General features: G+C 35.4%; 20 protein-coding genes, 1 long non-coding RNA gene and 2 other non-coding genes across 25 annotated transcripts; 11 read left to right on the plus strand and 12 right to left on the minus strand.

The window, feature by feature from the left end:
• The first annotated feature begins 2,213 nt into the window (after positions 1–2,213).
• Positions 2,214–8,126, plus strand: LOC18021535. The gene is made up of 4 exons (XM_024157706.1): positions 2,214–2,495; positions 2,739–2,949; positions 3,042–7,761; positions 7,884–8,126. Exons 1-3 carry the CDS (start codon positions 2,334–2,336, stop codon positions 7,751–7,753), a joined length of 5,085 nt encoding a protein of 1,694 aa, XP_024013474.1. The 5' UTR covers positions 2,214–2,333; the 3' UTR covers positions 7,754–7,761; positions 7,884–8,126.
• A 230-nt stretch (positions 8,127–8,356) lies between these two features.
• LOC18021536 (probable protein S-acyltransferase 5) lies at positions 8,357–11,088 on the minus strand. The gene is made up of 5 exons (XM_006404156.2): positions 10,981–11,088; positions 10,086–10,268; positions 9,692–9,988; positions 9,172–9,405; positions 8,357–9,090 (listed from the first exon to the last, which is right to left on the minus strand). The coding sequence occupies exons 1-5, from the start codon at positions 11,086–11,088 to the stop codon at positions 8,518–8,520; spliced, it is 1,395 nt and encodes a 464-aa protein (XP_006404219.1). The 3' UTR covers positions 8,357–8,517.
• Positions 11,089–12,683: 1,595 nt separating this feature from the next.
• On the minus strand, positions 12,684–15,865 carry LOC18021537 (cyclin-dependent kinase A-1). Its single transcript, XM_006404157.2, has 9 exons — positions 15,716–15,865; positions 15,105–15,194; positions 14,819–15,003; positions 14,619–14,739; positions 14,172–14,345; positions 13,713–13,876; positions 13,440–13,527; positions 13,284–13,337; positions 12,684–13,057 (listed from the first exon to the last, which is right to left on the minus strand). Exons 2-9 carry the CDS (start codon positions 15,111–15,113, stop codon positions 12,968–12,970), a joined length of 885 nt encoding a protein of 294 aa, XP_006404220.1. The 5' UTR covers positions 15,114–15,194; positions 15,716–15,865; the 3' UTR covers positions 12,684–12,967.
• A 3,294-nt stretch (positions 15,866–19,159) lies between these two features.
• TRNAQ-UUG lies at positions 19,160–19,231 on the minus strand. The gene has a single exon. It is a non-coding gene; the product is annotated as a tRNA-Gln (tRNA).
• Positions 19,232–36,266: 17,035 nt separating this feature from the next.
• Positions 36,267–38,881, plus strand: LOC18021538 (bidirectional sugar transporter SWEET11). The gene is made up of 6 exons (XM_006404158.2): positions 36,267–36,427; positions 36,552–36,588; positions 36,797–37,007; positions 37,141–37,302; positions 37,407–37,526; positions 38,235–38,881. Exons 1-6 carry the CDS (start codon positions 36,376–36,378, stop codon positions 38,526–38,528), a joined length of 876 nt encoding a protein of 291 aa, XP_006404221.1. The 5' UTR covers positions 36,267–36,375; the 3' UTR covers positions 38,529–38,881.
• A 3,953-nt stretch (positions 38,882–42,834) lies between these two features.
• Positions 42,835–45,046, minus strand: LOC18021539 (glutamate-1-semialdehyde 2,1-aminomutase 2, chloroplastic). Its single transcript, XM_006404160.2, has 4 exons — positions 44,805–45,046; positions 44,297–44,470; positions 43,577–44,221; positions 42,835–43,479 (listed from the first exon to the last, which is right to left on the minus strand). The coding sequence occupies exons 1-4, from the start codon at positions 44,979–44,981 to the stop codon at positions 43,057–43,059; spliced, it is 1,419 nt and encodes a 472-aa protein (XP_006404223.1). The 5' UTR covers positions 44,982–45,046; the 3' UTR covers positions 42,835–43,056.
• A 2,350-nt stretch (positions 45,047–47,396) lies between these two features.
• LOC18021540 (uncharacterized protein At5g01610) lies at positions 47,397–58,834 on the minus strand. The gene is made up of 3 exons (XM_006404161.2): positions 58,674–58,834; positions 48,048–48,102; positions 47,397–47,767 (listed from the first exon to the last, which is right to left on the minus strand). Exons 1-3 carry the CDS (start codon positions 58,758–58,760, stop codon positions 47,397–47,399), a joined length of 513 nt encoding a protein of 170 aa, XP_006404224.2. The 5' UTR covers positions 58,761–58,834.
• LOC112087906 lies at positions 55,751–55,857 on the plus strand. Its single transcript, XR_002900312.1, has one exon. It is a non-coding gene; the product is annotated as a small nucleolar RNA R71 (small nucleolar RNA).
• A 1,961-nt stretch (positions 58,835–60,795) lies between the features above and the next one.
• On the minus strand, positions 60,796–63,790 carry LOC112087772 (fatty alcohol:caffeoyl-CoA acyltransferase). The gene is made up of 2 exons (XM_024157659.1): positions 62,810–63,790; positions 60,796–61,836 (listed from the first exon to the last, which is right to left on the minus strand). The coding sequence occupies exons 1-2, from the start codon at positions 63,239–63,241 to the stop codon at positions 60,973–60,975; spliced, it is 1,296 nt and encodes a 431-aa protein (XP_024013427.1). The 5' UTR covers positions 63,242–63,790; the 3' UTR covers positions 60,796–60,972.
• A 1,422-nt stretch (positions 63,791–65,212) lies between these two features.
• LOC18021541 (protein DEK) lies at positions 65,213–68,611 on the minus strand. Its single transcript, XM_024157658.1, has 11 exons — positions 68,080–68,611; positions 67,968–68,001; positions 67,702–67,781; positions 67,518–67,577; positions 67,316–67,429; positions 67,140–67,220; positions 66,960–67,031; positions 66,078–66,480; positions 65,893–65,990; positions 65,762–65,792; positions 65,213–65,666 (listed from the first exon to the last, which is right to left on the minus strand). The coding sequence occupies exons 1-11, from the start codon at positions 68,416–68,418 to the stop codon at positions 65,512–65,514; spliced, it is 1,467 nt and encodes a 488-aa protein (XP_024013426.1). The 5' UTR covers positions 68,419–68,611; the 3' UTR covers positions 65,213–65,511.
• Positions 68,612–72,113: 3,502 nt separating this feature from the next.
• On the plus strand, positions 72,114–72,971 carry LOC112087825. Its single transcript, XM_024157838.1, has one exon. The coding sequence runs from the start codon at positions 72,114–72,116 to the stop codon at positions 72,969–72,971; it is 858 nt and encodes a 285-aa protein (XP_024013606.1).
• Positions 72,972–75,775: 2,804 nt separating this feature from the next.
• On the minus strand, positions 75,776–77,732 carry LOC112087877. The gene is made up of 6 exons (XR_002900288.1): positions 77,476–77,732; positions 77,332–77,391; positions 76,563–76,625; positions 76,387–76,474; positions 76,230–76,287; positions 75,776–75,943 (listed from the first exon to the last, which is right to left on the minus strand). It is a non-coding gene; the product is annotated as an uncharacterized LOC112087877 (long non-coding RNA).
• Positions 77,733–85,513: 7,781 nt separating this feature from the next.
• LOC18021542 (probable carboxylesterase 12) lies at positions 85,514–86,758 on the plus strand. Its single transcript, XM_006404163.2, has one exon. The coding sequence runs from the start codon at positions 85,620–85,622 to the stop codon at positions 86,601–86,603; it is 984 nt and encodes a 327-aa protein (XP_006404226.1). The 5' UTR covers positions 85,514–85,619; the 3' UTR covers positions 86,604–86,758.
• Positions 86,759–87,024: 266 nt separating this feature from the next.
• LOC18021543 (gamma carbonic anhydrase-like 2, mitochondrial) lies at positions 87,025–89,032 on the minus strand. Its single transcript, XM_006404164.2, has 2 exons — positions 88,494–89,032; positions 87,025–87,615 (listed from the first exon to the last, which is right to left on the minus strand). The coding sequence occupies exons 1-2, from the start codon at positions 88,888–88,890 to the stop codon at positions 87,239–87,241; spliced, it is 774 nt and encodes a 257-aa protein (XP_006404227.1). The 5' UTR covers positions 88,891–89,032; the 3' UTR covers positions 87,025–87,238.
• Positions 89,033–89,662: 630 nt separating this feature from the next.
• On the minus strand, positions 89,663–93,009 carry LOC18021544 (protein INVOLVED IN DE NOVO 2). Of its 3 annotated transcripts, none has more exons than XM_006404166.2 (8): positions 92,879–93,009; positions 92,068–92,476; positions 91,190–91,911; positions 91,015–91,104; positions 90,640–90,921; positions 90,319–90,531; positions 89,991–90,228; positions 89,663–89,895 (listed from the first exon to the last, which is right to left on the minus strand). In XM_006404166.2, the coding sequence occupies exons 2-7, from the start codon at positions 92,462–92,464 to the stop codon at positions 89,992–89,994; spliced, it is 1,941 nt and encodes a 646-aa protein (XP_006404229.1). In that variant the 5' UTR covers positions 92,465–92,476; positions 92,879–93,009; the 3' UTR covers positions 89,663–89,895; position 89,991. The 3 variants fall into 3 exon arrangements, with proteins under 3 accessions (XP_006404229.1, XP_024013648.1, XP_006404228.1); XM_024157880.1 differs by having other exon boundaries at positions 89,663–89,914; XM_006404165.2 differs by having other exon boundaries at positions 92,068–92,471; positions 92,879–93,000.
• A 5,847-nt stretch (positions 93,010–98,856) lies between these two features.
• On the minus strand, positions 98,857–99,345 carry LOC18021545. Its single transcript, XM_006404168.2, has one exon. The coding sequence runs from the start codon at positions 99,243–99,245 to the stop codon at positions 99,036–99,038; it is 210 nt and encodes a 69-aa protein (XP_006404231.1). The 5' UTR covers positions 99,246–99,345; the 3' UTR covers positions 98,857–99,035.
• Positions 99,346–101,061: 1,716 nt separating this feature from the next.
• Positions 101,062–103,973, plus strand: LOC18021546 (non-specific phospholipase C6). The gene is made up of 3 exons (XM_006404169.2): positions 101,062–101,859; positions 102,118–102,620; positions 103,345–103,973. Exons 1-3 carry the CDS (start codon positions 101,279–101,281, stop codon positions 103,815–103,817), a joined length of 1,557 nt encoding a protein of 518 aa, XP_006404232.1. The 5' UTR covers positions 101,062–101,278; the 3' UTR covers positions 103,818–103,973.
• A 2,431-nt stretch (positions 103,974–106,404) lies between these two features.
• On the plus strand, positions 106,405–108,099 carry LOC18021547 (beta-glucosidase 13). Its single transcript, XM_006404170.1, has 2 exons — positions 106,405–107,172; positions 107,350–108,099. Exons 1-2 carry the CDS (start codon positions 106,405–106,407, stop codon positions 108,097–108,099), a joined length of 1,518 nt encoding a protein of 505 aa, XP_006404233.1.
• A 2,334-nt stretch (positions 108,100–110,433) lies between these two features.
• On the plus strand, positions 110,434–111,683 carry LOC18021548 (nuclear transcription factor Y subunit C-1). The gene is made up of 2 exons (XM_006404171.2): positions 110,434–111,189; positions 111,439–111,683. The coding sequence occupies exons 1-2, from the start codon at positions 110,486–110,488 to the stop codon at positions 111,440–111,442; spliced, it is 708 nt and encodes a 235-aa protein (XP_006404234.1). The 5' UTR covers positions 110,434–110,485; the 3' UTR covers positions 111,443–111,683.
• Positions 111,684–111,837: 154 nt separating this feature from the next.
• LOC18021549 (probable xyloglucan endotransglucosylase/hydrolase protein 11) lies at positions 111,838–113,190 on the minus strand. Its single transcript, XM_006404172.2, has 4 exons — positions 112,929–113,190; positions 112,740–112,840; positions 112,440–112,627; positions 111,838–112,337 (listed from the first exon to the last, which is right to left on the minus strand). Exons 1-4 carry the CDS (start codon positions 113,113–113,115, stop codon positions 111,983–111,985), a joined length of 831 nt encoding a protein of 276 aa, XP_006404235.1. The 5' UTR covers positions 113,116–113,190; the 3' UTR covers positions 111,838–111,982.
• A 2,636-nt stretch (positions 113,191–115,826) lies between these two features.
• LOC18021550 (protein transport protein Sec61 subunit gamma-3) lies at positions 115,827–117,048 on the plus strand. The gene is made up of 3 exons (XM_006404173.2): positions 115,827–116,062; positions 116,162–116,292; positions 116,793–117,048. The coding sequence occupies exons 1-2, from the start codon at positions 115,969–115,971 to the stop codon at positions 116,275–116,277; spliced, it is 210 nt and encodes a 69-aa protein (XP_006404236.1). The 5' UTR covers positions 115,827–115,968; the 3' UTR covers positions 116,278–116,292; positions 116,793–117,048.
• Positions 117,049–117,442: 394 nt separating this feature from the next.
• LOC18021551 (acetolactate synthase 1, chloroplastic) lies at positions 117,443–119,680 on the plus strand. Its single transcript, XM_006404174.2, has one exon. It carries the CDS (start codon positions 117,443–117,445, stop codon positions 119,429–119,431), a length of 1,989 nt encoding a protein of 662 aa, XP_006404237.1. The 3' UTR covers positions 119,432–119,680.
• Positions 119,681–130,741: 11,061 nt separating this feature from the next.
• Positions 130,742–132,354, plus strand: LOC18021552 (acetolactate synthase 1, chloroplastic). Its single transcript, XM_006404175.2, has one exon. The coding sequence runs from the start codon at positions 130,808–130,810 to the stop codon at positions 132,200–132,202; it is 1,395 nt and encodes a 464-aa protein (XP_006404238.1). The 5' UTR covers positions 130,742–130,807; the 3' UTR covers positions 132,203–132,354.
• The last annotated feature ends 5,270 nt before the right edge of the window (positions 132,355–137,624 follow it).

Below are 137,624 nucleotides of genomic sequence, written 5' to 3' on the forward strand. Positions count from 1 at the left end.
TGACGTGGAAATATGTTAGTGAAACTGTTGATTCAAAAGGGAAAAAAGTTACAGCTTGTGATTTTTGTGGTAAGCAATACGTTGGAATCAGTAGAATGAAACAACATTTGGCTGGGTTGAATCAAAGTAGAACTGCATGTAAGGAGGTTTCTTCAGAGGTTCGAGATTCGATTAGAAAATCATTGAAAGAAAAAGAAGAGAAAACGAATGAGAAAATTGTGGTGGATCTTAAGATGGAAGACTATGAAGTAAAGGATGGTCAAAGTTCTCATCAATCTTGCCCTTCCCAAAATCGGAAAAGAAAGGTCAGTATCAACTTAACATTTTTACTTTGAAAAGGGACTAGATCAAGGTGAAACACAATATACTATATAAGAAAGCATACATACATGCAATTATGCATATCAAGAAAAGATTTATGGAAGTGATATGAAAATTGCATCAGTTTTATTAATGTCATTAAATCGGTTGTTTAGGCGTTTGGCGCCACGACCAAATCGTGGTTTTGATCAATTGGTGGGTTGTGTAGACATCCATTTAGTAGATGCAACGCAACTCAAACGGTTTTTCAAACAGTTAATTTTTTGATCCATGTATGATTCCATAAATTCAGCTAATCATAAATATGTAAATTTATAGTCTTTTGATGCTTTATAATGGTTTTGATCACAGTTTTTTTTTATTACATTTACATTTTTATTTTATCATATATCATTGTCATAAATTTTATCATATATCAGTCATAAATGTTTTTTTCTTTATAATTATTCCATCCAATTATTATTTTACGATAATATATACTATTACTTATCATTTTTATGAGACCCATAAAAAACGATTCATTTTCTTTTTCAAACGAAAGAATTTAAGATGTATATTACTTAGGAAGATGAACCAACCCCATAAGGCCATCTCCAACCCTAAACCCCTTTTTGGGGTTCATAAGAGTTTTTATAATAATTTTCTTTTTTTTTGAGCAATGATGAATCCCAACTATTTTTTTAACTCCAACCATGAACTCTTCCTCTTTGGGTTCATAAGAATAACGAACATACAGATGAATAAAGAAACAGAATAAGAATCGGAATATGCTGACTGCAAAAACAAGTGTAAGCCATGGATTATCTTTACCTTGTCACATGAATAATACTCTCTCCAACCAGATTCCTCAGCGTGGAACACTTGGCAGAAAATGGATTGCTCGTATGTGGACCCAAATTCAAATTAGATGTGATGAAGAAGAAACCGAGCTTTTTGACCCAAAACCCCACAGATCATCAATTTCGAAGAAACCCAAATTCATAGTATTTTCGAAGAGCGCGGCGCAGAATATAGAAGAAAATCGGTGGAAACAGAAAACAGAGTCGGCGGTGTGAGATTATCGGATGAAAATTGTTTCTTCTGATTTCGACGAATAAGATACTGACAGTTGGCCAGTGATACTCTAGTCATACAGGTTCAAGAAGATGAGTGTAGTCATACCGGTTCATCAAAATTGGACTCATTTTTTAATTTTTAAACCTCAAAAAATTAGTTGGTCCTACTTATGATACCCTTATGATCCTCCGTTGGAGATGCCCTAAGGTTTTAAGGGTGCACTGAAAAATAAAAACGAAGTGGTTGATTCGTTGTTATCCATAGTGAATAAATATTTTTAGTAGGATAATTACCTTTTTATTTATCTGTTCGTGTAATTATTTTTCAACAAATGTTTGTTAAGTTTTCTTATATATATATATATATATATATAAAAGATGAAGTTGTGAGACTCATTCAAACAAAAGAGAGCTTTGAAGGTTTTAATCGAATTATTGTGTTGATGTCAAAAAAAAAAATCGAATTATTGTGAGGAGAGTTTTTACTTTGTTTCTATTATTTTTTGTTTCCTAACAAATAATAATTACATTAACGAATTTATCTTAGTGAAGTCATGTATAATTAAAGTTTTGTTTTTTGAATTTGATTCTTTCTCCAACCCAATATCTCGTAAATCTATATATATATATATATTTATATATATATATATAAACAAAATAACAGAGAAAAAAAAACAAAAGAAAATAATTTATTATACTTTGATTTACGAAGTTGCATTACTTTTTCTCGCTAATTTAACACAGTACAAGATTTTCTTTTCGTTAACCAATCAAACGTAAAGTCTCTTTGGTTTCTCACGTACAAAAGGACTAGTAGAGTCACATCTTCGTTTACTTCAACTCCTTAATTCCCAAGTTTACCTTCCCTATGAAGTTTCCTTCTTTCTCTCCTCTTTAAAATCCTCACTCTCTCTACCCTGTTCAACTCAGAGAGAAACCAAACCATCAAAAGAAAATATGGCGGAATCGGCAAAGCAACACATTGATCGTATTCGGAGGACTAAGTTTTCAATCGGCGGAACTGAGAATCCGTTGACGGAGGATCTTCATCAGGCCGTGAAGAATCTCTCCGCTGAGCTCTACGCTAAAGATGTTCACTTCCTCATGGAGCTTATCCAAGTAAGTTGTTTACTCTCTCTGTTCCTCTCTCTAATGCACTTCTCTGCTTATTTTTGTGATATCGTCCTTCCAAGTTTTGATTTTTTTGCTCAGTTTTCTCGAGGGTTTGCGCTCTTTCCCGAGAAAAATCTGGAATCGAACTAGAATATCTATTTATCTTTAAAAGGAGACATTTTTTTACCAATGCGTTTCCTCCTACGATTTTAGCTAATTGTAGACAATAAATTCTCCTTTGGTTTTCAGAACGCTGAGGATAACGAGTACCCTGAAGGTGTGGATCCATCGCTTGAATTTGTTATCACATCTGAAGACATAACAGCCACTGGAGCACCAGCCACTCTCCTCATCTTCAACAATGAGAGAGGTTTCTCTGAGAAGAACATTGACTCCATTTGCAGTGTTGGTAGGTCCACAAAGAAAGGCAACCGCAAACGCGGTTACATCGGAGAGAAAGGTATCTACTTTCCTTCTACCATATGAGAAAAAAAGCTCGAATTTTTTAAAGACCCTTGTTCTTACATGTGTGTTTTGTTTCAATCTTGGCAGGAATCGGGTTCAAGAGTGTGTTTCTGATAACTTCTCAGCCTTATATTTTCAGCAATGGCTACCAAATCCGATTCGATGAGGCGCCTTGCAGCCACTGCAGCCTTGGATACATTGTTCCCGAGTGGGTTGAGCAACATCCTTCTCTTGTCGACATACAAAGGATTTACGGTTCCGGTTCTGCTCTTCCGACAACAACCATTATCTTGCCTTTGAAAGCTGACAAGGTCAAGCCGGTCAAGGAACAGCTTTCCAATGTTCATCCTGAAGTTTTACTGTTTCTTTCCAAGATCAAGCGTCTCTCTATCAGAGAACACTGCCAAGATCCGAACCTCAGCACAGTGAACTCTATCGGGATTGTAAGCGAGACGGATTTCATGACGAGGAAGAGCATCGATGCTGAGTCTTACACAATCAATCTCTCTGCTCGTGGAACTGATTCTGAAAACCAATGCAGTTACTACATGTGGAGGCAGAAGTTTCCGGTGAAAAACGAGAACCGTGTGGAAAGGAGAAGCGAAGTCGATGACTGGGTGATCACTTTAGCGTTTCCATATGGAGAGCGTCTTGGCCTTGGAAACAGCTCTCCTGGTATCTATGCCTTTCTTCCAACGGAGATGGTAACCAATTTTCCGTTCATCATCCAAGCAGACTTCATTCTTGCATCGTCTAGGGAAACTATACTTCTTGATGACATATGGAACCAAGGGATTCTCAGCTGTGTTCCGTCGGCTTTTGTGAATGCATTCACCACCTTGGTGAAAAAAACTGAAGCTCCCGTGTCTAGCTTGCTTCCTGCTTTTGGGTTCTTGCCTGTAGAGCCATCGTCTTACGAAAAGCTGAATCTTGTTCGAGAATCCATTAAGGCAAGAATCTGTGCAGAGGAGATTGTGCCGAGCGTATCACATTCACGACAGAAGTTCTTTCACAAGCCAAGCGAAGTTGGTCGTCTCATCCCTGGTTTTTGGGATATCTTGAAGAAAGCGACGAGGGAAGGAGCGGGATTGCAGAACATTTCTTCACATGGGATCTACATTTTGGATTCCTCGTTTGACAAAGAAGAAAATGACAAAGTTCTTGACTTCTTGGGTTTGAAACCAGTCAAAAATAAATGGTACGCAAAATGCATTCAGGGCTGCGATCTCGTGACAAGTGTATCGGAAAGTACGTATGTTGAGATCCTTCTTTTCATAGCTCAAAACTGGCAGTCCAGATTTCACAGTACAAGAATGGTTAAAGTCCCGCTTGTCAAGTACCTTGTTCAAAAGGGAGCGACTTATCTTAGCAGCTTGGCAGATTTCAGCCCTCGGATATTATGTCTCCCTGCAGAGAAGAACCATTCATGGCTTCTTGAATGGAACTACGAGATGAAATGCACCTCTAAGTTTGTTTTCCTGCCAGATACTACCCGGACTGCGTTGAATGCGAGCTCCCATAAGGAAACTATACGTAACTGGCTCAAAGAGAAGGTTTCTGTCGTCGATATGAGTGTTTCTGAGTATGCAAAACGTCTCCGGGATAATCTTAACGTAGACAAGAAGCTTGTGGTTTCTTATGCACACTTTCTGCATCACTCCATCTCGGCAGGTTTTTTATCAGACGTTGAGGCTGAGAAGTGCTGCAGAGACATGCCCCTTGTGGACAACTATGGGAATGTCAACACGAGTAGGAATGGGGTTCTTGTTCCTGCTAGCGCAGGTAAATGGGTTAGCTTGACTGGTTCGAATCCTTGGATGAAGGACGACTACATTGAGCTGTGGGAAGAGTATTTGTTACCAGGCAAGTTCGCTTGCGTACGGTCTAAGAAGGGAGAGCTTCTTGGTTTCTTGAAAACTCACGCTAAGGCTGGAGATATACCTGAGATTAAACCACCAAATGCAGCTATACCTGCGTTGTCTGGGGCTCTTATAAAGGAGAATGCTTTGTTGCTTTTGGAGTGGATTAAGAAGAATAGAGATTCTCTTCCTCCCAGGTTCTTGAACTCTGTTAAAGGAGGAAGCTGGTTGAGAACCACGATAAACGGATCTTCTGATTATCGGCAGCCTTCTAAGTCGTTTTACCATACTTCATCATGGGGAAATGTTCTGCAGAGCGGATCAATTCTTGTGGATATTCCACTCGTTGATCGGAGCTTCTATGGGAAAAAGATTGAGGAGTACAAAGAGGAGCTCAAAGTTGCTGGTGTCATGTCTGAGTTTAGCCAAGCTTGTACGTTTGTTGGCGACCACCTAATGCGTTTAGCTGAGACCTCGTCACTGTCAAGAGAGAATGTGTTCTCGATTCTGAAGTTCATCAGGCACTTGAGACCCTCACCAGATGATTTCATCACTGCTGTGAAAAATCACCCTTGGCTAAAGACAAGTACTGGTTACCGATCTCCAGATGGAGCTGTTCTGTTCAGCAACGACTGGAAAGCTGCTTCACTGATCAGCGACATTCCGTTTATTGATAGAGAAATCTATGGTGAAACTCACCTCAATGGCTTCAAGAAAGAGCTTGAGCTGCTAGGCGTCGTAGTTCAGTTTCCCAATAATCACAGCCTCATCGTTTCACATTTGAATCCTGCAAAGCTGAGCTTTTTGACAGCCGATGCAATGCTCTTAGTACTTGACTGCATGCGCCAGCTAAGTCCCCAGAAGCTTATCAATGCCCTAAGAAATTCACAATGCTTCAAGACGAAAAGTGGATACAAAACTCCTGCTGATTGTTATATACCTGATCCGGAATGGAGCTGCCTTCTATCTGTTTTTGATAGTTTCCCTTTGATCGACGAGGATTTCTATGGAGAAAAACTCTCTACCTACACAGAGGAGCTGAAGCAGATTGGTGTTGTGGTTCAACTTGAAGAAGCTGTTAAAGGGTTTGTGCGAACGTTCAAGCACAAAGCTACCTCCTCTGGTCTAACCCGGTATAGCGCCTCGTCTCTTCTATCTTGCTACAAGAAGCTGTTGGCCAGTAATCTCAAGTTTCCTGAAGAACTTATGAAAACGTTCAAAGAATTACAATGGCTACGTACTAAACTCGGCGATTTCCGTGCACCAGAGAGCTGCATTCTCTTTGATCCAGAGTGGGAACCTCTCCGCCTAATAGCGAATCTCCCTTTTATCGATGACAGCTCAAACTGGTACGGCAAAAGCATACACGATTACAAGAAAGAGCTAAAGAGCTTGGGAGTTACAGTTGAGCTGAGACAAGGCATGAACCATGTGGTTAGCTCCTTAAGTCTCCCTGATCCATCTCGCATCACTCCTGCAAGTGCTCTGTCTGTTTTTAAGTGCATCAAGTTCTTGCTTGAGGATAGATATCAGCAACTCCCTAAAGAGTTTCTCGACAAGGTTTCTGTCAAATGGTTGAAGACACATGCTGGTTACCGCAGTCCTGAAGAGTGTCTCTTGCTCGATCACAGCTGGGAATTAGAGCCTTGTGATGGTCCTTTCATCGATGAAGCGTACTATGGATCTGAGCTTAAGTCGTTTAAACAAGAGCTTGTTAAGATTGGAGTTGGTAACGATTCAGCCAAAGCCTGCAACTTGCTTGGTAGACACGTTTATACACATTCCGATTCTGATGCGATTTCCCGGATATATAGATTCCTCAGAAAATCTGAATGGAAATCTGAGAAAGATGGTGCGTCTTCAGGCCGGATCTGGATCCCGAGCGATGGTAAATGGGCTGATGTTTCTAGCTGTGTGGTCTATGACAAAGATAAACTCTTTGGATCTCAGCTAAACGTTCTTGAAAACCATTACAACACTGGTGATCTTCTTGGCTTCTTCTCATCTGCGTTTGACGTGAGAACCAACCCGTCGATGGAAGATTACTGTGCTCTGTGGCAAGATTGGGAGAGAACAAAGGACAGGTTGTCTTTCAAAGAGTGTTCTGCGTTCTGGACATTCGTTGTGAAACACAGTAACTCGTTTAAAGCTGAGAAGTTCCTCTCTGAGTCTCTTACGCGTCTGCCTGTAAACTCACCAGATTGCAGTAGCAGCAGTGGAGGAATCTTGTTGTCTAGCAAAAGCGACGTGTTCATAGCTGATGACTTGCTCTTGAAAGATCTGTTCATAGATTCCCCTGTTTTCGTCTGGTACCCTACTCCAAGCAGCTCTGCATTGTCACAAACCAAGCTCACTCCGATTTATAGAATGATCGGCGTCCAAGAGATCTCCAAATGCGTCGAGGTGGCAGAAGCTAAGTTAACCGATGGAGTCAAAATGGTGAAGCAAGAGAGTGATCTGATCGGACAAGGGCTAGTGAGGCTCATTCTTGGTTTCCTCTCTGATCCATCACTCGAGATAGAAGGTGAGGAGCGTTCAAGAATCATACATAGTCTCGTTAGCCTCAACTTTGTGGAAACTCGTGAGACGATCTCGACGGAGTATACTCTGAACCTACCGTCGAAAGGAGAGAAGCTGATGGCTAAAGCTAAGAGGATGATAAGGTGGGAGAGAGAGAAAGGAGTTGTTTACGCAGAGAAGAGGGAGAAAGCGTGTGGGAAAAGAAAGGTTTTGGAGTACGCCACGTGTTTCGCTGAGGTGATTGCTAAAGGAGTGATGTGGGAGAGGGAGGATCTGATCGGACGGTTATCTGAGCTCGTGAAGATGGCTTACTTGGTTGAGTTCGATGAAGAGGCTTTAGAGTTTCTTATGAAGTCCAACAACCTTCAGGTCTATGAAGAAGATGAGAAACTCATCTCAGATGTTTTCTCTTTCAAGTAAAACTTAAGGTATGTGTCAATATCGAATCTCATTTTATAAACTTCTATATTGGTCTTTTTTTTTTTTATCTGTGAATTTATTTGGCTTCTGTGAAAGTAAAAGATGTTTCTTTGTATTTTGCATTTTGCAGATGCCTTCTAAATCTCAAGTGAACCTAGTTACCTAGAGACCTCCTGCGTTGTATGTATCTCGTTTCTATGCGTCTATTTTGGTTTTCAATATCTTTTGTAAACTCTCATGACTCTTTCTCACTACCACAAAATATTTTGATATTTTGGTATCTCGTTTTACTATTGAAAATGAATGAAATACCGTTAGTTAACGGCTCCACTTTGACTGTATCAAAATTCAAAGCTTCTTATGCAGGTTTTAGGCTGTCTATGTAATTTTCCTTTGTTATTTTTTCTCATAGGTAGATTATTCTATTTATGTTCTCGGGAGGGATGAAATTAAACTTTAAGTAAAATAAATCGTAACGAATTATTCGAAGAAGATGTAGAAAAATACAAAAGCAATGCTACACAACTAGTAATTGAGAATATGAATCCCAAGGATTTTCAGTCTTTTAGTTATTTTTAATTACAAGCAAAAATAACTTTAGTTAAAATGCTTTTTATCCCTCCAATAAACATTTACTTTACACAAATTCGTGACAATGAGGAAAACAAACAAACAAACCTGAATCACACAATCTTGTTTATATATTTCTTGCCATTTTCTTGATTAATTTTCTTTAATAGTGTAAATTGGCTTAAACAAAGAGACTATAACCGTCCTACACCAGTTCTGCTTCTGCTTCTATATGCATCAGATATCTCAGTGTGTAACTCTCTTGAAGCATCATTGTCTGAAGACTCTGAGCTATCCTCACCGACTCTTTTCGACACAGAATCATCATCTCTGCTTCTTAAATCTTCGTTAACACGGCTTGAAAACTCCCAGCTTCCTCCTCTCCTTCCCCTGCTCGACTCTCTCGAATGCATAATCCCTCGCCCTTCAGTTTCTTCTGGTGGAAGCATTCTGCTCAAATCCCGTGATGTGACCGATGCTTCCATGTCCTTGTCCATGTCACCGAGCTCTTCTTCTACTGTCTCGTGCCACACCGGTTTTCTCCCCATCTCTATGTCGTGGGAGACTTTCTGTAAGCTCGGGCTTGACATCCCTCCTCCGTTTACTGTCCTTGGTGGGATTGCTGGCTCCTTTAATACCTTTGCTCTGAAACTGTTCTGAGACAAGGCAACGCTTGTGCAGAACACTTCCATGAAATTCCCTGTTATTCCTTTGTTGAAAGGGTTCTCGTTTCTATCATAACGATACCTAAAGTTTTCGTACGTTGACTGCAAAATCACACAACATATTAAACAACAGAAACCAGATGTTAACAAACGGTGAGTTTCTAGAGAGTAATGATCTTTTACCTGATTGGTACTGATTAGGTACAAGTGGAAACCGGTGAGCCCACCAACAAACCAGACCGAGATGAAAGTGTAGAGTATTAGCGCTATGGAAGCAGGAGTCTTGAGTAACGATTTCCAAATGTTTATCTTTTCACCATCCATTATGCGCTTGACGTAGATCCAGCAAAACACATGAACATAAATGCAGAGAAGAGCCGAGCACAACACAAACATGAAGTAGAACCTGTAGTTTCTCTGCATTCACAAACCCCATTATTACCGTTAGTTTCTCTTGAATCCTCCAGGTCTGTGCAATTATCCTCTTTAGCAGGTTGATTATAAAGTTTTTTAAGAAAAAACTCATTTAACCGAACGGTTATTGTGTTCAAAGATAATCCTAAATCCAGTTTCTATATTTAGAAACCTTTAGATATAAGATTGTATGCGTTTTCAGAGCCTCAAGTGTTTGCAAGATTTAATGAGAGAGATGAAAAAAGAGGGTACAAGCAAGATTTTGTTGAGGCAAAAGAAAATCTATTACCAGTCCAATGCACTGACCAAGCCAAGGACAGTGATGATCGAATTTCTCCACGCAGTTGTTGCAAATCGAGCAATGAGAAGCACGGGGTGGTCTGTAAAGCATGCATGTGTCACAGTATTTGATCTTTACAGTGATTCCATTCACAATCATATCCTTTGTCCGAGGCAACCTACTCTGAGGAGTATGTGCAAGACGCGGTTCTCCATTCCCTTCATTACCCTCTGGTTCAGGAGGGTATAAATTACGTGGTATTATTCCTGGGTCTCTCCCCGAGGTTAGAAGAAGAAATATCAGATCCTGTAGACACACAAAGATAGAAATTTATCAACAAGATGCAGAGGAGACTTATGTAAGCAGAAGGTGAACAAATATTCATGAGAAAAGTGAAACTCACCAATAAATTCAGACCAACGGCGATGGCTAATATTGATACTCCTCTATGGTGAGGGAAATCATCAATGAATTTTCTGCCAACAAAAACGCAAAAGATAGTGACAGGAGCTGTAATCAAGAAGATGGTGATCAGAATAGATCGAGCATCGGGTCCAAACACGAGCCTTCCTCCAAGGAAGAACACCTGCAGAAAAAAAGATTCAACATCAGTAAAATGTCTACATATATAAACAAAACAGTTGAATTAACAACACTTGTAACTCTGACATCACACTTCTTGAAAAATCTGTACTAAATTGTGATAAACATCCAAAAGCTCCAACTTTGTAAGAGACCATATCTTTGACAGCATAAACAATGTAAACCAAAACTCATTAGCTTAAGAAGACACATTATCCAAATAGCTGTAGACAAGTACATTAGGAACTGATAAGGAGACTAAACCAAACCAATGCTGTATCATACGCCACAAGGTCTGAGCTCTATAGAGATTAATCTAATTGTAAGGGATTTCTTTGGGGGTATCCAATATCCATCGTCTCTAATACTCTCAAGAAAGGACAAATCTTTATGAATCATCGGATGAAAACGACATGGAAACTAAGTCAACTTCCAAATTAAGAAAGAGAATGAGTAAAAGCCATTAAAAATAGCTGCAAACAAGTTCATAAAATCATACATCTCAAAAGTTAGGGCATAGAAGTCAACTTATTAGTTCTAAACTTCTGAAGAAAGAACCCAGAAAACACCAAAAAAAAAAGAAATGATTGTGCCATAACTTCTTGGTTAACAACAACAATTCCACCAAAAAAAACAGACGATTCGAATCAGATCTTGTTCAAAGACCTTAAATCTGACCCAGAAAACAAAAACACAAGAGAGAAAGAGAAACTCACGTTATTCCCTTTCCACCCTTTATAAGTTCTGATCAGCTCATCTCCAGAGCCGCCGCCAGTAGAACCCGGAGCTCCGGGACGACGATCTGACGGCTGCAAGTCTAACATCGGAAAGCAGAAAAAATCGCGTTTTTGCTACAAACGAGAGTCTTGAGCAATAAATTTGGTTAAAAAGGAGAAAAATTTATGAAGAAAATAAAGAAATTTTCCAAAAAGTATTATTGACTTGGGACAGAGAATTATGTTTTTTCTCCGGCTACTTGGCCCTCTAAGCCACCTTTCCCCTTTTACGAGTCAACTAATTTCAATCAAAACATTTAAAATAATCTAGTTTATAGTAAACTAATCTCATTTATCAACAGATTTTTTTTTTCTTATTCACAAATGTTTGGATGGGTAATAGATTCAGCAAATTTGTTAGAAAATCTCAGAGATTACGAGCAGAAAGGAAAGACAAATCTTTTCTTATTGCTAAATATATGTAGATTTCCTATTATTATCAAATATATGCGTTATAATACGTCTATATACATTAGTATATACCAAATCAGTAAAACTGAAAGAAACCGTTTATGCTTATAGGTTTCCTCCGAATCAACCTTGAAAATTTTTTGGATATTTTTTTCCTTTTAAAGATTAGAAAATACAATTATTGTGATTTTAATCAACTAGAAGAAATAATCATGAATGACGATGATCATAACATGTAATTTTGTGAAAAGAGCTAAATGTGTTATTACTTGGATTCAAACTTGTAGACTACATCTACATGTCATTATACAAAATGCTGATAAAAAAAAATATGACGATCCCATTTTATTATTACCGTGGATTCTTGTATAAGTGGTTCGAATAACACGAAGCTATAGCGTTTTATCTAAGTAGACTTATAAGCATTGTAGATTTCAATTATATTTGAATTCAATTATATTTGAATTCAATTTTTTACCTACTGGATGCGAAACATATCCATAGAAATAGAACGCCTCTGTTGACAAAGTGTAGATGCTGATTGATTAGATATCACAATTATGTCAACATTTAGATGGTCATATGTCTTCTTTCATTTAATTTCTATTAAATTGACATGTGATTTATTCGAACTTAGACCTGCCGTAAAATGTATAATCCAATACGTGTTGAACATTTCTCGTCAATTTGGGTCTCATTTGATGATTTGTTGGACCCTCTTCTCGTTAACTAATTTAAAGGAAGCTTAATAGACAACTCACTTCCTCTTGTATTTATCTGGTCTCACGTTGGCCATAAGCTTTCATTAGTCGGCCTACCCGTAAAAACAAAACCTTTATTATTTTATGTTTTTATAGTTTTTCATTTAGATTAGTATATTTGAAAAGGGGAATAAATTTGACTAGTCATATATTATCAGAAAATAATAGAAACTTGTAAAAAAGAAAACATTAAAGTTGGAGTTTTTAATAGCATAATCTAAAAAAAAGTTGTTGATTCATGCAATTTACGTGTAAACAAATGTAGGTTTTAGACTTTTAGTAAATATATACTATTCCAATTCACAGTGGAGATATTTAAGGGATAATAATAATAATATAAAAGTATCAAGGCTTCACTCATACAGGCATACAGCTAACAAGTCATTCAAGAAGGCAACTCCTCTAAACTTGATCCATGTCATGCCAATAATCATTTTTTTAAAAGGAAAGATTTGATTATATATGATCAGATGATAATCACTACTATTAATTATACAAGAAGCAAAGTCATAATATGATATGTTGCAAAAAAAAAAAACATATATAGGGGAATATTCTTCTTGGTGAAAAAAACGATAGAAAATGATCTCAAAAGCTTAGAAGAAAAAAAAAAACAAAGCACACTCGTACTAGAATAGGTAGGAAAAGAAAGAATAAACAAACCCCATTAATAGTGTTCTTCATTTTCTTAGGATTAAGACTGAAAGATAATTATATATAGAATGAAGGAGATTACTGGTTTTTATAGCCTTTTCCTAAGGCATGACACCAAGATCCTTGAAGTAATCATGTTCCAGGGCGGCTCTTGCATTGATTCTTTTGGTCGGATCCATTAGCAGCATTTTCTGAAACAAATCAAAGAGAGACATATTAGAATCTTTTCCTGCACATGAGCTCAAAATCTTAGATAGTGATGACTTTAGAAGACCAACTAAAACCTCAACTGGTAAATGGTTCATTAGGGGAACATGAAACCAGATCCATCAAAATCAAGCATCCAGGTCTTTAATGTATCAGAAGTAGAGTATATAGATGCTTATGTATATATACATATATGGTCACTGAACTTACAGAAAGGAGATCTACTCCATCGGGATCCAAATTCGGGACAAACGATTCTAAGTCCTGTGGTAATAGAAAAAAAAAACATGGGCAAGAATCACATTGTGCTGTGACCTTTTTGTCTACTGAAATAAAGAAGATGTAGACGTGAATGAATTGAAATACCGTTGGTTTCCATTTAGGGAAAGCAGATTTGTAATCTGGCAGCGAAGTCACCCCGGGCCATGTATCCTCGTATGGAGTTCCCATGATTCTGGGAGAGTAATAGATTTATCATCAGATAACATTTGAATATCTAATGTTCTTCACTAGTTCTCTCCGAAAACTAGATTTCAAGTTGAGAATATATTCTGAATCCTTTGTGATACCATTGCATAAAGGTCCTTTCGACTTGTAATATATAGAAGAGGATTGGGTCGAGGAAGTTAGAGACGAAACCTGAAAATCTTGAAGAGTTGATCAATTTCGGAGTCTCCAGGAAATAAGGGCTTTTGGCTGATCATCTCAGCAAATATGCATCCCACAGACCAAATATCAACGGGTGTAGAGTAATGATGAGAACCTAGGAGTATCTCTGGTGCTCGGTACCAGAGAGTAACCACCTAGAAGTAACAATAAGCAAACACTGGGTGAATATCCATGAAGAGCTGTGAAAGTTTTTCAATTCAGCATAGTTTAACCCTCAAGGGAAATGTCCTTTACGTTAAGACTTTGAAATCTATCTGAAAGTCCTTTATGAACACTTATCAGTTGCAAAAGTGAGATATACTACTCTAAGTGGTTCTATACTCTATCTCTAATAAACAAAAGGACAGATTGAAAAACCATGCAAATATGGACCCATGTCATAACATTCATCAAGGAAATATAAGACCAAGAAATGAAACTTTTTGGCACCTCATGAGTAAATGTCCTGACAGGGATACCGAATGCTCTGGCCAGTCCAAAATCTGCAAGCTTAAGTGAATTCGTGCGGCGATCAATCAACAGATTCTGTGGCTTTAGATCACGGTGGAGAACCCTGTGAGAGTGGCAGTACGCAATTCCACGGAGAATCTGGTAAAGATATGTCTGCAAACAGTGAACAGCTCTGATCAGCCTGTATTTGAGTACTAAAACGCATCGACAGGACATTACATAACTTAGTTTCAAACAATATTCAGCGAAACTAACAGATAGATGTGACAATATTACCAGAAGGAAGTTTATGGCAGCATGACCAACCAATCAGCTTAACATTTCAGTATGTTTAGAGGCAATGGGTTTGTTAATTTAAGAAGTTCCTTCACATGAAATGCATCAAGCTTATAATTAAAAAAGTACCTAAAGTTTCTTAGAACTCACTTTGATCATATGTAGATCCTTTGAGAAATCAGGAGATGAGTCCATGTGCTTTTTGAGATCCAAGTCAAGATACTCAAAAACCAGATACAAACGTTTCTCGCTGTGCACTACATCCTGCAACCTGTGCACCAAAAGATCAACTAACATTGTTCACCAGATTTATGCTGCATTGCTTTTCGAGAATGGTATTAGATTCATACTTGACAATGTTGCTGTGCTGCATTTCTTTCAAGAGTGAGATTTCTCTAATTGCTGTGCTAGGTACACCTTCATCCTCCTGCTCCAGCCGGATCTTCTTCAAAGCTATTGTCTCATTGGTCACTTTGTCTCGTGCCTTATAAACCACACCATAAGTTCCTTCACCGATCTTCTCAACTTTCTCGTACTGCATTTTTAGCATGAGCATTTAAACCGAGATTTTTCAAAGAGTAACCAGTGACTATGAACTTAAACAAGACTATGAACTAAAACAATCATATCACAAACCTGATCCATCAATTCCAGAAAAAAGAAGCTGAAGCAAATCCGCACTTGTGAATCCGAATGTGTGACAACACGAATAGGCGAAAACTTCACCTGCAGATTGATAATGAGATATCAAAGCATAAATTAGTCAGCTATCTACGCACATTCCACAGCTATTTTAAGGAATCAATCTCAAAATTTAAGTAGAATCTGTACACAAAGACGCAACTCAGATCCAGGCTATGTTACTAACCGAGTATGATTACACATGGAACATAGCAAAAACGAAAAAGGAATTGTGCTTTGATGATTGTGAAAATGAACAAATCAGAAAACTAAAACAAAATCCCAGAGCAGCGAAGTCGCATTTCTCCAATCCAGACACACATTAAGCGAACGAACATAAACACAACGACGAAATGCGAAAAAAAAAGTAGTCTAAATCTAGTGAAACGCCACTGAAAATGCTAAACAGGGGAAAAAACTAGAGATCAGCATCGCATCGCATAGAAAACGTGAGATGGAGAGAAGAGAAAGCGTTTGGAATTGTGAACAAGTTCAAAGTCAGAATTGGAACGGAATAGAAGTTGCTCGGGTAAGAAATTCATCGGAGAGTGACGAAATCATCTTACCGGTGAAAATCGGTTGTAGTGTCAGTGCCCGGCACACCGACGGATCCTCTCTCTCTCTCTCTCTCTGGAAAAGGCAGTAGAGAGAGACGGTGGTTTCTGCGTAGCTTGAAGAGAGAACTAGGGAAGGCGATTGACTACTAATGGAGTAAGGGTTTTCTTTTTTCTTTTTTTTCTTTTTTTTTTGTTTTGTGTGAAAACTATGTTCGTTATCTATTTTTTTATTTCCACTAAATTGAATTACCTAACCGCATTAACTCGGTATGAATTGTAATTCGTCATAAAATTGTTTCTTCTAAATTAAGAAATTTTTGTTTGTTTCAAGTCTAGATTACTACGGTTTTGAATGGTTGCAATAGACGAAATGTTCTGTTATCTTTTGTAAATAATTCCTACTTTAACAGAGAGTAACTAATCTATGACATCTCGTTTGATTTATAAAAGATGTGATTTGTTACAAACCAATTGTAGACAGTTTCACGAAAAATGGTTAAGTTTGCAGAATGGAGAATCTACTCCCTATGCTACATAATCGTATAATTGAAATATAGAATAATGTCTTGTAGGATGAAAATCACATCCCCTACAAATCGACAATGACTGGAAATTACTCGTGAATGATATTTGATTAGTGACTCATATCTCATTAACTATTCAAAGCTTCAAATCTAATTATAAAAGAGATGGTTTAGATTCAGGCCGTGTTTATGTTATGGATTGGGAAACATTGGTCTAGAGCCTAATTTTAATGAAATGCTGAAAAAAATTATTTTTTACAAAATATATTATACTATAATTTGAATTTCGTGTTTATTATTTTCCTTCATAAAAACATTTTTTAAAAATAATTAATATTGCTTATAAATTGATATTTTGGTATATAACTTTTTTAGCCATTTCTGATTTAGTGGTCATTTTGTATTAAGACTAATTATATAAAATATTTATGGAGAATTTGTATGTTGTTATTTGTTAGTGATTATAAACATATTTTTCATCTTTTATTTTTAGTTAAATATACTATTACTCACTTCGTATCAAAAGATAAGTCATTTTAAGATCAAATTTTAGTTTCACAATATAAGTCATTGTAGGTTTTTTTTTTCACACAGATAAGAAAACCATTCAATTTTTAATTTTACCCCTTATTAACCTACTATTTATAAAATTAGTTTTAAAAAAACAAGCTGAAAGAAACAAACAAAGAAAAAACTACATCGTCTAAAATTTACTACCAAATGTCAACAAAAAGAAAAAGAAAGTCTACTACCAAATTTATTCAAAGTAAACGAAAAACTGATATATTCTAAATTACATTTTGAAATCACATATATATATTTTGACTAGTTCATATTCAAATTTTAAAGCTAACCTAGTTTTGGTCTGGTTTAATACAATCAATAATATATTTGATCAAAGTGAATTTGACCGCTTTTTTATATTTGTTATTTTGCTAATAATTAATATTCAGTAAATTTTGATAAGCATAAGACGAAAATTAAAAAAAAAAAGTGGTTTATAAAATACATTTGTGAAACTTTGAAAAGTTATTGAGTTTTTCATCCAACACACATTGAAATTTGATTTACTACAAAGAGTTTTTAAGGTTTATTTATAAATGAATTTTTTTTAGTACCTAAATTAATAACTGGATAAACCAAATTAAAAATCACACATTAAACTATTTTGTGTGTTTATTTGGATACAAACTCATTTAGCATATATTTGTTATTTGAGTTTATTATATTTTGGAAGATCAATATTTTCACATATTTATTGTTTTATATTTTTTTCCATAATTCTTGAAATAAATAGAAGTTTTCTTTTTAAGGCAGAAGCAATAAAAAGGAACTTAACACGCATATTTGTTGTTAACACACAAACAATCCCAAACAAACACAATAAAAACTAGAGCTTATCTCTCTCTTTTTTCTTTTTCTTCCCAGCATTAATTTCCTCAATTAGGGGCAGCGTAACCTCGAGGGTATCAATACCGGCAGCCGAAAAACGTTGCACGAGTCTCATGAGGACACTTGTTTCCCATCGACCTTTATTTTTCTTCACCATCAAACATTTCCCCAAAATAGTGCTGGTGAAGATAATCCAATGCGAGTCTTCTTAACGGCTCTACTCCATCAGGGGCATACACATAGTTAAAAATTTTGAAGACAAGGAAGAATCAATCACTCTGACATGCGCCATCTTGAGTGCTTTTAATTGCTTGCCCAATTCATAACCTACCAAAAAGGTATTCACAACCACTGAATCCCACAATCAATCATATATTTGTGCCACGGAAAGAGTATTCACCCCTTCAAGATTTTCAGCACTCAATCATGTGACTTCAGTCCTATAAATCATCAATAGGTTAAAACAAGTTAACATGGGCCACCAGTATGAGCCAATTGTGCAACAACACATGCAGGAGCAAAGCTCTCATTCACACAACACACCATCAAACACGAAAGAGAAATCGTTCGTGTCTCTTCAGAATCAGTCCAATGCTAAGTGTGTTCCTTCCGATCCCCATTAGAACCCACTCCTCCTTGTTATATGGGACCAAAAAATCAAACGGTACTCAAGATGTAATAGAGTTGCATCAACTAAGTCCTGCAACTTTGTCTGCTCATTAGTTTCTTCATTAGTGTGTTCATGGCAGCTCTCTGAGTTTTTAGCAGCTCTTGGGTCGGGCTATTAATTTAGTTAAATTGAACAAATAATCAAAATCTCATGACCAATATTTGCACGATTATTTTGTTTTGTTTCGAGTCTTTTAAAAACTTATGGCTGATTCTGCTTAGATTTTTTATTAGTCTATGTGTGACTCCGTTTAGATCATTACGAAATGAGCAAAATGAATTTTAAGAACAAACTAAATTCACTTTGATTAGAAAGAGGGAAGAGTTGTAAATGTGAAATTGATTATAAGAATACCAAGTCAAATTACAAAGTGATGTTAAACACCAAATGATGTTTTCTTGATATCATTAATGATTTTCAACAAAGAACTACAGTATTAGATGATGATGACTGAAAAATAAAATAAATTATTAGATGTCGTACACAAGACAACCCCAATTTCTTATATCTTAACATGGATTTCAAAAACATTATGAACCTTTGCAATTTTAGGTTAAAAGGATACAAATATTGAAGAAACATAAATATAGCATCGGACATCTTTCTTTAACTCCGTTTTAGTTAGCGATCCTATTCCTAACCAAGAAAACGGTAACTTCAATCAAGTTCATCTCCAAATCATGTCATTAACATTATTTTAATTACCTCTTTTGTCCTCTCAAACAAATTATTTGCTGATATTTGAAACAAAACTTGGCCCAGTTTGACCCCAACTTCTCATATGGGGCTGATATTTTTTGTTTATCAATTTTAACTCATTGGATCTTAACAAAAGAAGTGTCAGGCCCAAACAAACAATTATCAAAAAGGTCCTACCGGGAGTCGAACCCAGGTCGCTGGATTCAAAGTCCAGAGTGCTAACCACTACACCATAGAACCGAGTAACAGTTCTTTTAAAAGGTTTCTAATATATAACAGGTAAGAATGCCTCATAACCCATTTTACGGGTAACCTTATTCTCACATATTAGAGAGGAAAAGAAGCAAAATACTCGAAATAGACACAACAGCCAAGAAGGCAAGAACCATTGGTACTGAATCTTCATTATTGTGATTTTTGTGTGGTTTCTCCCTCTTTAAAAATATATAGATATTTTGATTTCAACAAAATCGTTAAAAAATACATTTTCGAAAATAACTCTAAAGAAAAAGGAAACAAAAGAGAAGAAAAGATTTCGATATTTCTCTACTTGCCAAGTCAGCCCCCCACCCTAGGAATTGGGATATGTCATTATTGACATCAAAAAGAGACCCTCCTTAGAAAAAGAGGATTCAATAATCTCTCAAACAAATACAATGTGAAGTCGTTTTTTAGTACAAAACAAACAACCAACAAAAAAAAGAAGAAGAAATTATATACTAATTGCTTCCTTTTTCATGATACATCATCAGTTCATCTGAGGTTTATGTGAATTACAGTAATAAGTGTAAATATATAAACTTCTATTACTACATTGCGTTCACTACATAAGTTAATACTCATTATAATGAGAGGGTCTCGGAGATTTTTGAAATTATTTACTATCATACATCAATCATCAGATCGACAAAACTGATCGTGTAGAGAAAAAGAACTATAAAACACAAAGTTAGTTTTTGGAAAAAAAAAAAACGTAGTTTAAATTTATGAGAAAGAATAAATATTGATCGTGAACAGATTTCTCAGGTTTCTCAACTATATATTTTTGATAAAAAAATTGGTTTCTCAACAATTTTATAAGAATTATTATACGAGTATATTAAAGTAAGACTTCGTTTTTATAGCTCCATACACCTAGAATATCGTAATGCTTTTAAGAATATCGTAATGCTTTCAAAAGAATATCGTTTGTGTACAATGCTTTTAAAAATATCGTAATGCCTTTAAGAATTAGTTTATGAGTACATAAAAGTAAAATCTCATAAATACACACCGGCAGATATGTGCCTGTAAATTCCATAATTTTGTTAGTACGTGTTCTCGGGAATGGGTGGAAGTGTATTCACTCCTAAATCCATGAATATATATATGATTTTATAGGAGATAAACATAATACATAACTCTTTCTCAAAAAAGAAAACATGTAATAAATAAAAAAAATAAGAGTAACAAGGGGAAAAGAGGGACAAAAGCTGGTGTACCAAAGCTGCCGGCCAACTGTACACAAGACAAGAAATCTTTTAAACGTTTTCCCTTAATGGATGACGAGTGTGTTCTTTTATTTAATTTAGAACTTAATAATCAATCAATTTTCCCAACAATTAAAGGAAATATTATATTATATGTGGATAATGCATAGGTATTGTTGGGAATAATTTAGTCATTTGGCTAAACTCAATATAAATGTAAAGCGTATAATAATTATGGTTGAAACAGGCCGTATATTGCAGGCAAGTATAGATTGTAGAAAACGCATGATGTTCTGGAACGATCTATCGAAAATTTATAATTTCATGTGACTAGGGTTTGGGAAATCGGTTGCTGGTCCAAGTAACGGAAGATTCCAAGTAAAACCTCTATAAATTAATAATGTTGGGACCATGATATTTTATTAATTTATCGTGATATTAATTTATTTATAAATTAATTTATAGAGAAAAATTATTTTTTGTATATAGTTTTCTAAGAATAATGTTATATTTTAAAATTTTAACAAATATCATAATATAAATTATGATTAAAAATCATAACTATCACAATAAAATAGTTTTCTCCATATTAGATTATCCATATAAAAATATACATGTTCATAAGTTTAAAATTTATAAAAAAAACTATGGCTACTATCAGTATTATTGATGATAAAATTGAAGATAACACTACAATACATTTAAAAATATTTCTATGTAAGAAAATCAATTATCACATCAAAAAATCATCATAAATTTTGAATGTATATACTAAACCCGCAATAAAAGCTACTGATATAATAAGTAGAGAGATGAGAACCAATGAGATTTTAACTTTAACTAAAAACGAACACATTAGTCATATTTTAGAATATTAAATTTATATATTTTTTCATAAATTTATATCATTAGTAATTTATGTTTTTGTTGGGACCAAATATTTACATAAGGGTTTCAAAAAAATTATTATCTTATTATCTTATCGAATTTGATAGATTTTTACATTGGTCCGATTTGGGACTAGCAAAATTTATTAATTTATAGTGATTATTAATTTATCGAGTATAAATTTATAGAGGTTCTACTGTAGATTAAGTTATCTAAACGATCCTTTTATAAATAAGAGAAAGAGAGAGAGAAACTCGAGAAGATCATCCGAATTCGAATATGAATTAAACAATTATATAATATAATTATTCAATTTTTATATGCACACACACAAAAAAGTAGTTTTAAAATTAGGAGAGAAGATAAATGATATGCAACGACCCAAGTTGCCAAGTGTTATATCAACATTTCTGAAAGACCTATAAAATCATATATATGTTCGTCTTATAATGCACAAAAAGAAAAACAACGGAGAAAAATAAATATAAACAAATTAATGGAAAAGAAGAAAACAAAATCGTGATATTATCTTGTTCTCTTTCAAGAAGAGTGGAATGTTCACTCATAGAAAAAGCTATAAATAAAGCATTCAATAATTAAACTATCATGCGAACAAATATAACAAAAAAACAAATCAATTTGGTACGTTATATGCAAAGTCTTATCGCCAACAAAACAGTTACAAAATCTCTTTAGCAGTCAACAAACAAACAAAAAATTAGAAAATCTCTTAACAATGTTATTTAGTTTTGCTAAGAAACAAATTTCAGTCAATACTTATGAAAACGGAATAGCAAATAGGTCACGAGTTTGGATCGTTTATATGATTGTAATCGATTTGGATTGTGCATATTGAAGCAGCCACTATTTTTTTCCTTCTCTTTTCTTTTCCTGATTGTATCTAAGCATTTTTTTTTCCTTTTTTTTTGCTAATCGCATCTATCTATATATCTAACATATTTGTTGCGAATTAAGAAAATAACAACTAAACTAGCCTGATCCTTGCTTCTAATCATTCACTGCATATTCATTCGATGCCAAGTTCAGTTCCATTGGAGTCAACAAGACAACAATGATCACATCTAAGCCGTCATCAAAAATAAAAATGTCAACAGGTTCGATCTAATAAAAGAGGGAATAAAAATCATTTGATTATCTCTTTTGCTTTTCATTTAATAATGGTTGAAGAATATATGATCTGGAGTGTAAAAACACATTGGTATATACAGAGATATAGCATATAATTAATTGATACCAACGTTAAATCATAATATCAATCTTTTCGTAAATACAAGACATAAGAATTTTTTTTCTTACCCGACCTTATATATAAGAGGCGGCAAGAAAAGAAGAATAAACTTGACACGTTTAAAATAAAATAAAAATAATAATGCATTTAATTGAGGGGCAATAACAAATGCGGCCAATCATATCATATCATCTCCAATCTCTCTTTTAATCTTTCTCTTTTTATAAGATCTCAAGATAAAGCCGACGTGATCGCTATCTTCATGGATGTTTATTTCCTTTTTATTTTCGTATATTCTAAAACATAATTCTGCATGAAACGAACTCGCTTATCAAGGAGTCACGATGGACGTCGTTAGCCATGATTTGCCAAAAAGTTTGGAGTAAAAAAATCAATCCTGACATCATCTACAACACATTAATGGAATTTCACTGTTCCTTGTTGACGTTGTTAGTGAAATTTATTCATATGATTTACATCGGGTCAGTGTCTACATTCTCTAATAACTAGCAAATATTATATCGAAACCATATACCGCCGAAACTTCTGCTCAATAAAAATGAATTTGCTTCTGGCAAAGATTGAAATAACTATTCGATCAAAAAAGAAGAAGATGAAATAACTAGATATGATCATGAATCCCTGGCAATAAAAAGTAATCATCATACAACATAAAGATATTAATTAAGTGTTTTTTGTTATTCTTTCCATTACATCAAAATGCAGTCACTGCATGCGTACGTTACCATCAGACTGAAAAAATAGTGAAAAACAAAATATTCTATATTCGTAAAATATGGTGTTCCATTTCTTCTTTTATTTTGTTCCTCGGATTTTATTTTCCAATTTTAGTTTACCAAAAAGAATTATTATTTTTAGGGTCCCTTATTTTTACAATTAAAAAAAAAATCCCTTTTGTTTTGAGAATACCGATATGTGAACTAAATCTTAAACTTAATGCCTAATTTTTTTTTTTTGAAACGGGCCTAATGCCTAATTGTTAACCAAAATGATATATGAAAAAGTTACTTTTTCTTTTTTTTTAATTGTTTATTTTATTAGTATTTTTTTTTATGATGAAGCATTAGATGGATTTAAATCAAAACATAACACATCGAGAACATTTGCACACACAGTTAAACAACATTAGAGTATATAATCTTTATCTTGTCTACAATATTTATTCGTATGCATATTATATATATATTTGTCAGAAAATTGAGATTCGATTTTTAGATTTTTGTATAAATATAAAAATGATAATATTTAAGGATCGGATTTCGTACTTCAAATTTGATACTCAAATTCTATCTCCCAAATACTTTCAAAACATTGTAAACATAGATAACATCGACGCCATTTATGTATGTTGCGGTTCAAGTTTGTTGATAGTTGAAAAGAAGAAATGGAAAAAAAAGGGAAAGATACCGAAGAGGAAAAAAATATGAAGAGAAGGAGATTGGATGGAGAAGCTGAGAGCAACTACGAACAATAGAAGAGCCACATTTTATTGTTGTGTCTCCTCTCCTCTTCTTTTGCTTTTGTTTTCTTTATTTGTTTATTTTAATTACTTTGTTTGATATTTTCTGCGATTCGAATCATCCTGTCTTTATTAGAGAAAATGACATGATCACCTCGAAAAACCTTGAAGAAATATATAACGAGATGAAAAAATAATTTTTTTGATTCTTTATATGAAAATTCAAATCTTAAATTTTATGTTAAGAATTTAGTGTAATAATTGGAAAACTAATATTTTTGAGTAAGTGTTTCTTTGTACCTGACAATCTAAACTTGTTTCTCTCTTTATTTTTCTTTCTAAGTTTTACCGTCTCGTTAAATAATAATATAAGAGTAGTAAAAGAAAAAAATGTATACAATGTTTCGTGTAAATTGAGGTAAAATATCAAAGTAGGAAATAGAGAACCGTGAAAACAGTTATAGACACTACTTAATTACTTCGAACATATGAAGTATGATCAATCTCAATAAAATAAAAAACTTATGGAGTATCAAAACTAATATCTCATACTTATTATGACGAAATATCTTAACTGCTATAATTTTTAAAACTATCATAATTTATAGTTATTCAACTGAAATGCTTCTAAAAGAGTAATTTTTAGGTATTTCGTAAAATATATGATTATTATTTTAACGAAAAACATATATGATTAATATTAACAAGTAACGATATATGTGAGTCGTGATGTTTATATTAAACAAGTTTTGGAATATATAATAATTTGTTCACGCATACTATTAGTGATATTTTTAATCATTTAATTGTATGTTCTTTTAAATATTTATCCAATATAACTTCATCATTTTAATATCACTTTAATTATTTCCATAAATTTTTGACATTTACGTGGCAGTTTGATATAATGCCGGGTTAATCATTTGTTCATTTATATTTTTGCTTTTAAGATAAATATGTTCCGTATCAAATGATCAATAGATTAAATATTTTTGAAAATACCCAAAAAAATTACAAATTAAGAGCAAAAAGATACCACAGCATTTTTAAGCATAGAGATTGTAAACGTTTTAAACATTCTTAAAAAAAATACTATAAAAATTTCATGAATTTAGAAAGTAAAAAAAAAAAAAACAAGCCTTCCCAATCTTATTAAGAAAAGAAAGGTGTTTATTGAATTTTGTTGTTGATTCAAACATTTTTCTTTAATATGGTTTTAGTGTTTGGTGCTTTGGTATATAATTCTATCATCATTTTTTTTATGTATGTGTGAGCCAAAACTCACACAACCAAGAATTTGTGAAGAGCAACTAAGAGATCTAAAACTTCTAGGGTAATCGCAAGATCAGTAAGATCAAAAAAGGATTTTTATGCTGTGAAAGTGTGTAGGTCTTATTGCTTAGGGTTGCAAAAGTTGGCGGAAGGAATTGCATACATCATATATTTATACTAACTTTCTAAACCGCCTAGCCAAAAATCTCGGGCGAGATTTTCGGAATATTTCCTTATCGTCTCGTGCGGCTGACCACCTTTGCATCTCGCCTAGGGTTTTCCACGGGCTTCATCTCTCAAGGCTTTGGTTCGGCCCATCCAAGCTTCTTTACGGCTCGGCCCATCTAGCCTTCTTCACGGCTCGGCCCACTTGCCATGGAGACATGATCTAGCCCACCGCACCGATACACGGCTCGGCCCAAACGTGTTGAAGTGGGGCTCGGCCCATATCTTTCGATGCGGCTCGGTCCACATGTCTTCTTTCACGGCTCTCCCTACTGGCCTATCTGCACGGCTCTCCCATTTGTCTTGGTGAGAACGGCTCTCCACTTGTCATGGTGAGAACGGCTCTCCTACTTGGCGACCACAGCTCTCCCACTTGGCGACCACGGTTCTCCCACTTGGCGACCACGGCTCTCCCATTTATCCTTCTTCCATACTTAGCCATTCTGAGGTGGTTTATCTACTTGGGGTGAAAAGTGACCCCAACAATATACTCGTTTCATATATTTTTAAACGTTTCGTTTTCGTTTATTTTATTTTCAGTTCTATTTTTAGTTAATTTCTTTGTTGCTTTCATTTGCAGTTTACATTTGAATATACACGCGTTTGTCAAAATTTGAAAGATATTATTAGATGAGGACTAGCCCACTACTTCAAACTAATGTTTCAGAATATCTATCATCGCAAATATTAACAATTCTAAAAATCTGGCTTATCGGAATGAATTATCTTGGATTATAAAAAGAGTTTAAGAGAAAATGTGGTGTGTGACCCTTCCTTTAAAGCAAAGGCTCAAGTTGTGTGAACTTTCCAAGTGGTGCTTGATGGTGGATGAGGTTGGATTTTGGAAACGTAACCAATTATGGGACTAACTGTTTTTTTTTCCTCCCATTTTCCTTTATTTTTGCATACATAAATTGTACATACGCGTATATATATTCATGAAGCATAAGTTTGTAACTCATAGGTCACTAGGTCAGTATAATATATATTTTATGATACCAAATCATGTAAAATACGTACGTAAATGTGTAAAACAACAAGCTCAAAGCCTCAAATCATTATATAAACTAAATAAAATTTCAGTATACCATAAATTTGGAATATATATATATATATATTTATATATAAAAATTATATATATAAATATAAGCAAATATAGTCGTTCTGAGGCTCCGTCCAAATAAACAGACTACTTAAACAATTTAATTAGTAAATTAATGAACACTGTTTCATTACACTGTAACTAATTTTTGTTATATAGTCAATTACGTAAATCAGTAAATGGTACGTAAAAGTTTCACGTCTATATTTGAGAATGCTAAAAATGAATATATTTTAAAGGTTGGTCTTTTACTAGAAAAAATACGGTTATAAATCCAAAATTCTTTCTAAAATAAAATAATTCAATTCTCATATAAAAATAGTAATGTGACAGAAAAATTTTCGTTCATAACAGTTAAATAAATAGTAAATTCGTAATTTAGAGCTAAATGTGTCAAGAAAGAAAAGAAATCATTGTCTTCATATTTTTATTTTCCTTTTCTTTTTTTGTTTTTTTTTAATATGCAACCAGTTTTTTATCATGGGGTGCAAATACTATTTTTTGTGTATCAAGAAAATCTAGTCAGCGGAAAATTGGTTTATGTTTTTTGGGGGAATTGCTAAAAATAGGCCACAATTTGATTCCAAATGCAAAAGTATACTTCAAATTCAACCTATTACAAAAATAGGCCAGAGGGGTAGAAAAATTACTATTATCTCCTACATGAGTAAACAAAAAACGGATGTCTCAATTACGATTATAACCCTGCAAAGTCTGCAAATATTAATGAAGTCTTCTCAGCAGACTGATAAAGAAGTCTACTATACTATTAAATCTTATTTTTAAATTTAAAAATTATATAAAAATAATGTAAACTGAAATTTGTTTTTATAAATCAAATGTCAACAAGTATGATCTATGAAAATTATAATTTAATAAAAATGAATCATTTTTAACCATCTAAGATAAACATAAAAAGTGAAAAGTTTTAAATTAGGGCTGCAGACTTCTTTATCAGTCTGCTCAACAGGCCGTAAAAGAAGTCTGCTATATTATTAAATCTTATATTTAAAATTTAAAATTATGTAAAAATAATATAAACTGAAATGTGTTTCTATAAATCAAATATCAATAAGTATGATCTATATAAATTAGAATTTAATAAAAATTAATCATTTTAAACCATCTAAAATAAACATCAAAAGTGAATAATTCTAATTTAGGGTTACAGACTTCAAAAGAAGTCTACTATATTTTTAAACTTTATATTTTAATTTAAAAATTATATAAAAATAATTTAAGCTGAAATTTGTTTTCATAAAACAAATATAAACAATGTTGATGTATATAAATTAAAAAGTAATATAACCAATTCAAATTAAACCAACAAAGATAAATATCTTTATTATAGGTTTTAATTTAGGGTTACAGACTAATTTAAAAAGTCTGCATAAACTGTACCCGAATTAAAATTAAAATGTGTACATAAACCGAAAATAATTAACCTAACCGGATATTTTTAACCTATTATATAAATGAAACATACTAATTGTTACCCTAAACTAGAAACCCTCGACTCCTTCTCTGTAAAACGGCGCTGTGCTCTCTCTTTCATGGCTTCTCTGCTAGCTTTTCCTGGTTCGTTTTCTTTCTTCTTCAGATTTATTTGCTGTCTCCTCGTTTTTTGTTCAAATTCGTGACTGATTTTGGTTTTCAACGGGATTTCAGATCTGTTGAATATGTTGGAATCGAAGGTGTTATTGAACTCAAACGGGAGCTTGAACGGTCGTCAGAATCACACCGAAAATTCGGCCGACGAGGACTTGGTTACCCGAGAGTTTGAACGGTCGTCAGAATTTCGGGAGCTTTGTAATTCTCTGTGTAGTGTGCCTTCGCTTTAATGGCGGCAATATCCTCTGTTCAATGCTTATTCTCTTGCGATTCCCATCATCATCAACTCGTGCAGGTGAAATCTCTAATCTCTCTTTGTTATCATTTCTTCACGAGTAGCGAATAAAACCTTGTTTTGACTCGAGAAATATGACTTTATTCCTCAAGCAGAGTGGGTCGCTTTGGAGATTGGGTTCTAGGGTTTTAGTATCTTCGAGTCTGTGGAAGCGTTCTCAGTTTTCTCGAGGGGATTCGTTGCGAAGGTGATTCAATATCCTTAGACTACAGTTTTTGATTTCGATTGTTTAACTCATTATCAGCAAAGCCTTTCTCCCTTGGAGCTATGATTCTGTGTAATGTAGTTAGGTATTATGAGATAATGATTTTGCATCTTTTGGGTCTAATAAAACAGGAGAAATTTGATCTGTGCAGTCAAGGGGGATGCAGAAGGAGCGTTTAAGAAGACTGTTGCAATCGATCGGATGATTGATGCTCTTAAAGATGCAAACCCAAGAGAAGTAAGTTGTGCAATTTTCTTTTGATTTTAGTCCTTGAAACCCAATTCCACTTTGAAAATGAAAGGGGAAATGTATTGTTGTTATCTTCTCTTGAGTAATTGTGTTTTTTTGTTTCTGTTGTTGCTGCCATTTCCCTTGGCCAGCTTGAGCAGCGAGTTTCGGTGTGATTTGGCAGAGAGATTTTGCTCTTACTACACAGGAAGGACGGTCACAGGATCTCCTTCAACGAGTTTCGGTGTGATTTGGCAGAGAGATTTAGGTGTTACCTGGGATGTCGATTTGTACGGCGAGCTACTGAAAATCGGTGGTGGAAAAGAAAGGTATTGAGGTTAAACAACCAAATTCGAGGATTGAACATCTCCATGACCATATGTTGCTAGTAAACCAGGACAGATTTGGTGGTTTGATTTTATATAATTAAGTCCTGAATATGATATAATTAATTATAGGTGGGACGAGGCGACATAAAAAGTGCTGAGGGAGACTAAGAAAGAGAGATGACACAAGCTACAAGAGGCATTGTTTTGTTCTTATGATTAAGCTTCAGATTTGATTTTTGAATATAGAAAATAAGATTACTTCTTTGATTGGCTTTTACTGAAAAAAAACTCAATTAGGTGAACGGATTTCTTAATCCATGAGAAGAAAAACATATAATACAATATGTATGATATCTTGTTTATGGTAATATACTATTTAATGCAGAATGTCTTGTTTATTTTGAAGCAGAATATCAATATGTACAACAATGTTAGCTTATAAACAGACAGAAGAAGCAATGTACAAAAACATGGTTTACATCAAAATGTTTGAAGTCATATATATTAATGTAGAATCAGTTCTAAAACCACAAATTGTTCTAAATTCAGAAAAAAATAAATTTTATGGCCAAATAGAAGAAAAGCTCAGATACATAAAATTAAGAGTTTATACACACAAAATTCCTAATTAACAACGAACAATGGATATTTCTAACACCAGAACCTATAAATACCTGCATAAATATGATACAAGCATAAGCAAGCAATCACTTGACGTTTACCATATATTACGAAGTAGACTTTTTAGAAGTCTATAGAAATCCGCTAAAAGCTAAATTAAACAAGAAAATTCATTATTTTGTAATTATAACACATAACCACGTCAAACTCATAAATATGCAACATAAAAAACAAATAAACATGTCAAAACAAGAAAAATATTTTTACAAGTAACAAATATTTAAAAATGATTTAAAAAAATAATAATTAGGCAGACTTCTTATGCGGTCTGCTATGAGGTGCTAATAGGTAACAGCAGACTTCATCTACAGACTTCTTTATAAGTCTGCTTAGATGTGCTAATTACCTTTCAAATCAAGAAAATTCATAACTTTATAAAAATAACACATAACCACGTCAAACTCATACAGATGCAACACAAAAAACAAATAAATATGTCAAAACAAGAATATCATTTTTACAAGTAACAAATATATCAAAATGGAATTTTTAAGAAGAATAATTAGGCAGACTTCATATACAGTCTGCTATGATGTACTAATACGTAACAGCAGATTTCGTCTACAAACTTCTTTTAGAAGTCTGCTTAGATGTGCTAATTACCTTTTAAATCAAGAAAATTCGTAACTTTATATTTATAACACATAAACACATCAAACTCATACAGGTGCAAGAATCATACCTAAAATGCATTTACAATTTTTAAAAATTAAAAAAAAAACATTACAAATATTTTATAAAATTGCATTTTAAAAATTTTTAAAAATGCAGACATCCGTTCAAAGTCCGCTGGGAAAATTTCACGTTGAAGTCTTCTAGAAAAAAAGGTTATTTTTGCATTTGACCAAATATTTGACTTTTCGTAGTAGACTTCTTCTTGCAGTCTGCAAGAAGAAAAATTTATTTTTGCAATTGACCAAAAATTTGACTTTTAGAGCAGACTTCTAAAGAAGTCTGCTAACGAGTAAAAGAAGTCTACTATAGTAGAGAAGTCTGCTTATGAAGTCTACTTTACAAAAGAAGTCTACTCGAGGTTATTTTTGCAATTGACCAAAATATTGACTTTAGAAATCTGCTTGTAGGTCAGATTTGCATTTGACCGAATCTTAATTAAATTAAAGAAGTCTGCTATTTATTTTTTTTGTAGCAGACTTCTTTTAGTCTGCTATTCAAAAGTGGTCAAAATCTTGGTCAATTGCAAAAATAACCTTTCGAGTCAAACTACGAATTAAAGAAGTCAAACTATAAAAGTCAAAGATCGACAATTTTTTTGGTCAAATGCAAAACTAACCTTTTTTCTCGCAGACTGCAAAAGAAGTCTACATGATTTTTTTTGTTTACAAAGGACAATTCGCAGACTTCTTTTGAAGTCTGCTTACAAAAATATGAAAAAAAGTCAATTGCAAATCTAACCTTTGCGTTGACTAGCAGGCTGAAAAAGAAGTCTGCTTTTGCGAAACAGAGCTAAATGTTAAAGAAAATGAAGTAGATGTTTACATACTTCCAATTTAAACTCGATTAACTTTGACATACACCCAGACTTTTGTATAGCACCGATAGCAAACTAGCTAAGTCGTTGTTATGCAAGAATCTCCAAAAATAGATGATTTATAAAATTGAAAATTATGAAATTGAGCATGAAAGAGTTTTTTAGATGAAATTAGATAGAAATTTGTAGGTAAAATGAAGTTATAAGCAACACAATGAGCAGTTAGAGCTTCAAAATTGGTTGGGCAAACATTTAGAGCTTCAAAATTGGGTGGTAATGGTGGTTGACAAAATTGAAAATGATGGCATTTTTGTAAATAAGTGATATATTTTAGGATGGTTGTGTATTTTTGGTATTTTTCAGAAAAAATAAAAATTGAAAACATAATGGCATTTTCGTGAATATATGTGGTTGTGAGGAGATAGTAGAGAGAAAATGACATTTGTTGAAGAGGGAGAAAAAAGAGGTTAAATTTGCATTTGACTTCAATTTTGAGGTCATATGTGCAAGAACCCCATATTTTTCGATCTAATATATGCCACTGGTTTGAGATTTAATTATTTTTAGCCTCATCTGGATTTATAAAATATGAGTCTACCAGTCTTACATGATTGAGGAGACTATTAAATTTGACTCTAGTCTGGTGACTCAGTCACTCAGGTGGTTAACCACAGAATGACAGAAAGGAAAAACACAGATAATTAATAATTGGGTAATTGTTTTTTGTAGCTTTTCTTTGAACTGAATTGAAACGAAGAAACAAAGTTTTTTTTTTTTTTGATAAGATGTTAAACAAAGTTATACAGAAATGACGGAAGTATTATCATTTTATTGTTAATGGTGGGAAGAATATTACGCGTAGGATAATTACAAATAACATCGAGGAGAATTGCCACACTGTCACAGTACTATTGACTAACCTAGAAAAGAAATCGTATATTTTTCCTGAAATTCTGATATATGTGACTAAAATCGATATGATGCTAAGCCATTAAGAAATTAAACATTAAAATATCAAGATTATAACACTAACATTTGGGATTTTTTATACACTTACAATATGTTAATTATTGTTAAGCGATTAAATATTTCAGAGGTTTATAACAAAAAGTGGTCATGACCTCAGTCTAATCACAAGAAGCCATTACGTAAATGCATGTAATCTAAAACAGTTATGGAAATAAACAACTAACCCAAAATACAAGCTTCCAATTGAATTAAACCGAGCAGAAAAGCCAAACCAAAATTAAACCAAACAATCAGATATAGTGATGTGTCAGATGGCTAGCTTTGGTCTTTTACGGATCTGAATAACATTTTTGAGAATATGATATACTAGATATTATAATGAAATAATGAGTCTCGCGATAAAGTATGAAACAGTGGGTACAGATTTGTAGCTACTATTATTACGTTTATGCAATGTTTAAAATTTCATCTAGATGTTTATTAGAATATCAGGAAATGCATACGGCTTCTAAACTCCGATACAAGTAATCTCTCATTTACTTCTGTAGGTGTATATTTTTTTTTTAAATTTTATAAATAACCACTTAAAGTTTATATTTAACTATAATATCTATAAATACATTTCACGCACATCTGTTTTAAATGATTTTCTGCCAGTATTTGTGATTCTATGAATATTACTCATTTAAGCTTCGAAAAATATTTTAAAAATCACATTGGTATTTCAAATTATCATTGTTTTTTTTAAAAAAATTATCATTTTCTTGCTCGCAGACGAGATCTAGCCTATAATGAACAAACCAATTGCTTAAAAATTAATGAAATGCGACCAAGATATGTAAATCGGTGATTTTATCAGAGTCGCATAGACAAAATTATTCTCCAAATTCAAATTAGATCAAATGTATGTTGTTGGTAAAAAAAAAAAAAAATCACATGATAAAAATCGAACGATAACTAATCAGCCATGGTTGTTTGTTTGTTTTGTTTTTTGATTTTGAAAAGGAAGCCAGGTTTGTTGATTAGACGATCTTACCAATTTGGCAATGATCAAATGTTTCCAAGCGTCAAAACAATCAGACTATAAACGTTCCGTATATATGTACATGCGATGCAAGTGTTACAAAGCAAAGGTGGATACGTCTACTGGCAAAAAAAGGGCAAAAGGTTATACGTATAATTGCCACTGTGTCTAAAGTTTGCCACTTGTAACTCTCACAGAGCTTTCTACCTCTAATGCGCGCGTGACGTCCATACGACTCAAGAGGCCTGGCGTAATGAAAATGATTTTATCTTTTGTTTCCCGACAAAGAGATTTAATTAAGCTTTCATTTCAAACCATTAAGTAAATAAAATGGGATCCGAAAAGAGTATAGTTACTAATAAGAAAGTTTATACTTACGAGAGCGATTGTGATTCAAATAATGAACAGCCATAAATGTCCGGTGTAAGTTAATATTTTGATAATTAAGGATTTGATCCAGTTAATGAGAACCATATTTTCCTTCTTTTGATAAGTATTTGAATTTCATTAAGATAAGATTGTTTGTAAACTTACAAAAAAATAGAGCAAAAGGCTGTTCCTTAAAAAAACAAGAGAGAGCCTATACATTTTCTAGTAGCAAAGCTAGAGCTAATTCATATTGTTGATAGTTAAGGATTTGATCCAGTTAATGGGAACTATATTTTTTTTTTAAGTATTTGAATTTCATTAGGATATGAGATTGTTTATCTACAAAAAAGATAGAGCACCAAAAAAAGATTAAAAAAAAACAAAGGAGAACATATACATTTTCTAGTAGCTAGAGCTTCATATTGTTTCCTTACTCATATCTGAGCCATGTTTGCATTAAATTGCTGAAGATCTTCCTTTTACTTTTAGCCAAGATTGCATCTCCGATGAGTCAATGGGAACTATATTAACTGGAGTTAAGTATGAATGCATTAAACTAGTATTTTAGGGTTTGATTAGTTATTTATGGTATTTATCAAGTTTTGGCCTTTACAAATAATCCATTTTATTTTTTTAGGTATATATCTTCAATGTGGACTAGGAAAAATATATAACTATAGTTTTGTAAATGATCTTGTTTCAAATGCCCCCGCGTAGTATACCAGTTCAATAGTATTATTTATACATCCATCATCGTTTAGTTTTTCTAAATATTTTTGTTTGTAATGTCAAAATGATTAATATTTTTTTTATATGCTTCGTGTTCTCTCGAACAATAAGAAACATTCTTCTTGCTCACACTCACGATCATAAGACAACCAGCGGTGTCTTGAAAAATGATATTTTCCTATGACACAAAGCAACAAGTTTCTTTCATTTCCAATGATAATTGGGAGCAATATAATTACATCATCACTGCCATTTCGTCTTTTGGACTAAAGTTGTTTGGTTCAGAGAATTCGTGCCACGGCACTCCTTCACGGCTTAGTTAGCTTTGAAAGGTAGACTTCCGACAAGAGATATACTTAAAACTTGGGATTTTAGCTTCCTTAAATTTTAAAGAGAAACGAAGTGCAATGTAGAGAGATGCTTGGAAGTGAAACTGAATGCGAGTGAGTCCAATGATAGACAAAATTTTCGAAAGTATTCAGCTTAATGAGATTTTATTAGGTAAACTTTGACAATACATACGGTACATCAGATATAAAAAATTAACTATGAGTTCTTACATATGTGTGATTGAAAGACATAATTTTTGTTATTTATTCCTATGGTACGGACAAAAGAATAATGATTGAGAAACGGCTACTTATTATTGGTTCTGTAAAGAAACATGAATAGCAGGATTAAAAGAGCTAAAAGTGAAAACGGCATAATAATATTGACATACCGTGTCACGTGAACTAATTTTCTTGGTAACGTAAATTTAGTGAACTTTGCAAATCTCAGTTTCCTTAAGAAGATATCTAAAGCAATATGTTCAGATTGTCCTAATATTCTAATGATAGAGAACTAGTGGAAATCTCATTACATTATGCTAGTATATAATGTTAGTATATAATGTAATAATGTATATATTTATATTAGCTGTACATTAGTGTATATATAATTATACGCACATACTTTTATTCCACTACATTATTCCACTACATGCCAAACTGTTTTTTGTTAAGTACATAATCTTTAATTTTAATCATCTGTAATTACTAGGTTGTTTTAAGTAGTAATACTACGAAATCACGTAATTCAGCGTAACAATAATAAAACATATGGAATAAAATTAAATGACAAAACCATTATTACGTGATTGGTCTTCAACCACAAAATCGTAAAATAATTAGGTCATTATTTATGTCATTCTCGAGTTTTCGAATCAGAACTATTTGGTGTAGATATGTGGATGCATAGGTAGAATCTAGACATAATCCTGAAAAAAAGAGCTTGCCTAAACTGAGATTGACAAGCATTAGTAATCTAACTAATTAAGTATTTAACTCTTGAGCGAAAACCCGAAAAAGCTATTTTGGTGATGGATATTTGTTTTTTGTACGTCAACATGTATACAATTTGGTAATGGATTAGCGTGTGAATTATTGGTATAGGTCTATAACATTTTTTTTTTTCTTTCTTCTTTTTTTTTTGTTTTGTTTTCTGCTCTACAACTACAATGACACTAATGCTTTTAAAAATACTTTCCCGAAAATATTCAGAATATTATTGTTCACACAGACATTTCACTTTTGTCCATCTCTTCCCACACAAACCCCATTCCTCTCTTTAGCCCTAACCCTCTATATATACGTGAAGTCCTCGAAATGCTAAGTTCGTGCAATCAGTTTTATATCAAGAGAAAACACTTAGAAATATATCTAAGTGTGATATCTCTTCTTCTTCCTCCCAAAACCCCTAAAGAGTTTATACAAACCAGAAAAGAGAGTCATGCCTCTCTTCGACACTCACAACACATGGGCCTTTGTCTTTGGTTTGATGGGTATGATACTAACGTTTGTATTCGTCTTTTTTCTATCAAGTTCTGAATCTCTCATCTAAAATATTCTAGAGAGATCGATTTATTAATACTATATCTTTTTGTTATATTCTTCTATACTTTTCAGGAAATGTTATCTCCTTCGCCGTGTTCCTTTCTCCTGTGTAAGTTATATTCACATCTTACCTCAACATACCACGAGATATATATCATAGTTATTTGTGTTTATCACCTACCAATATTCTTTCTTCTTAAATTAATAAATCTAAATGGAGTACATATATGCTAATATACATGACTACGTACATTGAATATACTTTATTCCGTTTATAAGTCAATAATATTAATATTTATTGTATGAAATGGATACAGGCCAACGTTCTATAGGGTTTGGAAAAAGAAGACAACAGAAGGATTTCAGTCTCTTCCTTACGTTGTGGCGCTCTTCAGCGCGACGCTATGGCTTTACTATGCGACACAGAAGAAAGATGTCTTCCTCCTTGTTACCATCAACGCCTTTGGCTGCTTCATTGAAACCATCTACATCTCCATGTACCTTGCCTACGCCCCCAAGACAGCCAAGGTATCTAAAAACCCTCAATTCACACTTATTTATTTATATATATATATATATATATATATATGTATAAACGAGTGTTTACTATATCAAATAAAATCGCTTATAACTATATATTATGTTTTCTTAATGGATGCAGATGTTGACAGTGAAGTTGCTACTTCTTATGAACTTTGGAGGGTTTTGTCTGATTCTCCTTATTTGCCAATTCTTGTTCAAAGGACCCACACGTGCGAAGATCATCGGAGGAATCTGTGTCGGATTCTCTGTTTGTGTTTTCGCTGCTCCTCTAAGCATAATCGTGAGTTACTTAATTAGAAAGATCTAATTAAGTATAATGAAGTGGATTAATTTATTATTTATTTTAGTTTCAATAATTAACATATGTTTTGATTGAAAATATAGAGGACGGTGATAAAGACAAGGAGTGTGGAGTACATGCCCTTTAGCTTATCTTTAACCCTTACAATCAGTGCTGTGATATGGCTCCTTTATGGTCTTGCTCTCAAGGACTTCTATGTTGCTGTAAGCCATTTCCTCTCTCTCATCTATTTATGTTCTTATAAATACTATCTAGATAACACACGTAAACACACATCTTTAATATAGAAATCAACTAACCACCGTAATCACTATAAAATATCACATACAAATACTGAAAAAGGTCAATAATCTTAAGTGAATATATATGTTAAACATTATGATCATGAATTTTTTTTCTAAGAAGCATCGTTATTATCATGACTTGAAGCATCATAATCATATGTTTTACCATTATCATAATGTGTATTACAAGAAGTGGTTGCTTTTGTTTCTAATACCTGAGACTTTGAGGTTCTAATCATAGATTCATATAGATAAAAAGAGATGGATTGGCAAAAGATAAAACATCTAATTAAAGAGAGCAAAACACTTTTGTTTGGTATTGTCCTTTACGATTACAAATTATAAAGAGACTCTCGCTTTATGTTCCAAAGAAACATTAAAGAATTTAGCTTTTGCAAAAGAAATTTCATATAATTAGAGAACTTTTTATCTTTATTGTTACACAGAAATTATATTTTGTACGTAACTTCTATCGATGCCGCACAAGTTTGCCATAAACTTTACCTTTTTTTGTCATAAGTTTATTTTAACGTACTTTATTCATCGTATGTTAGAAAGTGGAAAAGTGAGTGTATTAAATAGTTATCATCTTATTATTGCCACTAAATAAACTTTTTTTTTTTGCAGTTCCCTAATGTGATTGGATTTGTTCTCGGTGCACTCCAAATGATACTCTACGTAGTCTACAAATATTGTAAAACGCCGCCGCATTTGGGAGAGAAAGAAGTGGAAGCTGCCAAGTTACCAGAGGTGAGCCTCGATATGCTGAAGCTAGGCACAATTTCATCCCCTGAGCCAGCACCAATCGCAGTCGTTCGTCAAGCGAACAAGTGCACGTGCGGAAATGATCGGAGGGCTGAGGTTGAAGATGAACAAAACGTTAAAAACGGCAAGCAGTCCTCTTCTGGAGCAGCTACATGAAAAAAAATAAATAAACGATTTCGTTGACTATTGCACTATTGACTTTCTTACCCCAACTTGATATACCCAACCACCACGTGTATCCGTTACGCTGTCGTAATTTTTCTGAGTTTATCAAGTGTGCGAAGTAGAGAATTAATTTCCCGGGATAATATATATATGCATTTTCAGATGTTGTATATATGTTTTTCCGGAATTAATCTCTCTACTTCTTTTTTCATTTTTACGTAATTATTATCTATTGGGGATATGTATATTTCCTATTTTCCGATTTAACGAAAATATATGTTTGCTGTTTTGTTTCATGGGGTATCAATGTATCATATCAATATATACGATTAAACTGTTTTTAACTCGCATGAAAACTAATATTAGGTCAACGTGAGACTCATTTAATAAAATTATTTAAAATTATAAAATTGTTTCAACTTCAATACAGCAAAATATATTTGATGTACCTAATACCAATCATAAATTTGACTAGTCCTCGACCTCCTGGTCCAACTCCAATCTAAGGAGTATAATTTTTTTTTTTTTTTAGTTAGTAGTTACGACTTAAGAGCATTTTGTATGGACTCAGTGGGCCAAAATCACGAAGCTAGCTAGCCTTTTTTTTTTTTTTTTTGGATCAACATCAATTTATACATTAACCATATATAGTTTCAATGCACATGATAAACCGCGTGAACATAGGGGACACCACTTAGGCACTAAAGAGTACAACTTAGGAGCATAGTTCTGATTTGAAAGAGCTTCCTTTGCTACCCTATCGGCCACACAATTTCCTCCACGAGCTTGAAACACCACCTTGGACTCTTTAAATTGTGAGAGATCAAACTTAATGTCTTGTATTAATTGCGGTTTTAAAGCTTCACATAGCTAGCTAGCCCTTCGTGTGTAGACTTCACACAATCACACCGTAACACCAAAAATATGTGAAGCTTTGCCGCATGATGATGCTATTAATTTCATTTCTAGTATATAAGATTTAAAATATTCAAACATGGAAGCTAAACTCTGGGAAGAAGAAAGCTGTGGAGTCCCAAATATCTAAAATTAAATTTTAGATAACACTAATTAATACTTCCTCTGTTCAGAATTATTTGATGTTTAAGGTTTTTGCACACAGTTTAAGGATTCATTTAATTTTTATTTTTTTCTATATTAAAAATATTATTTATAATTCATTTAAATATCATTCAGCCAATAAGAAGATATTCTGCAGAATCTAAAATGTCAAAAACTATAAAAATTCATTAAATTTTGCATTGAAAACTGAGAACATCAAATAATTCTGAACAAAAAAAACTTTCTAGAACATCAAATAATTCTGAACAGAGGGAATATCAGTTTTGGAATTCCACAACTTTCTTCCTCCTAAAGGTTTGGCTTTCCTGTGAGTTGCATCTTCCTTCTTTGCAACTTTTCTGTCTTGATCCGGCCTAAATCATCAAATCGGAAGAATCAATGTCTTATCTGCTTCAATATTTCAGAACCATAATAAGAAATTTTAAAAAAAATCTTTGAGGCCAAAAAAAAAATGATGATGATCCAACCTCAAAATCTTAGAGGGCCAAGAAAGTCTAAGAAGATGGCAGAGAGATGACTACAACCAGTTTTTCGAAGTTGGAGATCTCCTTGTCATATGACTAGAACCTGTTTGCGCCATGTCATTATCACCAGATACTGTTTTGTGCAAGCAGATGCAAACATTGTCTAATTTTGCTGCGGAAATATTGGCTGATGGGGTGCACCTATCTCTCTCTGAACTAATTTGATCATCAACAATCTTTGCTTTGGATCACCCATCTCCAACTCTGCCTCCAACTCGCTGTTGTTGCAACGGAACACAACATTCAGATTTGGAATTTAGATACAAGGAAGGTTGTTCGAACCTTGGAAGCTGAGGATGGCGCTGAAGCCAAGTAGTCAGGAGCCAGACTCACGGGAACGGTGCACACATACTACTTATCAATCATTAGTGCTGCTAGAGGATAGCTAAGATTTGTTGTTGAGAGACTGAAACATCTCAAAAGTGCTGTAACCATGGAATTGGTTTAGTTTTATTGGTTTAGACAAATGGTTTACTGCATAAGCATGAATTGGAGTTCGGCCGGACGTACCTTTAGACAATTTTTAATACACAGTTTCATAAAGCATAAAACTAGAATACAAATTTTTAATACACAATTTCACACAACGTTTATATATATTTCTGTTTTCCTTTGGATGAAATCAGACACGAACAATAGCAAAACCTAGATTTTTCAATCCATTTTTTTTCACTTCTTTTTTTCTTTTTTCTTTTGGCGATATGGTCTCGCCGCAATTGCGCAGGTACATCAAAACTGGAGAGCGATCGTGTCTCAACGTAATATCTCTTCATCCCCTAGCAGCAGCAGCAAAGGTACAGGTAATTAACCTTCTGTGATTCTATAAAGTAATAAAACTCTCCTGCGTAGGTTATCGGTGTACAACAATAAATCTCTGTATAAACTAGTTTTTGATTGTTAGAATATATGTCTCACATATATAGTTTGAAAACTTGATTATTAGAATATATGTGATCTCATAATTGGATTGGAAAACATGTGGAATTACACGATTATGATCAACTGCTTTTGTGTTTAGAAATCTATAAGTTGTATAATTAATAACAAGATAAAAATATTCTACACTCATTAACTGAAATAATTCTACACTCGTGATTAGTTTTGGATCATCTTCTTCGGATGTCTATTTGCGTTTTCCACTGCTAAAGAAGAGGCCACCAACGTTAGAGGGATAGATAATGGTCCAAGATATTCTTGTGTTGGTGTTTACATGAATGGCCATATGTTGAAACCATTGACAATTACCAAGGAAACCGTACTACACCTTCCTCCGAGAGCCTCATTGGCGAGGCTGCTAAGAACCAGGCGGCTCTTAACTCGGAGAGAACCATCTTCGACGTCAAGTAAATCCCTCCTCTCTCTTGGTTCTTCTTCTTTTGGTTTTTTTGTTTGTTTTGTTTCACATATAGCATATGGACTGTTGATTTAATTCGTTGTGTTTTTTCTTCTCTTGTTATGGCAGATTCGAGGACAGGAACCTTGTACCTTACCAGATTGTGAACAAGGATGGCAAGCCATACATTCAAGTCAAGATCAAGGATGGTGAGACCAGGGTTTTCTCTCCTGAGGAGATCAGTGCCATGATTCTGACTAATATGAAGGAGACAGCTAAAGTTTACCTTGGAAATAAAATCAAGCGTCATCAATCTATCTGGGAGATTCTGCTAATTTCAGTTTTTGGGGGGGGGGGGGGGCTTAGTTCCGTACCCCTTGTGTATTTAATACACACATTAAGTAATAAGGTTCTTCGCTACTTGGAAGAACCCAAAAGTAAGAAATCAAGAAGAAGAAGAAAGAGACAGAATCTCCAAGAAAAGCCAAGTACGTTACATTTCCAATCGATACTTGTTTTGTTTATCTGCTTTCGTATATGGTCTCTTATGCATTCGTATATGGTCTCTTATGCATATATAACCCAAAAACTCTGAAGATACTACATCTATTTATATTTTAAAGAGTTTTGAAAAGTAGAGACCGAGTTGTGTTTGTTTGTGGTAGATGGTAATGTCCTGCTAATTAAGAGTTCGCTATGTTTTTTGACAGAGGGAGAAGAAAGGAGTCCAATGAAGGAGCAAAACTAGGAAGTTGACCCTCTAAACCTCTGATCATGTTCCAATCCCAATGCTCCTAAATCAGTTTGATTTTTTTGGTGATTTTCTCTTTTTGTTTAACTGATTCGCCAAAAAAATCAAACTGATTTGTTTAACTGATTCGCCGAATCATAGAAACAGAAAAAGAAACGGTCAGAAGAAAGAAAGGTAGTGTTTTGCTCTTAGCTTTTTACATAGTGATGCTGTTTTGGTATGTAACTCTATATAACCATTTACGCACAATTACCAATTAGATCTTATTGGTTTAAATAATTTGATTTGGGATGATCTTAGAAATGTTAAGATTTTATTAGCTTGCTTAAATTCCTGAGAAAATTGTTTGATCAAGAGGTTCACATTAGGTGCTCTTTTGCTTTAACCTTTTTCGATCTTTGCCATCTTGCTTCGGACACAAATCTGTTCTCTCCATCATTTTTTTTGGTTTTATCTTGTTTTTGTTTTCTTTTTCTTAGATTCTATAAATGTGAATGTCTCCTTGCTCGCATCTTTTATGGTAAGTAGTAACTATCATTATTATGTATATATGATATTTTTCTTACCACAGAGATCACTTTCCTTACAGATTCAGATACTACCAAAAGCTTTTCTCTTCAACTAAAAGCTTTCAAATTGTGTCCAGTGTTGGTTTACTCCGGTTTAATTCCGGGGTTTAGATAATAGCATACCGGGATCCGGTTATCCATCTATCTACCAGTAAATATAATAACTCACTACACAAGAATTCTCATCTGATCAAATCAGTAACAACGGAAGAAAAGGAAAAAAGAGAACACACCAAGAACACTCATGGTTCTCTGTATCATTCTAGATACGACTTAGAACCTTCTCGGCCGCTGCGATGGTGAATTGAATGTCTTGTGGTGTGTGAGCCAGGCTAGTAAAACCGGCCTCGAATTGAGACGGTGCAAAGTAGACACCTTCTTCCAACATTCCTCTGAAAAACTTTCCAAACTTCTCTGTATCGCTCTTCTTCGCGTCAGAGAAATCGTAGACGGGTCCTTCTGTGAAGAAGAAACCAAACATCCCGCTTATGTAACCGCCACACATCGCATGCCCAGTTTTCTTTCCTGCTTCTAGTATCCCATTTGTAAGCTCCTTCGTGATCTTGTCTAAATACTCATACGTCCCTGGCTGTCTTAACCGCTTCAGCGTGTGAATACCAGCAGTCATAGCCAGAGGATTACCACTAAGCGTACCAGCTTGATACATTGGTCCTGCAGGTGCAACCTGTAACAAGAATATCATCAGCAAAGTGTTCTCTACCATCAAAATTCAAGAGCTGTTTGGTAATATTTGATCATTTCTAACAAACTCAAAGCTTTACCATTTCCATAATGTCTCTTCTTCCACCGTATGCTCCTACGGGAAGACCACCACCGATGATTTTCCCGAGAGTTGTTAAATCAGGTGTGATTCCAAAGTATTCTTGAGCTCCACCATAGGCTAAACGAAAGCCAGTCATGACTTCATCAAAAATGAGAAGAGCACCATTGTCCTTAGTTATCCGGCGTATCCCATCGATGAACTCTGGTTTAGGTGTGATGAAACCGGAGTTACCAACAACAGGTTCGAGAATGATGGCAGCGATCTCGCCTTTGTTCGCCTCAAAGAGCTTCTCAACCGCAGCAAGATCATTGTACGGAGCTGTAAGAGTATCTGAAGTAGCTGATTTGGGGACACCGGGAGAGTCAGGTAGGCCTAGAGTGGCTACACCACTACCTGCTTTGACAAGAAACGAGTTTGCGTGGCCATGGTAACAACCTTCAAACTTGATGAACTTTTGCTTCCCTGTGAAAGCACGGGCGAGTCTGAGCACGCCCATACATGCTTCTGTACCGGAGTTGACAAACCGGACCATTTCAATGCTTGGAACAGCTGAAATCACCATCTCTGCAAGAACATTCTCTAAGAGACAAGGAGCACCAAAGCTTGTTCCTTTCTTCATCGTCTCAGCCAAAGCTGCAAGAACCTGCACTAGACCACAGGTTTCAAACTCAGCATCTGAAAATCGACGAAGTTGGGGAAAATAATCAAAGAGACGAACCCCGTCATCGGCATGGCCGATTATGGCAGGTCCCCAAGATCCAACATAGTCAATGTATTCATTTCCATCAATGTCTCGCATTCGTGATCCTTTTGCGGAATCAATCACTACTGGTTGTCCACCGACTGATTTGAAGGCCCGGACAGGTGAGTTCACGCCTCCAGGCATTAGATTCTTCCACAAAAGAATGAAACGTTTTCAATAATCACAACACAAAATGAAACCATGAAAACAGAAACTCTTTTCTCAGATTCTGATTCCGTATTTTCTGCATTTCCTTTGAGCCACAACGATAATCAATTCGAATAAAAATTCCGTCAAAGATCACAAAATAACCTCATTTCTAGTTAATTCATCAACTTGAATTCGCGATTAAACTATTCTCGAGACAATCTAGAAAGCTGATTTTACCCAAAAACTGATCCAATTCTCGTAAGAAACTCATATCAATCGAACGGTATTTATCTAACAACGATAAACTTCCATGAATCGAAACTGAGAAGGCTACCTTGGCAGCATTGAAAGCTTCCTCGGATTTCTGAAGAGTGAAGTTCTTCTTCTTCTCTTCTACCGAAACCGACATCTTGATGCAGCAACGATTGGAGGAAGACGGAGCTTTCTTAGAGATCTTTGAGGAACACGAAAATCCAAGAGCAATCCCCGATCCCGTAAGCGTCGCCGCCATTTTTGCTGTCTCTTTACGTCTCTCTCTCTCACTCGCGCTCGTAGTACAAGAGAGAGTCAACAAGATAAGGCGACGAAACCGACCCGGTGGTTTTGTGGTTTTAAATTGAGACCCGATCCGGTTGGATCCGAGCCCGGAATCCAAAACTCAAGACAAAAATTCGCATGTTTTGACATTTTTTTTTGTCTTCAAAAATAAATACCTTACTTAACTTTACTGACGAATATTTTCTGACATTACATAAACTAGAAGACCCCTTTCAAAAGTTACATATTTGTCATTGCCACATGTTTCCCTTTCAAAGAATCTATACCTCTGATTTCCACTTGATGTGCATTTGGTTTTCAAGCAGGAGTGGGATCGGCTCAATTGTCAAGACCTGTTGGAACGTATTCGTCTTCGGTATTACCCTCTAGATACTACCGATGTGGAGAGTCCATAAATGGCAAGTTTCTGAGATACCTAATCTTTTTAGTATAAACTATTACAATAATATGACTTTAAGGATCACATAATTTAAGAAATTTATTAGTGAACTAATTGGGGGACAGCTATACAATGAAGTAGAAGGACTCGAAGCTATAGTGAGGAGAGTAAACTCTCTAGTGTTCCTAGTATGGTGTTCCGCGGCCAAATCACTCACCACGACCAATCGTGGAATGTGAAAATCTTCAAACATAGAACCATGTACCAACATACAGATAATCAAGAGATTCGACGAAAAAATGAGACTGTAGAGACTTTGGAATAGAAAAACTACATGCTTAACTTTAGATTTTTTTTGGTTATATAATATTATGCTTGATCATACATCCAAATCTACTGAGGGATCCACATAGGAAGGTGAAATACTCGAAAATAATGATTATCCAAAAGAGTTGAAAATATTTGATAGGATTCATTTTAAATTTTCTAGCAAGTGTAAGGAAAAATGTGCTAAAGTTCATTTTGGTAGCAGCTCTACATATTTATTCTCAAATACAAGATCGAATCATTGTGAAATCTTTAAAATTTTATCAGTGATCATGTTTTATACTACATAAAAGATTAAAACTCTAATTCAAAGTCATATCTCATCTCATCACTTGATGGTTTACACAAAGATAAATTTGGCTTGTTTGTATAGGATTATAACTAGTTATATGGAAACAGTAAAGTTTTATTTCTTAACGTAAAATGCAATTACAATAAGAAAACATAGAAACTTTTGTTTCATATGAGATCTCTTGTGTTTATTGAAATTTGGTGAATAATTAAGTTATGTCTTGAAGAAAAAGCTAAAAGCTGCTAGAGTATGTATAAAATGATATTTAAACTTAAACATATCATCTTCACCTTACAAGTAAACAAGTGAAAACTTTTATTCTTAAAACAGAGTTTGGACATGAAACACACTTTAAATGTAATACAACTTTCTACTAAATGGTTTGATAAAATGTGTCATGAGCATTGCCCAAAATCTGCATTTTTGTGTTGTGTTAATAAATATCCATATAGTTTTAGTGGAAAACAAAACTTTGATTATGTTGATATATAAAAGCTTAATTTTCTTCTTACCTATATCAAAGATTGAATTTTTTTGTTGAAAACCCAAATTTGATTCTGTAGATGAAAAAACTTAAGACTTGTTTTTTTTCCTTAAATCTACTGAAGACTTGGCACATGCAGTAATTCGACCAAGACTTTGGATGAGAAACTATTTGAAGCTAACTTTGGAGAATTGCCACCCACCAATGAATCATGGGAGCTAAACAAGGTATCGTTCTCGATATCTTTTTATTTTACTTTTTTGGAGATTTTTCTCGTCTTATCTCTGTAACTTATTTTTTGGGTGAAAATTACAGTTTGGTGGTGAAACCTTAGTTATCGTGGATTTAGAGAACTGTTTGATCCCACAGGAGTTCCCTCCCATCGAACGTCCAACCACGCTCGGCCAAGCAATTAAGGAATTCCACTAGCGTTTGGGCATGACAGGAAAAAAACCCATCCAGCGCCAGCCAACATACACGTGATCACGGGTGATAAGGATTTCGAGGAGGATTTCGAGGAGGATTTCAACAAATTGAAAGTTCAGAGCTATAGGGGAGCTGCCAGTTTTATATGAAAATCAGGTTCCATAATTATCAAGAAACTTCCAATCACAAAGTTTTGTTGGACGCAAAGAATCCTCCTCCTCTATTAGTCTTTGCTTAACTAAAGAAAACATTTTCTATGTAATCACATGTTGATATATGAAAAATGGAACACATTTTCCTAGTAACAACATTCTTTATACATTATTATTACACTAAGAAGTAAAAGTTTGCTTCATCAGATCTATAGTTTGAGACAAGGTAAGGAGCAAAGCATGCGTACAAAAACAAACATCAAAAAGTTGACATTATTTTGTTATTGCACCGTAAGTTGATCAAAAGGTCAGAATTTATCAACACCAACACCAGGCCGTATCACCTCATAAGCATCTCTTCTCCTGCTTTTCTTCATCCCAGCCGTGAAATAAACCTTTGAGGCGTCTGCTGAAATAGAGGTCACTTTCACCCAAATCATCACCTTTGTTTTCAAGCCTTCCACTTCCGCTTGCTTCCCTTTCTCCAGGTAACCCGTTACCGTAGTTGAAAACCGTAGGACCGATGAATCCCTGTAACCAACCTCGCAGGTCTCAGGGATGAAGACAGTTAACTTACCTGTATCTTCGTTGAACTCATAGTTTGTAGCATCCTGTGGAAATATCCCAACCGGTAGACCGAATTCCTTCAGCAATTCAGGCAAAGGCTTCTGCATTTTTCTTATTCAGATCAAGAATGACGCTGCATTCAATTGTCGATAATCCGTTTATAAACCATAATAAACGATAAACATGACTACTCAACATATATACTACAAGAACTTAATTTGAATAAAATTGAAGAAACGCCTAATCTTTACAATTTACGTTAAATTCAATATCTTTCAGAATGCAGAATACCACATGGAATAGTTGAGAATCGCAACCTCCGGCTTATTGAGTAACAATAGATTACAAAATTGTGAAACAAGAACTGAGAAAGATGTAACAAAAAATAAAACCTTTGATTTTGTTGACCAACCACTTGGTACCTCCTTCAATACTGCTCGACAATGACTGCAAGAATGAATCCAAATGTCATCAGACTCAGGAAACTTTTGTCTCAAGAGATCGAAAGCTATAAACTTTTTCATGATATGTTACAATAAACACAGATTGTAATTGTAACATTAAACCCAACTGTGTAACTATATATATCAAATCTTCTGATTACTATAGTAACTCAAGGATCTTCCACTATAGAGAAATGCCCCCAAATTTAATAAAGGAGGATTCAATTAAGCTAAAAAGGACACGGTTTTCAAACAGATTGAGATCGAGAACCAGTTAATGATTGCGTGCTCGTGTCAACTACGTGAGGGAACAAGTTTTACCCTTAACAAAACAAAAGAAAGCCGCAAGTGCACAGCTAATCAGTTGTAGTATTTAGGGATCAAATCCATTGAGATTTGTGTGCCTGGTATTCTTCTACGGTTTTTAACTTTATGTCTAGACTAAATTGGTTTTAAAGGTTGGTTGTTTTTCTCGAATTAAACTAAGACAAAAGAAAGTAAATAAATCTATCCTAAAAAGCAAGTAAAGAAATCGAATGAAAGGCAATAGAACAAGTAAAATATCGAATGAAAGACTAATAAGGCAAGTAAATATCGAATGAAAGGTAAATAAAGCAAGTAAATAACGAACTAAGGAAATTGAAATGCAGGTCTAAGAAAAGCAAGTAAAAATCGATGGAATTGTAAACTATGGCTAAAAACGCTGAGCTTTTGGGAACTCTAAGGGATCATAATCGGTTTTAACACTAAGGTAGATAGATTGGGATTGACGGATAACAATATATGGGTTCTAGAGCTAGAGTACGGCGGTATGACTACGTCACTGTCGTGATCATAACCAACTGTTTCTCGCAACCCTGACCAGTAGGTTTCCACTCTGGCCTTGGAAGGGAGAGAACGCAAGAGCTGCACAAGACTCGTCAATACTCACGATCTCGCCGCAGGTAGGTTTCCACTCCTACGGAAAAATCACCTGTTTCATTCTAGGGCTGATACTTAATGAAAACTTTCGCAACACTAACTATCTAGCTCAGATTCGAGGTGATCAATCAAGCATACATGCAATAAGAACAAGAATAAACAGAGAACAGGTCGAAATCCCAGATCTATAAACCTAGATGTCTTAATCGATTATGAGAGCCCCTTTCGGGAACCCTAAGCCCAACTCGGGACCTACTCAGACATGGCTGAGTTCGACATCATCATTGGTTTTAATAAAAGTAATGAAAAACAGTAAAGAAAATAGATAAAGAAAGCTTCTCTATTGAAGAACTCGGACTTGAACAATCTTCTACAAAAATCTCATAAAAACGGCTAAAGAAAAAAGGTTTCTGTAAAGTATGTAAAAGCTCTCCTAAAAACGACCTAAATGACATGTATTTATAGTCTCCAATACTCCATGGTCTCTAGGGTTCCGGAATTGAGGCTGGGAATGACTTTCGGCTTCAGATAAGTGGGCTTTAAGTCGGAGGTTGAATGCCGCGGTCGGGAGTGTTGTGACCGCGGCAATTGGCTTGTTGGCCGCGGTCAGGAAGCTTCTGACCGCGGCAAATAGCTTGTTGGCCGCGGTCGCGTGAGTTGCTGGCCGACTCCGCGTGGCTTCAGGGCTAATGGAATATCTTGAGATCCAACCGTTGGAATGTCTCCAAACCAAGTGCATTTGAAAGCTGGTTGATTCTTCTATAAGTTGTCCAATTTTGAGGGTGATCAGACGGTGAGAAGGTCTTCGTCTCTCCATGAGAGTTTTGACGGTCTGCATTTATCCAAAAGAGTCTTTTTGTTCCATTTTGTGCCTCTTTATCTCAAATTACCTGAAAAGTCTTTTAAAATCCGGAAACATAGAAATCCTTTGAAAACCTTTGAAAACGGAGTAAAAACACCTGTAAAAGATATTAAAATGATCCATAAAAATGGTCAAAATCCGGTGTTATCAACTCCCCCAGACTTAGTCTTTTGTTTGTCCTCAAATAAAACAAAGGCTAAATCTCGGCAAGAGGTTTGAAAACGCAGGAACTAAACAAAATTTCAGAGACCAAACTTCTAGACCAATATCAATCAGTATGCATCAATCGGGAATAGCCTAGAAAATTCTCACTAGCAATACAGGCATAACTAGTCCGTTAATCCGTCATGCAGAAATCTATGCACTAAGATCTAACTTCCAGTCAACTAGCTCTTAACATTCATTAAAAATCTCGGTGGTTCTCATCAAAGAAAATCTAGGCAAGGCAATCTAGGCTAGGTGTAAAGAAAGATTATTTTGGGGGTATGGCTTAAAGTGTTTAAGGGTTACCTGAATATCTGGAGGATGCAGGACATTATGCAAAACCGCAAGAGAGAGTGAAGCTGTTGGATTCCACAATTTTCAGTCACTTTTTCTCGACATAGATTCGTGGTCTTCTTCCTCAAGTTCTCTCCAAACTCCCCCAAACTTAGATTTTTGTAAATCTTTCAAAACAATAGCTCCTTAAACGAATAGTGGTTGCTCATTGCTCCATAAATTTCGAAAATCTAAGACTCATTAAGTTTTTTTGTTTTCCTTTCTCTTTTCACGTTTTTTTTTTTTTTTTTTTTTAGAGAAAAGGAACACCTTTAGATATAGAGTCTTAGAGAGCACGAATTTACCAGTTAATATCTGTCTTGTAAAGCTTTATTATGTTTCTGATACTCTTCCTTCCCAATTCCATTCAGTCTCTTTTGCGAGTGACTGAAAACTGCGTCGCTCCTCTTCTCTCCGACGTTTTTGCACATATCTGCTGATATAAACTAAAGAGAGAATGCATGAGGATAGAAAACAAAGGTTTTGGGTTTAGGGTATGGTACCAGATAAAGATAAACTGGTCATCTAGGACGACAAAGAGTGATAAAAATGATGGTAAAAGACGTCCTAGATGTGTATGTCGATGCCTGCCTAAAATCAATGATGAGAAAATTAGATATCAATATAAAGTCCAAATAAAATGAGCTAGTATATCCTGTTTGAAAGAATCTCCATGAATAGAAGTCCTCTGGTGGGAGTTCGTAGTGCAAGTACTCTATCTACCGCCTAGTCTAGTGCTAACCACAAATGAGCTATCATGCATAGTGTAGAAGTGTGCAGGTCTAAATCATCATAGTTTTGCGTCAAACATTCCTGAAAAAATATTTAATGTCGAATAGGTTACATATTAAAATTTAAAAAAAATACTTGAAATTTAAAAGCAAAGGCAGGAAAATAATTAGTACGGATAGACATTCTCCCCCAGACTTAAATCACACTGTCCCCAGTGTGAAAAAGTTGGTGAAATGATGGTGAATAAAATCAAAATAAGATAAAATAAGATAAAAGAAAAGAAAATGATGATAGAACCGTGATGGTAGTGAAGTGCTGATCAATCACTCATCCTCCGAAGTGTCGTCTGCGAACTGGTGCTGCTCCTGTAAGAAGGTGACAACGCGCTCAAAGCGTCGTCCCTGTCTCTCAACTCTGCGCTCCAGATCGGAATGAGTGTGTGATGATGTGAATGATGAGGCGTGGCCGGTCGGAATGGATGGCTGAAAATGAGTACGGGCCGCAGCTGCATCACGCCTCGCCTTGGCCACTATCTACTGGCCAATGGTGAATGGTAATCGAGGTACGGATGACAGAAAATCATCGGATTCCGGAGTCCATCGAGGGCGTCCTCCGTTGCACAATCTCGGGATAGATGATGAAGGTAAGCGGACTCGGTGCTCCTCAGTGCCAGTGCAATACTTGTAACCAAACCTGTCTGGATCGAAAGCGGCACGAGAGATAGTGTGATCGCGAGAGAGATAAAGTAGATCATACCAGACATCGGGAAGTGGATCATCAGATGAGAAATCGAATCCTACAGCCTGTAGTATCGCTGTAATAGCACTCCCGAAGGCTGGAGTAGCGTCATCGCAACCATGTAAATCATGCTTCACCTTTACTATATTCTGCGATATGATCCAGGCAAAGCAGGCAAGTCGTGGATCATCCATAAACGGAATCTGAAGTGTAATGAGCTCAGTCTTCAAGACACCTCCCATGTTGGCTCTAGAGAAGATCGTGTGTGCTAAAAGTTTGTGCACAACTCTCACTGCTGGGTGGCTAAGAAGGGCTGACTTAGATCTCCCACTATCGTAAGCTCCATTACCCATCTCTCTCCATAGGTTAAGATCAGGTTCATCTTCAAGGTAGATGCCATCAATGTATGGTGAGAGAATAAGGCTGTCCGCGGATGGAGAATGACAAGATGCCATCTGATGCTCTGGGGTTCCTCCTCTTCGTGTGGTGGAGTGTGACGGTCGCTAAAAGCTCAAGGACTAGCTCAGGATAAGTCGGAAGGTTCAGCTCCAAGTAAGGTGTCAGCTTAAATGCATCGATGTACCAGATCACATCCTCTCTGATTCCAAGAATCTCGAGTGTATGATAATCAATGCAAGGCGTGGGTTTGATGTTCAGCTTCTTGAAACGCCTTGCATAGTCCACTCTCGGGTTCGTCTCCCTCCCAATGTATCGAATCTGTTGAGGCTCGGGAGGTGCTCGTGTTTCTCTTGAGTGCTGGAGCAATCTCATCACATAGCTTCTTCTTCTCGGTCTGGCTTGGTTCAGCATGTACTCTCCTAGAGTAGCATCGTCGGGAATGTCATCGGAGCTGCCACCAGTTCGACGGCTCCTTCGGGATCTGGTTTCATCCATTTTCTGCAAAATGAAATGATTCTTGGAAAAAGAGTGAATTTGGGTGCTAATTTTAACACATTAAGATCTGTTATACTAATACTAGTATAAAGAGATTAATTAAAATTATTAGCAAACAGAATTGATATTAAATCAGAGAAATCAAGTAGTTCATGACTAAATTCGGATTTTTGATGTTCTCAACATAGAAATCTTCTAAAAATCGGTTTTTATGAACAATTTCCATGTGAATTCTAAAGATTACCCAATACTAATCACAAATCACACAAGACTAAATCAAATTCATCAATTTTGCTGTACCAAATTCGATTTTTATGAAGCATGTAGAATCCAAATTTCAAAAATCTCAATTCCTCTTAAGCTAGGTGCTAAAATCGATTTTTAAATAACCTAAATGGATAATCTATCATTCTTAAGCTATTTCCACCATCAATAGACCAAGATTCTGGGTTTTTAACGAAAACCCTAAGTTCAAAATCGAGTAAGAATGGTGAGTTTGAGGTTCATACCTTGCTGGAAAGAGAGAATTGATGGCAAAATTGAAATTAGCTTTGAAAAAGAGTGAGGTTTGAGCCAAAAATCTTTTAAAAAAAACTTAAGAATTGAAAAATGTGTTCTTTCTCCTAAATCTCTAAGTCTTTTGGAAGAGAAGAGAAGAAAGAGTTTTGATCCAAAAAGTTTGTTTCTTTTCTTTAAAAAGCATTTTTGAAGCAAAAACGGAAAATTTCTGGAAATTTTTAAGTTTACGGGAACTTACCTTTTCTTGTTTGCACATTAGAAAAGTTTAAAACTTACGGAAGATCTTTTCGGGTTTTACCGGGAACATTTCGGGAAATCCCGGGAATCACCAGGCAGAACCGAGAAATGGCAGAAATCCGCGGAACCATCTCAACGACTAACGGTCGCGGTCAGGAGACGCGCGACCGCGGTGGATGAAGGCTCAGCCGCGGTCACATTTCCAGCGCCGTGGTCGATGCATTCTTGGTCGCGGTCAGGTCTGTTGCGACCGCGGGTCTTCCTCTTGCGGCCTATTGTCCAATCTTCTCGTCTTTGCCAGGCCGAGCAGCTAAAGACCTATCTTTTTCTTATTGGTTTTTCTAATTTTCTGATTTTTTGTGTTTTTTTTTGTTTTATAAAATACCTAATACTTAAAAAGAAAAAGAAAGCATAAACTCTAAAAGGGAAAAGAAAATTAAAAGAAAGAGTACCTAAATGGGTTGCCTCCCATTAAGCGTTTTTGTTTTAAGTCGTTTAGCTCGACGTAAGCACGAGGAATCAGGCTGATTTGAATGGCACTCCACTTGATGTGCCTTTATCACTTCCGGTTGGTGGAGGTTTTACTTCTTCTCCTTGAAGAGAAGTTTTCTTACCTTTAATCTTCTTTCGTACTTTAATGTTGTTCAGAACCCTTTTTGTGTTTTCGATCAGCTCCTGTATTTGATCTTCACTAGTTTCTGTTGCGTCCGGTGGAATGATGATCTTGATCTTTGCAAAAGCTTTCGGCTTCTCCTTTTCTTTCTCTTTTGGCCTATTTCCTTTGCTTGGAAATTCATCTAAGATAGTAGGATAGTACCTTTTTCTGTCCACATTGAGGAAAACAGCATGCCGGTTTGCGTGATCGATAATTGCTCATACTGTAGCTAGGAATGGTCTCCCGAAAATGAGTGGCCTCTCCTTGTCTTTATCCATCTCTAAGACTTGGAAATCTGCTGGAACAATCTTATCTCCCACTAGAACTTGTAGATCATGAATCGCCCCTTCAATATCTTTTTGAGATGAATCTCCAAAAATTACCTTAACCGTCGATGTCCTTAAGGTTTTTATGCCCAATTTTTCGACAAATGCCTTAGACATGATGTTGACATTGGCTCCGGAATCGCACAAGCAGTCTGTAAACTTGATTCCTGAAATGAAACATTGGAAAACAAAACGTCCCGGATCATCGCCTTTGGTAAGCCTTTGAAACGGTGATTGTTCGGGTACCTTAAACGGTGGCTGCTTGGGATCGATATCCTTGTACAGTGGTACAAAGATCGGGGTTTCTTCTTTCTTTCCATCGGTTCCGGACTCTTCTTCGGGCAATGAGGTTATGGCGTTGCAAAACTTCTTAGGGTTATCTTCAACTCTTCCTGGAAGAACTCCACTTTGCCTCTTCATAGAGTCGGCTGTTTGGGCAACCTGCACATCTAACCTTTTTACGTGCGAAGATAAAGATTCAAACTTACCATTCAGATCATTGTACATGCAGTCCACTTTCACGTTCACGTCTTTAGATGCTTTTTCGTTCGTCATAACGAGTTGTTGGATTGACTGTTCAAGTCTACCGATTTGTGAAGCTAGCTGGTTCGTCGTGACTCCCTGCTGTTGTACGAATTGATTGTTAAAACCCGTACCTTGGTAGTTATATGGCTGTCGCGGTTGGTATGGTACTATTCCTCCAAAGTTTCCACCTTGAAACTTGTTTTGGAAGGATTTCTGCTGAGGTGGGTAGTACTGATCTTGAGGATTCTCCACATTTGGATTGCGGTAAGAGAGATTGTTGTAATTTGCATTCCGGAAGTTGTTGTTGAAGTTGTTGTTGGAGCGATTTTGGTAGGGCACCAGTGCTCCTACGTAGTTCACATCTTCTTCTTGAAATGCTTGATTAATGTGATCGATATCACTAGGTCCTTCCTCTTCTGCGCCATTGTTGGTTTCACAAGCATGGATCGGGCGATTGTTGCTCCTCAGAAGCTGGCTCACCATGTTCTTCAACTCGGTTATCTCCTTGTTGTCTGTTCCGGCTTGCTTCATCGATCGATCATATTCAGGACAATCATTGCTATTGGCTTGAGCCAAATTTTCGATGAGGGCTCTTCCTTGAGTTATCGTCTTTTGCCCAAAATCTCCATTGCTAGCTGTATCAAGTGAAAGTTTGTATTTTGGTTGCAAACCTCGATAAAATGTGCTCAGCAGGCTTGATCCATGAAATCCATGATGAGGGCAATCACGTTCATACTCCTTAAAAAGTTCCCAAGCTTCATAGAAAGATTCAGTTGGCCCTTGTTGAAAAGTTGAAATCTTCGTTCTCAGATTGTTCGACCTTGACTTAGTGTAGAAGTGGTTCAAGAAAGTAGTTCTACATTCTTCCCAATTAGTAATCGATCCTGCAGGCAAAGACTTCAACCAACGGTGAGCTTTATCTGCTAATGAAAAAGGGAACAACTTACACTTTAAATAGTCAGGTGGAACTTGGTTTGTTCTCATTAGGCTGCAAATTTCTTCAAAAAGCTCGATATGGTCCATTGGGTGCTCAGAAGGAACTCCATGGAACTGGTTTTGCTTCACCAATGAGATGATTTGAGGCTTGACTTCAAACTCATTCCGGTTTGGAAATGGTACTTGAATCGCAGATCGATTCTGAAAATTTTGAGTAGGTGCATCAAAGTCAGCTATGCGATGGTTTCTGGCTTGTCTTTGGTGTTGATTTGCTGGTGGAATGGGGCGGTGAATGCGTTCATTCAGCTGCATTGCTGGATGGTCACCATCGGCTACATTGATGGGTGGATCAAGGTCTTCACGTCCTTCTCTCTCTCGGTTTTGGTGGTTTCTTGGAAGAATCTCATCCTCCTCTCCATCTTGTCGAGCATGATCACCTTCTATGCGATCATTCTCTTTGTTTTCTCCATGTTCGGACCCTTCTTGGTCCATATTTAAATTTCGATTGATAGGATCTCCAGGCTGGTCGTCGTTGGCCATTCCTTGCGTTCGTCTAAGTCTTCGAAGTTCTATTTCGTGTCTGTCTATCTCGTCTAGAATTGGAATGTCTCCTGCAGGTCTACGCCTGGTATTCATGCAATTCAGAGAAAGACAAATGAAGGGAAAGATAGTTCAGAAAAACTTTAAGAAAGAACTAGAGATCAGGTGTCTAGAACAGAAGTTAAAACAAGAAAAATAGCAAAAGGCAGCGAAACAAATCCCCGGCAACGGCGCCAAAAACTTGATTGCATGCTCGTGTCAACTACGTGAGGGAACAAGTTTTACCCTTAACAAAACAAATGAAAGCCGCAAGTGCACAGCTAATCAGTTGTAGTATTTAGGGATCGAATCCACATAGATTTGTGTGCCTGGTATTCTTCTACGGTTTTTAACTTTATGTCTAGACTAAATTGGTTTTAAAGGTTGGTTGTTTTTCTCGAATTAAACTAAGGCAAAAGAAAGTAAATAAATCTATCCTAAAAAGCAAGTAAAGAAATCGAATGAAAGGCAATAGAACAAGTAAAATATCGAATGAAAGACTAATAAAGCAAGTAAATATCGAATGAAAGGTAAATAAAGCAAGTAAATAACGAACTAAGGAAATTGAAATGCAGGTCTAAGAAAAGCAAGTAAAAATCGATGGAATTGTAAACTATGGCTAAAAACGCTGAGCTTTTGGGAACTCTAAGGGATCATAATCGGTTTTAACACTAAGGTAGATAGATTGGGATTGACGGATAACAATATATGGGTTCTAGAGCTAGAGTACGGCGGTATGACTACGTCACTGTCGTGATCATAACCAACTGTTTCTCGCAACCCTGACCAGTAGGTTTCCACTCTGGCCCTGGAAGGGAGAGAACGCAAGAGCTGCACAAGACTCGTCAATACTCACGATCTCGCTGCAGGTAGGTTTCCACTCCTACGGAAAAATCGCCTGTTTCATTCTAGGGCTGATACTTAATGAAAAATTTCGCAACACTAACTATCTAGATCAGATACTAGGTGATCAATCAAGCATACATGCAATAAGAACAAGAATAAACAGAGAACAGGTCGAAATCCCAGATCTATAAACCTAGATGTCTTAATCGATTATGAGAGCCCCTTTCGGGAAACCTAAGCCCAACTCGGGATCTACTCAGACATGGCTGAGTTCGACATCATCATTGGTTTTAATAAAAGTAATGAAAAACAGTAAAGAAAAGAGATAAAGAAAGCTTCTCTATTGAAGAACTCGGACTTGAACAATCTTCTACAAAAATCTCATAAAAACGGCTAAAAGAAAAGGGTTTCTGTAAAGTATGTAAAAGCTCTCCTAAAAACGACCTAAATGACATGTATTTATAGTCTCCAATACTCCATGGTCTCTAGGGTTCCGGAATTGAGGCTGGGAATGACTTTCGGCTTCAGATAAGTGGGCTTTAAGCCGGAGGTTGAATGCCGCGGTCGGGAGTGTTGTGACCGCGGCAATTGGCTTGTTGGCCGCGGTCGGGAAGCTTCTGACCGCGGCAAATAGCTTGTTGGCCGCGGTCGCGTGAGTTGCTGGTCGACTCCGCGTGGCTTCGGGGCTAATGGAATATCTTGAGATCCAACCGTTGGAATGTCTCCAAACCAAGTGCATTTGAAAGCTGGTTGATTCTTCTATAAGTTGTCCGATTTTGAGGGTGATCAGACGGTGAGAAGGTCTTCGTCTCTCCATGAGAGTTCTGACGGTCTGCATTTATCCAAAAGAGTCTTTTTATTCTATTTTGTGCCTCTTTATCTCAAATTACCTGAAAAGTCTTTTAAAATCCGGAAACATAGAAATCCTTTGAAAACCTTTGAAAACGGAGTAAAAACACCTGTAAAAGATATTAAAATGATCCATAAAAATGGTCAAAATCTGGTGTTATCAGTTAACCCCAGCAGCTAACAAAAACTTGTTACAGTGAAGCCCATGTCTGAAAGCATAATTCTTGACCAAACAAGCGTAAGAAGGAAGAAAAATCAAACACTTTGACCACAAAAACCTGCAAGGTCTATCTCAAAGATTAAAAAAGCCTAAATCATCATGGGTTAAGGCCGATGAGTTTCCTCTAGAATTGGAACACGATCAAATGGTAAAGTAAAACTCTGAAAGCAATAAACAGAGAAAGGAATAGGAAGGATACATTGAAATCGTCACCGACGGAGTTGAACTCTTTGTTTGCCTTTTGTCCTAACCAGTAAGAGCCGACCTTGTTCATTATCTGATCCATCTCTCCTCTCCTGTGTAAAACTTAACCCGCAGAAATAGACGAGAGAGAAGACGATGGCTTTCTTTGAGGTTTCTTCTTCTCTGTGTATGAAGAATGTTTTTGTTTTCTCACCGTCGATTGTGGTATTACCACTGAGCAACTGAGAAACAGCACAACGTTCATCGTTCGAAACTCAAAACTACACGAGTTTCACCATTCTGACCTTGCCGTGTTCTTTTAAATCCTTAAAACGGTGTAGTACATACTACAAAGAAAATAAAGTTATTACACAAATAGTCAACACCTATGGTCAACTTGACAATTCCAACATTATAAAGTTAATCACGTTTTAAAAAGAGTCCAATTTTCTTTAGGCAAGCAAAGTACTTTTTTTAATAAAAAAAATTTCCTTCTTCTACAAGTTCGCGACCTAGTATTGGTATTTATGTAAATTGGTATTTATTTTCAAACATTGGTATTTATGTAAATTTCATTGTGAAGACAGCATGGTACCATGATCTTAGAATGTTATCAAATCAAGTAATTTTTGGTAGATGAGTACCAATCATCTTGTTACTCAATTTATTGTACGGGTTAATCTATCAACATTATTGTTTCATCACCCTCAGCTATGAAAAACTGCAACGATTCATAAAACCAAGTTTGTATTTATTGTCGTTGGTTCAACATCATATTCAGTGATACCATGGAAACGAAATTCTATACATATGGTAACTAGTTGAGCGATACATTTTAACAAATCGTTAATTTAAAATTGGAAACGTATTGGTTTAAGTTTTTATTAGTTTGTAATTTATAATATTTTCTATCGTTGAACCAACTATACGAAACAAACATAGCCATCACACAATCTGATAACACACCTTTATAATACAATTATAAACATTATTTCTTGATTTTTAGAAGAAAAAAAGTCCTCCAAGGCTCCAACCATAATAGGCTCCTACCATGATAGTCTTACGATTAAATACTACAAATTCCTATCCATTATTAACTATTCCCTTTAAAATTCAATGTTACGATTTTCACAAATTTAAATTTACCACGGCGTTTCATTATATGTTTTTTTTTTGTGAACAAACATTAGTTTAAGTTTTAACTATTGTGTATACTAGAGTTGAGTCCACGCTCCGCGCGGGTTTTAATTCATATTTGTGTTTTTATTTGTTTTATGTGCTATATTTTAAAATACAATTTATTTGATAATTTTTTTTCTTAATTTAATAGATGTTTTTTTATGTTTGCATTGTGTTAATAATGTTTGTGTTCTGTTAGGTATTCTTATTATTGTTTTTATATAAGATCAAATTTCTTTTAATTATGTTATTAATTTTTGTGTGGTTTTATATTTTGTCTATCACTATTGTGTGATTATAATTACCTTTTTATAAACATTATTTTTATCTTTTTAATTTAGACTTCGTGCATTGTGCAAAATTTTATTTTTAATCTGTTATTATTTAGAACTGTTGAATAGTTAATTCATTATATATATATATATCTTTTTTTCCTTTTTTATTATATTTTTCTCATTCTCTATCTTCATATTCTCATAATTTGTTATTTTCATCTTATGTTCTCTTTTCTTTTTTTTAGCGTCTTTGTTTTCGTATTTTCTAAAATTTATCTTCATTAGTTTCATATTCTTCTTCTTCTTGGGTTTTTTTTTTCAAATTTTTCTTTATGGTTTTCGACTTCTACATCTTCTTCTTTTTCTGATATTGTTTCGTCTTCATTTACATATTATTTAATATATTTTGATTTCTCTTATTTCTTCTATTTTTTATTCTTTTTCATCAACTTTTAATTTCTTTAATTATCATCATTTTCTATATCTTTTTTTTTTCAGTTAAATAATATATATTTTGTAATAAAATCTATATAATTTTAATCGAGTTAGTATTATAATTTTCTTTAATTATTAATAATACTAAATATATTAATAATAAATATAAATATACATGAATGCACCTTTTAAATATGTTTTAATGTTAAAATTTATGAGTTTGCTGATGTAGATATCTTAGATGGAGAGAAAATTCTCCTATTATATAATAGATTTTCGAAACCGATACAAGCAAAGTAGCAACAATTCAGACTTACATGTATAAAATAATGATTAGGTATAAGAAACTGCTGTTTAATTTATAAATAATTAATCTGTAGAAGAAATAATGTAATGTATATCATAATTTGGTTATGAAATTTCTTTTCAAATCTTCATAAGCTCTTCAAACACTTCCATAGCCGAAGCAGGAAGCCCGAGGAACACATTGATACTCTTCATATCGTCGCCACCTGGCAAGAATAAGATCACTTCCCTCCCGGGTAAACCAACCGGTGCAGAGAAAACCGGTTCTCCCCAACCAAAATCCAGTTTATCAAATGTCAATTTAGACCATGACGTAATCAGAAGCGTCGCGGTCAGACTCGGCCGGGTCCGGTTCACCTCAACGTAATCCATAGCCGACCTCATGTAACCGTCCGTAACCAACTCGACCGCTCTCTTAACCAAACCCACCGAACGAGCAAGAGGTTTCCCAACCAATTCCCCCGATGACGTCACTAAACCGGTCAACACAATGCCGTTTCCGCAATATCCTACCGGGAGAGGCGGGACGAATCTCGACCGTCCATCGGCCGCGAAAAGAAGCTTAACCCGTTGGTCCGGTTTAAACCGTAGTGCCTCGCACCTTGATCTCCAAAGAAAACCGGTTAAGGCTTGAAATGTTGTAACCTTATTATTACCACTACCTTCTTCCATTGCCATGGTTTTGAGCTTCTCTAGCTTTTCGGGTTCGAAGAGGAAACATCTGTAGATGAGTTTTTCTTCGTCGTAGAGTTTTCCGGTATCGGAAATGTCTTCGATTTCATCGAATTCATTGTGTGGGAACTCTATTTTTGGCGGGTTTCTTGGCTTAAGAATCGTGCGGTCCAAGAAAGGTGGGACGGATAAAGGGATGCCTTTGGCCGTCTCGCACCATGAGTTGAGAAATTCCATGGCCGCGACTCCATCGAACATGTTGTGGCTCATGCCTAGTCCTAGGACAAAACCGCCGCATTTGAAATTTGTTACCTGAGGAAAGAAACGAAACCAAAACTATGTGTTACCATTTTCATTTATTTATTTCATCCAACATTACAGAATGAATCGATGGTAAATTTAAAAAAGGGTGGGAATGAGATAATATGCATTTTAACTTTAATTATCTATTACCCTAAGCCGGATCTGGGATAGCCTAATGAAATATTGACTTCTAGCCCCCAAAATTTTGACAGTATACATGAATATTTTGACCCTCAAATTACAAAAAAAATTATTCATATTTATTTTAAATTGTTTATAACCCCTAAATTTTCAGATCTGGCTCATTATATCCTTTGTTTAGTTAAATTATTACGCTTGATATTAACTTAGAACACAATGAGAGTTAGTACGTAAGCACTCTAGTCCTAGCTTACTTATTTTTAATGGGTAATATATAAACGTACAAGTATCGGATCAATTGTTACTAACTTACTACTATATGCTATTTTCATAACAAACGAGGCATACATAGGTGATATATAGGTAGAGGCATGTGTTAAAAGAAAAGTTAGATTTCAATCGTCATTTGATAGCTGTTTTCATTTTGTTTACACTGTGACCATCCCATGCATTGAAATCTCGAAAGCGTTTTTTTTTTTTTTTTTGGGTCGCAATCGCATTATTTATACATGTTGGACAAAACATTTAAAACGATGACTGAAACTCGAATGGTTTAAGTTAAGCCGTATTCAAAACATTAAATACGATCACTGATTGATAGTAGAAAATGGCTAAAAATGAGGAATTTAGATCCCCAACATTAATACGATTCAGGTTCCAAAAAGAAAACATTAAATACGATGATTGCTAGCTACTCATCTGATGGATGCCTAAAGGCTATAAACATGTCCCTCGCATTGTAATTACGATGATAGGTACCTTGAACCAACCAAACATCCTCCGGACAAAACTCAAAACTTAGAAAAGCAATAATTAAGCAAGACATCATTCAAAACCTTACCTGAACTACCACCGGGGGGATCTCAAGAATATTCCGGGCACCAGGAACGTCGTAAACAAGTTTCTCGAGCATATCCATTTTATTCTTAGAGAGAGCTTCTTTGATCATCTCTATCCCACAATTAGTCTCAGCTTCCACCAACACTACTCCTTCTCCGGTGCAATTTACGGCGATCTTCCCTTCCGGGCTGATCGTTAACCTTCCGGCGACAGGATAGTAATGAACAAGAACCTCAGAGAGAGATTTCTTTATCACATTGTAGGATTCTTGGTTGGTTCTTGACTCCGATTTGAAGTAATATAACGTTTTGACCATGACGGCGATGTTTTGATCGAGGTTCGAGAGATAGTAGAGACCCTTTGGAGTTTCTGACGCCGGTGGGACGAGTACATGGTTTCTCGTGGTCACGGCTAACGTGATTGAGTCCGCCATTTCAAGGGTTTTTAGATGAATAAACCTTAAAAAATGTTTAGTCAGAGGTCTTTGAATCCAATGGAGAAAGTGATGAATAGAGAATATGTCTTAATATTTATAGGGTTTTTAGGGTAGTTTAAGTAGAGATTAGGGCTAGGGGTATCTTGTGTAGCAACTGTAGAGCTAATGAGATGATAAAGAGAATGGAAATTTTAAATGGAACAGTAAAGAACCAAGAGTGATCTTGATATAGGGTTCTTATAGAGGGTTTAAGTATAGTTTAGGGTTTAGATATCTTGTTTAGCAAGTGAAGATTGGATAGCTAAATATGGACCACTAAAGCTCTGGCGACATAAATACATTTTTTAGACATTGGGCGGTTGATTGAATAAATACGTGTAGTTATAAGTCTAATTGGTTAGTTGATCGATAAGAGTGAATTATAACAATAGGGTCATAGTTGATGTTACGGGTCTATGATTTTATCCCAAAATTCAAAGTTGGATCTTTCTTTCAAATAATGAGCCGTTTTAATTAGGTTCCGAATCAATGTTAGAGTGTACTCAAGATTTGTAAATTGCATCACTGATTACTTGTAATTCAAAAGCTAGATGTAGAAACATTAATGGAAAACACGGGTAAGCTTAGATGTAGAAACATTAATGGAGAACACGGGTATATAAAACAGTCGAGCGCAACTTTTATAAAATGTGTATTGATTAGTAGTAGATATCTTTTTTCATCTAATTATCTTTTGTCAAAGTTAATCGTTTCTTTATTTTAAAATGAACCCATATTCTAATTATAACTTACTTTTTTCATCAAAATTTTTAAGAACTAGATCCGCAATGCGAATGTCAAAAGAAAATAAATATGTTCACATTTAGCATTTATATTGTTATTTTGAAAAAAAAAATGTTATATAACCAATTCATGATGATCTATAATATGGTTAAAATCTTATTTTATGAATAGATGATCAAGGTATACAAGTCTTTCTACTGTGATGTTATTTATGTTTGATCATTCTTTATATCTTAAATAACAAATTAAGAATACTCGTAAATTTAAAAAATTTAATTGGGCTTTCAATATCCTCTTTTATAACCTTAACATGAATTTAATATATCTTTACGTCTAAATTTTCATGCAAACACATTAAATTTTTTCTATTATTAACAAATTATATTCCTCAGTAAAAATTAGTAGCCACCGAAACTAAAATCTTCGAAGAATTTAGTAATAATACGTATATCTACAAAAAAAAAGAATTATTTCTAAAATTAATTTCGGTGGATATGCGTATTATTATTTTATGTGTATACTCTCCTTAATGAGCTGTAATGATATGAACGTCCAACAGCCACAACACACAACTAAATAAATCTGTAACTATAGGTAACACTAATACTAAAGCACAAACTTATACATAGATTGAATACGTACTGCAAGTCTGCAACTACATCATAACCAGTAAGCCGCAAAATGGTTTGGTAAGATTTTATAAGTATGCATAGTGTTGTACTGTTTTTGGAACTTACTAACCAAATTTAGAAAACCTTAGTCGAACGAAACCGAATAGACATCATGTTAAACTCTTTCTACAAAATTACACATGACATGTGAGAGAAATAAAGGAAAAAAGGAAAGAAAATGAAATTTACACTGGAAAAAAAAAGTTTATTTTATTTGGCTAAACCCAAAACAATTTTAAATACTACAGATATTGGGTTACTCTTTGTTCCTTCAAAAATCGTTTTCAAAGAGGGAACACAAATTCTCAAACCTAGAAAACAAAAACAAAAAAAGAAAGATTTATTTTTCAATGAATAAATAAATAGAACAAAAATTTCATCATTTTTTAATGTAACTCCAGAGTAATTTTTTTCATTTAAATTACACCCATGGGCCATGGGACTCTCGTAGATTGATATTATGTCGCACGTCACGGTATTATAATTTGCTCAACTTCTTATACTTCTATAAATAAATCCTTACAAAAACATCCCAATTAACTTAAATCCACAAAATATCCAATCTTACAATTAAGGGGGAAAAAAAGAATAATAATAAGTTAGAACAACTTAACAACTACATAAGTTGAAGGAAGAGCTTGAAACTACAATGAGCCTAACAGATTACAAAATACTCTAAAGTACAGACAAATCTCCCATTCTGTAAATCACTCCTATGATTTCACACATGAAGGTTAAGTGAAAGCGTCTTATAACTTTTGTTTCCTCTTACTTTTCATATCGGATTTGCGGGAAAGAGAAGAAGAGACAAAACTAATCCTTTTTCTCTTGGTCTTCTTTCTCTTTCTCACCTTCATCCTCTGTGTTTTCCTCTCTTTCATCGTCATCGCTCATCTCGTTGATGGCATCTGTTATGATATCCTTCACCTCTGTTTTTCTATGCATAAGATCAACTCCAAAATGGCTCCCTAATATTATGACATACATCCAAAAAAATAAAACTTTATATCCCTGCAAATTTAGAAGAATATAGCATTTATGAATTGAGAAAAGGAAAACATACCAAGCTTCCGCAGAATATCAGAGAGAGTTGCCTGTCCGGTAATAAAAATAAAAAAAATGTTATCTTCTTTCGTTTAACGACTTAGTTAAATTGTTTATAATCTCTTAAATCTCACTCTATTGAAGCCTTACCGTATTGAAGTCTACTTCCTTCAGAATTTTGGCCACCACTACATGCAGTTCTTCTCTGGTGGGTTCTGCTTTACCTTTCTTGCTGGCTTTTCGTGTACCTATACAATACAATGAAACAGAGATTCAATAAACTGTTAAAATGAGATTTAAGCTTTTGAAGCAGAGCTGCGAAGAAAAATTCAAACCTTGATCTTTGGATCCCTTTGCCTGTGGTTTACTTTTCTGTTTCTTGCCTTTCTCTTTAGAGGAATCGTCTTTCTCAACCTTTTGCTTCTTGCTTGATGATGAAGCTGATTTATCGACTTGTTTGGAGAATTTTCCACCAGATTTTTCAGAACCTTTAAGAGATTTCTCCTCTTCAGGTGATGGTTTCTCCTTCTTAGTCCTTTTGGACGAGCTTTTCTTATCGGTTGCCTTTTTCTCCTCAGTTTTATCTTTCTCATCTTCAGTTTCAGTATCTTCGCTTTTGTCGTTTTCTTTCTCTGGAGCTGCATCATCTTCTCCACTAGAGTCATTAGTACCTTCGGAATCAGCATCTCCCTTATCATTACCTTCTTCAGTTCCAGATTCCTTTGTCTGCCTTCTCTTCTGTAATATTAAACAGACACAGACAGTAGATGTTTATGCAACACTCTTCAAAGGCTTAAAAATCAAGTCACCCAAAGACAAAAAGAGGATTGATATTCATGAAAATGGTCAGAATTTTTCCTTCCAGAAATTTATACAAATAAGCTAGTGATGAGATGTAGCTAATAAACTTTAACTGAGCTATCTAATACCTATGCTGACTACTGGCCAAAAAAAAAATCATATAATAACGCACTGATGCAATTTGGAGATTGTTCCACAATGTAAATTGCAGAGCTTCCTAGATAAGTTCTGAGTTCAAGCATAAATGAGGGAGGCAGACAAAGCTTCTCAGATCATAAAGACCACATGGTTCAAGTAAGACCAAACCTGATTACAAAACTAGGAAATGAGCTAGTGTTACCAACAAGGAGCTAAAACGAACAAATCAGGTGAACAATTACAAACTACAAAGAAGAGGAAAGTTAAGAATTACAAACCTTGGCTGGGACATCTGATGATTCTCCAGAAGTCACGTTTTTGGGTGTGCTCTTCTTCCGTTTTTTAGTTTCCTATATTCAAAGAAAATAGAAAAACAATTCAGCACGCGGTATTGAACTTAAAATAAATAAAAAAACAATAGAGAACAGTAATCAGATTCAGCTACTATATCAGAGTACCTTTTCACTATCAGCAAGTACAATATCCCTTGTTACCTTGGGACATTCCAAAAATTCAAGCACTCTTACAGCGAGTTCTTCCTGAAGGTAACAGAACAGACGTATGAATAATTATTCTAACAAGACACAACCGATAGATATATAGATAAATAGACCAAAATGTCTTATCTTTTTACCTTTTTCACATTACTTTTGTTTATCGGTATGTCAAGCACATCACAGAAATCAATTAGCTTTTCTTTGATACATTTCTCAAGCTTCTCCTTTGCTTTTGCTCTTTGCTTCTCTTCCTGGAAAAAGTTAAAAATACCGCTCTCAAAACAAAGGCTGATCCCCATACGCATCCTTGGAACAAAATATCTACCAAGATGATGTTACCTCTTCCTCTGACCATACAAAACCCGAAAATTGACCAATGTTTCTCTTCAGCATCTGCGCCTGCACATTAATTATTCACACAATCCTTAAGTAAATCAATCATTCACTCTGACAAAAGACAACAAACATATTCAAAGAGACAATATTCACATCATCAAATACGAAATGAAACAATTCAAAGCACCTTTCCTTTCTTCCCGTAAAGAATGGTGTGAAGTAAGAAGAGGTTGTCGTCAGGTTTCCTTTTGGATAGTTTATACGCCACTGAAAACAGTTCAAAGCCATCAGACAACATTCTAACAGCAGAGTTTAGTCAGACAAGCAAACATCACGAAACACATCAAAGAAAAGGAACAGAACAGTTGATCATTTTCCAAGTAAGTATCATGTAGAGATCTCTTAAAGAGGACACTAAATTGAAATCAACAATGGTGGTAAATAAATACATACCATTTGGTATTTCCCTAAGCCGTGTTCCACGACCCTGAAACAACCAGAACTAGTCAGAGGCCAATTTTTGCAGGCTTAAATCGAGAAAGAAGAAAACTTTCCATCGTTTTACCTGCTCAATTGACACAGGCTTGCTCCCCGAGGATCGAGAGGGAGTAGGCAAAATGTAACGCTCCACTTTCTTTCTCATCCTTGTAGGTCTCCCACTGACAGGTGTCACCGGCTCCTTCTCCGACGAGTTATCTCTTTCTCCAGTCTTTTCCTCCTTGTTTCCTCCGTCGTCTTCTTCGCCTTTCTCCTCCATGTCTTCGTCTTTCACCTCATCCTCCTTACCGTCACTTACCGGAGTTTCCTTCTTCTCCGTACCCATCTCGGAATCGGCAACAGCATCTTCTTCCTTCAGCGGAGAATCGGCTTCTGGTAACTTCTCCTCTAGGGTTTCAGTCGCCATGTGAGACTGCTAAAGCCGAGACAGAGGAAGAGTGAAAAGGAGAACTGAATTGAGGGTGAAGAAAACCTAAATTTCAGAGCTTTTGGGAGAAATTCGAAAGAAAGAAAAAAACCCTAGATTATAAATTTGGGGGATTTCAAACTTTTTGGTGGAACACGAAGGCGGGCTCTAGTCACCAATTTCACAGCTCGCGGCAAAGCTATCTGAAATGTATACATACATACCATACATAGTTACATACACATAAAGAGAAAATGATACCATCACACTAAACGACGCCGTTGACGTTTGAGGTGAGTTTTTCAAAGTAAACGACGGCGTTCACGTTTGAGGTGATTTTTTTAAGACCGTCTTTATTGCTAGTTTTTTGTTGGTTTCTTGAAGCCTTTTCAATTTAAAATTTAGTAAAAAAAGCCCAATATTAGTGGGATCGATTCTAATTTTGAGTTTAGAAGAAACGATCATGTGTTATCTATGTGGCGGTCTCTGATTGATCAAAAAAAATTCGGCCAAATCTCATCTTCTCGGCCTAAATTTTTTTGGGGCCGGAAATCGTCAATCATTTCTCATTTTGTCGAACAAATTTTTTCATTAAAGCACCTTCTCGTTTCATCCGCCATCTGGTATAGTGTCATCTCCGGTGATGCTCTTCTTCTCCGACGCCGATATGCAGAGGCTTCTATATGTTTTCCATCGATTTAACAGATAAGTGATTTTCTCCTTAATCCTCTTCATCCTTTTTGTTTGTTTTGATTCTTCATTCTTTTCCTCGTGTTCTTCATCGAGGATTTTGTTTGTAAATCTTAGAAATAGTTAAATGATCTCTCTATTTTGCATGTAGTTTCTATCTATTTCTTGAATTAGTCTCTAAATTGATGCATTGTAAATGATTTTCTGATCTGTAAACTGTAAACGGTTCATGATCTGTAAATGGTTGTTGATCTGTAAATGGTATGTGGTTCATCATATGTAAATCGTTTTTGATCATATGCTCTAAATATTTCTATCTCTTTTAGCTTAAGTTAATGGTTCATGATCTAAATGGTTCATGATCTAAATTGTTCATGCTCGGTGATGGTTCATGATGTAAATGGTTCTTGATATATAGTGAAAGATAATATGGTTAATGATTTTTGCAGATTTAGCTTACTCCAAAGGTCTATCTCCTGATGTTCCTCTTCTCTTTGCTCGTAACCAAGGTTCCTCTTCTCTTTGCTCGTTACAAAGGTTAAGGTTAGTCTTCTAGTTTCGTTGATGACAATTAATGCCTAGTTAGATATGGAGTGGTTGAAGCTTGATCAATGGTGCTTCAGTTTTCATGGTTTTAAAGGGTTTAATGATTTAGGGAAGTGATTAATGAAAGCTGATTCTGTGTTAGATATATGTCAACTCAATATATCTCTTTTTGCGTTAGTGTAGAGTAATGGCTGATATTAGGTTGGTTTATGATAATAAATGGGGTATGAACCCTGGAAAACGTTTATGCTTTTCTTTTATCAATGTTCCTTTTCATTTCCTTCATTAATGTTGCAGCGTTGGTTTATTTCATAGCTGGTGCTTCCTCTATTTATAAACATATTTTCTTTCCTTCTTCTTCTCAGTTTGTGCTTGTTTTTTGTTCTGTTTTTGATTCTCCTTTTTCCTCTTTCCGTAAAAGCTTCTTGCTTCATCTCTTTCTTCTCATCTTTTCTTTTAATCCTTTAACCCATTCCCAAAACCCATTCCCAAAAGCGACTTGCCTCAAACTTCTCATCTTTTCTTCTCATCTTTTCTTTTAATCCTTTAACCCATTCCCAAAATCCATTCCCAAAAGCCACTTGCCTCAAACTTCTCATCTTTTATTCTCATCTTTCCTTGTACCAAATGGCATTCTCTTCTATGGGTCCATCTTTCACCACCCCAAACTTTGTTGAACTGTTGAACAGTCAACAAGATTCTGTTTTTTGCGGATATCCATCAAGCCTTGTTGAAGAAACTCCTCTGTGTGCTGCATCCATCGGTGAAGCATCACCTGCAACGGAAAAGAAGGAAAGAAGACAGTGGAGCCCGAGTTATGATATTCTTCTCATTAGCTCGTGGTTAAACACGAGCAAGGATGCTGTGGTGGGAAATGAACAGAAGTCAACTGCCTTTTGGAAGCGCATAGCCATTTACTTTTCAGAATCTTCAAAGTGTGTTGGTGAGAAGATAGAGGCGATACAATGCAAACAAAGATGGCAGAAAATAAATGATCAAGTATGCAAATTTTGTGGAGCATATGAGGCTGCTTGTAGAGAGAGATCCAGTGGTCAGAATGAGAATGATATTCTCAAAATGGCTCATGAAATCTTCTACAACAATCACAAGAAGAAGTTCACTTTAGAACATGCTTGGTATGAGCTCAGGAATGATCAGAAATGGTATGCTCTTTCAATAGACAAAGTCGCTGGAAACTCCAAAAAAAGAAGAGTGTTAGATGGTTCGGGTGTTGAGGAGACCCAGCCTTGGGATGAAGATAATGGCAAGCGACCTGCAGGTGTAAAGGCATCAAAAGCCAAGGGCAAGAAGTTAGAGGTAGAGAAAGAAGAACCATTGCTTGCGCTTCAAGCAGTGTGGCAAATTCAAGAGAAAGACTTGGAAATGAAGGCAAAAATCAAGAAGATGGGTATACTTGAATGTCTTTTAGCCAAGCAAGGGCCACTATCAGACTATGAGGAAGATGTTAAGAAGAAACTCATGACTGAGTTGTTTTAGAATGGTGTTTATGTTTAAGCTTATTTTTTGTTTATGTTTACCTTAAGTTGGTGTTTGTACTTGCTTAAGTGGGTTAAGTAGTTGAATGTGGTTGTTACTTTTGTTCTTTATCTATGAACTTCAATGTCTCGGTTAAGTTTATCTATGTTTGGTTAAGTTTATCTATGTTCGGTTAAGTTTACTTTTGTGCTTGAATGTCTCGTTTAAGTAAAATTATGATAATTAACTAAAGATGATGAGCTTTAAGTTTGAACTTTATATAAAACTTAATATGCCAACCTTTTCTTTTATGTATGAACTTTGCTCTTGTTGAATTATTATACTAACTCACCCTATGTTTGTACTTGTACTTTTGTGTTTCAGATATGAGATATGGTGACAGATTTCCCACTCGGTGGACAACAATTATTGCATAGGCGTGGCCACAAAACACCAAACGAGTGTCACAAGTCTCTTTTTTTATTGCCTTGTCTTTTGTTTTTTTGTTCTCAGAATGAAAAGTACTTATCTAATTTTTAGACCACACATTGTAAAAACAACCACATGTATAAGTTATAGTAGTTTATTTATAGAGACTATCCTGCAATTGTTGTTTCATATACTCATCAAACTTCTTCTCTCTTTTTATCGTCACTTCTCTCTAAAGCAAAAACATCAAACTTCTTTTTATTATGATACCAATCTAAGTTTCCTTCTTCCATACTCTTCCTTCTTCTTCCTTATCAACTCATTTATACCAAACAAGCTTCATCATTTTAATTCTCACAAGCTTTCTCAATTTAATTCTCTTCTTCTTCTTTCATTGCCAATCAAATTCCTTTTAAAAAAATGGCTTCTTCATCCAAGAACGACTTTAATGGACCAGTTAATGAAGCTTTTGAAGAAAACTTACAGAAAATGTTCGATCAAACTTTACAGAATTGTTTGAACTATTATGGCGATCAACTGGAGACAACCAAATCATGGAAAAACGGGCTTTTATCAAAAGAGATCATGAAGAAGGCCACAACCTGTTATGGAACGACTATTTCAGTGAAACTCCAACATATCCGGCTAATTATTTCCGGCGACGTTTTAGGATGAACAAACAGTTGTTCTTACGTATAGTTGAAAAACTGTCCAACGAAGTACGTTACTTCAGACAGAAGAAAGATGCGCTCGGAAGGCCTGGTCTCTCACCGCTTCAGAAGTGTACAGCTGTCATTCGTCTCTTGGCATATGGCACTGCGGCTGATACGGTTGATGAATACCTCCGTCTAGGTGAAAAAACCGATCGTGCATGTTTGGAACATTTTGTAGAAGGAATTGTAGATTTGTTCGGTGATGAGTACTTAAGAAGACCCACCCCAGAGGATCTTCAACGGTTACTTCATTTTGGAGAGCAACGGGGATTTCCCGGAATGATAGGAAGCATCGACTGTATGCATTGGGAGTGGAAGAATTGTCCAACCGCTTGGAAAGGCCAGTATACAGGTGGTTCAGGAAAACCCACTATCGTTCTAGAGGCAGTAGCTTCATATGATCTGTGGATATGGCATGCCTTTTTTGGACCTCCAGGTACATTAAATGATCTCAATGTTCTTGATCGCTCACCCGTTTTTGATGACATAATACAAGGTAAAGCTCCGCGAGTGAATTTTTATGTTAACGGAAGGGAGTATAAGTTAGCATACTATCTCACAGATAGTATTTATCCAAAATGGGCAAATTTTGTCCAATCTATACCAGCTCCACAAGATCCAAAGTCATGCTTATTTGCTGAACGTCAAGAAGGCTGCCGAAAAGATGTCGAACGTGCTTTTGGAGTCTTACAGGCTTGATTCGCCGTTGTTAAAAATCCCGCTCTTTTTTAGGATAAAGCAAAAATAGGGAAGATTATGAGAGCTTGTATCATACTCCATAATATGATAGTAGAAGACGAATGAGATGGATATAGACATTTTGATCTTTCAGATTTTGAACATGGAGAAGGAGGCGGAAGTTCAACTGTGGATCTCTCATATTCAACGTATATGCCCTCAAACATTGCTGATATGATGGGTATTCGAAATGATATTCGGGATAAACCACGGCATAATCGTTTGCAAGCTGATTTGTTGGAGCATATCTGGCAAAAAATTGGGACGTACTGAAGCCGACAATTAAGTTTTTATTGCAAAATTTAAGTTTACATTTCAAATATATGTTTGTGTTGTTTTTGGTTTAATAATGTAATAATCTAATTAATTATCTTTATTTTCATTAAAAAAACATAATTTTTTTTGTTACAAGAAATCCATATAAGTTTCTCCCAATAGACCATTAAAAAAACATAGTTTCTTTTAATAGTTTCTTGCCACAAATCAATTCATTAAATAATCATAAGAAACTCATTAGAGGTAATAGCAATAATCTAAGCGAGGGCGTTCGGGTACTACAAAAATAATCATGCATCAACGATTTATGCTGGAGTTAAAAATTAAATTACATGTACTTTAGCATATATATAAATGGATAAGCAATCATAGTATTTGTCAAAATTCTAGATAATTTGTTTTGCTTAACTTTTAAAGGTCTAAGGATTTCGTTAACTCGAAGATTTATTATCAATGTTTACACGATGGTTTTTTATAGTAAACTAGAAAATTACCCACGCAAATGCGTGGGTTGCTTTTTTAATTATTATTTATTTAATGCTTAAAACTTAATTAAATTTAGATTTTTGGTTGTTTTACTTATTTTCTTAAGATGTTCTGGTTTTGGTTAACTTTTTTACTGGCTCTTTTTTTTTTTAATAAATTTATTGGTTTTTTTTAGTTTTTTACATATTTTTTTAAGGTGTTTTTATTTTGGTTGGTTTTTATATTGGTTTTTTATTTTATCTTCAAAAAGCTTATTAAACTTTCTTCTACTAAAAACCGTTAATTTCTTCTTTTAAGACTACATCAGTTTTTTTTTAAGAAAACAAATCTAGATATGAGAATCCATCAAATCTAGATATGTAATCCATAATTGTTTTTACTGGTATCAAAAGTAGTAAGATAATTCTCATGATTATTCAAACACAAAGAAATTTGCGGCATCAAATAGTTCTTCAAATCAGAGTAGTTTACATGATCATTATACCACCCATCTTATGGTAGAGACTTCTTCTTTTTCTGTTATGTGAATTAAATTCAACTTAAAAGAACAAACCATTAGCGAATTTTTACTTTTTTGTAAAGCTTACTCAAGTTTACTAAATTCAGTGCGTGTTAATTATCGTTAACTTACCTAAACAAATGTTTCATTTTTTTCCTTGCTTGTTTCCAACGCTTGTTTACTTTGATTTCCATGCATGTATCGCATTCAATGATTTGTTCTAGTGTTTTATTTAAACCATGTTAGGAAGATCACTGCATCATCAACTTGAAAATATAACGCTAACCATTTGCCAATATAATTGATCATCTTCCCTCCATTAAGTGAACCCCTATAGATTCCCTAATAACCGAAATATGAAAATTCATAGTAAGAATTTTTTCCTTTTTACTTATCATAAAGTCAAAAAATGTTTAGTAATAAAAATTAAATTAGTTGCAAATTTCTCTTTTAAGAACCCAAATAAGCAAGGTAAAAAAAATTTATCAGTAATTTTCATAGTAGCTAATCATCTTTCATAAGTTTATAGTCACCATACTTGAGAAATGTATGTAGCAAATTAACATTCAAACAGTAAAGTAAAAAAAAAAAGAGTTCTTGATCACAGCAACTTTCGATATCGTCTTGCTATTTACTATTTATAGAATTCTCAAACAAAATTCTTCTTCTCCTTTAAACGAACACAATTGAGTGTTACCATCAATGTCTCTGACCGTAACCAAGAAGTAGATCTAAAACTGTGGATTTGTGGACAACGTTTATTGTTGTAGGCTTCTACATAGAAACCTGCATAAATTTCAATTTAAAGCTGTAGAGTAGAGATTATCTTTACTTCTTTTCTTCTTTTTTTCTCCTACATATATGCGTTGAAACATTTAGAAAAAAAATCTTTATATTAATAATGTTTGAAGCGTCATTAAGAATATGAGACATCAAAAGCTGAAGTCAAAAAGCCATCATAATAAATAATCAAATTATAGGGAAAATGACTATAAAAATAATTAGTTTTAATTTAGTTTTTTTAATAATAAATAAGTGAACTGATGTGTCATAAAAATGAGTGCTGATGTGTCAAGTTTGTGAGACTCAACTGAGTCTTTATATAATAGATATTGCTCATTACGTATGACATGAGTCACATGACATAATCTTCTTTACGTCAAAGACTTTTTTTTTAATGCTTAGAAAGTCGAAACACTACAAAAAAGAGGGCATATAACGTCGGTTATATTTCTATTTAACGTCACTTATAAACTGAAGCTAATGTATTATCGTCGGTTTTTAAACCGTCTTAACAATCAACGACGTTAAATTTGTTAACTTCACTTGAACAAACGACGTTATGTTTAACGTCAAACAATTAACGTCAGTTTTTTAGTAATTTTAGCAACGGTTTTGGTTTGCTTTACAACCGACGTATTTGTTATTTTTTATTATTTTATGCTAATTATTTTTATTTTTATATATATATATATAATAGATTATACACTCAAATAAAAATTCCAATTAATCACACGAATATGATTTTACATAGAATATATATCAGCTCCAAATACAATGTCACTAAAATTATAATATGAAAGATACAATTTTGTTATACAGTATTGTATAATCTGTACTGTCTTCATGATTTTTGTTGTACACTTCTTCTCCAGATGATGCTTTAATTAGCCTGAAATTAAATAAGGCAACGATTACATAACATCACCAAATAGACTGTAACAATATTTATTTGAAAAGACAACAATGAATCAGATTCAAATCCTAACTAAGGCATCGGGACAATCTGCTCATATCGAGAATGAAACAAATAAACTTGCAAGAAGGAACAAATCTAACAAACTTGAGACAATCATATTCAAATCCTAGCTGAGGCATTTATAAACAATCTCCTCACATCATCAATGAAACAAACAAACTTGCAAGAAGGAACCAGAAGCTATGGATGAATAACATACCAGTTTCAGGGCCTCCAAAGGAATCAGTGAAACCTATACATCAATGAGAAGCTTGTACCTTTACTTTAACGAAAAAATAGCTTCCATCAACAGCTTTAAAGGACAAATACTTAGTTAACATCAGTGTGGATAAGGACACGGACAAGCTTTCCATTACCCATCATAAACTGGTCCAGCACATTGTAATCCCTGCTAGCACGTTAATGCTCAGGAGCCTTCTCTTCTCCCTTGAGATTCTTCCAAAGCTGGAAACAGCAAAAAAAAAAACCAAAAGAAAAGTTATTGATGATGAACTGTACTACAAAGCATTTACAGAAAATCAGATAGAAGAACCTGATTGAGATTAAGCGATGTTGTTTCCCCACCATAGTAATCATTTCTGTCCATGTGAAGCACCTACTCGTAATATTCATAAAACAACACCATCAGCCGACCAAACCAATGCCTTGTTAAAACAAAAGGCTTCTTATTGAAATAACGATTGCAACAGTATCAGATCGTGGGAAAATCAAGAGATCAATGAATCATGGAAACTCAATGTAAAAGTGCCAAAAGCAATCGCATAACAACAAAGTCCCCTCATGGGTATATTACCAAAGGCAAAATCCAAAAAATCTTTGACTCCACTTATGTAGTATTGAGATAAACGATGTTTAGATATCCAAGACTTGTCCATTCTAAATTCAGTCTACTAATAAGGAAAACAAATGATCAATTATTGAGCTAACACGTCCAAGGAATGGCATCAGAAGAGATTTAAATGAGTACCATCAAATTTAGGTGAAGCAAAGAAGTAATGAAATAGCTCTTGGACTGAAAATGTTTATCTTTGAAAAGTGAGTTAGTTCATCATGAAAATTCAACACACCAATCTCTTACAGTTCTTACAGATTCAAACTACGATAGTTCATCATAAAAAAAAAAAAAGAGTTTATCTCTGACTAGTTAGCTAAAACGTCCAAGGAATGACATTCAAATGAGAAGCATCAAATTTTTCTGATATCAAAATATAATCTAATCAAAAGGCAATCTAATCAGAACTCAATCTAATCAAAACGAAATTCAATTGACAGATTGATTCAAGTAAAGATACAAAACCTACCTGGTTGAAGATCACCGATGAGTAGCTTATCCCTTCCCACGAACACAGATTTGTATGAAACTACGATGACAAGAAAAATTAAACTATTAGAATCAATCGATGTGATCATCATCATCAAACGCAGCAAATTTCTACAGAACGAACCTTTACTGTCGAGCTATCACAGAAGAGAGCTTCTGAAACTCGGTGTTAGATCTGCCCGCATGTGTGCCTTTTGAAGATTGATTTCAAACAATTTGAAAGACAAAATCGATGAGAATTGTAAGGATTTAAAGCTGAAATCGATGAATGAAAAAGGATTTGAAGCTGTGGAGATGGATTCCCAATTTTTGTTTCGTAATCGAACTCGGAAAGAACTGGGAATGAAAAAACATAAAAAAGAAAGACATTTGTTTTGATCCAATTGAAATGTTAGCTAATGAGCTTTTGTTTAATAGATCCAATCGACGTTAGATCACTAAAATGTTAAAGTCGGTTAACAAACAAATGTTAAAATCCATCTTTTTAAGAATGTTAAAGTCGGTTTACAAAATAACGTTAACTGAATGACGTTATTCAGCGAATTTTTTGTAGTGAAACCTGTTCATAACACTTGAAACCAGACCATGTTATGTGGTCTCGTCCCAAATGCCGCTTAATTTTGTGTTCTCTAGATTTTGTCTTCATTAGTACTTTTCGAATTCAGCTTATGGCGTTTGATTATATCAAAGAGGTTTTACATGCTTGATTTCATATTTTCGAATATAGAAACCTAAGGCTAATTTTTATTATTTTCAAATTGGTTTTACATGCTTGATTACGAGCTCTTGTTACGAATTAAATTTAAATTACAAGCATAATCATGTCGATTATGTGATTTCCAAGAGATAGTTTTCATACTCTAGAACGATATATAGTGAATTCTTGATATTAACTAGTACAAGAGTTGGACTCTTCCAAAGCTTAGCCCGGTTTAAACTCTTTAAGATAAAGGAACGCAAGGTCCAATATACCAAGTTCCAAAGGCCACCACAACAAATATGAAGGCTCTATATTATCTTCAAGAGGACTCCGAGATCACGTGGTGGACGAGTGAAAGTGACACTAAGGCACTTGTTTCATTTTCCTTTTTCAAAGACTGCACAACGGAGCAGCAAGTTCTCCAATATTTTTTTTTTAAAAAAAAAAAACAAATCTCCACCTTTCAATCAACAAAAGATACACAACTTTCTCGGTCTTGTTCTTCGGAAACAAGTTAACATTAGGTCAGGGTTGATAAAAGCATGATGTGATATAGAAGAAAAAATTCACATAAAATATGTGATTTTTCTGTAATAGAGATATTGGCACGGCTCAATCAAATCATTTGACTCAATTGAAAGATAGAGTGATTTGATCCGATTCAACCGTACCAATACCGCTACTTTAGAAATGGTACCTGCAGTTTGAAAGTGAGTTGATTTGATTCACAAACCGTACTAATATGCAGAAGAAGGCGAAGAAGATAATGGAAACGTATATATGTTGATGTTTGTGTAGTGAAGGGACTCTTACATATAGCAACTCTATATATATACACACTAAGGGGTAGAAAAATAATAAATTGGAATGGTTGATATGTCTAAGTCTGATGATTGGATTATAATAAGTTTTTTCATGTGGACTTTTATTCTTGGTGACATAACACAAACATGCTGTTGTCTATGATGATGATGATGATGATGATGATGATGATTAATGATGACCATGGACTGCCATTATACACGTTTATTTACCCAAACGATGAGATAATCAAATCAATGTCTATACAATCATGACTTTTAATTTACATCATGCTGATGATGAGAAGGCACGTAGAAAGGGAGGAGGTAGTAGTTAAAACAAGGGTCCCAAAGAAAACCCTTTTGAATTTTGAAAGCAATACATTAACTAATCTCTCACAAAGTCATAGATAGATGACACTTAAATCCGGATAATATCGAGAAAATTAAAAATAAAAAGTGTAAATGAAATTTCCTGAAATTTGGGATGAAAATGTGCCAGAAAGATAGACTTTAGATAATTCAGAGTGTATCACAAGTCATGGACTATCTACGAATATAAAAAGATAAGTTGCAGAGTTCAAAGCTGGAGTCCCAAAATTACAAAAACGAAAAGAAGAGACATATGCAAACCAGAGAAATGAAGATTTAAAACCATTGATGTTCAAACCTTCCTAAAAAAACTATTTTTTCTTGAATAGGACATCGATTAGGATATCATTTCACAATAATTTCAAATTATGACGACGGACCCAATATAAATTGAGGTCTTTAGGGCCAAATTTTTTGGGCCTCTTCAACGAAAAAAGTTTAAATTTAAGTTTTGAATTTTTGGGGCAATTTTTAGAACGGGTGAATGATAAGAAACGTACAAATATTTCATCGTCCCAATGATTGGTGAGATATGCCATAAAATGTTTAGTATTTTCACAATCCGATAAAGTGATACATGGTTGTCTAAAGAATAAATATATGTTATGATTAAAGTGATTAAAGCACCGTTTACATCAAAAAAGTAAAGTTAATAGGATATAGAAGAGTTGTTACTTGTGGGAATTGTCATCAGCAAAGGTCATAACAGCGTGACATGCAATCAAAATGTTGAGGTGGATAATTAATGAACTTTGAAAGCCAAGGGATCGATGCCCTAAAAAAAATGCGACTATTTTTAATATTTTTTATTTGCTTTCTGGAGTCCATTCTAGTATTTTGTAATCTTTTTTTTTATTATTTCTAATTCTTTGGTGATGTCAATGTTCTAGGGATCAAGCTACGTTTTTGACTTGCCTCAAATTTCTCAACAAATCTCTGAAACTTTGGCTACACTTTTTCATAAAGCCAACCAGCCTCAAACTCTAAAAAGCGCAAACTTTCAAGTGAGAGGAGCTTAAGTTGTTCCAAATGGGCAGGTTGCAGGTATGGATTATATGTGAATCCATTTTCAAACAACAATATATTGGCACACGATAAGCAGAAACGTGAACATTATAACTTTTTATTTCAATGTATATTTGCACATGACGAGAGCAACAAGTGATATGATTGTAACATAACACAAATAGTCATAGATATATTACTCAAAAAACATAAACTATGTTCAAAACTGTTGAACAATGCCATTTTGGTTTCAAACCAAACTAGAAGAAATCCAGTTAAGAAGGAGTTGGTGGAACAGTTGAAAGTATGGAGAAAGATAAAGCTATATCTAGCCTTTTGACTATGTCGAGTATTTTGTGGAAAAGGTGTAAGCTGGAGAAAAGTTGTTGCCTCTTATTTCTTGTATAAGTCTAATGTTTTGCATTGTAATCGAGAACACTTTTGGCAAAAATGAAAAACAAGTTTGTTCAAACTCTTTGTTCTCCTTCTTTCTAAACGAGCTATGCACTATATCAAAACAGAGTATTCTGTTTTGAGAAGAAAAACAACATGGTATCAGAGTTCATGATGATTCATGGAGACTCACAGAACAAGATGATGGCTGTAGAAGACTCAGCAACAAAGAAAATCAAGATGGTTCAAAGAAACAACAAGAACAAGATGGTGAAAGAAGATATCAAACTCGGCAAAAGAACAACTCAAGCGAATGTTGAACATGATGAAGAAGAGAAGAATCACATGTTCACCGCAGAACAAGGAGATGAAGAATCAAGCAAAGGAAATGCTTGGCTCATTGATAGTGGATGCACTAATCACATGACGCCAAACAAAGAAATGTTTGTGAGACTTAACACAAACATAAAGGTTCCCATAAAGGTTGGAAATAGAGCTGTGCTAATCTCAGAAGGAAAAGGAGACATTGAAGTAATGACTAAGAAAGGGAAAAGGATCATAAGAGAAGTCTTCCTTGTTCCTAAACTTGGTAAGAATTTGCTAAGTGTACCGAAAATGATTACAAATGGATACAAAGTCACCTTTCAAGAAAAATACTGCATCATTCATGACAAAATCGGGAGAGAAATAGGGAAAGTGCCAATGGTAAACAAGAGCTTCCACATCAAATGGAATGCAAATGAAGAAACTGCAATGGTGGCCAAAGATAAAAGTGCAGAACTATGGCATAGAAGACTCGGTCACACCGGCTACAACAACTTGAAGGTTATGCAATCAAAAGGGTTAGTCACAGGCTTACCAAAGTTCAACATAACTCAAGAAGGATGTGAAAGCTGTATCATCAGAAAACACAGTCGTGACTCATTCCCAAGAGAGTCTGAGTCAAGAGCCAATGATAAGCTGGAACTTATCCACAGTGACTTGTGTGGACCAATGCAAAACACTTCGTTCAGCGGAAGCAGGTATATACTTATCTTTATTGATGATGCTACTCGAATGGTATGGGTACATTTTCTTAAAGCAAAGTCAGAGGTCTTCAAAACGTTTAAGAGGTTCAAGAATCTTGTTGAGAATCAAGCAAACTCTAAGATTAAACGGCTCAGAACAGATAGAGGATCAGAATATCTATCAGGAGAATTCACCAAGTTCTTGGAGGATTGTGGCATTGAAAGACAACTAACAGCGGCTTACTCTCCACAACAAAATGGGGTTTCAGAAAGAAGAAACAGGAGCTTGGTGGAGATGGCTAGAGCAATGGTTAAAGCCAAAGGTCTTCCATTGAAATTTTGGGCAGAAGCTGTTTATAATGCAGCCTATGTACAAAACAGAACGCCGACTAGAGCTCTCAAGAATACAGCTCCTCTTGAAGCATGGAACGGTACAAGACCATCAGTTGGACATATGAAGGTGTTTGGTTGCTTGTGCTATGTTCACATCCCTGATGAGAAGAGAAGAAAATGGGATGACAAGTCAAGAAGAGCTATATTTGTTGGATATAGTTCACAAACTAAAGGATACAGAGTTTATCTCTTGGATGAAAACAAAATAGACATCTCAAGAGATGTCATATTTGATGAAGAAAGTCAGTGGGATTGGACCAGGAAGGAAGCTGTAAAGGATTACAAGATATCTATTGAGAATGAGGAAGGAGAAAAAGACCAAAGAACTGAAGATGTCGAGCCAAACCATGATGAATTTGCTGATGAAGGACCTACATTTCAAAGTTCAAATGAAACAAGCTCAGGAGGAAGTTCTAGTCGTGTTAATAAGAGAACAAGATCACTCGCAGACATTCTGCTTACGGCTCCGTATGCAGACTTAGAATACTCGGCTGTAATGGAAGGATGTTACAATGGCTTAGAGGAACCAGCCATATTTGAAGAAGCAGTCAAACACAGCGAATGGAGTGAGGCAATGAATGAAGAAATCAAAATGATAGAGAAGAATGAAACATGGGAATTGGTTAAAAGACCATCAGACAAAAACGTAGTTGGAGTGAAGTGGATTTACAGATTGAAAACAGATGCAAAAGGAAATGTGGTGAGACATAAGGCAAGATTAGTTGCAAGGGGTTTTACTCAGCAATATGGTGTTGATTATTTGGAAACATTTGCTCCGGTTTCAAGACATGAAACTATCAGATTGCTCATAGCAGTTGCAGCTCAAAAGGGTTGGAAACTTTTCCAACTCGATTTCAAATCGGCATTTCTAAATGGGAGGCTAGAAGAAGAGATTTATGCTGAATAGCCACTCGGGTTTGAAATGAAAGGAAAGGAAGATCATGTCCTCTTGCTGCACAAAGCTCTTTATGGACTTAAACAAGCTCCTAGAGCTTGGTACAGCAGAATAGACGAGTTCTTCCAAAGAGAAAAGGTCAAGCGAAGTGACAATGATCATGCTTAATACACAAAAGAAAGCAATGGAAAGCTTTTGGTCGTATGTATATATGTTGATGATCTCATTGTCACAGGAGATGATGAAGGCATGGTAAATGAGTTCAAGAATACTATGAAGGATGAGTTTGAAATGTCAGACTTGGGTCTACTGAATTACTTTCTTGGAATGGAGATTGTGCAAAAACAGAATGGGATATTTCTTTCACAAGAATGTTATGCCAAGAAGTTGTTGAAGAAATTCAACATGGAGGACTGTAAAATCATGACTACGCCATTGATACCTCAACGCAAACATCAGGAAGAACAAGAAGAATCTATTGATGGCAAGGTTTACAGAAGTCTAGTGGGAGGTCTGTTATACTTAACTGCTACAAGACCGGATTTGATGTTTGCTGCCTCTTACTTGTCTAGGTACTTGAAGGAACCAACAACATCTCATCTCAAGGATGCAAAGCGAGTTCTGAGATACATCAAGGGAACTATTGACATGGGTCTATGGTTTACTAGAGCGAAAGAAGCAAGTCTTGTTGGTTACTCTGACAGTGATTGGGGAGGATGCCGAGAGGATTTGAAATCAACCACAGGATATTGCTTCAGTATTGGATCTGCAGTATTTACTTGGCAAACTAGCAAGCAGGATACCATTGCACAATCAACAGCAGAAGCAGAGTATATGGCGTTATGTGCATCATCAAACCAAGCAACATGGTTAAGGAGATTACTTGAAGATTTGCGGATAAACTCTCAAGAGGGAGTACCTATTTACTGTGACAGTCAATCGGCTATAGCTATTGGGAAGAATCAAGTTCAGCACAGAAGAACTAAACACATTCAAATCAAGTACCATGTCGTTAGAGATTATGAGAGGAATGGGGAAATTCAGTTGAGATTCTGCAAAGGAGAGGAACAACTAGCTGATGTGTTTACAAAAGCTTTGAGTGGACTAAGCTTTGAGAGATTTCGTAACAAGCTCGGTTTGATTCACAAAATGGCAAGTGGGAGTGTTGAACAATGCCATTTTGGTTTCAAACCAAACTAGAAGAAATCCAGTTAAGGAGTTGGTGGAACAGTTGAAAGTATGGAGAAAGATAAAGCTATATCTAGCCTTTTGACTATGTCGAGTATTTTGTGGAAAAGGTGTAAGCTAGAGAAAAGTTGTTGCCTCTTATTTCTTGTATAAGTCTAATGTTTTGCATTGTAATCGAGAACACTTTTGGCAAAAATGAAAAACAAGTTTGTTCAAACTCTTTGTTCTCCTTCTTTCTAAACGAGCTATGCACTATATCAAAACAGAGTATTCTGTTTTGAAAAGAAAAACAACAAAAACAAGATAATATTGGAACTGAGAGCATGTTCAATGCTAAATCTTAAATTGGAGTGCTTAAAAAATATTTAATAATAAATCTAAAGCTAAGAGAGAAAAAAAAATATTTGGTTCTGGAGAAAGAGAAAATGTTTTGGTCGTGAGAGAGAAAACATATTTTAGTTTCACACTTATGGTCTTCTAATTTTTTGACACCTGTTTTTAAGCATTTCATCTTAAAATGCTTAAACAAGTGTCGATACTTTATTTAACTAATTATTTACATTTTTTTAAAAAGAAAAAACCCAAAAAAATCTATTTTAAGCATCTGCGTTGAATATACTCTAAGAGGAAACAGTGAGTTTGTATATAAATTCCTCACACAATTTTTTTTGTCTCCCTTGCTTGTCCCTTTATTTTATTCAGAACCACATCAACGTTGAGGATCTGCCTCAAGAAGTTTGGGATCATCATGTATTCATACACATACCCTAATGATGCATGTCACCTTAAAACTTCATAAGCCATGACGTTTAGATTTTTTTATTTGGATTTTGTTTCAAAAACCAATATAAATAATTGACCGACACAAGAAAATTTCCAAACCTAATTTCCAAAACTAAAATAGATCACTAAACAAAAATTTAAAGGAAGGAAAGAAGGATCACCCTAGAATATCTTACCTCTTAAGTCTTATAACTAGTCAACAAATTAACATCTACGTTGACTTGTCTGGCGATGAATAACAATGACTAGCTCAAAGTTATTGATGAATCCAAACTTGTTTAAACTAATCATTTATTATTTTTGTTTTACAGTTGAACCGGTTCTAAACTGAACCGAAATAAAACTTTTAGTTACGTACCACTTACGTTTGTTTTCCCTGAAAACCTGATAAAACCGGCAATTGGAGAATCCCGAACCAAACCGACCGTCCAAATCTAGATAAAACTAAACAAAAGTACAACAAAGAAAAAACTCAAAAAGCACCAAAAATAAAGGTGCACCGTAGAATAAACTATGTCTCAACTAAACTAGTCAACAAGTTAACGTCTACTTTGAATTTGAATGGCCAATAATAACACATATCACGTGGCTCAACTCAACCAAACCAAACTTTCCAATAGAGTTTACAGACACAATTTCTCAATATAATCCCAAACGTGTACACACACTGACACACATTCACACACCATCAAGTCTCACAAATCTTATCATCCCAAAATCAACCCCAAACCAATGGATTCCGAGATCGCCGTCGACGTCTCTCCGGTGTTTAAAATCTACAAGAGTGGCCGCATCGAGCGTCTCATGGGCGAAACCACCGTCCCACCTTCTTCAGACCCAGAAAACGGCGTCGTTTCCAAAGACGTCGTTTATTCTCCCGACGACAACCTCTCCGTCCGCATTTACCTCCCGGAGAAAGCCGCCGCAGAGTCCGGCGAGAAACTCCCTCTCCTCGTCTACTTCCACGGCGGAGGATTCGTCATCGAAACAGCTTTCTCCCCGACTTACCACACCTTCCTCACGGCGGCAACCTCCGCCTCCGATTGCGTCGCCGTCTCGGTTGATTACCGGCGTGCACCGGAGCATCCGATTCCGATCTCTTACGATGATTCGTGGACGGCTCTCAAATGGGTATTCTCTCACATCGCCGGATCTGGCTCGGAGGATTGGTTAAACAAACACGCCGATTTCGGGAAGGTGTTTCTCGCTGGAGACAGCGCCGGCGCGAACATCGCACACCACATGGCGACGAGAGCTGCGAAGGAGAAACTCTGTTCGGATTTAGACGGTGGTGATTCGGGGATCTCCGGGATCATCTTGGTTCATCCTTATTTCTGGTCGAGAACACCGATCGACGACAAGGAGACGAGGGATGCGACGATGAGGTCAAAGATCGAAGCTTTTTGGATGATGGCTAGTCCGAACAACAAAGACGGTGCGGATGATCCGTGGATCAACGTGGTGAAATCAGAGTCGGTGGATTTGTCTGGGTTGGGTTGTGGGAAGGTTTTGGTTATGGTGGCTGAGAAAGACGCGTTGGTGAGGCAAGGTTTGGGTTACGCGGCGAAGCTTGAGAAGAGTGGTTGGAAAGGAAGAGTGGAGTTGGTGGAGAGTGAAGGAGAAGATCATGTTTTTCATTTGATGAAACCTGATTGTGACAAGGCTCTTGAAGCCATGCAGAGATTCTCAGGGTTTATTAAGGGAGATGATAAGTAGAGAGAGCTTTTGTGCTTTCGAGGATTATGGAATCATTTGGTATTCTTAGATGTGTCTCTCTTTTAGTCTCTGTAATCTTTGAATGATTAGCATTTTGGCTTCAACAACACAAGAAAACAAAAAGTTTATTATATCTAGTAAGTGATTAGTTAATTCTCTGATGTTGTTATTGAAAACTCGAGACTAAACATCGACTAAGAATTGGAATGTTTCTGAATAAACTATCTAAACGTACGTGAACGAATTGAAGTACCTCAGAAAAGTTAAAAGTTTTGTCTCAACCGCGAAAAAATATTCATTTTTTATCTATAAGATTACGAAATTACTTTTTATTTATATCTCAGCAAATCTTGAGCTACCCTCACAATAATAACGCTAAATCAGTAACTTTCTCCTATTGTGAGAAGAAACAAAAATAAGGTTTCAGTTTTCACCATTATCATATTATATAGAAAGTCTGAACACAAGGATATGAATTTAACAAAAACAAACAGAGAAGACAACATTCGAAACACAGCTTTGCATTTTTGTTGTTGTTCCGCAGCTACTTATTCAGATCAGACTCGAAACCGAATGCAAAAAGGAAGCTTTCTAAAATGAGGGAAGTAGCCAGAAACCTGGAAAAGGAAAGCTTTCTAGACGGCAATCCCAAGGGACTTCTTGAACTTCTCAACCTCTAGATACACAGTAGAGTAAGGTAAGAACTCAGAGAAGTAATCTCCACTAAGGTGGTTAATGGCAACAGCGAGTTTCGGGATCTCTAAGGTTTCTTCATTGGTGAGTGTTCGAATAAACCTTGCTGGATTGCCTCCCCAGAGTTCACCAGATGGGATCCTTCTGCCAGGTGGCAAAACAGAACCAGCTTCCAGGATTGACCGGGTCTCGACCAGTGAACCTTCCATTAGTATCGAGTGTTGCCCGATGATGCATTCGGGTTCGATAGTGCATGATCTTAAAAGACTGTATGCACCTACTGTCACGTACCTGTCGATCAATGTATCTGCTGGTAATCCTGAAAATTTTCAAAGTAGAAGAAAGTACCTTCTAAGATCAGATTTTTTTCTCCATCATATCAAAATTCAAAACCAGCTCTAAGAGATGCTCATCAAAAAAGCATGAAGACTGTTTTATAAATACAGAGCTATTGAACCAGAAAAGATGTTGACTCAAGTAATTAAGTACTAGTTGTACACTTCAATCACTCGGAGTACTTAAGTGTTAAACTAGAGCCTAATCAAACCCGATACTTAAAACTTTGACAAGGAATCAAACCTTGGCAAGACCAAGAAGCTACAGTCATAAAGCTTGATGCAACCTAGTATCCAGGTTCTGATTACAATGTAGGATATCAAAATTCCGTGGAGAATCATCTTTGTAAAAGTATTTAGTATGGCATTGTTCCAGAACTAGTCCTGAGCACCTAAGCAACTTCTACTACTACACAAGATGGTCTTTTGTGCTGCTATCCACCCTAATATTCTATTCAACACCACAAGCCTTCAGTGAGTTTCTTGTATACTGTATCACTATTAATCACCTCAAGAAGAACGCATTTCTATGCATTCTTGTTTAACCGCAAAATGCTCGGGAACATTCAGGGTTCTTGATCTAAAAATACTTCCACTCAACACACACTATTGCAAAACCAATATTCTTACTTATACATCACTACTTAAGAGAAAAGTAAAAAAGCTATTCCCCTAAAATGTGAGCCTTTATCTGTCGATATCTAGATAGACGATGAAAAAGGAACCCTAAATTCCAATATCACTAATTCTAATTCGCTAGCAAGCAGTAGCTACAGAAATTGGATAGCCAGAAACTAAACATCTAATTCAAAAATGGAATCACACAGCTAACTCAAATTCCGAAATAGACGAGAACAAGAACCTGTTGGGGAGGACCACGCGGCGTGAACAACACACCGTTCCTGGACATTTGAGCAGAATCCAAGGGTGATCTTGTTGAGATCTCCCCTCAAAACGGCACCGTTCCACACGGACGAACCGTCCCAGACGGTGACCTGACCGGCCAACACAACGTTAGGTGCCACGTAGGCGTCGACTGCGACCTTCGGTAGCCACTGACCCAGAGGAATGATCTGTCTTTGGCCTCTGTAGTCCCATTTCACCCGATCCGGCGACGGCGTCACCTCCGATTTCGGCTTAGGAACTTCCGCCGTCGTCGCCACCGCTACCGCTTCCGCTGCGAAGTAACGCCGAATCAGATTCGAAGACACAGCTGAGGTGACTCCTCTTCTATAGATTCGAGCTAACGATGTCGCCATTGCTATGTAATCAGGATTCTTCAACGATTTCTGGAGAGAGAGAAAGCTTTCCGGAGGAGGAGACAGAGAGGGGCCGTCGGGAGATAGATTCTTCGAAATCTGAAAAAATGAGCCGTACGCAGAGTAGTATTGGGCCTTCACGGGCTAGAGAAAATATGAGCTCAAATATTATGTGCCTAATCAGCTACGAGGTAGAATTATGGACTTAAGCAGGGTAATTAAAGTTGATCTTTGATTACCAAACGCAGTGTAGCACTTACACCTTAACTGTTTTGTTTTTTTTTGTTTTTGCTTGTTTTGACTTTTGACAGCACTTAGTAATTGAATCGCTTCTATACTTGTTTCTCAAGAGTATGGTCAAACCAAAGGCTAAACATAAAGACTTGTTTGATAAAGGAAATATATCATCTAGTTTTTTTTTTTCCGTTAAAAAATGTACCCTTAGTATTAGTTCTATTGTCTTCAAACTGTATAGATAATGCTGTAACTGTGTTTTCACTTGGCTTTTCTTGTAGAGACACATCAATCTCCTGCTACAAAATTGATCAAATAGAGCTATACAATTCAAATAAAAAAAAATTCAGAGGATTCTTGTGTTTGCATGACTTTCAAAAGAGGACGACGATAAGAATAGGAGATTCCGACATATTTTTGTATTCATTTTCACTAGATTGTTTAGTTACGCCTCAAGAATAGCCTTAATAGAACATCATCGCCATAATTTATAAATTCAGGGTCCTAATTTACATGCTAAAGTTTTGCATGTGAACAATATTACAATAATATGATACATTTTATTTATTACTCAGTTGTCCAAAGATATTAAAGACTACAATGAACATCGAAACGATACAAGATATCGAAACGATACAAGATATCCACTAATAAGTTTCTAATAAGTTGTCCAAAAACAGAAGTTTCACCAAACCAAACACATTTTTCTCTGCAACTACAAACCGCATCGGCAGATTTTTTTATTCAAATCCGAGTTCCCTTCTCCTGCAGCTGCAAAACATCAAATCCTCTATGAGCGAAATATATTGGCAAGAAAAACAGAATAAACAACGTCTTTTTGGCTCTGTTTATCATCAGAAACAAACCTTAAGCCAATCCGCGCGAGCGTCTCGACTTTTGCCATTGATCAAGCAAACAAGTGACACCTTCTTCAAGTGTAGCCTTTCTATCTTCTTTAATATTCCACAGCTCTGAATGAATGTACCCTCCACTTGCGTTATACTCCTCTATCTCCAGCAAAGCTTTCGTTACCGCGTTATAAGGACCATCGCCTAAATCTTCCTTGAGCTCCCTCAGCTTTTCGTCACTCTCATCTATCACTAACTAAACCCCACAAAAAAAGCTTTAATCTTTCACGGTGAGATTCAACATAACCAAAAAAAAACAGCAAACCAGGTCAGTTAAGGTCTTTACCACTTCGGTTTCTCGATTATCTAGCTTGATCCGCTTGAATGGAAGCCACACGTTGTCTCTGATATACTCTTCCCAGAGCTGGAGAACTTCAATTGCTCGGTCCTCTACATCTTGCTGACGACCATACTTCTTCTGCATTGCATCCATGAATGGTTTCGCCACGAGCTCTCCCATTCTCTTGACACCGATATCTGTTTTCCATTCTTTCATAACCTGACAAATTAAGCAAGAATTAGAAGGAAGAGTCCCATCTTTTCTATGTTTCATTGTTATAAGAGCTTTTTGATATGAATGAAAAGAACTAGTCTTTTTGATACGTACGTTTACCAATTCTTTACGGGATTCTACAACCTCATCGTTGGCTCTGTGCTCTCTAAGGATAAGTCTTTGGCAAAAATTTTGGAGTTCTTCGAGTTCTTCTTCCTTCTGAGCTAAGCCTTTATAGATATTTGCCACTTCTTCCACAATTTTAGCGTCTTCACCCATGTGCTTCTTCACTTTTAGCTCTCCTCTCAACTGCTCCATCTCTAGCTCGATCGCTTGTTTCTGATCTCTTTCTCTTTCTAGTCTTATGAGTCTCTTATGAAGCTCATCCTTTTCCCTCTGAGATATAGGTACACAATCTTTTCTCAACATCACAAATTGTTACAAAGGAAATAAGACAAAAGCCAATCTTTTCAAGACCAAGACACTAACCCTCTGAGACTCTGCCAGTTTTCTCACTTCTTCGTCCGCCTTTTGTTGTTCCATGGTTGCTAGTTCAAGAGCACTATTCTTAGATGCATTCTGAAAGAAAAAAGGAAGAAAAAACAGACTTTAATTAAACCCTGATAAGCACTATCTCACCTCAATAATGAAGATCAATGGATACCTGTTCAAGTTCTTCAGCCAATTTCTTTCTCTCAATTTCATTGTGTGCTTCTCGCTTGGCCAACTCATTGCCTTTGATTTCGAGTTTCTGCTTCTCCAACTCCAGCTGCATCGTTAACTTCTTATGATTCTCAAAGATCTTGTTAACGTGGCCCAACGCTCTCTCCTGTATAGCATTCAGCTCTTGGTTATGCTTTTGGAGAGTCTTTTCCTTCTCTTCCATCAACTCATTAAGTTCCTTTGACTTCAGTAAACACAGTTCCTCAATCTGCTTCATGTCTTTCTTTTTCACTTCTACAATCTGTGTCAGGTTCTGCACAAGCTTCTGCTGTTTGCTCGCTTCCTCTTCCATAAGCTCTGCTATAGTTTTCAAGTCACTCTTCTTCCTCAGGTTCTCTCCGATGACATTACTTCCGTTGTAATCATCAGCACGAGCAAGCCACGCGTAAAGACCTGATTTAGGACCTTCTTTTTTCAACCAGTCCTTTTTCCCATGACCATCTACTCGATAAGCCTTGTCGAACAAGAGACCATTGTGAAGTCCATTCCAGTCTTTGTTGAATTCAACAATTGCTGTTCCTGAAAACCCCCAGTGACTCCATAAAGTACGAACCCTAGTCGGATTGAATCCTTTTAGAGTGTACTCATCCCTCAGATTTGATCCGCTCTCACCTGCAGGTCGACCATTTGGTGCCTTTGTAGTTGGAATGTTAACCACAACACCTGTTTCAGCAACATACACACAATCACTTCAATCTAAGGTTAAAGTTTTAACCTTTGACTACATATCCAACACACCACATTACTCACATTCTCATATCTTTATAAGTTTAGTAAAGTAGCTGTATAGTTTGTATTAGGTGAAAGAAAAGTTTGTACCTTTCCAAGGATACACGAGCTTCTCGTCCTGGTCGCAATCTTGAATGGCATTCTCGGTTTTCTTGCGTTTCGATGAAGGTTCTGCTTCTGCAGCTGAATCAGCAAGATCTTGTTGGAGGTATTTGACAAGAGCAAGATGGCTTGCTTTCTCCTTTGCGCTTCTTTTCTCGGAGTTGCTATTACCAACTCCAGAAGCATGTTGAAGGAGATCTTTGTATTGAAAACTCGGTTTCTTCTTGTTCGGACAGTAAGGACATACAAAAGCTTGAGGAGAGAGTTTCACTTTCAGTTTCCCACCTTTAAGGTTTAGGTAGATTTTGTCTTCATACTCTTCCATTTCAGATTCACTAATATCTGAATCTTCCTCGTCTGAGCTCAAAATCACCATGCTCCCCATCTTGTTCCTTTGCTTAGTTTACAATTTAAAAACAAAAAACAAAACAAAAATGGAAAACATTTATCAACAATTCCAAAAAATTAGAAGAAAATAATTTCTGTTATGCTTTTGTAATTCAACAATGCAGCTCCCTTCCGTTACATTTTCCCCTAAATATGATTCCATTACAAAAAAAAAAAACTATTCCTTTTCACTCTTGATGTTATCTGAATTGCATGTTAGATTTATTACAGAAATTGTGAAAATGAGTTTGAAATAAATAGTTTCAAATGCTTAAAGTAGAAGGGAATTGGGAAGAGAGTTCGAATTCAAACGAGAATGAACTATTCCTTTTTTTTGGTTTTTAACAAGGTCGATCTTTAACCTAAATCTCTGTTTTGTCCTCATTTCTAAAGTGCAGAATAAAAAACTTACAGGAAAAGAGGATGAGGATGGAGACGCCGGCGATCGGTACAGTGTCCGGAAAAGAAGATGAAGAAGCTCTCCTCTCTCCTCACTTGTTTTGTTCAATTGCTTACTTTAGGGTTGAATTAAAATGTCTTATTTATCTTTTACATAGAGATAGAGTAAATAGTCAATAAGAGATGAGAGAGAATAAATCCCCTCTTATTATATTTTTTTTGGTAGATTTTTCAGTCAAATTTTCTTTCTAAAGTGGAATATTTTTTTGCCCAAAAAGAAAAAGTGGAATATTTTTTGCCCAAAAAGAAAAAGTGGAATATTTTAGTGAAAAAACTTTCTTATTCTTCGACAAAAAAAAAAAAAACTTTCTTATTCCTCTCTGTTTAGTTGTAATAATTTTTTTGTTGAAACATAGTTTTATCACTATATATCAATTAATAATATTGAAATTAACTTCTTCCAAAAGCATTATTTACACATCACTATACCATAAAAAAATTTTATTGACTCCTTACGTTTACAAACATCTCAACTAAGTTTCTTTCTCATCGTATAAGACTAAAATCTGAAAAGTTGTCAGTTGAAAAATATTTTCTTCTCTTACATAGAACACAGTTTCATTCTTTTCTTTTTTCAAAATCGTTGGATAACACAGTTAATAATAACAAAATCATATAACATCATTAACTATACTCGTTAATTAGATCAATTTTTCATATCATTATTTTATTTAATATTAATTTTATTAATTTTATATTAACGAATATAAGTTATCGACACTATGTAAAGTTAATGATAGGTTATAGGGTTTGGGTTTATGTTAAATGTATTAGGATTTTCCATTTAAAGTTTAGGTTTTAGATTTAAGTGATTAGAGTTTAGTACTTTAATGTTTACGGTGTAGAGTTTAGGGTTATGATTTATGATTTTACTGTTTATGGTTTAAGATTTATGGTTTAAATAAAAGGATTAATATTAGGATTTAAGATTTAGTGTATTGTTTTTTTATCTTACTCGAATAAAATGAAAATATGGTGTTAACGAATAAATCTTATCCGTTGGTAAATTATTATTTGAAACGAATCTATTTTCTCAACATGTGATAAAATTAACGATAGTTTTCATAAGTAGTTATTAGATATATATATATATATATATACATTAAAGTTAGCAAACGATGATAATATTATCTGGTCTGTTATGTCGTTTATCGATGTCTAATTTCATTATCTACCATACAATACTTAAATACACCAAATTTTGTGTTATGGTATGGGATCATTATCCATGTTATATTTGTGCAGAGCTAATATACTTTTAATTACAAGAGCAAATTATGTTAATGTAATGAGGAATAGGGATAATACAGAAAAAAAAAAAGTGGCAGGACCAAACTAATTTCGGGTCATCTATTTTCGGTTTACTTTTGGTATTAAACAAAATAACTCATCTCGTGTGGATTCCTTATGCTCTTGGAATGTGTACAAATGTGACTCTACTACAATTTACAATGAGACTACTAACGGGAAAGCGGCTTATTCGTGCCTTAACTGGCCTCCCTGGTACGATTTGCTGCATGTACTCTTGAGCTGTGCCTACACATACCTCAACTCTTAAAAATTTGAATTTTCATGCCTGTACCGACATTTGTTTGGCTAATTCATGCATTGACTAATTCTCTGTTAGTCAACTCCGTTAAGCTGTTAACGGATGCTGATTCATCTGCCACGTAGGAATCCCCGTTGGAACGAAATTAAAAAACGACGTCGTTTTAAATGAAATTGGGTTTAAAAAAAATTTGCATTCTCAGGGATTTGAACCCGTGACCTGTATTCAGTAAAATCGACTTCAGAACCAGCGGACCATATGTACTAATCAACAAACCATCACCAGTTAATAAATATAAAGCTTCTTCACAATCGTCATTAAAAAAACAAGTAAAACGACGTTGTTTTACTTTTATGTGTTTTAAGAAGAATCGATCTTCTTCTTCCTCTTCTTCGTCGATGTCTATATTCAAAATTGGGGAAAAACTTTCCACCATAATATATGATGAACACACAATCCAAGTTGTCGCTGAAATATGAATATACAATTGCTTAAGACACGAATTTAATATTCCAAACGATTAAAAAATTGAAGACCAATATAAAATCTGAAAATCAGATCGAAAACCTAAACCCTAGATTTTCAAAATACCTCATTTTTTAGGGAAATTGAGTCCCCAGGCTCGGAATTTGCCTCAAATTATTCCAACCTCCCACCAATTTCACCAAGCTAAACCACAGCTGCCACCGTCGTCGTCCAAAATCGGGATTGATTCGAAGGAAGAACCTTTCGAAGAGGAAGGAAGAAGAAGATCGATTCTTTTTTTTTTCAAGGATTGTGAGAGTTTATATTAATTAAGTGTGCAATGATTTATCGATTATCTTACATATCCTACTGGTTCTGGAGCCGGTTTAATCGCAAGCATGTTATAGGTTCGAGTCCTAGAGCTTGCACATCTTTTTAAATACCCGCTTCATAAAACGACGTCGTATTACTTGTTTTTTTTAATGACAATTGTGAAGAAGCTTTATATTTGGTAACTCGTGATGGTTTACTAATTAACACACATGGTCCACTGGTTCTGCAGTCGGTTCTAACGCAAAAAGGTCAAGGGTTCGAATTCCTGAAATTGCAAAAAAATTTTGAAACCCAGTTTCATTTAAAACGACATCGTTTTCTGATTTTCGTTCCAACGGGGATTCTTACGTGGCAGATGAGTCAGCATCCGTTAACAGCTTAACGGAGTTGACTAACGGGGAATTAGTCAAGGCATGAATTAGCCAAACGAATATCAGTACAGACATGAAAATTCAAATTTTTAAGAGTTGAGATATGTGTAGGCACAGCTCAAAAGTACAGACAGCAAATCGTACCAGGGAGGCCAGTTGAAGCACGAATAGGCCGCTTAACAATTCTTTTTGAAGTTCCAAGGTTTTTCTATGTTCTCGTGGCGTCGACGCGCTAGTCAAGCGTGTTTTTGAAACGCATAACTGAAGTGGCTCTCCCCATCGTTTTCAGTTACATCTTACGAATCTACTTACTGTACTTCAACTATTTGTTCTTACAAAGCTTCAGGCGCTTTTTCAATTCACACCAGCCGAGAGGAAAAGGGTAAGTTTTGGGTCTCGTTCAAATTTTACATTCACAGAGCCCCAGTGGAAAACTATAATGTTTTTATTAATTTACTAACTTTATTTTAAGTATCGTTATTTTGTTATCAATTTGGTGTATTGTGACATTTAGTTTCTGGTCAATGCTAGCCGCTTGATAAGTAGATTACTGCTCAAGTGATAAAATTCTTTTTGATTATTATTGTTTTTAACATTTAGCTTCTGAATATATAAAGAGAAAATATTGATTGATTAGTCTTATATAAGTAGATTTTCCTGACTTGGTGCATTCGCGAAATGAACAATTATAAGTCTATAAGTGTAAGTCTAATCGTAACTGATTAGTGATTAGTAGTACTTTTTGATAACAAATAACAAAAAAAAACATATCAACATTGTAAGTTTGTAACAATTTGATCAGCTTGAAAAAAAACGGAGGTATAAACATATATCATACTACGTGACATACGACACATGGTTTACATCCAAGAAACTGACCGACTTTTGTAACGGTCTTGACGGAACTTGGTGAAATAGAAACTCACGAGTTGATTTTCCGGACTTGGTGCATTCGCTACACATAGACATCGTAATAGAATAATAAATTTCCTGACAAAAAATGCTCCTTCTCATAGTATTTGTTGGGCTTTTAAAGCCCATGTCCAACTCCCTATTAGTATGATATTGTCCGCTTTGGGCCCAAGTGGCAAAGCCCGCACGGATTGTTTTTGGGTTCCTTCCCAAAAGGCCTTATACTAATCTGTTGGACATCTTGCTTATATATTAGACATTTTTTGTCTAATCTTCCGATGTGGGACTTGGATTGATATCCCAACAGTATTTGACTACCATTGGCCTCTTTCGTATATAAACAAAGAGAAGAAAGTCCAATGGCAAATAGAATGGAAGTATGGAACCCTCCTATACCTTCGTACTGAAATGTAATAATGATGGAGCATGAAAAGAAAACCAAATGGTGAATGGTTTAAGATCGTTTCAAAGAGGTTGGTAAGAGCAGAGCCGTGCTTACCATATAAGGAAAAAAGCTTTGTCTCAAGCCCCCAAAATATATAAAGTTTTTAGAACCCTTATTTTCGCAATAGGTGGTTTATCAGAGTAGTTGGCGTGAGTATTGGTTTCCAAGATTTTGAGTTCAAAACTAAGTGTTATTCTTTTTAGTATAGGTGTTATATATATATATATAACAGGAAAAAAAAAGAGGAATAAATTTAGGAAATTGATTAAGATTACGTTGGAGAAATAGATTTAAGAAATTGATTAAATTTATTTTAGGTTATCGGCTTTGTGACATCTTAAAATAATTTTTAAGACCAAATCCCTAAAATCCAATATAAGAAGAAAAAAAATCCTTAAATGTGAATAAAGGTAATTTGGTCATTTTTCTTCAACCTAGATCTAAAGAGCTGGATCCTCTCCTTATATAAAAACCAGCTACATTCTTCTGAGAAACACAGAGTTAACACAATGAAACTCAATAAAAATCTTTTTAGTCATCAGTTTAAATTTGGTACGAGAAGGGTTTTACTGCGTCATTTGCCAGCAACTCAGATCGAACTCTATTTTTATTTTTAAATTAAGATTTTATTTTTAAATATAACTATATGGTTTTATAATTATATTATATTTTTTGGTTAAAAAACCTCATTTTTTTAGTTTGCTTTAAACTCTTATAAACATTTGCACGACACTAGATAAGAGCTGTGCTATGGCAGGGCACCCGAGCAATACCTGTGAGCAATACCTAGACAAGTAGACAACTGTCTTCTCTTCATGTTTGAATGCAAAGCTTGAAATGGGCAATGATGCGTCAAGTATTTGGGATTTACAAGAATTGTCTCTGAGACTGATGCTAAAGAGGTTGTGTTGAGGCACCAAAATCATGGGGCTCAGTGTTGTGCTTGGTTCGGAATATTGAGGTGCTTAAGTGAGAGGGTTCGGTCAAGCGAATATTAAATACAACTACCAAGCTTATAATCGTGTAGTGAATTAATTGGAAAAGAATTATGAATAGTTGTCTACCTGTTTGATCGATTCTATAGTCCCAAATTGGCTAAGAGTCTTAGAGATCTAGTGAGTAGTTGATATTTCAACTTCGTACACTTACAAGTTACATGCCATATTATTGGTCAAGCATTTGTTCTCTCATTCGATTAATAAAAAGTGTGGTTTGCGACTTCAAAAAAAAAAATTGAAGTAAATCATACGAGACACTGACTAGACAACAATTAAAATTTTTGTATCAAGAATTAAAACTCGATAGTGATACAGTAAGGTGGTAATTAGTTGTATAAAGAAGAAAGGTGGTAATTAGTTGTATAAAGAAGAAAAAAAGGTAGTGCGATTATTAATGGAAGATAATGACTGATGATCAAATGTCATGTAGAACGAAAATTAAATCGAAGGATATTAAAAAGGAAAAAAACTAAAATGGCTAGCGACGCGTAAGATAGCGACAAAGAAGCAAAGTCCATACTCTGAACCATGTCAAGCAAATTCAGACATTCGTTTGTACAACAAGCCGAACCAGACCAAAATGGAAATGAACCATTCGTAGCAAACCAATAACCAAAGTAAGGCTTAACCAGGTATCTACGTATAAGAATAGTTTCCTTAAACCGGATTATAACCAGCCTCATGCAAGAAATAGTATTTCCCTCTTTCACATCAACAAGCAATGAAACCTAACTAAACTGGCCACCATCACATTCAAACTCCACGCATCAAACAAAATCACAAACCCAGAACCAGATTAAACTGGAAGCCAAACACGGGCTCAAAAACCTAAATCAAAATAGAGCAGATTTTGAATAATTATACTTAATGCATCTTCAGATTCATATTATAATAATCCAAATTGTTTCCACCACACCACACATAGAATTTATACAAATTAAAGCCAGAAAGAAAAAAAAAACCAAACAACAAACCGGTAAAGTGAACACAACGACAAACCAGACGACCGGGAAAACCACCGATCCGGTACGGTACAATTAACCGGTATAGATGTGGAGACGAATGGCGATGGTGAAGATGGTGATGAGACCGAAGTAAATGATGGTGTGGACGAGAATCGACGCGCCGCTAGTCTGCATATTCCCGAATTCGACGATTCGACCTCTCGCCGGAATCTGAAAGAGAAGTCCCGGAGTCAATAGCACGAACAGTATCACAGCGACCACTACAGGTCCCCAATCCGCCATACTTTGCACAGTAGAGAGAGAGAAATGAAAGAGACGAAGTTAGAGGGAGAGAGAAATTGGTTTGAGAAAGTTTTTTTTTTGATTTTTGAGTTTTGAAGAGTCCGAAACTTCCTCGTGCGGTGTGAAAAAAGGAAACGGCCGGTGACGATGTCACGTGCGGGATACGTTGTTTTCGAACGACTTGACACGTGAGTCCGTGTGAATGTTACAACAGTTTAATGAGTTGCTTTGTTTATGACGGAGGAAAGATTTAAATGGGCTCATCTGGGATCTTAATTTATGGGCTAAATCTCAGTCTGGCCCAATAGATATAAAAGAGGAAAGTAAGTATAATCTTTTTGCCAAGTTAGGATGATTTTTCTTAATCTCTCCAATATCCTTTTGTAATGAATCCACTTGCAGTCTTGCACTGAGTTACTGACATATACTTCTCCTATTTCCAGAAAAGGGCAAGTGTGAGAGACACATTTTATATTTTTAAATTTTGGTAAAGGACAAAAACTGAAAAAGCTTATCGCCATATGAATGTAGTCAATGTTCACACGACCAAATCTTGCTAGTTGGTTGGTATGATGTGATCAGTTCAGTACTCACGAGCTCAGTGACGAACTTGTGGTTTTTTCTTTATTCCTGTTATTTTATTTTCTTACACTCTACTCTTTATAAGGTTTTTTTTTTTTTTATTCTTGTATCTAATTCAGATAATATCATAAAAGCAAAAGAAATGTACTTGTCCCTCAATATCTTCTAATGTTTTTTTTAAAGATATATCTTCTAATGTCATAGAATAAAGGTACATACTTCTAGCAAGGAAATTGTGACATTCAACAACTTGTTTCTATGTTAAACATAACTTTTACTGACTTTATTTGTACCTTTTTCTTTTTAACACGTTCATCATGTTAAGATTTCATCATATTTACGCAACCGTTAGAAAAAAACGGGTAAACGAGGTACTAGCTGTAATATTTGTACTTGATTATCTAAATTAATGATATATTAAATATTATGAAGTATATCAAATGATACTTTTTTGTGAAACAGATGGAGGATATAGTAAACTAAAAGGACTAATCATTTTTTGGGTATGTAAAGCACTAATAATTTTTTGGGTATGTGAAGCACTAAACATTTTTTTTTTTGGAATGAAAAACACTAAACATTGGGTGTTTCTTTGACTCCCGGATTTTTTTTTCTTTTTCTAAATGGTATTAGCTGGGCACATTAGCCAAAAGTAATTACACCATGAAGGTAATATTATTATTTTTGGTAAACCAAGTATATTATTAATACTCTTGGCCTACAGATAATTTATAATCATACTCCTAAAATAGCTTTTTAAAATCAAATTTAAAGATTATTTAAACTCCTGTATAAAAATATTTATACATTATTATTGTGGATCCAAATTCAAAAAAAAAAAGTTTGCAACTTACAAGAGACAAATTAAACCGCTCATTCAAGATCTCTCAACTCTAAACAATTAAGAACTTAAGGAATACAGATGTAACATGACCTACATCTACAAGAAAACAAATGGTCATCTACGTGGTTCTCTCAAGGCCATTTTTCGTGAATATATATATTCCAAATTTTAATTTGAGCTATAATTTCAACCTAAATTTCGGATTTTCCTTGACCAAATAAAAGAGTAAATCTCTAAGTTTTAGTTATTTTTTCTCAGTGAGAACAGAATCTTCTTTCACCAAGTGAGCCCACTCAATTTAAAGCAGTAGTGAAACGAAAAAAAAAAGAAAGTAAAAAAGTAAATAGACGCCATAGCTTTTGTTCTTGCTCTCCACACTTCACAGTTACACACAAGCCACAAATTTCACTTTTTTCTACGTCTATTGATTTCCTTCTCTGCTTTTATGTTTTTTTGTTGCTTTTTGTTTTTTGGTTTCAAAGAGACAATAATCTCTCCACTCTCTTTATGTTCTTTCTGAAACCAATCCAAGGCAAAACAAAACCACAGAATCTAAATCCTCTTTCTTTTCCTCAGATTTTCCGGAGGAAAAAAAATTAACACATTCATGAAACCATCAGCTTCCAAATTTTCCTTTACTTTCTCACAGTTTCTCGCACTCTACTGTCTTCTCACACAGACCCATGTAGCTCAAGGATCCCATCAATGGCAATCACCAATCAAAACCGTCGTCGTTTTGGTAATGGAGAATCGATCCTTCGATCACCTCTTAGGCTGGATGAAGAAATCGGTTAACCCGTCAATAGACGGTGTAACGGGTCAAGAATGTAACCCGGTTCCGAATTCTACCCAAACCATTTGTTTCACTAGCGATGCGGAGTTTGTGGATCCGGATCCGGGTCACTCGTTCGAGGCTGTGGAGCAACAGGTTTTCGGGTCGGGTCAGATCCCGTCGATGATGGGTTTCGTTGAGCAGGCGCTTTCTATGCCGGGAAACATGTCGGAAACCGTCATGAAAGGATTCCGGCCTGAAGCTGTACCGGTTTACGCCGAACTGGTTAAAGAATTCGCTGTCTTCGACCGGTGGTTTTCTTCGATTCCCGGTCCGACTCAACCTAACCGGTTATTCGTCTATTCGGCTACCTCACATGGTTCCACAAGCCATGTCAAGAAGCAGCTCGCTCAAGGGTATGTATATTGTCAACAAAATTCTTTCTTTTTTATTTTTAGTTAGCTCTAATTAGTTTAATTAACACTTACTAATCCTGGATTTAATAAGATTAGTTTCCATAGTTATATTAGCAATAATTCATTTCCTGCTTAACTATTTTTGAAAGAAAAATTGATGTATTATGTCCTAAAGCAATCACAAGTAGGAGCTCTTTTAATTTGAAGGAGTTTATTTCAAATAAATTTTGTTTAATGGTAATCATCATTTGATTTCAGGTATCCACAAAAGACGATATTCGATTCGCTCCACAGCAACGACATCGACTTCGGAATATACTTCCAGAATATACCGACCACATTATTCTACCGTAATCTCCGACAACTAAAATACATATTCAAATTGCATCAATACGATTTGAAGTTCAAGAAAGACGCAGCAAAAGGAAAGTTACCGAGCTTAACCGTCATCGAACCGAGGTATTTCGACCTCAAAGGCTTACCGGCCAACGACGATCACCCATCGCACGACGTGGCTAATGGTCAAAAGCTGGTTAAAGAAGTGTACGAGGCTCTTAGGTCGAGTCCACAGTGGAACGAGACGCTACTAGTCATAACCTATGATGAGCATGGTGGGTTCTATGATCATGTGAAGACTCCTTATGTCGGTATACCAAACCCGGATGGAAATACCGGACCGGCACCTGGTTTCTTTAAATTTGACCGGTTAGGTGTTCGGGTTCCTACCATTATGGTTTCACCTTGGATTCAGAAAGGAACCGGTAAGATCTCTTTGTCTTTTTTATCAACGATTTCTTTATGATAGTTTTACAAATTTGTTCTTAGTGCACATTGCTTTCTAAGTAGAAAGTTTTTTTGTCAAGCTTTTATATTCAGTTGAACTTTTTAAAAATGTCTGGTTTGGAACATAATTTATTAGAATATAAGTAGATTTATAACTTATAGGTGATTATTTATGCCTACATTATGCCTATTGCATATGAATATTACTAGCCTTTAATTGTGTTTATTATTTGACTATTTCAAATTTCAGCATACTAAAGTTGTACTTCCAAATTTCTCTGAATATTAGTGTTTTTTTTTTACTAATGAAGGAAAGCCATAGGTAAGTTGAAATTTATTTTATTTCTCTAACCCAAAAAAAGTCATCTGTATTTGATGTGTCTACTACTATTTTCGACAGACTTTTGACATTTGCTAACACAATTTAAGGGTTAAGGCTGCAAATAAAAAACAAATCACATGGATAGATTGACAACTATATAACATTTATATAATACTTTCTTGATTGTATCCATTAATTGTAGTGGAGAAAATAATTGAACCTATTGTCTATTCCATTGAAAGATGTATACTGTATTTTATAATTTGTCGGCGTCGTCGCGTGACTCATGTTTTCAACCATATTCTGACCCCATTTGATTTTAATTTATTTTATTATATAGTTTACTAACATCTTATTATTTGTAATTTGTGTGAGTGAAGTGGTGAGCGAGGCAAAAGGGCCAACACAAAGCTCAGAGTATGAGCATTCATCAATACCAGCGACTATCAAGAAGCTCTTCAATCTCTCTTCCAATTACTTAACATATAGAGATGCTTGGGCTGCTACTTTTGAAGACGTTGTTTCTCACTTAACCTCTCCTCGAACCGATTGTCCCATGACTCTGCCTGAAGTTGCACCCATGAGAGCCACTGAGCCTAAAGAAGACGCAGCTCTTTCTGAGTTTCAGAGCGAAGTGGTTCAACTTGCAGCGGTTCTTAATGGCGATCACTTCCTCAGTAGCTTCCCGGACGAAGTTGGGAAGAAAATGACTGTGAAACAAGCTCATGAGTATGTCAAAGGAGCTACTTCTCGGTTCATCAGAGCTAGCAAAGAAGCAATGAAACTCGGTGCAGATAAATCTGCCATTGTCGATATGCGATCTTCGCTCACTACACAGCCACGCAACCTGTGACCAACGAGAAAAAAAATGATTACAAATCTTGTGAAAATTCGTAGGCTTGTTTGTTTGCTTTTGCATTCTTCTTCCTCTGTTTTGATCTGAAAATGTGTGGTTTGATGTTTAGAGACTGGAATTAAGAAACAAAGAAGTAGACAAAATTCATTGTTACTGTCATCTATGTATGTGTCTATCAACGAATAGTTTGATAGCTTCCTCTTTTCTCGGCGTTGGGGATCTAGAAGTTGATCTGTATAAGTGTTTTAGTGGTTATAATCTATTCTATTAAAACAGAAGCATATTTAGTGTTTGCATTCAAACATTCTCAAAGTTTTTTTATAATATTTTATTTTATTTTTATATTCCGAAAATTAGTTATTAATTTAGATATTTTTAGATTTCCTAAAATGTAGGTCATCTTTAATTTAAATTTCAATTTAATTAAATTTAGTTACAAAAATTCGCATTCAATTTAATTTAAATTCAAAAAATCAAAAAATTATAATTAAATTTTATTACGAAAATTTAGATAATAATTTTAATACTTTAGAATTTCTTAAATACAGAAAAGATTTAATTTAAAATTTTAAATTTAAATAATATTTTTATAAAAATGCATAGTAAATAAATATTTTATCGTATTTTATCATAAACAATCGATCTAAAATATTAAATATTTGAGATTAATAAATATTTATATTATACAATAATATAATCAAGCTAATTAGAGTTATATATATATATATTTAAGGTCCATGAGTTGATTTATTAAAATATGTAAGATATTAAGATGATTTGAGACAATTAAACTAACAGGTTAGCCCATTTATATATATATATATATATTTTTTTTAATAGCACAAATAGTAAATAAATATCTTTTTATATATTTTCATAATCAGTTAGTCCAAATATTCCATATTAGTAAATATTTATAGGGTTATACAATTATAATTATAGTCTTATACGGGTTAGTTTGTCAAAACATGTAAGATATTAAAAATAATTTAAGACAACTAAACGGATGGATTAGCAAATTCATAGATATATAGATTGTTTATGTGTAAATCTAAATTCACATAATAACAAAGTTTATAATTAACATTAAATCAATGTATACTTAATTAACGTATACTCTTATTCTACTAATTTACAAATTTTACTGTTTAAAATTAAAATATGATAACAATTTTTTGATTTAAAAAAATAAATAACAAAAATAAATTATATCTAAACAAAAATGATAAATGCAACTTATATTAGAAATAAAAAATAAAACATCGTGCGGACGCACGGGGTTAAAATCTAGTTTTGATCTTTAAACCTGCAATTATTCATAAAGAACTGCATTTGGATTCCAGAGATTTTGATCGATATATATGCAAATGGGTATGAAACATCCCTCAATAGCCAGAGTTGTACTATCTTTTTAGCAAATGATTACCAATTGAAGGAATCAAAATGTTTACGACCGCAATAACATGCAAATATACGTATGAAGAAAAAAAACCACCAACGTTTGCTATTTTTTCCTCCTACTTTGAAAGATAACTAAGGGTATATAGTTGAATTTCTCATCTAGAGAACCGACCGGCAAGAACACTTTAAAACTCTTCAGACCACAACTACCATCTTCCTCTTTAGGTTTTCTTATCATCTCTTCTTCTTCTCCAGAGTTTTCAATTTTGTGTTTCTTTGTATGTTTGAAAGTGTATCGTTCTTCCATTTGTTTTGTTTGTGTGTTTGCAAATGTTTTCATCTTTTTTCATTCTTATTATGTTTTGGCTAAGTCTTTGATTCTTTTTTCCTTTTCATCTTGTAGTTGATCTCATGATCCGTTGGTCTAATTTGATGTTTTTAATTTGAAAAACATATTTCCATTTTTTTAGTTTTTCATTTTTTACTGCTCGTTCTTTCAAATTTTTTTCTAGAATTTTTATTTCTTTATATCCCACCAAAATGTAGCTTTCAATTTATTTTGTTTGTTTGAAAGTGTTTTTATTTTTTTTAGTTTAAAATATTGACAAGACAATTGTTTAAAAAAAATATGTGAAACAAATTTTTAAATCATAAACATAAAAATAAGCATAAAATAGATATGCACAGAGGTTGCACATAAATTTTATTGGAAGTATGTTTATAAGCAAAATAAAACCAGAATCAAAATGTTTCCGATACTCTCCTCTCTCATGCGACACATTTTCTCTCTTGTGATACTTTCAGTTTTACAGATTCTTTTCTTTTTGCTTTGTTGTCCGCTACCGTCATAGTCGATATATTGCTGAGACAGTCAGCTGGCCACTATAAATTCATGTAAATTTTGCTATTTTTTTCTGCTATTTTTTTTCTACTATTTTAAAAGATAACTAGATAAGGTTAGTTGAATTTTTCTCTCTCTGTTATCAATTAGATAAGGTCTGTTGAATTTTACTATTTAAAAAATGACTAGGAATTAGGAAATTTATGTCTCTCTCTATCAGATAATCATCCTCAAAATTAGGAGATTCACATACCGAATCCACGTTTAGACAATTCTCTTTCCTATATAAATCTCCACTTATTAACTTTTTGATAGAAAACAAGACTTAAAAGATAACTAAGAATGAGAGGAAAATATATTTCTTTACTAGTGCTGATTGCCTTAGCCTTCAATGAAGTGGTTGCCAAGTCTTCAACACCTAAACTAAGAAGAAGTGATTTCCCAGAAGATTTCATTTTTGGGGCCGCAACCTCTGCTTACCAAGTCGAAGGAGCTGCTCATGAAGATGGTAGAGGACCAAGTATCTGGGATACATTCTCGGAAAAATATCCAGAGAAGATACAAGATGGTAGCAATGGGTCGATTGCAGATGACTCTTACCGTCTTTACAAGGATGATGTGGCTTTGTTGCATCAAATCGGCTTCAATGCCTACAGATTCTCAATCTCTTGGTCAAGAATCTTGCCTCGTGGGAATCTAAAAGGTGGAATCAACCGTGCTGGTGTTAAGTATTACAACAACTTGATCAATGAGCTTTTGTCAAAAGGAATCAAGCCTTTTGTCACAATTTTCCATTGGGATACACCACAAGGACTTGAAGATGCTTACGGTGGGTTTCGTAGCGCAGAGATTGTGAACGATTTCCGCGATTATGCGGATATTTGCTTTGAGAGTTTTGGTGATAGAGTGAAGCATTGGATGACACTGAACGAGCCGTTGACGGTGGTGCAACAAGGATATGTTCAAGGTGTAATGGCTCCAGGAAGATGCTCCAAATTCACAAACCCTAACTGCACCGCCGGCGATGGATCCACCGAGCCTTACATCGTTGGTCACAACCTCATCCTCGCTCATGGAGCAGCCGTCAAACTCTACAGAGAAAAATACAAGGTTAGAAAAATGAAAGAGAAAAAATCTGCTCTGTTTCTTGAGCGTCAAGTTACCAAAAATCTAGTGTGTTTATAACCATATTAACTCGAAATATGTCTGTATTACGAATCAAGAAGTGTTAATTTGTTTATTTTGGTTCCCATTGTGATGAATCTGTTCTTGAATGTTGTTCAACAGGCGTCTCAAAACGGCCAAGTCGGAATTGCTTTGAACGCTGGTTGGAACTTGCCCTATACAGAATCAGCCGAGGATAGGTTAGCCGCGGCACGAGCCATGGCCTTCACATTCGACTACTTCATGGAGCCGCTTGTGACCGGTAAGTACCCGGTCGACATGGTCAACAACGTAAAAGACGGTCGGTTGCCAAAATTCACCGCACAACAATCAAAGATGCTTCAAGGCTCATATGATTTCATTGGCATCAACTATTACTCATCTTCTTACGCCAAAAACGTCCCTTGCTCCACCGAAAACGTTACGTTGTTCTCTGATCCTTGTGCTAGCGTCACAGGTGAAAGAGAAGGAGTCCCCATCGGTCCAAAGGCTGCATCGGATTGGCTTTTGATATATCCAAAAGGGATTCGTGATCTTGTGCTCTATGCAAAATACAAGTTCAAGGATCCGGTCATGTACATAACCGAAAATGGTAGAGATGAAGCTAGTAGAACCGGTCAAATCTTACTTAAAGACGGCGAGAGAATCGAGTTTTACGCTAGACATCTCGAGATGGTTCGAGAGGCTATCTCGGTTGGAGCAAATGTGAAAGGATTTTTCGCGTGGTCGTTGCTAGATAACTATGAATGGGCAAATGGTTACACGGTCCGGTTCGGGTTGGTTTACGTGGATTTCAAGGATGGATGCAAGAGATATCTCAAGAAATCGGCTCACTGGTTCAGAAAGTTGTTGCATCAAAAGAAAAGCAATTGATTAGATTTGTATCGTTCTATTTTTATCATAAATCTCCGTTATTCTGAGAGATTATTATTATTTTCTTCCTTGTAAAAGGTTATTAGTTATCAATAATTTCTCTCATTTGAAAATAATGATCACCAATTGTTTTAGTTAGTTATTCAAGGTACCCCGAAAAAAAGTTATGTATGAGAAAAAAAGTGAAATAAATCGATAATGTATATGAATGATTCATTTTTTTGGAATGTAATATGAATGATTTTTTTTTTCAATGTATAATTTGAGGGGAAAATTATAATCTAAAAAGTACTACTCGTTGAAAATCATTCATATTACATTCCCCAAAAAAAAAAGAATGTTACATTCAATTTGAATATTTATTTTTCATATATAAAGGAACAAATCAATTTTGAGACTAGAAAACAAAATATAAGGTTATTATTTCCGACAAACTTGTTTTCAAATAAAAAAGAGGAAAAAATAAAAAATAAAATAAAGGAAAATAAAAAAGAGACAATTTGCTAGAAATTCTACATTCTGGTCAAAATTAAGTAAATGGAAAAAACAGTAAATTGATAAGACAGTTGTCTGACACTTTGAAAGTATTATTACTTTTTAACCTCTCCTTCTTTTGTTAGGAGTCTTTCTTCCCCGTATGAAGTTTCTCTTTCATCATTTTTCGTTCGCTAACATATAAGTTATACAACTACATAACTTATTATCATATTACATATTTTATTAACATGATAAATGTTATGTTATCTTGCTAATACTAAGTTTACATCAATAAAGGATATGTTATCTTGCTAACACTAAATTTGTATTCGTTAATAATTTATTTAATGTTTCTAATATACTATTTTTATCCGCTAACAATTTATTTATCATCTCTAACATAATATTTGTATTCGCTAACATGTTATTTATTTTCAAAACATTGAAACTTAGTTAGAGCTAAGACATTGGCAGCTATCTACGTTTTAGAGCAAATACATTGACAGCTATCTAGATTACTCTAAAAGTATGATACTAATTTGTTTAACGCGATACAAATAAATTTAACATGTTAACAACTTATATATTGCACTAAAACATCTGCCTAGAATCAGTATCCATGGCAACGAAAGGGAAATCGTCGACAACTTCTCGAATCAGTGCCATCTCTGATTCAATTCAAGATTCTCGTTCCACACTTCACAGATTTGTATCGAGTCGTCCTCTGGATACATTGTCATGATTTGTGATGAATCTTGACAGATCTAGAGCAAGATTTGATCCGGTTTCATCGTATCTCTGCAAATGATTCAAAAAGAAATAAATCAGGAAAGATCTTAAAAACTTCTGATGATATAAACCCCGCACAATATTCAACGAGAAGATAGGAAATGGAAGATTCGTAGATGAGGAGGCGTATTATAAAATCGGCTGATTCAAACCTTGAAATAAAAAAAGTAGAAAGAGATGTTTCTGGATAAGACGACCATTGTCAATGGGGTGGTTTATTGGAATGAGGAGATCGTATATAGGAGTCTAGGGGAAAAGATAATGTAGGGGCATTAGTGTATTTTAAAAAAAGTAACAGTGGACTTTCCCATTTAGCAAAATATGAATAGTAACAAGGTTATCTAGCACAAATTCTTAACAAAAATAAAAAATAAAAAAGCGAAAATCAGCTACATCGCTATCCACCTTATCCACTTATGCACCAAAAAGTTGTTGCATCCAAAGAAAAGCAATTAATTAGATTTGTATCGTTCTATTTTTATCATAAATCTCCGTTATTCTGAGAGATTATTGTTATTCTTTTCCTTGTAAAAGGTTATTAGTTATCAATAACTTCTCTCATTTGGAAGTAATGATCATCAATTGTATGATCATCAATTGTTTTAGTTAGTTATTCAAGGTACCCGAAAAAAAAGTATATATATGAAGAGAATATATATGGTATCCGACCACGTCGAACAAAAAAAAAATAATGTATATTAACGTTTTCGTAAATACTAATGTAATATGAATGTATCATTTTTTTGGAATGTAATATGACTGATTTTTTACAATGTATAATTTGAGGGAAAATTATGTTCTGAAAATGTACTATAAATTGAAAATCATTCATATTACATTCCCAATAAAAGAATGGTACATTCAACTTGATTATTTATTTTTCATATATAGAGGAACAAATCAATTTTGAGACTAGTAAAAAGAAAAGGTTATTATTTCCGACACTTTTGTTTTTACATAAATAAGAGGGGAACAAAAAAAAAAAAAGAAAGAGCAAATCAGCTACATCGCTATCCACCTTATCCACTTATGCACCAATCCCCTTGGCAAAAAAAAAAAAAACTTTGATCCAATCACAAACACCAAATCCACGCCGACCAATTCCCAACACACCACCCAAATGGACCACAACAACAACAACCACCAACCACCTCTCTCCGCCGCCGGAATCCCTCCTCCTCCTCCTCCTCCAACCACCTCCGTATCCGCCGCCGGAGCCGCCTCATACCACCACCTCCTCCAGCAACAACAGCAACAGCTCCAAATGTTCTGGTCCTACCAACGAAAAGAGATCGAGCAAGTGAACGATTTCAAAAACCACCAGCTCCCTCTCGCTCGGATCAAAAAGATCATGAAAGCCGACGAAGACGTGCGCATGATCTCCGCCGAAGCGCCGATCCTCTTCGCCAAAGCCTGCGAGCTCTTCATCCTCGAGCTCACGATCCGATCCTGGCTCCACGCCGAGGAGAACAAACGCCGCACGCTTCAGAAAAACGACATCGCCGCCGCGATTACGAGGACCGATATCTTCGATTTCCTCGTCGATATCGTTCCTAGGGATGAGATCAAGGAAGAGGCGGCGATCGGCGGGATGGTGACGACTCCTCCCGCCGCGAGCGGCGTGCCTTACTATTGTCCGCCGATGGGTCAGCCTACAGGTCCTGGAGGGATGATGATTGGGAGGCCTGCCATGGATCCGAGTGGTGTCTATGTGCAGCCTCCGTCTCAGGCGTGGCAGAGCGTTTGGCAGACGTCGGCGACCGGCGATGATGTCTCTTACGGCAGTGGAGGAAGCAGCGGTCAGGGGAATCTCGACGGCCAAGTGTAAGTTTCCTTCAATTTCTCCCCATTTTTGTGCAATGTATATGATCATTTAGGGTTTTAGGATTTGGAATCAATTTCCTGAGCTTAAACATTCCTGAATCAATCAAAGAGCTTCCTTTGGAATGTGGTAGTATAGATTCTCTTGCTCTTCTGCCAAAATTTGAATGGATCGATGAATTATCATCACTTGTTTGGGGCTTGAATCATTTCTTAACCTACATTTCAATGTCTTTGTATCATGTTTTGCAGTTAAGCTGAGAGTATTCACCAGCTGTTGAAGACAACAGATATTAGTCGACTCTGCCTTGAATTTTGGATGTGTCTGAGATCTGATCGATTATGCCTTGAATTCAATTTCAAAAAGGCTTTACATTTTAAAAAAAAAGTAGAAGTAAAGAGAGCTCTTATTTCTGTTTGTTAACTTATATAAATGTTATTGTAGCAAAAGCTGTGATTTTGCCTAATTATATATATCTAATGTGCAGTTTCTAATTTATGCTTCCTTTTTTCAATTTTGCTCTTATGTTATTTACTTCTCCTTCATTTCTTGGGATGAACATATCTGAGAATTTGCAGTCATTTCAGAGGCTAAAGTGCTTGTAAACCTCAAGCAAACCCAATTCTTGACATAGTAATGTAACTAGCAGCGATGAAAAGAAAGTTGTTATTTTTAATCGATGATTAATATTTGATAGGAACAGCTTATTACAAAGCATGTTAAAGTAACATTTCTTTTTTCATTTTTTTTTCTTTCGTTTTCTTGGCTCACCTTTTGACAGGTATTGATCTTTCTCTAACCGTAACTTCTGCATTCTTGAGGCATCTTTGGATATCGCTTTCTGTCAAAGCAATAGTCGTAATCCAGGTACACCTTCCTTGCATTCAGATACAGTTTCCTCTCTCTAGCGCTTAGCTGCCAGTTCTCTTTGCGATTCCACCAGAATTTAGGACCAAAGCATTTCTCTATGCCCATAAACTCAGTGTCACACCCGTCAATCTTTGATGCCTGGAACTTGGCAGTGTAAGGCATCTCCTTGGGGTCAACTATTGATCCGTTTTTCACACTCCCACTTATGAACATTGTCTGCACTGATGGGTAGTATGGATTCTTCTTGTACACCCGGATCGGTGTATCGTCTACGTAGAACCTGAAATTGTAGAAATACATACATTTTTTTGTTTATTTCTGTTACTGATGATATTCGAAGGATTACGTCATGACCTGATAAAGGTGTAATATGAATACTCACACAAGTTGGTTTGGGTTCCAAAGAAACCTATAGGAATGGAAATCTTTGGTTGGATCGAACCAAAGACGAAACCTTTGATCTTTGCCTCCTTCACCGAACATAAACATGTTTGTATTCAGCAAATACTGTGGCCCCTTTCCCAAAATCTGGAAACAGAGCTCGTCATGACGGCTTGATTTGGAGATTAACTGCACATATAGCATTTCAAGATTTAAAACATGTTTAAAGAAGCCCTCCAGGTACGTAACATCATCATCTTTTAATTCAGACAAAACATAAGTTAATGTCATTCATACTTACGTAGAAGGAAGTAATGACTTCCGTAGACTTGGTTTGTGGTGCCTTGATTCTTATGTTGAAAGATCCTGATCCGTATATCTTGTAGGATTCAAACCCGGACCCTGTTAAGACCAATGATAAGCATAATCTAGACAGTAGATACAAACACAAACACATATAGACAGAAAAAGAGAGAGAGGAGAGAGAAACCAGAGTTATGATCAAGGGTGAGGTGGAGCTCAGAGGTTTCATTAAAAACCAAAGCTGGATGTCCCCATGTTGAGTACCAATTATCGTTCCATGTCGTGAACCCACTATACTCATCACCTCGAGCCGTGGCTACAACCACCATAAACATCAGTAGAAGAATCTTTTGATCAGATCCTCTCATCTTCATCTCTTCTCTCTCTCTCTCTCTCACTTTGCTTCTATCTCACTTCACTTCACCACAACAGAACACGACTCTCTTTGGCTATGTTATATAGGTATAGAGCAGCCACGTACGTTACGTACTTTATCTTCTTCAACAAATGGGTCTCTATGCATTGCATCATCATAATTTATTTGAATTAATTAAAATGTTTATGAGTCTAATCCCTCTAGGTTTTTGAGCTGTTTGCGATTAACTTTGTTTTTTAGTGTGGTGAAAGCTGTTTCCAGCTCGTTTTATACGCATCAAGCAATGCATTGCAAAAGCTACAATTTCCCCATTCCATTTTGTTTTATCTTATATAGATATCTATACAAAGTTAACTCTAACAACTCTATCTATCTTTGAATAGGAATCTTTAGATATCTACACAAAGTTAACTCTAACAACTCTATCTATCTTTGAATAGGAATCTTTGGGTCACATATTCCAAACTTTTCATTATAGTAATCACTGATGATGTCATTCAAGTCCTTAATTAGTATAAGTTATTATTCAAAATTATTTGTCACTAATGTTGGTCACGTTAATTTTTTCCCTAGACCATTTTTTATTTATTTGTTCAGAGTTGGTTACTACTCTTTTGTTTTTCCTTCGTTCTAATCCGTTTATCACGAGAAATCCGTGTTTGTTTCCTGCAGTAGTAACTTGTTTGAAAGCCGTAATGTTGACAAATGTTATTATCCTGATATATTTACATGACCATACCACTACCAGTCTTACTCCGACCTAACGGCTTATTATAAATATTTAATAGTGGTTTTGTCATTTTCAATATCAGATTAACATAAGTAACGAAATAAATGGACTTTTGTCGCTTGTGATTAGTGATCAAATATAGACAGTTTTACGACTAGATCACTAGAGACTTGTAGAAAATGGATGGCGACTGTTGGTTGGCTTGAATAATTTAGGTTTAGCAAAACGTGCCGTCATCTCTCTAAGTCTCATATTTTGCTCCGATTGTGGTAAATGCGGAAAGACAATGCCAAAAAGAATTGCCACCAAGACAACAGCTCATTTCACAACATGTCATTACGACAATATAACATGCGTCTGACTCTTACGTATAAGTATAAATCACATAGTATAAAATGCTTCCAAATATTTGACTTGTAAGTTTGTATATTTTTCCCATTTTTACATCTACTACTTATCCATTTTTTTGTCGACATGTGAAACTTCACCGCATTTTATGTACAATTAATCAAAGTCTCAGCAAAATTTAGATAGGATAGAAGTTTTACTGTTTTAGCGATTATCTTATTGTTAATTTGTTTTGGTAAAAGAGAAATCACAAATTGATCTACTTAAGTGTTATTCCACAATACCAGAATTAATTTTGCTTTTACATATTTTAATACCGCCTTTTCTAATGAAGAAGAAAAAACCTAACCAACCTTTTTGTCTTTCGAAATAGTAGTGAATGATCTTCTTCCGTTACCTAGTGAATAACGGACGGTTAAAGACGCCGTACATGAATGTGCAGATGAAACATGTGTCTGAGTGTTTCCTTCGAAAATCATCAGAAACAAAAGTGTTATAGAATCCGAAGATTCTCGAGTACTAAGACCAGGTCTAGTAGTGGTCCGTTGGACGGATTTAGCTCGAGTTCATAGGCGAAATGAACTTTAAAAAAAAAGAAAAAGGCCCAAAATCGACGGATCGGTCCATCCGGAAGAGGTTGATGAACCCGCATCCCAGATACGTGGCGAAGCGTGAGAGGAGGAATTTTCGTGTCATTTTTGGGGAGGGAAAAATTTTTTGCCCAAAAATTCATTTCTTCTTCGCGAGTTTTTTTTTTACTTTCTCTCTTCCTCTCCTACGGCGATTCTCTTTGCCTCCGTCAAATCCGTCGAAACCGTTGACTTTTGCCGGTGTAGTGGACAACCGAGTGTCGGGCTTCCGTGATTATTGCCGAGGTAAGCGTCGACTTTTGCCGGTGTGTAACAAATGTTTAAGTATTTCTATATTTTAAAAATTGTGTGTTTGTATTTTTTTCTTAATAAATTGTATTTTTCTATAGTTTGCAATATGTTGTATTCTTTGTTTAATAAGTGATTTTTATTTTAATTATAAAAAAATTTTAAAAAAAAAAATAATATAAAATTCTGGATGAACCCCATTAACGGATTCACTACTGGAACCTCAAATTTAACCCGAGTTCATCACAAAAACGAAAAAAAAATTATTTATTTAATTTGATGAAAAATTATTTATTTAAGGTTTTACTACTCTAATCATATAAACTGAAATCTTGTCTGAAAATGTGTAAAGATAGGTGTCGTAACAAGGTTCACATTTTATCAATTTAGAGCTCGTATTTGTTCTCAAATTTTTATAACCCTGGCAGTTTGGAAAATGTGAAGTTAATGATTAGGACTTAGATGAGATCGTTAATTGTTGGATTTTTTTTTGTCAACCGTTAATTTTTTTTGGATTATTAGATTTGTTTGTCAAAAATGTTTTTAAGTCGTAATTTATAATTTCAGTAAATGATACATATAGCATTTAACCAAAAAAATTGATAGAATATGAATTATGAAGTAATATATGACGTAATTAAAAAACGATTATAGATGTGAAAAATAAGAGAATTCGTACAAGTCAAACAAAAACCAAACCGGACTTTTGTTTGTGTTCAGACATTCAGACCGAACTAAATCTGAACTGGATGGGAATTACGGTGGAGGTGAAGTCAACGGAACAAAACAAGTAGTATAAAGTCAGAATGTCAAATAAAACCTCTCCTTTTCATCTTTACCCCTAAAACGACGATTCTCCTGAAACCCTAATTTTACAATTCCGATCTGAGAAGCTATGGAAGCCATTGATTCCGCAATCGATCCACTCAGAGATTTCGCTAAGAGCAGTGTCCGTCTCGTCCAACGCTGTCACAAACCCGATCGCAAGGGTACACTCGCGAATTTGTTAGATTCTTAAATGTTTATATTGGATCTGGAGATTTTGATTCCTCAATTTTGTAATTTGATTTGAGTTTATTTCTTTTCAGAATTCACCAAAGTTGCTGTGCGTACGGCGATTGGATTTGTGGTGATGGGATTCGTTGGGTTCTTCGTGAAGCTTGTATTCATCCCAATCAACAACATCATCGTTGGATCTGCTTAGGAACTACTTTACGAGGTTTCCTCCTATCTTCTTACTCATTGGTGTTTTTTTGTTTTTTTGAAATTTGCGACATAGTAGTAACTAGTAAGAAATAGTCAATGTGGTAATAATGGGTCTTGAATTATATCTGCATAGGTGGTTAGGTTTCTTGAAAGATCTACATTGAATCAATGGTTCTGTCCATTGCTAAATGCATTGACTAGACCCCATTCTTGGTTCGTGCTTATTGCTTAAGGATTTGTAATCATACTTGTGGATTAGGTAGAAGTTGGTGTTCATAGTAGACTTGGGAATTTAAGGATGCATTTTAGCTGGTTTTTGGCTTCTTGCCTCAAAAGATTAGAGATTTACTTGTCTCCATTGTTTCTGCAATCGCCATGCTTCTGTCTCCTTTGTTTCTTAGCCCTATATTTGTCCCATATAGTTTCGTTTGCTTCTGAATCATTTCTTTTAATGCAAGAAATTTTACTAAATGTTTATAAATTATTTCACCGTGTTTGCTTACCTTGCGACAGGCAATGCGCCAAGGAGTTAGGAGAAGAAGAAGTAAAATGACTGCAAAAGCTGTTACGGAATTTCTTCCATGTCTTGCTATGTTTTGGCGGCCAGTTTTTTCCCCCCTTATATGATTTTGACTCTCATGTTGTTATTACTCTTAAAGACTTGATAAGTTTTGATTATTTTTGATTTTCTACTGCAAAGTATATTGTCTTCAAGAAGCAATGTTTTTAAGAACTAAATCCGAAATGAAACTCAAGACATTCAAAACTATGTTTAGTGTGCTATTAATATTCCTCAAACCCAACTTGCAGCTCTCCCAATCAAAGAAATCCAACTTGTGTTTATAAAAAAATAATAATAATAAGAAAACTACTGATAAAATACCTCATCCACAAATCCTACATTTAGACTTTGATGTTGATATTTTAGGCTCAATCACAATTCACAAGCCGAGAGAGACGAGATTAGATTCGTGAATCTCACGTGAGCTCCTCATCTATAAATAAAGACAAAAAAAAAAAAAACCAAATCCCAAGGGCGTTTTCGTAATCACCGAATAAAACCCTCACGACGAGTTTTTATATTTCTTAAAAAACGAATTCTCAGGTTCACAAGTCTTTTCTGTGGTTTTGTTTCCTTCTTTCTCCTTCAAAGCAAATCTACAATGGCGGCGGCAACAACATCTTCTTCTTCGATCTCCTTCTCCACAAAACCTTGTCATCCCTCATCTTCCAAGTCTCCATTACCCATTTCCAGATTCTCCCTTCCATTTTCCCTAAATCCCCACAAACCCTCCTCCCGTCGCCGCCGTCCTCTCTCCTGCTCCGCCGTTCTCAACCCACCCGTCAATGTCTCCTCCGCAGCTCCTTCTCCGGCGAAACCCATCACTAACCCTAAATTCGCCTCCCGATACGCTCCCGACGAGCCTCGCAAGGGCGCCGATATCCTCGTGGAAGCCCTCGAGCGTCAAGGCGTCGATGTCGTCTTCGCATACCCAGGAGGCGCATCAATGGAGATCCACCAAGCCTTAACTCGATCCTCCACAATCCGCAACGTCCTTCCTCGTCACGAGCAAGGAGGAATCTTCGCCGCCGAGGGCTACGCTCGATCCTCCGGTAAACCGGGAATCTGCATAGCCACTTCCGGTCCCGGAGCAACCAATCTGGTGAGCGGATTAGCCGACGCGTTGCTCGACAGTGTCCCTCTCGTCGCGATCACGGGACAAGTCCCTCGCCGTATGATTGGCACCGACGCGTTTCAGGAGACGCCGATTGTTGAGGTAACGAGGTCGATTACGAAGCATAATTACCTTGTGATGGATGTTGAGGATATACCTAGGATCATTGAGGAAGCTTTCTTTTTAGCTACTTCGGGTCGACCCGGACCCGTTTTAGTTGATGTTCCTAAAGATATCCAGCAACAGCTCGCGATTCCTAATTGGGAACAGTCTATGCGTTTGCCTGGTTACATGTCTAGGATGCCTAAACCGCCGGAAAGTTCTCACCTTGAGCAGATTGTTAGGTTGATTTCGGAATCTAAGAGACCGGTTTTGTATGTTGGTGGTGGGTGTTTGAATTCGAGTGAGGAATTGGGTAAATTCGTCGAGCTTACTGGAATCCCTGTAGCGAGTACTTTGATGGGTCTTGGTTCTTATCCATGTAACGATGAGTTGTCGTTGCACATGCTTGGAATGCACGGGACTGTGTACGCTAATTACTCTGTTGAACATAGTGATCTGTTGCTTGCTTTTGGTGTTAGGTTTGATGATCGTGTCACTGGAAAGCTCGAGGCTTTTGCTAGCAGGGCTAAGATTGTTCACATAGATATTGACTCGGCTGAGATTGGGAAGAACAAGACGCCTCATGTGTCTGTGTGTGGAGATGTTAAACTCGCTTTGCAAGGGATGAACAAGGTTCTTGAGAACAGAGCAGAGGAGCTCAAGCTTGATTTCGGAGTTTGGAGGAGTGAGTTAAACGAACAGAAACAGAAGTTCCCGTTGAGCTTCAAGACGTTCGGTGAAGCTATTCCTCCACAGTACGCGATTCAAGTCCTCGACGAGCTAACAGATGGAAAGGCGATTATCAGCACTGGTGTTGGTCAACATCAAATGTGGGCTGCGCAGTTTTACAAGTACAGGAAACCAAGACAGTGGCTATCATCAGGAGGACTCGGAGCTATGGGTTTTGGACTTCCTGCTGCGATTGGAGCCTCCGTTGCGAACCCTGATGCAATCGTCGTTGACATTGATGGAGATGGAAGCTTCATAATGAACGTGCAAGAGCTGGCCACAGCCCGTGTAGAGAATCTTCCAGTGAAGGTGCTTTTGCTAAACAACCAGCATCTTGGCATGGTTATGCAATGGGAAGATCGGTTCTACAAAGCTAACAGAGCTCACACGTATCTCGGGGACCCGGCTAAGGAGAACGAGATATTCCCCAACATGCTGAAGTTTGCAGAAGCTTGCGGAGTTCCTGCTGCGAGAGTGACGAAGAAAGAACACCTCAGAGAGGCTATTCAGACAATGTTGGATACGCCAGGACCGTACTTGTTGGATGTGATTTGTCCACACCAAGAACATGTGTTACCGATGATCCCAAGTGGTGGTACTTTCAATGATGTCATAACGGAAGGAGATGGTCGGACAAAATACTGAGAACCGATGATTATCAGAACTTTGTTACGGTCTTGTTGCATATGGTAAAAGCTTAGTTGCAATTTCCAATTTTTTTTTGGTAATTTGGGATTCGTAGTTGTTGAACTGCTTTTTGGTTTACCCCAAGACTTACTGTTGCTGTTGTTGTTTCCTTTTTCGTTTATATATATAAATAAACCGGTTCGGTTTAGTTGTTGTGAATTTGCTCTCTTTGGTTACTGCGTAATAAAATGGAAACGGTTCGGTTTAGTTGTTGTGAATGGCTCTCTTTGGTTACTGCATGATAAAATGGAAATTGAGTAAATGAATTTGCAAGTGTTCTTTTTTTTTGTATGCTCGTACTTATAATACTAATCTGTTTTAGCACTAAACTCGGCCCATGCCTCTCGAATAATGCAAGGAAATTGCCTTTACCATTGGGTTTGTTTGGCATTTTCAGGGATTAGATTAGGATTGTTTGGTATTTTCAGGGATTAGATTAGGATTTTAGATTCCCATATTTACTCGTAGAAACACATCACTCGAAATGTGGACTCGGTTAGTGGCGGATCTAGACACAAATTTAGTTGGGGGTATAAATATATAAACAAGAAAAAAAAATTAGTTGTAGACAAAATTTTATTTTTACCACTAAATTAAAATATTTAATTAAATTTACCTACATAATTAAAAAAAAAATAAAAAAGAGTAAGGGCACATGACCGCCTCTTAATTCACTACCTCCGCCCCTGGACTCGGTGACATCGTTCTTTTGTTTTGTTGTAATCATGGATCAGACTCAGATAATTACTTATTTGTGAAATTGGCAATTTTCTTTATTTAAATCTTAATCTAATCCCTAAAAATGCCAAACAAACCCAATGGTAAGGGCAATTTCCTTGCAATATTCGAGAGGCATGGGATTTTAATAAAGAAAATTGTCAGTTTCACAAATAAGTAATTATCTGAGTCTAACCCATGACTACAACAAAACAAAAAAACGATGTCACCGAGTCCATATTTCGAGTGATGTGTTTCTACGAGTAAATATGGGAATCTAAAATCTAGCTTGATTATCAAAAGACAACACTCGTAGAAAGATGCTGGTTGTAACCAAAGACCTCACTCGAGAAAGATGATAACTTTTATTTTGTCATTGGTTCGATTTTAATTCTTTTTTTTTTAAAAAAATAATATATATTTAATTTAAAAGATGATAACCAAAGACAAAATAAAAGTTACGTTTTTCTGATTTTGTCATTTAGAAAAAGTAATCTGGACGACAAAATAAAAGTTACATTTTGAAGTAAATCGCCACAAAATCCAATATATAAAAATCTTAAGCATCAGCAAAAAAAGAAGCTAAAGTCATAGAAAACTCTTATAAATTTTGTCAGAATTTATGAAAATATACTGAATTGGGTATTATATGGATCTTTCTGATTTAGGATTCACATGATCCAAAAAAGTATTTGTAATCTGGTTGATATAAATTGTCAAATGAACAAACTACTAACTGCATAAATCTAATTTGTAATCAAAATTACATACTAATATTCTATACGAAAAACTGATTACAAATAATAAAAGAAAGTAAATCCAAATTAAATAGAGAAAAAAAATCATAATACTTATGTTACATATTTTCAATGTTACATGTAAGATCAGGATCAACCTTTATTCCTAGTACGTTCATTAGAAAAAGTGTATACTGTAGCAACCACTCATATTAATAAAATATATAGTCAATGACTCAATCTTCAATTTTGTAATCGGTGAATTGTTGTAAGAGTGAGACTCTTGACCGAGCCATCATCTGGTATACCACTCATTAAAACTTTTTAATTTCCTATCTCTTTCATTCATCTCTTATCTCTCTCAGTATGTAAAAAGACTAAATTGCCATTTCTTAAACATTTTTTTTATAAAAATTAATTAAAAAATAGAAAAAGTGTTTTTCTGAACCCAGTTTTTAAAATTGGATCCGACCAATTTGGGCATTCTTTCTTTCTCTCTCTCCTCTACTAGAGCTCCTTTTCTCCTCGTCTTGCTTGGGTTCTCTCTCTGATCCGCTATCACCACCAATGTCGGGGAGATTGAGCTCCGGAAATTGACCCCACACTGCCTCCATCGCCGTCTGTTTCTTCCACCATTGCTGTTTTTTCCTCTGTTGAGCTGTCCTTACTGGCAAGTTCCCCAAATTTTTTATATTGAATTGGGCATTTGTTGAGCTCATTTTAGTATGCATATTGAGGGTTTAAGCTTTAATTCTGGATTGACTAGGACTTCATTTTAGTTACATAACTAGATGATGGCCCGAATCATAGTGCATGTTAAGTAATTGGTGAGAACATCCGACTCTTACAAAAGGAGAATTTGGTATAACTATCATTACTGAGAAATATAGTATAACTAGTAAAACTGGTATTACTTGAAGTCGAGATTTATTGAGTAAAACTTGGTGCAACTAGTATTACTATGTATAATGAAGGTATAACTCTGGATTACTAGTATTACTGATGAAGTGTTTTGTATTGTTTTGACAGATACAATGACCAAAACTGTCAGCATTCATTTTAAATGCCAATGTCAAATGTATAGTTTACTGTTGAAGACACCTATGAGAGAGATAACTCTGTCAATGATAAAAGATAGGATATAAAAAAGCTTGCTTTAGATGAAAGTAAGATAAAATTGGAAATGAGTTACATTCCACTGCTGGTTGGAGGAGGTGAGGAACGGTTTACTATTTCTGATGATGAGAATCTATGTGTTTTTTTAACATCTGTTGATAAAGACAATCAAAGATGTATTTTGTATGTGGAGGCTATGAATATTTTAGAATAGCCTGAGCAAGTGGTGAGAGAGGAAAATATTGTTGAAGATGAAATTGGAGCTATGCCATTACTCTGTACGTACCCAACAAACAAGCAAACGTTATGGATGAGGGTACTGATGCTGAATGTGTGGATGTGGGTACTGATGATGGCCCTGATAGATCAGTTATGCATGAGCCTCCACCTCTGTTAGAATGCAGTCAGCATTTAGAGTCATGGGAAGATGGTTTGGGTGTGAGTCAGTTTCAGGAATTTCCAAATAAACAGGTAGTGCAAGAGTTTTTGGATAGAGGAGCATTTCTGAAGTCTTTTGGTTATGGTATAAAGTGGTCGGATAAGACTCGTTACGTGGTCAAATGTTCTCAAGAAAGGTGTAAATGGGGTTAACGAGCTGCAAGAATCCCATGGACATATATTTTCTCAGTTAGAACGTACACAAAGATGCATTCATGCTCTTGAGCAAGTCAGAGTACAAGTAACTCTAAGAGAAAAGGCAATCCAATCACTTTTGCATTATGATTATTCAGGTCAGATGGTAACTACAAGTACTGCAAAAATCATGGAGCGTGTTAAGAAGATTTTTGGTGTTAAATCATACTCTACAGCATTGAGAGGGAAAAAACTTGTTGTTAGTGATTTGCGTGGTAGTCCGGAAGAAAGCTACAAGATGCTGTATTGTTATTTGTACATGTTACAGCAAGTAAATTCTGGTACAATAACAAATGTAAATTTGATGAGAAAGGAAAATTCAAATACCTATTCATAGCTTTGGGAGCTAGCATAGAAGGGTTTCAAGTCATGAGGAAAGTGATAATCGTGGATGCAACTTTCATCAAAAACGGATATGGTGGTGTTCTTGTTTTTGCAACAACACAAGATCCTAGTCGCCATCATTTTCCCATCGCGTTTGGTGTTCTAGATGGACCTGGTTTTTTGATATGCTGAAGACCGTTGTTGCAGACTCTTCTGAATTGGTATTTATGAGTGACAGAAATACAAGCCTCATCAACTCCATAGCTAATGTTTATCCATAGGCACATCATGGGTATTGTGTATGGCATTTGGGCCAAAATGGGAAAGGACATACTAGCATTGTCAACAAAGATGTAGTCGCATGAAGATTCATGGAATGTAGTAGACAGTATACGATGGCTGAGTTCAACGGTGAGTATATGTCTTTTAAGACAAGATATCCTTCCGCAGCCAAATATGTGGAGGAGAGTGCTGTAAAAGAGAAATGGGCACGGTGTTATTTTCCAGGTGACAGATACAACATAGACACAAGCAAAACTGTAGAGTCTTTAAACAATGTTTCTGAAAACACAAGAAAGTACTCTCTAATACCCATGTTCGATGCGGTTATTAAAGTGTTTGCTGATTAGTTTAATCAACATCGCAAAGAGGCTGTTTCTGGATCATGGATCAATTGATAATAAATTGGTGCTTTTAGTGGAGAACTACCTACATGATTTATGGAGTGTTGCTGAGAAATTAACTGTAATGGAGTTAAACAGTTTCGAGCGTGAATACAACGTCATCGGTACTGATGGAAAGCCTTATTTGGTGAACTTATTGAAAAGTTGCAGATGTGGGTTTTTTAATTTTGAGAAGTATCCATGTGTTCACGTACTAACTGCTTTCATTGACTTCAAAAATGATGCTTCTAGAGGTGATGATGCCTTAGAGATACATGAATTGTGTTCAAAATATTATTGGAGGGATTTTGGCTTATACCAAAACAATTTATTTAGTTCCGAATAGGTCTCAGTGGAATATCCCACCTGATATTGAAAAGTTGCAGATCTTACATCTAGATGAAGTGAAAAAGAAGGGAAGAAAGAGAAGTAAAAGATTTCTGTCGGCTGGAGAACTGCGTCGTCCTAGAACGCAAAATAAAAGACGACCTAGACAGGGACTCTAATAGCTGCTATTTGGAAATGGTAGATCTCCAATATAATACTATTTATAACTTGTCCTCCATCCTGTAACTAAATAAAACTTGTTTTTTTTTTTTAACATTATGTACAACAGGTTTGGACAATATTTTTTTTCAACAAAAACATCCATAACTATCAGTAAAAAATGTACAACATTTCAAAGTTCTTCTATAAAATCATTAAAAAATTTAGTACAACAAACCCATAAAGATAAAAATTAAAACTAACAAGTAAATATTTTTAACTATATAATTAAAATTATATTTTTAAGAAAAACTAAAATTAAGAAAAATATATAGTATGGTATATCAAACTTCTTCTATAAAATCATTAAAAAAATTTGTACAACATTTCCATAAAGCCAAAAATCAAAACTAAAAAGTAAATATTTAATTATATAATCAAAATTATATTGTTAAGATAAATTAAAATTAAGACAAATAGATAGTATGTTATATTAAAGTTTTTCTTTAAAACCATTAAAAAATTTAGTACAACATATCCATAAAACCAAAAATAAAACTAACAAGCAAATCTTCAAATAATTAAAATTTTTTTTTTTTTAAAAACAATGTATAATTAGTACAACCGGTACAACTAGGATGTTAGGATGTTATAACATAATTTTAAATAAATTAAAACCAAAATTCATGTGTTCAGATGTTGGGACGTTATGACATAATTTACACAATATTATAACATCACCATTTTTATTTAAAAATATATTTTATATCATATAGAGTTGTTATGACATAGTTTACACAATATATGTGTTATACTTTAAAGATGAGTTATGAACATAATAACCATCTTAAGAGTAGAAAATTAGAAAAATCTTTATATTGAATATTTAATTTAAAAATATACTTAGAAACATACTAATATGGAGTATACTAATCTGTAAAACTAATAAAGCAATTATTAAAGGTGAGTAATACTAAATAAATTAGAAATCAGCCAAAGTATAACTATTTGTAAATTTCGTACAACTACTATCTTCCGTATAACTATGACTAATTTTTGGCGCTAATTTCAAAAATTTCCCAAAATTGTTTTGCCCCATGCTCTAAATTTTCCAAAAATTTGCGCCAGCCGCAAATTTTATCTACAACTTTTTGTGTCGGGTTAGTGTCTTTATATAGGGAAATCCCAACTCCCCAACCACATTCACCACTCTCTCTCTCTCTCTCTTCAGAATCATTTCTCTTTCTCTTTACAAAATCCTGAATCTTTCTATCTCTTCACAATCCTTTTTTCTTTTTAGCGATGGATCCCATCTACCGCGATGAGAAAAAGGCGAAGCAGTATTACGACAGGCTTTATCATGTTGCTGATGGAGACTTGGGCATTCCGCAACTATGTCCCTGTGGTGAAAGAATCATCAAGGGACAAGAACCCTTTCATGGAACCAGTGAAGACACATTACCAAGAGGGAGATACTTTACATGCTTTGTGTGGCAGGTAAACTTTGTAAATTTCTGGGTTTATGAATTTTTTTATTGTTATACTTTTTGAATTTCTGGGTTTATGAATTAGTATTATTGTTGGACTCTTTGAATTTCTGGGTTTTCATCATTCGGTTTGTGCAGAATGATGGCTTACATTATCGGAAAAAATGGGTGTATGCTCTTGAAGAAGAGGTTCTCAAGTTGAGGAATGAAGTTGAAGGGCAGTGCAAGAAGATTAGAAGCAAACCATGAATTCCTCATCAAGCAAATGCGTGAAGAACTGAAGACCAATTCTGAGGAGATCGTAAATCTGAAGGAGATTTGGCAGGTGTTGGCAAGATTTATGCTTATGGGAAACCAAATGTTTAGCTAAGATTTGTCAGGGGTCTTTGTTAAACCTATGAATTTGTTTAAAGTGATATGTTTTATGCATTTGTTTTCTAATGTAAGCCCTCCCTTTTTCAATCAATATGTTCTATGTATTTCTAATTAAAAACATATTGTTACTGCTTAGTTTGACATAGTTTTTCATAGTATTACTACTTAGTTTGACATAGTTATTTGTAGTAATACTAATATGAATCCAAATACAAAAGCAATTTAGTTTAACGTAGTTTTACCAGTAATACAAATCCTAACACAAAAGCAAGTTTCTTAAACATAGTTATACTAGTAATACGAATCCAAACACAAAAATAACTTAGTTGTACCTAGTTTTACAGGAATTCAAATTCAAAGCAACTTTGAAAAGCATAGTTAAACATAGTTTTACTCCAAGCCCCAACTCTTCATTTCGTCTTGTCTCCTCGCCTACGCTTTCTCCCAGCGGCCTGCAATCAAACATAGATTGATAACAACATCATGTTTAATAACACAAAACTCATGGTTTGGGAAGTAAAATATGGTTATCTTTGATGTCTCTCCTTTCACATTCACAAAAGATTCCAACAGTTCAACTCTTCCCACCAACTCATCAATCTTATCCTTGATAACATTCATCTTTTCTCCCATTTCTGTTTTCAGAGTGTTTATGAGCTCTGCCACTTCATTTACAGGCGTGTTTCCACGTAATTCACTGGGGACATTCTCGAGTATGGGTCCTAGTCGTGAAGCAACATCTTCATTATTCATCTCTGCAATCCATATGGTATATCCTTCATGAAGACGCTGCATCCAACTGTTGACAACAATATCATGTTTATCATCATCGTCGTCTTCTTCTTCGGTGAGTCTAGCCAGAAGATCATTTTCTTATGGAGTAGCTACCACCAAGCTTTCAATATCCTGAAAATGTAAACAATTAATTCTAAACATTAACAACATAACAAACATATGCAAAGGATAACTAACCTTGATTGCACCAAGTTTTTCATATATTTTCGAAAGAGGAAATCCTTTCAATTTTATTTTCTTAAACTTTGACCTGTACATCCTAAGACAACCCATATTTGCACTGGAAATTCTTCTTGGAAAATACTCCATAGTTCTAGAATTGCCTCGAATGCCAAAAGCTACACAACACATATATAGTTAAAGTTATCTTCAATTATAATAGATAATACAAATCTCAAATGGATCAAATACGTCAAATTAATTTGTACTTACCTCTAAAGGAATACAAAAACCTGGAATCGGCCAGGTTACACCTTCTTTGATTACACCCCCAAAATGAGTTATCGTGTGCAATATCTCCTTCACCATATAGTCATATAACAATCTCCCCCAAGGAAAGCTCTTACATAACTTGAGATCATCCACCACAATTCGAAAGAATTCCAAAACGGGCGTAGCATCTACTCCAGTCTTTGTCTGCCCTACGACAATGCTGGATAAGAAGAACAAGACCAATATCTTCAACCTATCTACGACAATGAGACACTATTGCTCTTTTCCCAAAATGCTTGTTCACAAATTTCTTATCCACGACTTTTCTCCCTTGCATATAATCTAGTGGATTGTTATGGCAGTCAAATCCTGATATCAAGGCATGTTCCCTTAGACCATAGCGGATAGGAACACCATTAACAACGAACCAAACTTTTTTTTGCTTTTCGATGCATGCTGTTCGAAGCAAGAACATCCACATGCCCATAAGTTTGTGGTTCTTGTCCTTGGGCATATGGAAAATGTGTTTGAACTGCAGATATTTCTCAAACCATCTCAACTCAACACTACTCAGTGGATGCTTCAACCCGTTTATTGTATTCAAGAATTCAAAGATATAACACCTTGTCGATATCTTAATTTTCTTGACATATTCCGTTGGTGGGAAGTACATCCTCATAGGGCGTAGAGATGTCGTTTCATCTTCAGAATCTTGCAGCAATAATTTAGTTCTACCAAGTTATGCTAGTTTAACATATCAATTTCTCTTAGTCTTCTCTAGTGTTAACTAGTTCTACCAGAATTACTAATAAACTCACCATAGTTTTACCTAGTTCTACCAGAATTACTAATAAATTTACCATAGTGTTACCTAATTATACATAGTAAATATTTAACTATGTAATCAAAATTATATTTTTAAGAAAAACTAAAACTAAGACAAATAAATAGTATGATATTATCAAAGTTCTTCTATAAAATCATTAAAAAAATCTTTACAACATTTTCATAAAATCAAAAATCAAAACTTACAAGTAAATATTTAATTATATAATCAAAATTATATTTTTAAGATAAATTAAAATTAAGACAAATAGATAGTAGTATGTTATATTAAAGTTCTTATTTAAAACCATTAAAACATTTAGTACAACATATCCATAAAGCCAAAAATTAAAACTAACAAGCAAATATTCAAATAATCAAAATTATTTTATTTTAAAAAAACAATGTATAACTAGTACAAATGGTGCAACTAGGATGTTGGGATGTTATGACATAATTTACACAACATTATAACATCACAATTTTTATTTAGTTCTACCAATATTACTTCAAAAATTCACATAGTTTTATCTAGTTCTGCCACTACTAAAATATAAACTCCGCCTAGTTGTACTTAGTTGTAATAGTTTTGCTAATATAATCAGATATACTTACCATTGAGACCACATCCTCGTCCATGCATGGCGTATGAATTTCCATGGTCTCCTTCACCCTCTTCTTCATCCGCATCCTTCTCTGATTCTTTGTCTTCTTCTTCGTCTCCTTCGTCTCCTTCTTTGTCTTTCTCTCCTTCTTTGTCTTTCTCTCCTTCTTCGTTTTTCTCTCCTTCCTCTTCTTCGTCATCTCCTTCATCCTTGTCTGATTTCTCACCATCTCCTCCTTCCTCCTCATCTTCTTCTTCCTTGTCTGAATTTTCTAGATCTCTTCCTTCTTCCTCAACTTCTTCTTCTTTTTCTTACTTATCTAGGTCTTCTTTTTCTTCTTCACTTATCGGAACTTGCTCTTCAATTTCTTCCTCCGTTCGTGATGCTTCAACCGTTGGAGGAGGCGGATCGGAACAGCTCTCGCCCTTGGTTTTTGGAGCCCCAATCCTCTTCTTCTTCTTTGTCCATCTTGTTCTAGTCATTTTTCTTGATCGATAATAGTTTTGGGAGGATTAGATCTGTAGTTATCCCAAGTTTGACAATGAGAGAATCGAAGATCGGAAAATAGATAAAGAGGAATCGTTAGGGTTTTGACCGATTTGGGGGATTTAGGAGTATTAAAAAAAATTAGAATTTTGGGTCAAGTTTTTCGGGTTACGTCAGATATCACTGGACAGGCGGGTTTTACCCAGGTATAAGTTGTAATTTTTTTGAATTAGAATGTGTTTGTGGGTAATTTGCCTATTTTCAATATTAAAAATAATTACATTGAAAATTCCTAAAAATAGAGAGAGATATCGGAGGGGTAAATTAGATGATTTCCCTTCTTAGCCTCTTTCAGACATTAAAAGTAAGACTCTCATCACTTTCTCTTCAGTTTACTTTTGGCCCATTTATATACACAATAAAATCTCTTGACTTGCGATCTTCTTTTCCTTCTTTCACTTTCTCTTTTTACAGTTTTCTTTTTGTCAATGAACAACTAATATTTAAAAAATCATAGGTATACTCTGTCGACTGACTTGAGCCATCTATATAGTACTCTATATACTATCTTTTGAAATTTTCGACATTGTAGTAGTAGTCAATGTGGTAATAATGGGTCTTGAATTATATCTGCATAGGTGGTTAGGTTTCTTGAAAGATATACATTGAATCAACGGTTCTGTCCATTGCTTAATAGTTCCTTGACTAGACCAAATTCTTGGTTCATTCTTTTAAGGATTTGTATTGTAATCATACTTGTGGATTAGATAGAAGTTGGTGCCATATAGTAGACTGGGGAATTTAGGAAGATTTTTAGCTTTACTTGTCTCCATGGTTTCTTTCTGCCATCGCCACGCTTCTGTCTCCTTAGTTTCTTAGTCCCTCTATTTGTCCCATAGAGTTTCGTTTTGTTCTGAATCATTTCTTTAATGCAAGAAATTATACTAAATGTTTTTAAATTGTTTGCTTACCTTGCGACAGGCAATGCGCCAAGAAGTAGGAGAATAAGAAGTAAAAAGACTGCAAAAGCTGTTGCGGAACTTCCATGTCTTACTATGTTTTGGCGGCCAATTTTTTTCCTCCCTCATTTGATTTTTCACTTTCATGTTATTCCCTAAAAACTTGATAAGTTTTGATTATTTTTGAATTTATGTATGCAAAGTATATTGTCCTCAAGAATTAAGCTATTTAAGATCTAAATCCGAGATGAAGCGCAAGACATTCAAAACTAGGTTTAGTGTGCTATTAGTAATATTCCTCAAACCCAACTTGCAGCTTTAATTCGGATCTCGCAATCAAAGAAATCCCAACTTGTGTTTATTAAAAACGAAATAAATAATAAGAAAACTTCTGATAAAATTCCTCATCCACAAATCCTACATTTAGGCTTTGATGTTGATATATTAGGCTCAATCACAAGTCGAGAGAGACGAGATTAGATTTGTGAATCTCACGTCAGTTCCTCATCTATATAAGTAACTAAAGACAAAGAAAAGAAAACCAAACCCCAAGGGTATTTTCGTAATCACAGAATAAAACCCTCACAACGAGTATTTATATTTTAAAAAAAGAATTCTCAGGTGGGAATTCTTCTCAGGTTCAAAAGTCTCTCTGTGGTTTTGTTTCCTCTTTCTCCTTCAAAGTAAAAACTACAATGGCAGCGGCAACAACAACATCTTCTTCGATCTCCTTCTCCAAAAAACCTTGTCATCTCTCATCTTTCAAATCTCCATTACCCATTTCCAGATTCTGCCTTCCATTTTCCCTAAATCCCCACAAACCCTCCTCCCGTCGCCGCCGTCCTCTCTCCTGCTCCGCCGTTCTCAACCCACCCGTCAATGTCTCCTCCGCATCTACTTATCCGGCGAAACCCATCACTAACCCTAAATTCGCCTCCCGATACGCTCCCGACGAGCCTCGCAAGGGCGCCGATATCCTCGTGGAAGCCCTCGAGCGTCAAGGCGTCGATGTCGTCTTCGCATACCCAGGAGGCGCATCAATGGAGATCCACCAAGCCTTAACTCAATCCTCCACAATCCGCAACGTCCTTCCTCGTCACGAGCAAGGAGGAATCTTCGCCGCCGAGGGCTACGGGACTGTGTACGCTAATTACTCTGTTGAACATAGTGATCTGTTGCTTGCTTTTGGTGTTAGGTTTGATGATCGTGTCACTGGAAAGCTCGAGGCTTTTGCCAGCAGGGCTAAGATTGTTCACATAGATATTGACTCGGCTGAGATTGGGAAGAACAAGACGCCTCATGTGTCTGTGTGTGGAGATGTTAAGCTCGCTTTGCAAGGGAAGAACAAGGTTCTTGAGAACAGAGCAGAGGAGCTCAAGCTTGATTTCGGAGTTTGGAGGAGTGAGTTAAACGAACAGAAACAGAAGTTCCCGTTGAGCTTCAAGACGTTCGGTGAAGCTATTCCTCCACAGTACGCGATTCAAGTCCTCGACGAGCTAACAGATGGAAAGGCGATTATCAGCACTGGTGTTGGTCAACATCAAATGTGGGCTGCGCAGTTTTACAAGTACAGGAAACCAAGACAGTGGCTATCATCAGGAGGACTCGGAGCTATGGGTTTTGGACTTCCTGCTGCGATTGGAGCCTCCGTTGCGAACCCTGATGCAATCGTCGTTGACATTGATGGAGATGGAAGCTTCATAATGAACGTGCAAGAGCTGGCCACAGCCCGTGTAGAGAATCTTCCGGTGAAGGTACTTTTGCTAAACAACCAGCATCTTGGCATGGTTATGCAATGCGAAGATCGGTTCTACAAAGCTAACAGAGCTCACTCGTATCTCGGGGACCCGGCTAATGAGAACGAGATATTCCCCAACATGCTGAAGTTTGCAGAAGCTTGCGGAGTTCCTGCTGCGAGAGTGACGAGGAAAGAACACCTCAGAGAGGCTATTCAGACAATGTTGGATACGCCAGGACCGTACTTGTTGGATGTGATTTGTCCGCACCAAGAACATGTGTTACCGATGATCCCAAGTGGTGGTACTTTCAATGATGTCATAACGGAAGGAGATGGTCGAACAAAATACTAAGAGATGGAACCTATTGAAGGTTATCATCAAAGATGATTAAGCTCAGAATCAAAACGATAGAGAAAAAAATTAAGAAAGAAAGAATATCATTATCTTTGTTAATCTGTACAATTAGTTCATCACTCTCTTATATACAAATTACAGTAAACCAACTCTAGTCAGCTTTAATTAAACCAAACATAACCGGAATAAACCAAGTATCCTAATACCCCCTCTCAAGTCTTTAGCTTCGTACAATTTGACGGTAAAGACTTGATATAGACATCCTGTAGGAACATGTAATGCTTTGAGACGTCCAGTTTTGATTTGATCTCGAACCATGTTTCGTCCTTTCATGAAACACAGGGTTTGTAGCTATATGAATTGCAGACTTGTTATCACAAAATAACTTGGCTGCACAAGTCATCTTGATATGTAGATCCCGAAGTAATTGCTGAATCCATATAATCTCACATGTTACCAAAGCCAAACTTCGATACTCTGCCTCGGTGCTACTTCTACGAACCATTGACTTCTTTTTGGATTTCCACGAAATCAAAGAGGTACCAAGTTAAACACAAATAACCAGTAATAAATCTTCAAGTTTTGATAACACTTAATTTTGACCACTTTTCACCATTAATTTCAAATGCTTTTTCAAAGGTTTTACTTTGTTTTAGGAACTTTTATTATGATTTCCATGTATTTATAGTTTCAATGCTCTTTTCAGGAAACTTAGGGAATATGATGGCAAAATGGAAGAAATCCACATTTTTAGCTCAGAGTCAGACCGTCAGAAGTTCAGCCTCAAATGAAGACTTTCTCACAGTCCGATCCAGCTTAAATTTGGAGACAATCAAGAGGAGACAACCAGCTTTCTATAGCACTTTACATCACAAAGATCCAACGGTGCAATCAAAAGATACATGTAGAACAAGTTGACTCAGTTCAGCAGTCCCGGAAGACTCTCACCCACGAGAAACACATGTTTTACCTGCCCTGGAAGACTCTCACCCCCGGTGGACCTTAAGACGAGCCACAAGGCCCAACATCAAAGCCCACTTCGCCATTTCTCTTCAGAGAAGCCCTAAATGAGATCTGGAAGACCTTAGGGCATCTCCAACCCTACTCCATTTTTTCCTCCAAATGCCATTTTGGAGGAAATTCTTTTCCAACCCTACTCAATTTTCACCTGCAAAATGGAGGAATGCCATTTTTTCCTCCAAATATGGAGTAATTCCATTTTCAACTCCATTTTGCAGGTGAACTTTTTTATTTACAAAAAAGTTCTTTATTTTTCATTAATTCTTAAAACTATATTTTTTATTTATAATTTGATCCTTTATATTATATATATTTAATTTAAAATTAAAGATAAATAGATTTAAAATTTGAGAAAAAAATAAAAAATATAAGAAGATTAACTGAAACTAGAAATAATATAAAATTAAAAATACATAAGAAATACCTAAAATTAAAATGTACTTTATTTTATTATTTTAAATGGCGTGTAGTATTATTTGTATATTATAATAGTTGAATTTAAAATAATATTATAATTTATAGAAGTTTTAACTGAAAAAAAATAAATGGGTTCATTTGTAATTTTTATAAATAAAGTGCATTATTAGTAATTAACAATAAAATAAAAATAAAGAATATACTAAGAATATTCTTTTGGAGTTGGAAATGGAGGAATACAATGGAGAGAAATCCAACTTCATTTTGCAGTTCCTCCATTTTGGAGATAAAAATGGAGGAATACATTGGAGATGGTCTTAGGACCTATAAATACATTGTTTAGCAGCTCTAAACGGGTGTGTGCTCCTGTAATGAGATTTTGAGCCATCAAACTTTGTTTTTCTAGGGTTAGGCGATGGAGATGGGGATTCTGCCCCAGATCCATTGTTCTTTCTCTTTTTTATCTTATTAACTTTTCTGTTTCATTCTTTTGCATTCTTATATGTCTTTCATCATTCATTGCATCATGTAGATTAGTCTCAAAGAGTCAAGTTGTTTGAAGATATCGATAAGCATATATATCGATTAAGATTTCTATTGCTCTTAGCCATATTCTGGATCCCATCTCTTCTAAGTTATTCGTAAAGCATGAAAGTAGATTCATGACTTATTCTCTGAGCCTATGATCGATCAGAGCCACAAGAGTGCTGTATCAGAACTTCCATATCTAGCTTCAGAAGAACATAGTCGCTATAGGAGTCGAGAGCTACCTATAGAGAAGATGTGAGCAGATGAATTCAATGTCCAATGCATGATCTTAAGTTTAGCATGAGAGCGAGAGTTAATTGCTAGATCTAAGAGATTAGTTGATTAAGGTGACAATAGTTGGTTAATCAAACATATGTCTATTCTAGTTCAATGCAGATTCCCAGAAACAGATGAAGATAAATCGCCCGGAAGCTAATTGGAAATGCCATCATACATCGATTAGAGTAAACCGGAGAAGTCTAAATCGCCACCTATGAGTTTAAGAGTCTTTAGTTTGAGTCGATATGCTTTAGATGTTCTTTTTAACAATTCATCCTGCCTTGCTTTTTTTGTGAATACTATATTAGGTTTAATTTAGGATCTTAACGAAAAACCCCAAATCTTTTATTGGTTTATGAGTTTGCTTACTTCCCAGTTTGTTGTTTCTCGCAGATTAGACATCCTCCCTGTGGATCGACACCCTAAGTCCTACAACGTACATCTGTGCACTTGCAGACACTAGGGTTTTATAAATTTAAAACTTAAGGAGGACCAACCGGCTTGTTAAAAAACAACCCTAGGCCCGCAAGCCCATCAAGTTTCCTTACAAGTTGCCCAGCCAGCATCAGAAAATGCATTCAAACAGAGCTCAGAATCAGAGGCATACATCAAACCTTGTCCTTGGATAATTTTGATGTATCGTAGAACCTTATGTGCAGCTTGAAGATGAACATCAGTCGGGGATGACAAAAACTGACTCAATTGGTGCACAGCAAAGGTTATATCAGGTCGGCTTATAGTAAGATATAATAACCGACCAATGAGCTCTCTATAAGAAGTTGGATTAGGCAAAAGATTTCCTAGATCTTTCGTAAGATGTAATGAAGGATCCATCGGAACTGAGCTTGGTTTGCAACCTAATAATCTAGCGTCTTCCAACAGGTTCAAGGCATATTTACGCTGACAAAATGAGATACCAGCTGAGGAACGAGCAATTTCTAATCCCAAAAAGAACCTAGCTGGTCCTAGATCCTTTATCTGAAACTCAGACCTCAACAATTTCTTCAATTCCTCAACAGTCTCATCATTATTACTGGCTATCATAATGTCGTCTACATAGACTAACACAGCAATAAAGGAAGAAGATAAGACCTTAACAAAGAGTGTATTGTCAGCAGGTGACTGGATGTAGTTTGCTCCCAACAAAACCGAAGAAAATCTTTTGTACCACTAACGTGAAGCTTGTTTGAGCCCATACAGAGACTTCACGAGACGACAAGCTGGATTTGGGGGAAGAGGCTTGTCCGAGGCTGGTGTGTAACCCTGAGGAAGACTCATGTAGATCTCCTCGTCCAAATCACCGTGCAAGAAGGCATTAGACACATCCATTTGAGTCAAACTCCAACCCTGAACAGTAGCAAGACTCAACAAAAAATTCACACTGGTTAGCTTTACAACCGGGGAAAAGGTATCCATATAATCTATCCCTTCTTGTTGTGTAAAACCCTGAGCCACTAAGCGTGCTTTGTAACGCTCCACTGATCCATCTGTGTTGTACTTAATGGTGAAAACCCATTTACAACCTACCGCATTCTTTCCTAGTGGTAAGGATTTAATATTCCAAGTTCCCTTATCTTCCAACGCATGAAGCTCCACATTTACAGCCTTATTCCATTTATCAAATGCCATGGCTTGTTTAAAGGTTTTCGGCTCTGTTTCTAAGGTATAAGCAAGGATATAGGATTGAATGGTGGGATTAAACTTATCATACGATATAACAGAAGAAATAGGATATGGAGTAGTATTATGTGAAGTGGTAGAAGGAGAAGAAAGAGAGACCAAATTGCAATGATACTCAGTCAGATAACTTAGAGCCCTAATAGTTTGTGTAGGATTGGCATTGTTCACAGAACTAATATCTATCTCTGGTGTAACCGGAATAGATGAATGAGTACTAAGATGCTCATGAGATGCATTTTCTATATCTATCGATGACAATGATGGTGGCAAATCAAGAGGCATACACTCAACAAAATGCAATGGTGCAGGAAGATGTAAGATAGTATTAGGAAACATATCCACAGAATTATAAACGAGCTCACTTGTTTTAAAAGGAAACTTGTCTTCATAGAAGACAACATTACGAGAAATTGCAACAGAATGAGATTCCAAATTTAAAACCTTGTAACCTTTATAACCAGAGGGATACCCTAAAAACACACAAGGTCTAGCCCTAGGAGAGAACTTATGACGGTCCTTCTGCAATATTGAGACATAGCACAAACAACCAAAACTCTTTAACAAAGAATAATCAGGTTTCTTATTCAACATCAATTCAAGTGGAGTTGGTTACTAGCAAAGGAGAAGGAATGTGGTTAATCAGGTAAACTGCTGTTAAAACACAATCACTCCAATATTGTAGAGGCACATTAGACTGAAATAATAAAGACCAAGCAACATTAAGCAAGTGTTGATGCTTCCTCTTAACAACAGAGTTTTGTTGTGGAGTATAAGCACAAGAAAAGTGGTGAATCATACCACGGTCTTTAATCAGTTCAGTGAAAGCTAATTCAGGAGCATTATCAGATCGAATAGCTTTAACTTTGGTGCCAAATTGAGTTTCAACAAGCTTAAGAAAAGTTGGAAACACAGAGGAAACATCACTTTTATTTCTTAACATGTACAACCAAGTAACCCTTGTACAATCATCAACCAAAGTAAAGAAATATATAAACCCTTCGACAGACTCAACACTAAAAGGACCCCATACATCAATATGGACTAAATCAAATGGCTTAGAAGCCATATTATTATGAGAAATGAAGGCTAATCGTTTCTGTTTTGCCAAAGGACATACAAGACAATGGACTTTTTCTAATGAAACATTCTTAAAACCAGATAACAAAGAAGAAATCTTATGCAATGCAGCTGCTGATGGATGCCCTAAACGTTGGTGCCAAAGATTGCCATCAACTAACACAGAACCAGCAAAGAAAGTTGTAGGAGTTGATGAAGAAGGGGTTGCATTCTCAAGAATGTAAAGATTGTGGAAAATTTTACCCTCCCAATCATCAAGCCCTGAGAAAGTTCCTGAATAATGCAACAAGTAGAAAAGAAATGAGTCGAATGATCTGCTCAAAGTTTAATCCCTAAGCTACTCTGCAAGAGCATAGATGTGCAGTTGTAGTATCTAAGGGTCGAACCACAGAGACAAGAGATCACTCAATAAACCTTG

The sequence above is a fragment of the Eutrema salsugineum genome, unplaced genomic scaffold (genome assembly GCF_000478725.1).
Source record: "Eutrema salsugineum unplaced genomic scaffold, Eutsalg1_0 scaffold_16, whole genome shotgun sequence".
Lineage (NCBI taxonomy): Eukaryota > Viridiplantae > Streptophyta > Magnoliopsida > Brassicales > Brassicaceae > Eutrema > Eutrema salsugineum.

What these genes read in the sequence shown, in the direction of transcription:
- LOC18021535 (XM_024157706.1), top strand. Translation starts at nt 2,334, where the DNA reads ATGGCGGAATCGGCAAAGCAACACATTGATCGTATTCGGAGGACTAAG. An exon ending in TCCTCATGGAGCTTATCCAA is followed by an intron (nt 2,496 to 2,738) that starts GTAAGTTGTTTA and finishes TTTGGTTTTCAG; the next exon opens with AACGCTGAGGATAACGAGTA. An exon ending in CGGTTACATCGGAGAGAAAG is followed by an intron (nt 2,950 to 3,041) that starts GTATCTACTTTC and finishes CAATCTTGGCAG; the next exon opens with GAATCGGGTTCAAGAGTGTG.
- LOC18021536 (XM_006404156.2), bottom strand. Translation starts at nt 11,088, where the DNA reads ATGTTAGACTTGCAGCCGTCAGATCGTCGTCCCGGAGCTCCGGGTTCT. An exon ending in AAGGGTGGAAAGGGAATAAC is followed by an intron (nt 10,269 to 10,980) that starts GTGAGTTTCTCT and finishes TTTTTTCTGCAG; the next exon opens with GTGTTCTTCCTTGGAGGAAG. An exon ending in TTGGTCAGTGCATTGGACTG is followed by an intron (nt 9,406 to 9,691) that starts GTAATAGATTTT and finishes TTGTGAATGCAG; the next exon opens with AGAAACTACAGGTTCTACTT.
- LOC18021537 (XM_006404157.2), bottom strand. An exon ending in CAACTCTTCAAGATTTTCAG is followed by an intron (nt 13,528 to 13,712) that starts GTTTCGTCTCTA and finishes TTACTCTCCCAG; the next exon opens with AATCATGGGAACTCCATACG. An exon ending in ATGGAGTAGATCTCCTTTCT is followed by an intron (nt 13,058 to 13,283) that starts GTAAGTTCAGTG and finishes GATTTGTTTCAG; the next exon opens with AAAATGCTGCTAATGGATCC.
- LOC18021538 (XM_006404158.2), top strand. Translation starts at nt 36,376, where the DNA reads ATGCCTCTCTTCGACACTCACAACACATGGGCCTTTGTCTTTGGTTTG. An exon ending in ACGCCCCCAAGACAGCCAAG is followed by an intron (nt 37,008 to 37,140) that starts GTATCTAAAAAC and finishes TAATGGATGCAG; the next exon opens with ATGTTGACAGTGAAGTTGCT. An exon ending in CTGCTCCTCTAAGCATAATC is followed by an intron (nt 37,303 to 37,406) that starts GTGAGTTACTTA and finishes TTGAAAATATAG; the next exon opens with AGGACGGTGATAAAGACAAG.
- LOC18021539 (XM_006404160.2), bottom strand. Translation starts at nt 44,981, where the DNA reads ATGGCGGCGACGCTTACGGGATCGGGGATTGCTCTTGGATTTTCGTGT. An exon ending in TCGGCCATGCCGATGACGGG is followed by an intron (nt 44,222 to 44,296) that starts GTTCGTCTCTTT and finishes GGTCTAGTGCAG; the next exon opens with GTTCTTGCAGCTTTGGCTGA. An exon ending in GAAGAGACATTATGGAAATG is followed by an intron (nt 43,480 to 43,576) that starts GTAAAGCTTTGA and finishes TTCTTGTTACAG; the next exon opens with GTTGCACCTGCAGGACCAAT.
- LOC18021540 (XM_006404161.2), bottom strand. Translation starts at nt 58,760, where the DNA reads ATGGATCAGATAATGAACAAGGTCGGCTCTTACTGGTTAGGACAAAAG. An exon ending in CCGTCGGTGACGATTTCAAT is followed by an intron (nt 48,103 to 58,673) that starts GTATCCTTCCTA and finishes TCATTCTTGCAG; the next exon opens with TCATTGTCGAGCAGTATTGA. An exon ending in GTTGGTCAACAAAATCAAAG is followed by an intron (nt 47,768 to 48,047) that starts GTTTTATTTTTT and finishes TGATCTGAATAA; the next exon opens with GAAAAATGCAGAAGCCTTTG.
- LOC112087772 (XM_024157659.1), bottom strand. Translation starts at nt 63,241, where the DNA reads ATGGCGGACTCAATCACGTTAGCCGTGACCACGAGAAACCATGTACTC. An exon ending in TCCCCCCGGTGGTAGTTCAG is followed by an intron (nt 61,837 to 62,809) that starts GTAAGGTTTTGA and finishes TTCTTTCCTCAG; the next exon opens with GTAACAAATTTCAAATGCGG.
- LOC18021541 (XM_024157658.1), bottom strand. Translation starts at nt 68,418, where the DNA reads ATGGCGACTGAAACCCTAGAGGAGAAGTTACCAGAAGCCGATTCTCCG. An exon ending in TTTACGGGAAGAAAGGAAAG is followed by an intron (nt 67,578 to 67,701) that starts GTGCTTTGAATT and finishes ATTAATGTGCAG; the next exon opens with GCGCAGATGCTGAAGAGAAA. An exon ending in TGATATTCTGCGGAAGCTTG is followed by an intron (nt 65,667 to 65,761) that starts GTATGTTTTCCT and finishes TCATAATATTAG; the next exon opens with GGAGCCATTTTGGAGTTGAT.
- LOC112087825 (XM_024157838.1), top strand. Translation starts at nt 72,114, where the DNA reads ATGGAAAAACGGGCTTTTATCAAAAGAGATCATGAAGAAGGCCACAAC.
- LOC18021542 (XM_006404163.2), top strand. Translation starts at nt 85,620, where the DNA reads ATGGATTCCGAGATCGCCGTCGACGTCTCTCCGGTGTTTAAAATCTAC.
- LOC18021543 (XM_006404164.2), bottom strand. Translation starts at nt 88,890, where the DNA reads ATGGCGACATCGTTAGCTCGAATCTATAGAAGAGGAGTCACCTCAGCT. An exon ending in CGCGTGGTCCTCCCCAACAG is followed by an intron (nt 87,616 to 88,493) that starts GTTCTTGTTCTC and finishes GAAAATTTTCAG; the next exon opens with GATTACCAGCAGATACATTG.
- LOC18021544 (XM_006404166.2), bottom strand. Translation starts at nt 92,464, where the DNA reads ATGGGGAGCATGGTGATTTTGAGCTCAGACGAGGAAGATTCAGATATT. An exon ending in GCTCGTGTATCCTTGGAAAG is followed by an intron (nt 91,912 to 92,067) that starts GTACAAACTTTT and finishes TTGCTGAAACAG; the next exon opens with GTGTTGTGGTTAACATTCCA. An exon ending in CCCGTAAAGAATTGGTAAAC is followed by an intron (nt 90,532 to 90,639) that starts GTACGTATCAAA and finishes TTAATTTGTCAG; the next exon opens with GTTATGAAAGAATGGAAAAC.
- LOC18021545 (XM_006404168.2), bottom strand. Translation starts at nt 99,245, where the DNA reads ATGGCGGATTGGGGACCTGTAGTGGTCGCTGTGATACTGTTCGTGCTA.
- LOC18021546 (XM_006404169.2), top strand. Translation starts at nt 101,279, where the DNA reads ATGAAACCATCAGCTTCCAAATTTTCCTTTACTTTCTCACAGTTTCTC. An exon ending in AAGAAGCAGCTCGCTCAAGG is followed by an intron (nt 101,860 to 102,117) that starts GTATGTATATTG and finishes ATTTGATTTCAG; the next exon opens with GTATCCACAAAAGACGATAT. An exon ending in TTGGATTCAGAAAGGAACCG is followed by an intron (nt 102,621 to 103,344) that starts GTAAGATCTCTT and finishes GTGTGAGTGAAG; the next exon opens with TGGTGAGCGAGGCAAAAGGG.
- LOC18021547 (XM_006404170.1), top strand. Translation starts at nt 106,405, where the DNA reads ATGAGAGGAAAATATATTTCTTTACTAGTGCTGATTGCCTTAGCCTTC. An exon ending in TCTACAGAGAAAAATACAAG is followed by an intron (nt 107,173 to 107,349) that starts GTTAGAAAAATG and finishes GTTGTTCAACAG; the next exon opens with GCGTCTCAAAACGGCCAAGT.
- LOC18021548 (XM_006404171.2), top strand. Translation starts at nt 110,486, where the DNA reads ATGGACCACAACAACAACAACCACCAACCACCTCTCTCCGCCGCCGGA.
- LOC18021549 (XM_006404172.2), bottom strand. Translation starts at nt 113,115, where the DNA reads ATGAAGATGAGAGGATCTGATCAAAAGATTCTTCTACTGATGTTTATG. An exon ending in CACCCTTGATCATAACTCTG is followed by an intron (nt 112,841 to 112,928) that starts GTTTCTCTCTCC and finishes TGGTCTTAACAG; the next exon opens with GGTCCGGGTTTGAATCCTAC. An exon ending in TGGAACCCAAACCAACTTGT is followed by an intron (nt 112,338 to 112,439) that starts GTGAGTATTCAT and finishes CTACAATTTCAG; the next exon opens with GTTCTACGTAGACGATACAC.
- LOC18021550 (XM_006404173.2), top strand. Translation starts at nt 115,969, where the DNA reads ATGGAAGCCATTGATTCCGCAATCGATCCACTCAGAGATTTCGCTAAG. An exon ending in TCACAAACCCGATCGCAAGG is followed by an intron (nt 116,063 to 116,161) that starts GTACACTCGCGA and finishes ATTTCTTTTCAG; the next exon opens with AATTCACCAAAGTTGCTGTG.
- LOC18021551 (XM_006404174.2), top strand. Translation starts at nt 117,443, where the DNA reads ATGGCGGCGGCAACAACATCTTCTTCTTCGATCTCCTTCTCCACAAAA.
- LOC18021552 (XM_006404175.2), top strand. Translation starts at nt 130,808, where the DNA reads ATGGCAGCGGCAACAACAACATCTTCTTCGATCTCCTTCTCCAAAAAA.